The following is a 114,217-nucleotide window of genomic DNA, read 5'->3' on the forward strand; positions in this document are numbered from 1 at the left end:
GTTGTATTTTGCTCAAACAACTTGTTTGTACAAATTATTGACTAAACACTATGTATAAACAAAACACAATCAATCACATAAAATATTTGATTCATCACATTAGAGACAAAACATTCGATTCATAAAAAAAATTATTTTAAAAAAGAAAATGTTTTAATAGATTATCGTTCTTGATATAATTTAAAAAAACGAGAATAATAGATAAAAATTTCTTCTGTTATTATTTTATTTTGTTTATGCATAATGCTTAGTGTGTATAGTTTTTAATAATTCGTGCAAATGTAATTTGTTTGAGCAAAGAGTAGCACGATTTGCAGCACCAAGTGAAATAGAAAATTTTCCCCATAAATAATACTTAGGAAAATTTGTGCTTTTGGTCTAGAATTTTTGTTTCTTTACAATTTTGGTTATTTATGTTATCATATTTCAGTTTTATTCGTATATCTTTCGATTTTTAATAATTTTAATCATTTTTCACCGGGAGTACACTACGACATAAAAAAATGAATAATTTTTTTTTAAAAAAAAAATTGAAATTCGATAACTGGCTGATGAAAACAGTAAAGAAACAAACAAATATACATGATAGAAAATATGAATTTTCCTAATATTTAATTAAAAAATAATAGAACTCAATGAGTTATACTGAACATTAAATTGCACTAAAACTTGTAACATGTCTATTACAACTGAAAAATGCACGTGATTTGAGTTGGCTCCATGGGGTAATATATAAGTCGAATTCAATTTTACCTCCTTTTCCAACTTCATGCTTACATCCCCATAAATAAATAGCGGATGATTCTATGTTATATCTGGAATATTTATCTAGTATGCTATCATTATTTTCCAATGCAACGCCAACACTCCGATGAAAAATTATTAAAATAGGAAAAATGAAAAATAGTATATATAAGACCGTAAATTGACCGAAAATAAAAAAAATGAAATAAATGATCTGTGTCACTTATAAACTCGTGAAACCGCCTCACAAAAGATATACTTATTGATTTTTAAATTTAATATATAAAATTAAATAATAAGAACTATAAATAGAAGATTTTACTAGTTAAAGTAATTATCTTATCAGTAAATGGGAAGATGTCACGTGTGAATAAAATGTAGTGGATCACTAGATGATAAGGACCAACAAAAATATTGTGCCTCATGAAGTGGATCGCTCCACTTCCTATCTAATCTAATCAAATTAATTAGATAATGTCAAATTTAATATGAAGTCTCGAGTTCGAACCTCAATTATAACATAAGTATTCTTGACAAGTGTAAGAATATATCAAATAAAAACGATTATTATTTCTTGTCGAAAATAATCGTAATAGTTTTAATGATTTCTCTCCGAAGACGACGATGGATTATATTCGTTTCATAATTTTCTAGATCGAACACATTTTTTTCGAAGTAAAATTCACATCGAAAAAAGTTTCTTTTTTGTCACGCGGCAGCAATTTATCCTTAAATTGTTTGTTATATATTGAAATGATATAACTTAAATCTTACCCTTGCCGATGGTCATGATTATCAAGGTCCCTTTCAACTAATTTTTTCTTAGGAAAGAAATAAGGGGAAGCATATGGTTGTTGGATTTTAATTAGTCAAAGAATCTCATCAAAACAAAAGGAACAACCAACTAATAATTTATGTTGAATCAGTAGGTTTTTGTGAAATGGTCTCATGAATCTTTACTCTTAAACAGGTCAACCATACCAATATTTACAATAAAAGTAATATTTTTGACATAAAAAATAATATTTTTCGTGGATAGCTTTAATAGAATACATGTCTCACAAAATTGACTCAAGAGACTGCAATATAATAATTTTTGTAATGTTTAGTTGACCTCTAACATTTGTCCAAATCAATGTTTATAATATATGAAGTTAAAAAATCATGTCTAATTGTGCGAAAAACGCAAATTGGTCATGAAGATTGGCCTATACTGACTTTTAGTCTTCTAGCTAGTTGGTCAAAATTTAGTCTTATTCCCGTGGTTTGAAGTGTTTTTAGTCTTTTTGTGAGATCACGAGACTAAAATAGCTTTGATGGCATTTTGGTAAATAAGTTGAAAAATATTCAATTTATTTTGATGGCATTTTCGTAGATAAGTTGAAAAATAATGAATTAATATTAAGGGCAAAATGATAAATAGTGACATATATTTTTCATATGAAGCCCAAATGATTTGAGATTTGGATATAACGTAGAAAACTCAAAGTTATAGAAGTTTCATGTTTTGAGCTTTGGAAAATTGGATCGTTTGACTGATCCAAAAGGATATACCGAAGTTAAAATGTTAAATAGTATATATTATATTATATTATATTATTATTAATATAATAATATAATTATTAATATAATAATATAATATAATATAATATTAAAAAAATAAAAAAAAAAAGAAAATCTTAAACATTTAAACGGTGGAATCGAAAACACAATTCCACCGTATCATTCTTCCTTCGGCAACAGAGAGGTGAGGTGAGAGAAAACAGGGTTTTTCGATTTTTTTTTCGATCGTGCGACTTATCGATTTATTCAATCGACGAACTGACTTCAGTTCTGGGATCGTTGAGACGAAGTCTTCGATTTGAGGTATAAATTTTATATTTTTGGTGATGTTTGAATTCGTTGATTTTTGGAATAAATCCGATAAATTGTTAAATCATACTTGAATTGAAGATTGTTGAATAGTGTATGATTTTAACGAAGAAGAGATGATTGTAGTGATGTTATTTTGAATTATTCTCAATTTATTATAATTAGAGAATTTTAATCATTTTATTGAGATTGAAGAATTATGTGTCGGTTATATATGCGGTAGAATAACTGACAAGAAACTAAGTTTTGAAGTCGGAATTGAATTATGATATGATTTGGATTTGATATGAATATTTGAAGTTTCAAATGATATTTGAAACTCATATTAATGGTTTTGAAGCGTGTTATTGATTGGAATGAATATGTTATTGATGTAGATCAAGTATTATATCAGTATCTTCAGGCTACATCAATTGGAACGAAGAATTGAGGTATGTTGCGACCGGGTAACATACGACAGGTATCTGTATTATATGATATATGATTGGATTGATTTGATTGGATTGGATTGGAATACGTGTCTATGTGCCTATTTGATGATTTGATGTGGCATACATGACATTGAGATTTGAGTATCGATGTATAAAATAAATGTTTTGTTAACACACATCATTTTATGCATACATCGATACATGACATGCACGTTGAGCTATGATCCTTGGATACCCTGATATGATTTGATTGGATTCCGGGGTTTGTGAACACAATCGCTATGCCGGTATTATATGACCCGTAAAGCATAGACAATTGTGGCCCCATATGATTGGATATGAGATGTGGGATTGACGACGCTTCGTCGACGTTGTCATATGTGTATTCCCATATCGGCCGGTGTGCCAGCTCGAGCATTGATTTGATTTGATAGCGATTCGGTTGATTCTGACATGTGCTCAGTAGATGGACATTTGACCCTATACCTCCACGACATACATGCACTGCATACCGTATATCATTGTTTAGATACTTGTGGTATATATTGTGGTTGTTCCATACGGAGCTTTGCTCACCCCCAAGGGGGGCTGTTGTTGTCTTTGTGTGTGGACAATGACAGGTACTCCAGGATATCAGGAGACCGGAGAGGGTACTTCTGGAGGGAGCCACTGTTGAGTTGAGGTTTTTATATGTTGTTCCCAGTATATATGTATATGTATCTATATACCGGGGCATGTCCCGAGAATATGAGTTGTTTGTATATGATTGGTTTTGATTATGTGTGGGCGTGTTTTATGATTTGAATTTAGATACTATTTTTAGTATTTAAATATCAGAAGAGATATTTTGGGCTCATTGTAAAGAAATTTTAAACCCGTTTTCCGCTGTGATTAATTAAACCCTAATCAGATTGCATTGTAATAACGATTAGGAGTTAAGGACCCCACACTTTTCTCAGTCATAGTATTGACATGACGTTAAATATGTCGTCAATATTCAATGTCATATGAGTGATGATCGGCACAATGTCCGCAATGCGGCAAGAAAATGTCAAAAACGCAAAAGAAGTCGAGTTATTGCACTAAGATCGGATTCCGAACGATCAGATCGAGATCAAAAGCCAACATGTGCTAATTTATGTGGTTCTGTGGTACCACAAAAATAAGGAAATAAAGTTACGTTTCGGATAACACCTATAACTTTTGATATAGTGACAAGCGTTTGATTCTAACATGAACGATTCATGGTTAAGGTCTCTAGCTTCTTCTATAATATGTGCTTACTTACTTTCATGAATGAATATTTCTAGTGACTCACTCGTTGATCATAGAGGAATTGGCTACAAAAGTAGACGGAGCATAAATTGCCAATTTTTGGTTCGAAATTTCTTGGTTTTTTTAGTCAATTTGGACCTGGTGTCATGTTTAGGGTCTAGTGGTATGTATAAATCCAATGGATTCACCTAATATTCCAGAAAAATCCTTTGGATTTTCTTGTCATTTGACCATGACTCGTCATTTCAAGCCAAGTATGTTCTCATCAATGTTACTAATTTACATATAAAGAAATATATTTGTAATATTTTCCATTGATTGGTGCAAATATAAAGAGATACAATTAAACAAACAAACCAATCCCGGCCTTAATGTGATTTGGTCTATTCTTTGCCATGTTTTTGTAGGATGACTTCTTGTTAGCAGGATAGTTTTATCTTTATAGTTGATGTCGAGATGTTAGAAAAGACCGATTCGTCTCATCCCATTATCAAACGGGGTTGGACATATCGACCTCTAATGTGGTGGGTCGGGAAAATCTCAACCTTAATATGATATCAGAGCTCAGGTTTTACCATTATGTGTTGGACTGTCTATAGTTTGGCCACCCGTTCTGCCCATAATTGGATCATTTGTAAAGTCCATGCTCTAGATATATATTCATTCCTGGACGTAAGAGGGTGTGTTAAATTGTCTCACATCGGTTGGATAAATAGCCTGTGAATTGTATATATGGACTTGTGTAATCCTCCCTCCTTGAGCTAGCTTTTGGGGTTGAGTTATGTCCAAGTTACAATCTTAACGTTGTCTAACTCATCTTGAGCTGCTTGTTACACGGTTTAACCCACCAATTTTTTTTTTTGTAAAAAAGATGCAGTCACAAAATTTTTTAATGAACTATTTTTAAAATGTAATCTTACTATTCTTAATTAAAATTCTTAAATATTTGATTACATTGACTATTCATATGAACAAAAAAATCAAGTCTATTCTTGAGTTACCAAATGAAACATTAGAAAAATATTATTTTAAAACACATAACACACTTATCTATTTTTATTAAATATGAGTTAGGATAATTGATAAATTTTATTTAATTTTAAAAAAATAATATATTCTTTTTTATTTCCCCACACCGATAATGGTTACAATATTTATTATATTATTAGCTTCTCACAAAATCTCATATTTTTTTTTATTTTTTTATTACACACCTACATTTTTTTGGTTGAATGGCGATTTTCTTTATTGGTTGGTCGAGTTTTTAATGAACGATTTATCTTAATACAATATTACAATTACAGGCTTACCTTTCAAAAAAAATAATAATACCATAAACGAATCCCTACTTAGCTTAATCACATCTATAAATTCCATTATCTATACTATCTATACTATATTATAATACACGAGGACATAAAGTAAATAATTTTGAAGTTATAGTGTAATTTTTTATAAACCAAAAATATCCCTATAAAATTACAAAAATATTTCATCTTCATTTAATCAAAAAATATTATTAAAAAAAAACCTATTTTATTCAATTTTTACTTTATTTATAACTATCACATCTAGTAAAAAAAATTATCTTTATCTATATTTTTAAATGATTATATCATATTTTAAAAAAATAGTTATATCTCGTTATTCTAACATGGAAGCAAAAAAAATAGTTAAATTCAAATTTACAAAAAAACTTTTAATTCCAAATAGTATATATTACATGACTGACAACGCATGTGCCTCAGACGCTAGTATGTGTGTATATATAATACACTCCTAAATTTCACACAACCACATAATAATTAATTTCTATAAAGAAAAATAATTTGTTTAATAAACAGAGATTTTTTATGGTGGGTCGACCCACCATAACTTATAACTCAAACGAGCTAACTCATTTTGATATGTTTTCAAACCAGCTCCTAAAATCAAAACGCGACGATTTCTGGTTAAAAATTCATTTAATAAAATTTTAATTTCTTCTTGAATTATCCTTGCACATTTTGTTCATTTGTTTCATCATATAAATTTAGATAGAATAATTATCCTTAAATTAAAATTTTGAAATTTATTATCAATTTAAATGTATAATACGAATTTTTTTCCCTTCAAAAGATAAAATTTATGAGACCATCATATAAATATATATAGAAGTAGATATTTGTTTCTGAATCGTAGTTTTCAATTCAAAGATATTTAATTTGGGATTATTATTATTAATTTATAAACACTTCATTGTAAAATTGAACATAACTAAGAAAATTAACAAATAATTTTATTAAATTTTCAACCCCAATTTTACGATGCAATCAAGTTTATTAGTTACATAAAATATACAACTTCCAACAATTTTATTATAATAAGTACTTAATTTTTATTTTTTTTTACCAAAATAAGATATTTCTAGTAATCATACTTATAATTTTTCTACAACACTAATCAAGTATAATTTAGGAAGAAAATATTTGATTTTGAACCTAATGTGCACAGTTCCCCTGTATAATGGAAAAAAGTAGGTCTTTTGTGATACGATCTCACGAATCTTTATCTGTGAGACGGATCAAATCTATCGATATTCACAATAAAAAGTGATTCTCTTAGTATAAAAAGTAATACTTTTTCATGGATGATCCAAATAAGAGATCTGTCTGACAGAATACCAAGTTCCAATCTTAACATGGTATCAGAGCCCGGGTTTCACCGTTATGTGTTGGACTGCCTATAATTAGGCCACCCGTTCTACCCATAATTGGGTCATTTGTAAACTCCACGCTCCAGATGTTCATTCTTGGGCGTGAGAAGGGTGTGTTAATTGTCCCACATCGGTTGGATAAATAACTTTTGAGTGATATATATGGGATTGGACAATCCTCCTCCTTGAACTAGCTTTTGGGGTTGAGTAATACGACCCGTGAGACCGTCTCACATAAGTTTTTGCCAATGGAAAGATATATCAAAATTGATTTAGTCCCATCCTTTTGTTGGTGTTGGGGAACCTATATTTTCTATTCGCCGGACGCGCACCAGGTAAACCTATCTCCTGTATTTAACGCAATATCTTGCCAACCACGTTAGTTGAAGAATTTTGTGTCATATTTTGGATAATGTGAAAGTGGCTGGACATTTTAATGAAATTAAAATTCTTGCACGTATTAGTGGAGTCATAATTCCTTAAATTAAACATATATTCATTGTTTAGTTGTCTTATTTAATAATGAATTACAGAAAGGTTGAAGACACGATATGAAGGTGGCATGTTCCCAATAAGTGGTCTTTATGCAACATTAAGACCCACAAATTGTGGAATTAGATACCATCTTATTAGAGCTAAATCAATCACTTTAAAGCCATTTCTAAAAGCAATTATTTCCCATCAAATTAGAGGGTAATCAAATCAGTCAAATTTGATGTACAAATTCCCAATCTTTTCAATGCAGTTGCAAGATCATTTCCAACCTTAACCACATACTCAATCTAACACATTCTCTTATCTTCTTGGTATCAATTATTATTAACATTATTGTTTATTTCTTTCTTTCACTAATTAGTTCATGGACTTGTATAGCCTGCATCTAGGAGATCCAGGTAGGGCTAGAGACTGGAAACTATCTTATAGGTAGGTCGGAAGGTGCCGAGTGAGTGGCTCGGTTCGATGTTTATGTACCCTTCTTCCAGCCAGATGCATCCGTGTTTACCTGAATGTGTCTAGGTTTTGTTGGCAGGAGCCAGAAGGGTTACTCTTCTGTCAGCATCGAATGATTTGTTCCAAATGATATAAATTCATGGAAATACAATTATCCATCCCCTTTGTCTCAAATATTTTTAATGCTACTCTAGACATGGCTTTGTTTTATTAATGAAGATATAAAAAAAATTTAAAATGGTGTATTTAGCGGGAAAAATGCTTAAAGTGTCACCGAAAAATATTTACTTTGTCGGCGTCACATCAGCACTCCGGCACATGATAGTATCAAAAGGAAAAAAAATAACTAACTTATTTTAATATCGAAACTCAATATCAACTACTTGTATAGAGTACCATAATCCAAAATAGGTAAAATTAAAGGAATATTTTGACATTTTTACTATAAAAATAGGAATATGTAAATAGAAAATTGTTATATTTGATAAATTAATTGCCTCATTGGGTACCCAAATTAAATATATAAGTCCACAGTGCCACCCACAATTTGTTTTTCTATAAGTTATGTTTTCAAGAAAATGGGAGAATATATGGAAACTTTATAAAAGAAAATACACATATACAAGATTTGCTAGGGCTAGGTCAAGGTATTCTTCCCTCAATATCAGTTCTGAAAACAACAACAGTTCTTGAATCATTTCTCCAAAGCAAGAACCTCCCGTCGACAGATCCTTCCATTTTTGGCAACTTTCCGGCAAAAGTGTATTCGAGATTCATTAGGGTTACTGCAGAAGTCGCGAGATTTCAAGAATGAAGAAGAGGCAAGTAGTTATCAGAAAGCAAGCATCTCAAAGGACCTCCAGCTCTCAGATTGTAAGAACGGCGGTTCGGTACGCCGAATGCCAGAAAAACCACGCGGCCAACATAGGAGGATACGCGGTGGATGGGTGCCGGGAGTTCATGGCCGGAGGCCAAGAAGGGACTGTTGCTGCGCTCGGATGTGCCGCCTGCGGTTGCCACCGGAGCTTCCACCGGAGGGAGGGTGACACCGAGGTGGTTGGTGACAATTCCTAACCTTCTTGATCAATCTATCTCGATCGCTAGCTGTTTCACGAAATTGGAATTGAGTCTTCCAAAAAAAAAAAGATCACTAATTAATCTTGTCAGAGGATGGAAAAGTCACTCTGATTTTCATTTTATTTTTGCATCTTTTCCTCAATTTCTATCGTGTTAATATGTTATAATCAATTAAAAATCAGAAGATTTTCGTGTGGGAAGATCGAAATGACGATCGGGGTTTTGTTGTACAGATGGATCGACTAAATTATGAATATTTAAGGTCAAGTGTTTGATTTAATTAGGTCAGGTTTGAAAATTGTATATTGGAATATGATATAAGGTAAACTCCACGCTTCGTCCCCATTGTGTGGATCCACCCATCTTCAAATTGTATCTCTTGAAAACTTGTATTGATTTATACATTTTGTTATATCATGTCCTTGGTCAATATTATCTTATTTTTTGAGTCGTTTTGATTATATTTCACTGAAATATATAGCTAATAATAACAGTAGAACTCAAATATTTTAAATTATATAGTAGTAATTAACCAAGTGTTGTATGTTTCGATTGCTCTTCTAAAAAAGATAATGTCGCTGAATTTCATTCGACTCTGAATTCTTGTCTTATATGTGTTAGTCAGAAATATCGACCGAGTTAATTTTTTTAAAAGGGTGTCTAGATAATTTTTTAATAAAACTAAATGATCAGTGAATTCCCAACGACATAATTGTATTTGTGTTTAATTTCTATCAGACAAAAAAAAATTTGTCGTCTCTGATTCACACAAAAAAAAATGCACTCCCTGGTATCCCAATTGTTTTCTCGAATGAAATTTGGTACAAAAAATTGAAAATCTAGTACTAATATTAATATATGATATTTTAGTACAAAATATTTCATATTTGACACTAGTATATGATTTTTTTTAGTACTCAAACATGTATAACAAGTATTGATATTAATGACACTTCTTTTCTTGGATGAAAATCGGTACAAAACAAACAAAATGTAGTACTAATATATGATGTTCGAGTACAGACTTTTTAGATCTAGTATTAATATATGATTTTTGAATACTCGAATATGTATAACAAGTATTGATATTAATAACGATTGTCTTTTTTGGGAGAAAAATCGGTACAAACATTAAAAATGTCATACTAATATATGATATTTTAGTATCAAATTTTTCAGATCTGATATTAATTTATGATATTTGAGTACACAAAAAATTGTAGCAATTGTTGATATAATATATTTGTTCCAATTTTATAATCAAAGTTTTATCTTTTATATCATATATAAAAAAAGTTAATACTCAAATATTATATATCAGTTTCAAATTTTCAATGTTTTGTTCCGAATTTCATCCAGAAAAAAACATGGGCCTAGATAGTACAAAATTATTTTTTATTTGAATCAGGGACCGCTAAAAAACTTTTGTCTGATAGGAACTGAATACAAATAAAACTATGCTGGTGGGATTTAAAAGCAATTCTCCCTTAAAAAAATGGCAAATCAAGAGATGGAGGATTATGACTTTTGTTTTGATGATCTCTTAATTTGGATTAAAGCGATACACAATGTTAGTGCAGAAGAAATTTTGAACAAAGAAGATACACCTGTTCCCTGTCAATCTTTTGGCACTTTGAATTATTTATGCTTTTATTTTTTGTTTTATTTTTGGTTAATGGAATTGGGTACTACTTTTAACTTTCTAATCATTGTCGTTTAATTTTATTTTAAAATTCATTATCATCTTTAACTAAAAGTTTAATACAGTCGTGAATTTGAATATTTCAACAATCTTTCTGTTTCCCATTTTGTTTGATATGCTCGTTCAAAGTTGACAACACTCGGTATGTTTTAGACTGGCTGTAAACGAACTGACTGAATATCACCAAACTATAAAGGATTGGATCTGAGCTCAAGTTCGATTCAAAGCTCGGAAATTTTAATATTTGTGACATAATTGCTACACTTGACATAAACTAAATAAATTTGAATACCATATCCCTTCAATGATTTAGCTTTTAAAATGTATTATATATGTCGTTTAACTTATCTAAGTAAATCAGCTATGGCAGAAAACCAAGTCAATAGATAATTTATTTCAAGTTCATCTTTGTCAATGCCATGGACTTTAAGATGCTCACTCCATTTTATTTCAGATAAATGAATAAGCGAACAAACATTTTCCCAGTCAAACATTTGATCGAAATTATACCATGTCTTAATATATGTTTGGCTAAAATCTGTTAGAGTAGGTGTCCAGAAAGTCAACTTGTGGATTGTGATTTATTAACTCTTATGTAAAATAATATTTTATGGTTTTATGCAATTATGATATATATATTATTTGTATACTCATGCAAGCTGCATAAATAAAGTCATTGAATACAATAGGTACTATGATATCTGTCTTTCAACGTAAGATCATAAGACTCATTAAGAAATATATTGTATATTCTAAACTAGTTCCTAGTCGATCGGTACTTTAAATAAGGATAAAGATCGATCGAACTTGATACTACTATCTATGATGTAAATTTCATGTTTCATTGTTAAGAGCATGGCGATATTCAATGCACTGAACAACCTTCCCTCATGTTTTCAAAGTGATTATCACTTATCGAGTGAAATAATATGTGGTTATAGTTGTATATTATTAGTCATTTGACATGAGACAACGTGAGGCTCTACGTACTAGCATGCACTCTAATCCATTTACCAACTCTATTGAGGATCATCAGGTTACGAGGTCGAGCAAAGTTTCGAAATATGTAAAAGTCAATCATTGTAGTCAGGGATTCACCGTTCACCTATAGATGAAGATATCCTATGTGATATGATGAATTATAGTGAAAAGAATATCTGATCAGAGTAAAATAATTGCATTTCGGAAATGTTTTTTCTCAGTTTCACATGTCATATATGTATTATTACTCAAATATACATCACATCATTATCAAATTCAATTTCAACTCTCGAATACCAATGGTTGCAAAGTTGATCAATGATATATGAGTTGAAGAGACCGTATCTTATATGCTAAACAAAAATTTTAAAAACTTTTTGTTGTGTCTTTAGTACGAGAAAACAATACACCAACAAAATCTTGATATATGATATTCATAATTTTCGAATATTATTGTTGCATCGACGACTATATGTTTATTTGAATTATTAGGATTTTCGAAATTGTTCTACGTTGAGAAATATGCAATTGTTACAGAAGATAAAAGTTCACTTTGAAAAATGACCTGATACTTGAAAATTATAATATTTTAGACAAGATCTTACAAAATGTAACCCTATTTTCGGTACTATTCAGAAATCAGGCCGACAAATAATCTCATTAAAATGAAGGCAAAAACTTGTGTGAGACGGTCTCATGGGTCATATTTGTGAGACGGGTCTCTTATTTGGGTCACCCATTAAAAAGTATTACTTTTTATGCTGAGAGTATTACTTTCTATTGTGAATATGGGTAGGGTTGACCCGTCTCACAGATTATGATCTGTGAGACGGTCTCACATGAGACCCACTCTAAAATGAAAGGGGTATTTTTTTTTTATTATCTTGAGGAAATGAATATGTTTTAATATTTTTTTAAAAAAAAATTTGTGCCGATTTCTCCTAAATTCATGGATTTAAGTTTCATTTGATTAATGGACCGATTTACCAAGAGTTCAGCAATTTAAAAAAAAAAAAAATTATCTCGGAAGATTTCTTCTAGGGAGTATATTATTAAATATATGAACATAAAGAATTAAATGCTCCAAATACTTTTATAATGTTTACTTGCAAATAAAAATAACAACCATAATATTATTAAATATGGAAAAATTAAATTTTTAATTGTAGTCCATTATAATGTCAGATTTCAATTTTAGTCCATTAACTTTTTTTCTATAACTCTAGTTATTTTCTATGTGGTGCTGATGTAACGCTTATAAGTATAGAACCAGATCAGCACTCTTGGTATAAAATAAAAAAAATTAAAATTATCAAAAATAGAAAGATATACGAGTAAAAGTAAATTTTGATATCATAGATGACTAAAACCACGCATATATATGACTGAAAATGCAATTATCTCTAATAATAATAATAATTTCCTCAGTCAATAGACGTGATATGCCATTACTTTTATGTGGAGTGATTTTTTTATAGATAATTATGTTATAATAAACAAAATATTAATAATTTTTTTGTTTTGGATATTCTTATGATCAAATACTTATCACCAAGTTAAAGCATACAACTTTATTTTCTTATTCTCTTGACAACGCTGAGTAGCAGCTACTTGGGTGCTAATACGTCTTGTTGTTAGGCCCATGATTCCGTGAGGTACGTGTTCATTTGCTGGTGTAGTTCATTCTTTTATGGCTCATCAAACCAAGCAAATCAAGCGACACAATGCCAACAACTTGACGTACGAGAACTTTTCATGAAGTCACTCATCTCATTACTACTCGCACTCGTGTAGGCTTAACCCAACAAATATTGTTTGGTAGGGTTTGATTCACTAGCAAGCATGAAACCTTATTTAGATTTACAAAAACTTAAAAGCATAAACTCAAATACGCATATTTTTCTCAATCAATTTTTTTTTAAAAAAATTATTTAAGATTGACTAATGTTAATTATATTGTTCGTCCTTGTGGACTTGCCAAAAACGAAGCCCAAATCAATTGGATTTCAGTCCACTATACCACATAAACGGGCCCCAGCGAGGCCCTAATCCCTGTTATAATACAAATTCAAATTAATGTTTTTTTTTCATATTGTTTATTATCAGTGATTGAATATTGCCTAAAAATTTTAAAAATGAATAAATATGTGATTGAAATTTAAAATATTGATAAATATAGAATTGAAGATTTTAAAAATAATACTATTTTAAGAATTTGTTTTAAAAAAAAATATTCGTCAATAAAGTTATATAATGAGGATGTAACACCAAATAAATTAGAATCTAGCATTTTGTGAGAATATATTGAAATATAAAAAAATATTCTTTATTATAATTTTTAATCAAATATAATTAATTTAATTGGAATTCAATAAAAAATGTAAATATATGAATAATTATAACTATGTTAAACATTAAATAATTTGTATTATTTGGTTGATTGACCGAAAAATCAGAAAGAGAAGTTGCTTGAAGGAAGAAAATTAAGGACAATAAAAATGGTAGGTGTTACAATATTTTTATTACGAGTAGGTCTCTTGTGAGATGGTCTCACGAATCTTTATCTGTGAGACGGATCAACCTTACTGATATTCACAATAAAAAGTAATACTCTTAGCATAAAAAAGTAATATTTTTTCATGGATGACCCAAATAAGATATCCGTCTCACAAAATACGACCCGTGAAACTGTCTCACACAAACTTTTGCCTTCTATTACTCTATGTTTTAAAAATATAAAAAGAACAATATCAAGTTGTTTCAAGATTCAACCGCTCTTTGATTGTAATTTCATATCTTCAAACTGCTAGATCAATTCAATCCGTTCTGACAAAACATTTGGAGCCGTTCATGTAATGAATTCAAGCCGCAATATTTCTGAAATGCTATAGGAGATCATACGTCGATTTGACTATATCAAAGTTCTATATATAACATACATGTTTAAATCGTTAAAATATAACCGCACTGTAACAGTTCAGATGTGAGTAATTTTAAAAAGATACTGCAAATTCAAGTCGTTTAAGAACTGTCATATTTAGAAAGATTACACAATATGCCACCAACTCTCGAATCACATATAGCTGCCTATTCCATCTATGGTCGGTAAGCTTTTTCAAGAGTAAGGAGCTTAAAGTTGAAAAGCACAAGAAACATTAAATGAGCGTTTAATTATATGTACGACGATTGAAAGCGACATATTCATTTTGTTGGGTAAAAGTACAGATGATCATTGAAAAATAAATCCGATCGTTTGAGATTTTCAATATAACTATGTAGATTTCAAAGAGAAGAAACCACCAAAAAACTATCTAACTGTTTTATTCAAACCTGCATATATATATTTCCAAGAGTTTCGAGCACACTTAAAGATTTCATATTTCAAGCTGATCCAAGGACACGCCTATCAGATTATATCAGATCTTCAAGGATCAATCTGTGTCACATTGCCAACTCAAACCGTCAAACTGACCGTTGGGTTGTTTTGTATTGTTTTATGGTAAATCAAGGCTTCTTAAACATCAAGATCTTGTAAAATGATCACTAAAAGTTTAAGTTTAGTAAAATTTAATAATCAAAATTTGCAAACTTGTCTTGAAACAATTCATCCGATTTCGATTTCAAATACGATTACAATTCTATTCCATCTTTCTATTAGTTCCTCCAAAATTTAATTCGAACTGTATGAGGAAATATCAACATATTAACTAGAAACATGGACAGAACATGAAAAGCTAGACAAAATAAGACGAAAAACTAAACAGATACCAATTGTAGACTCGAACATTCTACGCTTCACTCAAATTTATAATATGCGATCATATCTATAATCTATGTTGTTCCCTGCTCTTACTCATTCCCGGACGCAATGCCACTGATTTAAACAAATGAAACAATAGAAACAGAACCACCTCTACTTGAAACTGATCAAGAATTCGTGATAAATTCAATCGTCATCCCCGACGTTTTGCATCCATCATATATAACCTTCGAGAGATATTTTGGCTACATTCCAAGCATATCATACATCAGCATCTGTTGTGAATAGGGTCTGATCCTCGTCGAACTCTTCTCTTTTCCGATTGATCGGGATCAAATCCCATCGCCGGTGAAGGCGCGACGTCAAGTGGCACGTTCAAGTCTTGAAAAACCTTCCGAGCTAGAATACGTGGATGTCTCAGGCTCAATCTCAGAGCAAGATCAGAGTTTCTGAACCCTGAGACGCTCCTCGGTTGAATCGACAAGAACCCCAGGAAACATACTACAAGAATGATGATTCTGTAAGTGAAGAAGCTCATGATATTTTGCAAGAAAAAAATTAACAGGGACAGAATGATATTGAAAGTTCTTGCAAGAATATTGTATGTTTACTTCTGGGAATGAGTTGTCTGATCTGTTCAAAATGTCTCATTTGTATTTTATCCCTTCTGGGATTTCAAAAGCATAAAAGTGCACAAAACATTTATATATATATATATATATATATATATATATTGAAGCCTGTCGAAGAAGGAATTTAAGGCTGTCGTAGAAGAATCTGACAGGTTTGAACAAAAGTAATTCAAGGGAAGCTAAGAATCTTTGCATTGGTTCCCTAAAAATATCACCATTCTTTGCCTTTTGGACCAACATTCTTAGAATGAGTGGATATGCTGTTTTAGAATATTGCTATCCATTTTGATTAAAATTTCACTATGTCTTTAGAAAAGTTTCAGGAATTTGCTAATTATAAGCTGATTTATATATGTAGTTTGTCACAAAATAACTACTTTTCAGTAACACTTTGAAGTAATTCGATTTCATGTGCATTAGACATGATTTTCAACACGGAAGTCGTATATTAGTATCCTATGATTTTGGCCTCTATGTTATCAAATTTCATTTCAGTCTTAATATGTCATATTCTTTATTTTTGTTTCAATTTTAGTCATTTTTTTTATACGAAGATGATATCGCATCGACGCAATACTGACATGACGCTGACGTGCAATGACATACCAGCACTCTAAATATAGAAGCTAGCTAAATTTTCACATATTAAAAGATAAATAACTAAAATTGAAACTTAAAAACATATCTAACCAAAAACGCGAGATATGAAACATATATGATCAAAAATTTCTTATCAATATTTAAATTATATTCTATGAACCATTAGATAATTCTTTCAAGCTAGACATGTTATTTAAAAATACCAAGAATTTGCTTTAACCGGAAACTTACTTTAGGATTCCAAGCTCTTTTTTCTATGCACTAAAACGAGAGTCTTGGTTTCTTTATGCTTTTCCTTTAGATTGAGCATCACTCCATTCAAACTTCTATAACCCCTTCATTCAATCTCCCACTCTCCTTTTTTTATTTAAAAATATTATATATTTCTCGCACATCTTTGCAAGATATCCATTTCATTCTCCTTTTATATATAAAAATAAAAGAATTGAAACCAATTGTGTATTTATTTTTATTTTTTGAAATTATTTTTAGATTCAAGAAATTTTCTATGTTTGGTGGTGATACCTCATGGATGAGCCCACTTCCCCTTGTCTATCCCTAGCCCAAATGGAAGACAGACCCATGACGAACTCATGTACTTCCCTATAATTATCAGGTTTGAGTGTTTAATTCATTTCATTCGATATATTATTTTCAGCAGCACCCTTAGCTACTCCCCCTTATATCCCGGTCTCTGATTTGAGCGTCGGAGGGGTTATGTCGCCTTCTAATGGTGTTATTCGTGATTTTAGGCTCAGAGCAATTTCGAAACCTGCGTCTGAACTAGTGACACTTGCTGGAATTGGATCCTAAATTTTCCGTGAATATAAGGTGAGTTATTAAAATATATTCCAAAATATTTTGTGCGAATTCGAGGATTTTATATATATATATATATATATATATATATATATATATATATATATATATATATATATATATATATATATATATATATATCCAACAATAATCTCAATGGGCTTCGAAAAATATAGAATTGGGCTGGGCTTTCTAGCCCATATACAACTTTGGACTCGAGTGCTGAATGGGTTAAGTCTACTCTACAGCCGGGTCGAGCTAAAAAATAGATTGCCAATTTAGGGTTTAGAGTGAAGGTTTATCCCGACACTCTGCACTTCTGCAGCTCACTTATGGCCGACGAATCAGCTCCAGCGACTCCTCTGAACAGTGAAATCGAGCCTCAAGCCGAAATCGCAGCTGAATCTGAGCCGGGAAATGGCGGCTCAAAGCGTACCAGAGAGGAGGATGAGAGCACTGAGCCAAACGGAGAGAAGAGAATCAAAGCCGAATCTGAGAAGTGTTCTGGAGAAGAAGGTGTAGGAGATGGAGAGGACAAAATTGAAGAGCAGAAGGAGGAGGAGGAGGAGGAGGCTGCTGGGGCCAGCGTGGGTATGAAATCGTTTGGGTCTTCTGTGGAGATGTTTGATTATTTCTATAAGCTTCTCCACACCTGGCCTGCTAATATTGATTTAAACAAGGTAAACTGAAGTTTGGATTTTCCTGGTAAATTGTGTCCGTATAAATAGCTTGATTTTCTGTTGGTCTTAAATGATTATCCTATCTGAGGTTTTATATTTTAGAGCAGAGGTTGTGGGGATTTCCTTTGTAGAAGTTGAAAGATTTGTTTTTATTTGGATTTGAATATCTTTAATCTATTTCTATCTTGCAACAATTAGCTTGTCTTCTTTTGATGTTGTTTGAAGTCTTAATATGATTTGATACTTCCACTTATTTGTTACAGTTTAATAGTGATATTCATTCTGCAGAACTTTGGCATGTTTCATGGTCTAGAATAGAAACGCTCTTTAGGTTTGCAAAAAATAGAACTGAATAGCATAATTGTTGATTCTTTTTCGCAGAAAGGGTGATGTGGTTCCTTTTGTTGATCTTTTGGTTGCATGAAATGGAATGGAATAATATTATCGTGATTGTATGTTGCAGAAAGTGTGATGGATGTGCTTGTATATTGCAAATTTGTAATGTCATAGAAAATCTTTGGGAACCACTTTAATTTGGTTTTCTCCCCAAAGATGCTTGGTGTGTTGAGAAATCTTGTCCATTTATGGGGTCAATATGTGTGTGAGAATTGTCATGTGTATTATAGTTAGTTCTCTTTGAAATTCCTATAAGCTGCCATTGGATTTTATCTGTAACTCTATTACAAGAGTTCAGCTGTCATCTCTTTCTTTTCTTGTTTCGTGTTTCCCCCCTACTTTGGCCTGAAAAATAGGCCTCTAATGACCATATCTTCTTAGATGGTAGCAAACAGTTTCTTATAGGCACAGAGTTTTCATTGTCATAATATAGCTGGAGACCTTCAAAGGTTGATCTTTTCAAATTTTAGGAACAAAATTTAGTATATCTGGAAAGTCCGAATTTCATTTGCTGCAGTGTTATGAGATTCATCAGTAGTCTATTGTTGTTTATTTTAAGTTTGAAATACAAAGCTCTGATCATCGTTGACCAATTTAATTTTCACTATGAAACACAGTTCGGTTGATGATATTCGAAATTCAACCTTTTGATATATGTTCATGACCCTTCTTTTTAACTTGAGTGGAAGTTTCCATGATGTATGGTCTTCATGAATTTGGCTTGGTTCTGTTTCAGTATGAGCACATCATGATGTTGGAATTGCTTAAAAAAGGTCATATGGAGGCAGAGAGAAAGATAGGCTGTGGTGTTAAAGGTTTTCAAGTCCGATTTCATCCACAGTTTAAAAGTCGCTGCTTCTTCATCATCAGGGACGATGAATCTGTCGACGATTTCAGCTTCAGAAAGTGTGTACACAACATACTTCCCTTACCAGAGAACATGCAAATAAAACACGATGTGAACAAGGCGCTGCGTGGAAAAGGTGGTGGCTTTGGTCGTGGCCGTGGCCGTGGCAACCGAGGCAGAGGTAGAAAGTAAAAATGAGATGGACAAGTACCTCTATTCTATCTATTTGCATCAAATTTATTTACTTGACTTCTCTAAATATCTATGTTCTAGGAGAACATGTAAATTAATGTTTTTATTTCTTCTAGACCAGATAGAGTTTTGTAATGATCTCTCGCTGTTGCCAAAGAGTCCTTTCTGTTAGAACCAATTTCTACCTTTTTTGGGGGACAAATATGCATATTTGTGTGTGTAAAATCTGTCTAAACATAAGTTTAAAAAACTTAAATAAACAAACTAGGATGACAATGTGGTATGTTTTGTGAGTTGATGGTCCATATCTCGACACATGAGTAATATTAATATTGATAGTGTTGACGTGAAAAAATATAACTCTTTAGATCAACGGTTAGGATAATATTTTTAGAGTAATTTGAATTCAACTAGTTCAATTAGAGAGAACTAATACTGATTTTGCGAAGTAGAAGAGATACTATGGTATACATGTAAGCATCTTGACACACTATAAATCGGAGAATTTTGCATGTGAAAATAATATTTTTTTTATAAATGCAATTCTAATGTATCCACTAGGTACATGTGTACATCATTAATTATTCATACAAATATCGAGACAAATAAATTAATGTATTTATGGGTAAAAACCCATTTTTTTCCACAAATAACACCAATAGTACATTTCTCTCTATCTCAAACCAGAGACGAATCATCTTTGAGTAGGTTTCTTGTGAAACGGTCTCACGAATCTTTATCTGTGAATATTCTTAGCATAAAAAGTAATATTTTTTCATGGATGACTCAAATAAGAGATCTGTCTCACAAAATATGATACGTGAGACCGTATCACATAAGTTTTTATCATCATTTTTAGGGCTTGTTGTGTGTTGTGAATGTATTAAAATATGAGACTTTTCATGATTGAGATATTGAAAATCGCAATTATTGAATCATGAAAATTTAATTTGTTAATTTTGATCAAGTAGTATCAAACTAAATCATTATAATGATTGGGAAAAAAAATGAAAAATGCAAGTCGAATTACTTTCAAATTACTCTAAATTCTCAAATGAGTTTTAAAATATATTGTATAGAAAATCATTTAGATTGTGATGGGTATAAGATCAATTATTGTTGGGTTAATAAAATTAATTGAGTCAATTGAGTTTAGCACTATTGAAGTCCAAAATATTGATTATGCTTGCAGAAGCCCAAGCTCATTAGATTATTTTAAAAATCTATAAATAGAGGAGTTCCCAAATAATTCAATGTATGCTATCATTTTTATAAAAATTTTATTGTTCTCTGAGTTTTCTTTGAACTGCTTACTGACTTGAGCGTCAGAGTGTTTACGTCGGGAACCCTCCCGATGCCCACTTGACGAGTGTTCGTGACGCAGGCGACGCCCCACAAATTAATTGTGTATTGTCTACGTGGATCCGTTTACCAGTCAGGTGAGCTCATTTACAGGCAAAGTGGACCAATTTACTAATTAGCCGAATCTCGCGTGCTTAGTCTACGTGACTCATTTATTTTAGCTGCATCAGATTGTTTGCATGATTATTGCTTGAAGATTCGTCGACGAACAATTAATTCTTGAATCTTGATTATTTGTTGTTGAACAGTTAATGGACTATTATTTGTCGACATCTTGACACTCAACGTGGAACGAATTTAGTCAATTATATAGACAGACATAGATTTTATTATTGATGAATTTTAAGTTTTGAAATTTTGGTAGGACACAATTTAGTTAAACAAGATATGACTCTTTTTGTTATATAATTATATGTAAAAAATTAGTAAAACATAATTTAGAAAAGGAAAAAATAACAAACTTTTTCATAAAAAGGGCCGGGGTGACAAACATCCTCCTCTAATTTAATTTTTCATTTATTTATTTTGGTATTTTGATGAGTTCTTTTAATTATTTTTATAATTAACCAAGAAAACCCAATAATTTTATTTCTTAAAAGAGTAGGTTCTCTTATGATATGGTCTCACGAGTCTTTATTTATAAGATAGGCCAACCCTACCGATATTCACAATAAAAAGTAATACTCTTAACATAAAAAATGATACTTTTCATGTATGATCCAAATAAAAGATCTGTCTAACAAAATAAGACCCGTGTAATCGTATCACACAATTTTTTGAGATATATCTTTCATCTACCTCAATTCATAAAAAAATATATTATTTTTCAGATCAAGAATATTATTTCTGAATCTAAACATCAATAACTTAACAAACCAAAACATTTCTATACAAAACAAAATATCTTTCGAAAAGTCAGCACAAAAAGCAAAACCAGACAAGCCACCTACTCAGCGTGTGATTTTTACTTTTCACAACCATAAGACATCCTGGCCGTTGAAACAACACGTGGACACATGAACGTAAGGCCAGGATCTCTCCCCTAGAAGAATATGGGATCACCGCCAAGGAGATTCTATGCGTGTGCCTTCCCCATCTGAAAGACTGTAACGTTCATTCATTTGTAGATTCCCTCGAAGCCCAACGACGGAGAAACTTAGATAACCAAATCCCTACAAATACACTCGCCCCTCTTGTTTCTGTGAGCAAAAGTTTCGATCTTGAAGCAATTTTAGCCACCCCATTTCGGTTCATCACCTACCCCAAAGGTGAAATATTTTTTTTCCTTCATATTTTGCTGATTTTATGAGGTTTTAACCCGTTTGAATCGTAGATCTAGCTCTTTTTGTTGAAATATGAATTCGAACTGCATCTTATCTCATGGGGAATGTGATTTTTATGTGATAGATCGGTTGGTTTTGATTGCTTGCGATTGAGAAAGATTTTCTTTGTTCATTTTTAGTTTTTATGTGTGAGCCACGGCGGAATAGGTAGATTTAGTTTCTTGCCTTGTTTCGATTGCATATATGGAGGTATTTTAGCATTTGATCTTGGAGTACATGTTCGATAGAATAACTTTATTTGGATGGATCAGTATTTGGGGAGGGGCGTTAAATCTATTTGAAGGTGAAACTTACGGGTTTAGAAAAATTACTTGTGATGGATCTTGCTTGAGTTTGCCTCCTCTTGGTGGATAGATAGGTTGTAGGTTGTTACTGTAATGTAAATCTTATAGTATGCTATTAACTTCATGTTTTCGATTTGGTGGAATTTAAGAGGATTCGATCGCCGAATGCTTGAATTGATATGGGATCAGATCTGTCTTTGTTTTATTTTCTGTCAGGGAAAGAACACAATTTGAGCTTCTATTGTTTCGTTTAGTAGATACTTTAAGCTAGCTGTTTAAAGATCTAGCCCATATCTTTCCTTATCGATATAATTTTCTGTTCTTTCTTGAGGGTTTTGATATCTTTTCCGTTTTTGTATTGAGGAAATCCATGAATAGTATGCGTTGCTTTTGATTTATTTGAAGCATTGGTCATGGTTACTTGGTATAAACTTGTCTGATTTTATTTGGTCTATGTTGGAAATTTGTAAGATGGCAGCAACATTGTCACCCACTTCTGTTAGATCAACCACATTCGCTGGACCCCGAGCTGGCTTGCTCTCACAATCAAAGGCTTCTAGCATCAATATTAATTCAAAAAGCTGCTTTTGGAATTTTAATGGTCTCAAGGCAACAAATGGCACACACTCTGCATTTGAATCTTCATTCGTAGGCATTGAAAATGATGCATTTCTCAAGCCCTTATACATTGCAAAAGCCGAAAGTCATAACCAAAGATCTTACACATATGCTCCGCCTCAAGCATCCTATAAAGTAGCGGTTCTTGGAGCTGCTGGTGGAATTGGCCAACCTCTATCCCTTTTGGTCAAAATGTCGCCTCTCGTTTCTGCTTTAAATCTTTATGATGTGGCCAATGTCAAGGGAGTTTGTGCTGATCTCAGTCACTGCAACACACCCTCTCTGGTCTTGGATTTTACTGGACCATCCGAGTTAGCCAACTGTTTGAAGGGTGCAGATGTTGTCGTCATACCTGCTGGGGTACCAAGAAAGCCAGGTATGACCCGTGATGACTTGTTTAACATCAATGCCAGCATAGTGAAGTCTTTAGTCGAGGCTGTTGCTGAGAATTGCCCTGATGCATTCATCCACATTATAAGCAATCCAGTCAACTCTACTGTGCCGATTGCGGCCGAGGTCTTGAAGCAGAAAGGGGTTTACAATCCAAAGAAACTCTTCGGTGTCACTACTCTTGATGTTGTTAGAGCCAACACATTTGTTGCCAGGAAGAAAAACCTGAAGCTCATTGACGTTGATGTCCCAGTTGTTGGTGGGCATGCAGGAATTACCATTTTGCCCCTTTTGTCAAAGACTAAGCCCTCTGTAACTTTCACCGATCAAGAAGTGCAAGAGCTAACTGTGAGGATTCAAAATGCTGGGACGGAAGTCGTTGAGGCAAAGGCAGGAGCAGGATCAGCCACCCTTTCAATGGCTTATGCTGCAGCACGATTCGTGGAGTCCTCACTCCGAGCCCTTGATGGGGACAGTGATGTGTATGAGTGCTCTTTTATCCAATCTGATTTAACTGAGCTCCCGTTCTTTGCCTCCAGGGTTAAGCTAGGAAGAGAAGGGGTGGAGGCTGTGATTTCATCAGACCTTCAAGGGCTAACCGAGTATGAACAGAAGGCATTGGAAGAACTCAAGTCAGAGCTGAAGGCTAGCATTGAGAAGGGTTTAGCTTTTGTTAAACAACCCGTGACTGCATAAATATGTGATAGATCTGAACCGATATAGCAAATAAAGTAATACAGCAATGCAGATTGATTTATGCATGGTGTTCCATTTTTGTAGGCAAGTTGAAGATGAAGCTCTGTTTTGAGTTCCGAGTGTTATTTGGTGAAGCAAATAAAGTAATACTGCAATGCAGATTGATTAATGCATGGTGTTGCATTTTTGTAGGCCAGTTGAAAGATGAAGCTCTGTTTTGAGTTCTGAGTTTTAAACGTGTACTACTCCTGTTACAAGCCAAACGAATGTCTTGTGTTGAGTTTGTTTCTATCCTGAATCAGGGTTTTTCTGCAAATTTGGTGTGTAATAATAAGCTACATTATAATGAAAATTTGAATTATTACCTTGTAGTGAGCATAAATTCTTGATAAAAAAAATCCCATAAACAGAAGAACTCAACCCCATTAGCTTCTCCAATCTCTTTCGAGTTTGCGATAAAAGCATGATGATATAAGAAAACACGATTATTGAGTTTTGTCTGCTGTTAAAATAGTCAAATACATGTTGTGGCCAAGTGCAATGTATTTTTTCACCATTTTGACTTGTAAATACATATAATGCATACATAGAAATTGGATGGATCCAGCACCTCATCATTTCCTCTTCTTACACTATCATCTGCACATAACTGTTAACAATCATGGCAGAAGTAACCTTGATATCTTCATTTCTTGTTGCAATGTCCACCACTATGGCTAACAATGGCGGAGCCGCCATTTCGAGGATTGAGCTTTCTCCATGGGATCTACAGTTCATCCTATTGGAACCTATCCAGAGAGGGATCCTACACAAAAACCCAGATCACGAATCCCGTGAATTCAAGAAAACCTTGATCACCTAAAAACCTCAATTTCATGCTGTTGTAGACGAGGAAGATATCCCGTGGGTTTGATGTAATATCAAAACCACCAGTTCTTGAGCGCTGCCTTCCTTCCAATCTCGACACTGACCAATATCTCCCCGGTTCAACTTTTATGGAAATGACTATGGGTGGGAGTAAACCAGTTGCTGTAAGGAGTGGAAAGGTGCATCCATTTGGCGGGAAGATCTCGAGTTACTAAGGGGCGGAACCCGGCAGCATAGATGCGGAGGCATGCTTGGTGCCGAGTGATGCAGCTAAAATAAATGAGTCGTGTAGATTGCGCACGCGAGACCTTACTGGTTAGAAAACTGGTCCACTTGGCCTGTAAATGAGCTCACCTGGCTGGTCAACGGATCTACGTAGACAATACACAGTTAATTTGTTGGGCGTCACTTGCGTCACGAACACTCGTCAAGTGGGCGTCGCGAGGGTTCTCGACGTAAACACTCCGACCCTCAAGTCAGTAAGCAGTTCAAAGAAAACTCAGAGAACAAAAGAACATTTATAAAAATGAGAGCATACCTTGAATTGTCAGGAAACTTTTCTATTTATAGATTTTTAAGAGAGTCTAATGGGCTTGAGCTTCTGCAAGCATAATTAATATTGTGGAACTCAATAGTGCTAAACCCAATTGATTTTATTAACCCAACAAATAATTGGTCTTATACCCATCACCGGGGACAATGCATACTTTGGAAGAAGATGCAGAGTTCATACAAGCCGTCATCATTTGAGTATGTATTTAATAATTGGGAGAGTTATATTTGTTGCTTTGAATGTTTGTGTTTTTTGATATTGTTCCGTGTCTAGTTAATCTATTTTTTTTTGGAAATGAAAGTTTTTTTTTCAACGTTACGTTGATGTAACGCTAACATATGTAGCATCACTAATATCAAAACTCTCAAGAAAAAAACGACTAAAATTTCAAATGATTTGTTCAATCGAATGCGCATAATTATAGTCAAACTTCTCCATCATCAAAGGCTGGAATGGAAGACATGAAATTAATCAATTCTTTCGCAATATGTTTCATACCAATTATGCTTCTTCTTCTTCTTTTTTTTCCCTTGTGTGTAACTTATTTAGTAAAGCCTTACTTCTGTTCAAGACAACCTACTTTAACAACCTAATTATTATGTATTAAATATTCTTCCACTGATTTGTCCCATTCGAAAATGTCAACGATAAAACTCCCACATAAAATTGGGAGCTTGTCGTATTATCCAAAGCATCAAATTCCCACACAGCTAAGCAACAAACGAATGGCAATGATTTTCTTATTCTAATCACTTTAATCAAAACTTTTCACTCTCAATACTAATCTCTTACAACAATTAGATCAAATAGCCTGTCACCTTTCAGATCTACAAGTTTCTCGTATCAAATTTCTTGCGTTTCGATTTCACAATACCTTACGAAGTATGTCGAAAATCGAAATACTATGTTCATCCATGGTTAAGATGGCATCAACCACCGTAAACAATGGCAATGCAGCAGCCAATTCAAAGCTGGAGTTAACTCCATGGGATCTGATGCCGCTCTTAATCTGCCCGATTCAAGAAGGGTTACTCTTTCACGAATATCCCAACCTCCATGATCAATTCAAGAAAACCTTCGTTGATCACCTCAAAGCTTCGCTTTCAAGAACATTAGACTTCTTCCCTCCCCTTGCGGGCCGATTAAAAACCACTAAGAACGACGATGGGACGAGCTCTTTCTTCGTAGACTGCAACAATGCTGGGGCTGAATTTACTCATGCAAGCGCTCCGGGTGTGTCGGTCTCCGACATCTTGGATCCAATCTACGTACCTGAGACTGTCTATTCGTTTTTCACACTTGTTAACATTTCCAATTTGGAAGGGGTTTCTAAGCCATTGCTCGGGGTGCAAGTAACAGAACTAGAAGACGGGTTTTTCATCGGTTGCTCCATGAATCATGCTCTGGTTGACGGGAATTCTTTCTGGCATTTCTTCAATTCTTGGTCTGAAATATCACGTGGTTTCGAAACTATATCGAAAATCCCCGTTTTCGAACGCTGGTTTCCGGAAAAAATCAATCTCCCAATCCATATTCCTCCATTGGAAAGGCGAAATATGTTCAGTGACGTTGATTCAGATCAATTGCTACAAAGGGTTTTTCGTTTTAGCAAAGAGAACATTGCTAAGCTCAAATCAAGGGCCAATGACGAAGCGGGCACGGCAAAAATATCCTCTTTACAAACTCTGTTAGCTCACATATGGCGATCCGTGCTGCGTGGGCGGCGTAACAGCAGCAGTATTAATCAAAACTCCGAGAACCAAGAAATTCACTTCTTCGTACCCGTTGGCACCAGAGAAAGAATACCTTTGCACAATTGTTACTTTGGAAACGCGAGTTATGGGGCAATAATCTCATCGAATGAGGACCATATCTTTCATCATGGCCTTGGATATACGGCGATGAAGTTCCACGAACTGGTAAGTCAACAAACTAAGGAACAAGCGATCAAAAACTTGGAAGATTGGGCGGAAAATCCTACGATACCGAGTAAGCGTCTGAGTAATAATATTTGTGTCGTAAGTAATTCGCCTAGGTACGATGTGTATGGGAATGATTTCGGATGGGGAAAACCAATCGCTGTGAGGAGTGGGATCAGCCTGAAAATTGATGGGAGGATCACAGTTTTCCCGGCAGCAGATCCCGGCGGCATCGATGCGGAAGCTTACTTGGCGGAGGAAACATTGGAGGCCATGGCGAATGATGCAGAGTTCATGGAAGCTGTTAGCATCTGACCGGAATATGCCATGCACGAATAATATTCATTTGTTTATAAATATCATGTCAACAAATAATATCAATAAAATTAAATAGATATATCTATTTTTTTTTTCACTATGCACATTGTGTTGATTAGTTTATGTCTATTTACAAAAATATTGGGAAGACTTCAACATACTTCTTGTTAGATGTCTGGTTTATATTTGATACTCACGGGAAATTTAGGGTCTGCTCCCAGCAAGTGTCACTAGTCCAGACGCAGGTGTTGAAATTACCCTGAGCCTGAAATCACGAAAAAGATCGTTAGGAGGGGGCCAGGAGGGTGTCCTGGCGTAGCCCCTCCGACGCTCAAGTCAGTGACTGAGGATATATGGGGGGAGCAGCTAAGGGTGCTGCTGAGAACAATATAGTGAATTCGTCTAACTGAACACCCAAACCTGGTATTTATAGGAGAATACCTGTGCCCTTGGTGGGCCTGTCTTCCCTTTGGGCTTGGGATGGGCCAGTGGTAGTGGGCTCATCCCTAGGGGGTATCACCAGTCTCCCCCTCCCGAGTCGAACTGAATCGCAGGTTCGAAGTTCGATTAGTTGTGCTGTCCTCGGGTTACCGGGTGTGAGGTGTGCATTATCTTCCAGTCGTTCGTCAGTCCCCAAAAATTTGGAAACAAATCAAATCGCAACCTACTCCTGAATGATAAGATTTGGTTTGAGCTCCCCTAAAAATAGAGGTCACATTCTCATTTCTCCTACAAGAAATTCCAGCTCTTCTCTGCCCAGGCTTCACCTGCGAGTTAGCCCTAGCGCCGCCTCACAACCACTCCACCATCACTTTAGCCCGCCGCCCCGCTCGAGCCTCGCCTAGCCACCGTCGTGTGCCGTCCCGCTTCCGCTCGAGCTAGCGCGCGCCCCGCCCGAACCAGCGCGCACCTCGCCCAAACCCAGCAGCGCTTCGCCCCTGCTCGAGCCAGCGCCGCGCGCCCCACGCCCCACAGTCTCGCCCCTCGCCCTGCTACCATCGCGCCTCGCCCCGCTGCCCATCTCGCCTCTCGCCCCACAGCCTCGCCCCAAGCTCGCCCCTCGCCAGCAGCGCCCCGGCAGCAGCTCCTCGCCCAGCAGCTCGCCCCACAGCGCCTCGCCCAGCGCCTCGACAACTCGCCCCAACAGCTCTCCTCGCCCTACCCTATCACCTCGCCCCAACAGCTCGCCCAGCACCACAGCCTCGCCCAGCCACCCCTAGCACCTCGCCCAACAGCCCCAGCAGCTCGCCCAACACCTCGGCCTCGCCCAGCCACCCCTAGCACCTCGCCTAACAGCCCCAGCAGCTCGCCCCAACAGCTCTCCTCGCCCTACCCTATCACCTCGCCCCAACAGCTCGCCCAACACCACAGCCTCGCCCAGCCACCCCTAGCACCTCGCCCAACAGCCCCAGCAGCTCGCCCAACACCTCGGCCTCGCCCAGCCACCCCTAGCACCTCGCCCAACAGCCCCAGCAGCTCGCCCAACACCTCGGCAGCTCGCCCCAACAGCTCGCCCAACACCACAGCCTCGCCCAGCCACCCCTAGCACCTCGGCAGGTCGATCCCCGTTCGCAGCGGCAAACATTGTTCGTTAACGACAAACGAAATAAATTTTTCTCCTCCTAGACTCTGCTCCTTTACTAGGCGATGCCTTAGCAGGAAAATAAAAATTCTCCACCCTCACCCTCTAACTCCTCTGCTAGGCGACGCTTTAGCAGGAAAATAAAAATTCAACCTCCTCACCCTCTAACTCCTCTGCTAGGTGATACCTTAGCAGGAAAATGAAAATTTCACCTCGTCACTCTCTAGCTCCTCTACTAGGCGATGCCTTAGCAGGAACATGAAAGTTCAACACCCCACCATCTAACTCCTCTGCTAGGTGATGCCTTAGCAGGAAAATAAAACTCAACACCCCACCCTCTAACTCCTCTGCTAGGTGATGCCTTAGCAGGAAAATAAAAACTCAACACCCCACCCTCTAACTCCTCTGCTAGGTGATACCTTAGCAGGAAAATAAAGATTCAACACCTCCACCCTCTAACTCCTCTGCTAAGCCGGGCCTTAGCAGGAAAATAAAAATCAACACCTCGACCCCTCTAACTCCTCTGCTAAGCCGGGCCTTAGCAGGAAAATAAAAATTCAACGCCCCCACCCTCTAACTCCTCTGCTAGGTGATACCTTAGCAGGAAAATAAAATTTAACACCCCCGCCATCTAACTCCTCTACTAGGCGATGCCTTAACAGAAACTAAAAATCAACTCCAACACCCTCTAACTTCTCTGCTAGGCAACACCTTAGCAGGAAAATAAAATTAGCATCTCCATCACCCTCTAACTCCTCTACCAGTCGATACCTTAGTAGGAAAATAAAATTTCTCTCCTGCCCTCTGCTCCTCTACCAGGCGATGCCTTAACAGAAACTAAAAATCAACTCCAACACCCTCTAACTCCTCTGCTAGGCAACACCTTAGCAGGAAAATAAAATTAGCATCTCCATCACCCTCTAACTCCTCTGCTAGGCGACGCCTTAGCAGGAAAATAAAAATTCAACACATCAACCCTCTAACTCCTCTGCTAGGTAATACCACAGCAGGAAAATAAAAATCAACACCTCAACCCTCTAACTCCTCTGCTAAGTCGGGTCTTAGCAGGAAAGTAAAAATTCAACTTCTCCATCTAACTCCTCTGCTAGGTGATTATTTAGCAGGAAAATAAAATCAACACATCCACCCTCTAACTCCTCTGCTAAGCCGGGCCTTAGCAGGAAAAATAAAAATTCAACCGCCCCCACCCTCTAACTCCTCTGCTAGGTGACACCTTAGCAGGAAAATAAAGAGTCCACCTCGTCATCCTCTAACTCCTCTGCCAGGCGACGCCTTAGCAGGAAAATATATATTCTCCACCCTCACCCTCAAACTCCTCTGCTAGGCGACACCTTAGCAGGAAAATAAAATTTTTCTCCTTCACTCTTCTCCTCTACCAGGCGATGCCTTAGTAGGAAAATAAAATTTCTCTCCTGCCCTCTGCTCCTCTACCAGGCGATGCCTTAGTAGGAAAATAAAATTTTTCTACTTCCCTCTCGTAATACAACAACATTCATGAACTGAAAAGAGGAACCTGATTTTATTGAATATCAACTGATAACGTAAGACAAATTCAGGAACGAAATACATCAAAAATGAAGTAAAGATATTCTCTAAGGTGGTAAGCGTTCTCAGGCCTCTTTTAGAGCTTTACCCAGAGTTTCCATCAGTAGCACCCCCCGAGATCATATGAATCATTCCTCTCGTAGGGTGGTTATCCTCATTCATTCCCCCCCTCGGTTCGACGGGTCCCTGAAGAACATCTTGACCTCGACCTTCCCCTCTCTGCTCCCCGACCCTCTGATTTATCCATGGAGGGCCTTGACCACGTCTAGGAGACGAGCGAGACCTCTGTCGACTCCTGGATGAGGATCCTTCTCGTCTATCCCACGAAGGCAATCTAGCACTGCTCTTAGCCCTTCGCGACTTCTCCCAGCTCTCCTCGGGCTCCCTCACCTCCGTCACCTCGTCACGACTCCTATCCAGAGGAACATGTGATGAGAATTGTCTTCTGTCCCTAGCTTTAATCTCCTCTCTTTCCCCTGCGCCCCTCTTCCTTCCTCCTCTCTCCGCTCCCTCAACTCCACTCCTCTCAGGTCGCTGCTCCATTCTCTTATGCCGCTGGGCATCTTCAAGATTTATATATTTCTCAGCTCGAGCCAACAGATCATCATAGCTCGACGGAGGCTTCTTGACCAGCGACTTGAAAAACTCCCCTCCTCTAAGTCCCTGGGTAAAGGCGCTTATCATGATGTCAGAAGTGACCGCTGGTATTTCCAACGCTACGCTGTTGAAGCGCTGGACAAACTCCCGTAAAGTTTCACCCTCTTGATGTTTCATTACAAACAAACTCAAGTAGTTTTTTTGGTGCCTTTTGCTACTAGCGAATCGGTGCAAGAAAGCAGCTGAGAAATCCTCAAAAGAGCGTATGGAGTTGGGCGGCAAGGAATTAAACCATTGCTGGGCTGACCTCATTAAAGTGCCCAGAAACACTCTGCACTTGACTCCATCTGAATACTGATGCAACAGAGCTGTGTTCTCAAACCTCCCCAAGTGTTCTTCGGGGTCCGTATGTCCATCATATTCTCCAACGTTTGACTGTCGGAAATTTGGAGGAAGCCCCTCTTCCAAAATGGCGAGGGAAAAAGGACTTCCTTTCTTGGGGGCTGCATATCTGTTTCCCAATTGCTGCCTCAGCGTCCGTATTTCCCTCCACATCTCTTCCATCTCCGGATTCTCCTCACTTGGGCGGGGTCGCGTCTCCTCCACCCTACTCTGACTTCCCTCCACATTCTCCTCTCGCTCCTGGCGAGCGGTCTGATCTTCTGCAAACATAGACTCTTGATTCCTCTTCATGGCCTCATCCACTATCCGGGTGATAAATTGACCCAGCTGTTCTAGGGTCAAGTTCCCCACATTCTCATTGGGACGGGGTTGCTCGACCCTGATCTCTTGACGAGGTTGTTCAGTTCTCGTCTCCGGACGGGGTTGTTCCTGCCTCGCCTCAACATGAGACGGTTCGGGTCCCCTCTGAGGACGCGATGACGCTGAGTTAACTCTCCTGCTTCCTCTCCTGCCTACCATCTCTACGTCTCAACTCAAACTTCCCACAGACGGCGCCAAGTGATACTCACGGGAAATTTAGGGTCCGCTCCCAGCAAGTGTCACTAGTCCAGACGCAGGTGTTGAAATTACCCTGAGCCTGAAATCACGAAAAAGATCGTTAGGAGGGGGCTAGGAGGGTGTCCTGGCGTAGCCCCTCCGACGCTCAAGTCAGTGACTGAGGATATATGGGGGGAGCAGCTAAGGGTGCTGCTGAGAACAATATAGTGGATTCGTCTAACTGAACACCCAAACCTGGTATTTATAGGAGAATACCTGTGCCCTTGGTGGGCCTGTCTTCCCTTTGGGCTTGGGATGGGCCAGTGGTAGTGGGCTCATCCCTAGGGGGTATCAATATTTGATTAAGTTTTTGGGATTTGTATATCATGGACAATCATCTCTATTTAAACTAGCATTTGGGGTGAAGTTAGTTATAAGTTTATTATCTTCACATGATATCAGAGTTCAGACTCATCATTATGCATGAGACTGTCTTATATATCACATGCTAATGTCTTGTAAATTCATGCTCTAGTTATTCATTCCTGAACATGAGGAGGTATGTTAGATGTCACATCGACTAGATTAAGTTCTTGAGAGTTGTATATATATAATTGGACAATCTCCTAATAAGCTAGCTTTTGAGATGAAGTTAGACCTAGTCCATAATCTTAATACTCCTGATTTCTTATTGTTTTAACTGTTGTTCGATATTTTTGACATATTTTTGCTCGTGTATACCGCTCTCTAAAATTTCCTGAAAATCTCGAGAAATAAATAGAGTCTTGAGGTAAAAGAAAGGGAAATTTAAAATACAATTTTAGTTATGTAAGTTGACATGTTTTAGATTTATGTCTTGTAACTTGTCAAAGTTTGGTTCTCATTAAGTGAATTTAGATTTTTTTTAATCATTTTTTACCGGAAGCCACTAGATTTGTCGAATATTACTTATTTGAAACTGGTTTTTTCGTACGTAACTCATATGACGCGAATAAAGCCTATGTTACACAAATTAAAATCAATCTAAACAAAAATAAATGAAAAAAATATATAGAAAAATTACACAATATTTCAAAATTGGAGAAGTTTTCTTTTATTTTTGTTTAGGTAGATTTTAACATGTGTAATATATGTTTTATTCTGAATTACGTAGGACAGACGATGCCAAATTAGCAAATTCATTGAATTTTGTGACTTTGGACGAAAAAAGACCAAAATCAAAAGAAATAGTAAATTAGAAGAATAATTTAGTATAGGCATTTTAATTATTTGAATAAATTATATTATATTTTGGAACAAATATAAAGTCATATAGTAAAGTCATATTGTTAGTTTGATAAAATAGATGATGTTTTAGAGAAATCCAAAATTAAACCGTAATAATTATAGGTTGCCCTCAACTTTACGGCTTGATTTATGATATTTTAATAAACTTTTTAATTTTGTGTGAAATTTTTTAATCTTGTTGAACGATTTTCCCTTATCACAAATGAGAACCATAAGAACTTTGGGTCGCAAAACAAAGCCCTTTAGACTTGGATTTTTGCGAATATATTAAATCTCTTACTCTTAATTAGTCATCAAAGGACCAGTACTTTTTCAAAATGCGAATATGTAGACAAAAACTTGTTTGTGAGACATATATCTTATTTTGTGTCATCCATGAAAAAATATTATTTTTATACTAAAAATATTATATATTTTTTATTGTGAATATCGGTAGGATTGACTCATCTCATCGATAAAGATTCGTGAGACTGTCTCACAAAAGACATACTCGAATCGAATATGTATGGTTTGGCTTATGCGGTTGTTACATAAGACAAAGGTAGTTGAAGTTGGTTGAAATCTAGTTCCGTTTGGCCATCAAACTCTTCTTACCTTTTTTGTTTTGTTTTATGCATGCAACCTTGTTAAATCCGATCCGGCGATCCGAACCCTCGAAATTCAAGAACCTCGATTTAGTTCTCTCCATATAACATATAACATCGTCCCTCGTATCTAAATCCATGAGACCTGTCGAGAAAATGTTCGGGATGAGATTCGAAAAGTCAGCGGTGATATTTTGCGTGATCAGTCTCGGGTATTTCATCGACGGACATGAGTGTGAGGTAGTGCAGTTTATATTCGGGGATTCCTTATCGGACGTTGGGAACAACAATAACCTCGCCAAGAGTCTAGCTCGAGCTAGCTTGCCTTGGTATGGTATTGATTTCGGCAGTGGTTTGCCCAATGGCAGGTTCTCTAATGGCCGAACAGTTGCTGATATAATAGGTAACACTGGTCGAGTCAATCTATCCTCCGCCGGGAGTAATTTGGCGTTGGAAATTTAGTATAAAATTTGCATATTCGTAGGTTTCACAACATATTATATAAGGTGATTTGATGATGAATTTCAGGTGATCAGATGGGGCTTGCGAGGCCTCCAGCATTTCTTGATCCATCTCTAAATGAAGATGTTATACTACAAAATGGAGTGAATTTCGCCTCCGGTAGGCGGCGGCATTTTGAATGAAACTGGCTCACTTTTTGTAAGTTGATCAAATCTTTCTGCCTATCCTTATTTTTATTTTGCGAATCACCGACGTTTTTTTAAAGAATTTATATAGATTTCATGGATGATTATTTAGTAAATTTATTGAGTAGATCCAGAGATTCGGGCTATACAAGCAAATAGAACTGTTTCGAGGGACACAAGAACTGGTTAGAGCTAAAATTGGAGACGCTGAAGCAGATAAGTTCTTCCAAGAAGCTCGATACGTCGTCGCGTTAGGAAGCAACGATTTCATAAATAACTACTTAATGCCGGTCTACAGCGATTCCTGGACTTATTCGGATGATAGCTTCAATCAGTATTTGCTGCAAACGCTACAAGACCAACTCACGGTAATTCATTAAGCGATCATGTATTATATACACAAGAATAGAAAAATTTAACACGTTCTCACATGTTTCCATTTTGTCTGTTTGGATTTCATGATATTCATGCAACCTTCAGGTGTTACACGGCTTGGGTGCGCGAAAACTAATGGTTTTCGGGTTAGGTCCAATGGGTTGCATCCCACTTCAAAGGGTATTGAGTTCATCAGGTGGATGTCAAGAAAGAACCAACAATTTGGCTCTAAGGTTCAATGAAGGAGCTGGCAAAGTTGTGGCTAACTTGTCAAACCACCTCCCTAATGCCACCTTCAAGTTCGGAGATGCATATGATGTTGTCAATGATTTAATCAGCAATCCAAACAAATATGGTGAGAAAACATGCAAGAGAGTTGTAGTATATATATCTTATATCAAAATTACATGTAATAATATTTTCCATATATGCATTGACTCTAGGGTTTAGCAACTCGGATTCTCCATGCTGCTCCTTCGGCAAGATTCGACCAGCTCTAACGTGCATCCCGGCATCATCACTGTGCAAAGATCGAAGCAAGTATGTGTTCTGGGACGAGTATCATCCATCGGACAGGGCTAATCAGCTTATCGCAAACGAGTTAATCAAGAAACTTGGATTCGAACCCATAAATCAGACGAATCCTTCGTCTCCCTCACCATTTGGGAATTGATTAAGCAATCGTTTTGTTTGTTATATGAGCTCCTTAGCTTTTTGATAAATAGAGCTATAATTTTCTTTCTTTTTTCCCGTAGATTGGCTATGAGCAAAATGTTAGAGTAGATGTCCAGCGAGCCAACTTGTTGCTTGCACTTAATTGATTTTTATGTAAAAAAAGTCTTTATTTTAATAATATTTTATGATTTTATCCAATGATATTTATTTTATCTGTATACTCATGCGAGCTACATAAATAAAATCCATGAATATACAATAAATACCATGATGTTTGTCTCTCAACATAAGATCATGAAACTTATTAGAAAATGTACTATATATTCTAAACTGGTTCTTAGTCGATTCAGCCACCTAAAATAAGGACAAATGTCTTTTGATCTTGAGATTGACATATGTGATGTAAACGTCATGTTTCATTGATAAGGATATAGAGATACCTATTCATAAAGATGTGTGATCATTTGATATTATACTGAATAACTCTCCCTCGAACTTTCTAAGTGGTTATCACTTATCGATTGGAATAGTTGTTGTGACATGAAATTAACCACACAAGCCAAGCCTTTAAACTCCATTCAAGCCATGAATTCAAAGCTGAATTTGAAGAGCCATGACAGTCTTTTAATGGTGGCTGAATTGGAATAGCCATAACAGTCTTTTAATGGTGTTTAAAGCCCTTAAGGAGGCCATAAACATAGATGTAATGGCCTTGAATGAGAGTCTTTTCATCTCCCCTCCATGAGCCTATAAATACCATGCATGATGACAAAAAAGAAGGCACAAAACATTCTAAAAATTTTAGCAGAAAAATAGCCATACTTTCGAGCTCCCTAGCAGCTATTTTCGAAGCAGCAGCCGAATTCTTGTCCGGTTCGACGCAGTCCAGCAGCTTTCGTGTTCGAATTTTAGCTATCTTTCCCTCAAATCTTGGAAGATTATCATCAGTTAAGTGTGTTTTTGCTATACACTTGCGTACACTTGATTTTCATAGGTGTACTGTTTGATATATATATATATATATATATATATATATATATATATATATATATATATATATATATATATATATATATATATATATATATATATATATACTTGTTCTTCATAAGTATGTCAACATTTGCCTAAAAATACATTATGTATGTATCTTGAAATTCGATCAGGCATGCTATATTTGTTCTTATTTGTTATGAAAATCCTTGAACAATTTGTTGTTGGATATTAGTTATAATATTTGAAAGCATGTTTGAAATATTTGAAATGCACTGTAATGATTTGAATTAGAAATGACAAGGAAATTCCGATATTTGATATGTTTTGTTTAAATATCTAATGCGGTGGAATATAATAACCGTTCTTTTGGCCTCGCCTCTTAGAAGAGTAATATATAGGAAACTGATAAGTAAACCATGAAAATGAGATGATTTTTCAGTGCTATGTTTGTACTTTGTTTATATTCGATTAAACATGCTTACTATTGAAATTATGATAATGTATTCCATCGAAATTATGATAATATATTCGTATAATTATCGCCTTAATATTCGTTATGCCCGATCAGCCCCTATTTATTGAGTATTTCCCAAGTACTCACTCTTTACATTCCCACCCCAGATAAGAACGAGGAACAAATCGAAGATAAAGAACGAGAATAATTTTGGGGATGGTGATCCGATTCAAGATCAGTCTTGTTAATTTATCTTTTAGTTAGATTATCGTATTTTACGTCTCCGCATTTCGTTTCAATCGCATTGTAAAGACGATTATTGATTTATATAATAGACTCCCTTTTGGTTATTTGATGTACTACGTGGCTTGTTTTTATACATTTTAAATTGTTAAACAATGCCGATGTCACGACTCGGTTTCTGGGCGTGACAATAGTCTGCGGTTTAATTGTATACCATTAGTCTTTTGACTCGGGACAACGTGAAGACTCTACATACTAACATGCACTTTGATCTGTTTACCGTCTCTATCGAGAGTCATCAGGTGGCGAGTTTGAGTATATATTTGGAAATACGTATGAATCAATCATTGTAGTCGGAGATTCACTGCTCACTTACGAGTGAAGATATCCTATGTGATCTGGTGAGTTATAGTATAAGGAATCTCTGGCCAAAATAAGACAAGTACAATTTGGAAAGGTGTTTCCTCAGTTGTGCATATCATATTACTATTATTACTCAAAGATACATCACATAATTATCAAATTCATTTTCAACTCTCGAGATACCAATGATTGAATATTCGATCGAGATATAAGAATTGAAGGAACCAGTATTATATTCTATCCATAACTTAAGGTTCATGTAGGCAATATCGGTGATACCTAGGGGATCATGAGGCGGTGCAACTAACGCTCTTACCATGATCCGATGTATATAATCATACTTGAGTTCTAAAGTTCTTGATCAAGGGGTTGATAAAAAAGAATGAGGCTAATTAGGGTAAACCCGGATATAAACAAATGTTGTTCTTAATCACATAAAATTGTGAACTCACGGCTAGTTGTATCCCTAAACTATTAAGGATCAAATAAGTATTGGATTCTATGTTACCATTGAGACAGTCGAATTCAACAAATTGAATTTGGCCACTGTAATTTGATGGATATCAAACAGATTGCTTATAAAGGAGTTTATACGTTGATTTAATATATTGGAAGTTAGTTTAACTTTTAAATAAGTGAAGATAATAGAACTTTTTATTTTATTGAAGAAGTTCACAAAACTAGCAGCTGCAAAAATTTGTCAGTAGAAAATTTAGGCCTTTGAAAGTTTAATTTTTTATTATGTTAACAAGATTTTTATCATCGATACATCAGTGCAGTCTGATCGTCGATCGAAAATATAATGAGTTCACAATTATTTATTAGTAAATTAAAATATACTAATCAAATAATAAAATAGTAGTAGTTGGATGTGAGAGGTTAACCAGTTAATTGAAATTTACCGAGGCTCACCTGAAATTGTTTCAACTATTACCACTCAAACACTGATTTTCATTTGGATTCTCTAAAATTTTGATACATGGATATTAGTTATAGCATAATTTAACCCAAATAAAATGTCTTAAAATTTTGGTAAATAGAAATACTTATAATTCATATTTATAGTTTCAAGTTGACTATGAGACCAACAACAATACCCAAAATATAATTTTTCCTAAAAAAAAAATCAATTCTCTAATAGAGAAAGGGTTATTACTAATGCAACTCGAATAACCTTTAAAAATATATTTTAATGCAACCATGTAGAAAAATATATTTTAAACATGTAAATATGCACAACATAATTAATTAATGCAATTAAAACATTTAATTAAAATACAAAGGAATTTAATAATTTGTATGGATGTGGTTCGCGTAGACCTTCAAATTTTCGGAGCATTACAAATCTAGCTTTTCATTCCAAGACTAAACACATTGGAGTCCAGTTTTGCTTTGTTCCAGAAGTAGTAGAGGAAAGAAGTGTGAATATGCAGAAGGTCCATACATAAGATAATATAGCTGATGTTCTGAATAACCCAGTAAACAAAGATAAGTTTGAGTGATATAGATCATTATGTGGCCTAGCAGAAACGTAAGCAGCGGAAAATCACAAGATTTAAAGGATGCGTGGAGATATATTTGATTCTCGGTCAAATCTCCAAGTGAGAGAAATATCGGCAAAGTATATGTGAACATATGAACACATGGTCCAAGCCATTAATGCATTCACATGCAATTTCAGAATATGTGAGGCAAATGCAAATTCAATTGAGAATTTTGCTTCTCATGTTCACACGTCAGGATGATATTTATAAATAGAGCTCTTCATCATAAGATAAAGTCATCTCGTTCTCAAGTTGAGAATCTCAATTTTCAAGTTTTTCTCTTATCTTAATTATTTCTGTAATATTTGTTAGTTTTTTGTTAACTTATATTAAGAAAGTGTGTTCTATTTAGAAACACAGTGAATTTGCAGGTGGTTTTTACCATAATAATTTTAGGAGTTTTTCATTTAAATCTCGGTATTAAATTTCATTCTTTATTTTCATTTTTATGTATCAAGATTTCGAACCGAGACCAACAAAATTCAATAAAATATCACATTTTATAAAGGAAAAAAATTGTTTTAAATGCTTTATAAATTTATTTATTTAATATATTGTCTATTAAATGCTTTATAAATTTTATATGATCATATCTATATGATTTTGTATTGAGTATTTAATCAACAAACACTACAAGAAACCAAACTTCTGTTGGGGATCGACAGAGAGTTTAGAGGGGGTGAATAAAATCGTTCTTTTTTTTTTGACGTTTTTGCAAATGTGATAGAATATTGTTAGAGATTATAGTTTATCTTGTTCGAATATATTTCCAGCAGATCACAATAACTTGTACGAAAACGATCTGATGGCATAAGATGAAAACAATAAAACAATAGGCAGTAGACAGTAGTTGTTTCTGGAAGTTCGAAGATGAAATCTTCTACGTCTCCCCTTCTTCTAGTTTCCAGAATGTATCACTAAAAGACTTTGGTTTTTACAATACAACTCTTGTACCCACCCACTTCAGTAGGACTTACCCTTCGCCTACTGAAACTCTTAGTTTCGCAACACAAAATAATGAACACAACAATGTTCTGGAAAAGACTCTTTTCTATATTACAAACTCTTCTCAATAAGATGTAGTAACGTGAATAGCTTGTGAAGAGATAGCAAAGCAGCACAAGATGATCTCAGAAGATCAGCTATCTGCTATAAAAAGTGTGCTGCTTTTCTGTATATTTGAGCTTGAAGATAAAGAGTAGTTCTTGATTGCTTAAAATAGCGTTGGATAGGGAATATGTTCCTTGATAATGATAATCGTTGTTTTCTATATTGGATTGATCCTTTAATATAGAGAAACATTGAATCCAACGTCTACAAACAAAACAGATTCTTTGACTTCTGAGTAAATCATTTATATCACTGAAAAAGGGACCATGCAAAAAGCTTCAGAAAGTCTTAGTTTTATACCAAACTAGTAAGGCGCTTTAAATGACTTCGTGCATCATTAATTGGTGTAATTAATACTAGTATTAGGTAAAGTAACGGTACCATTTAAGACTTGTAACTATCAAACGAAAGACGTTAAGTTCTTCTTTCTACTTAAGCTATGTTCTGCTTTTGTTTTCCAAGCCGTTCAATACTCGATAAGTACTACTTCTGTTTTAGCAATACGAGTGCTTCTTCTATTTATGTTGTCTTTTGTTTTTATTATCACGACCTACTAGTTTTGATTCTCATCACCACAATTAAATTAAGTCTAACAACTTCTTTTTAAGATTTTAAGATAATTTTTCTTCTCCAAGGATAACATTTATTCATGTAATGTCAAACTCGAATAAAAAAAAATTTTGTGAAACAATTTTACGTATTAATGTTACGAGGCATATCTCATATCAAACTCACTCTATGAAAAAATATTATTTTTTATGTAAAATATTATTACTTTTCACAATCTATATATAAATTAAGTCAACACGTCTTACGAGTATAAATCCATTATACAATTTCTCAAGAAACTTATCTTTCGAATTATAGAACAATCAGTATTCATAAACCAAATTCAGAAACTTTTTATATTGCAAGTCTATTAATAATTGTTTTAAATATTTTCAATATGATGATTAAAAAAGAAAAAAATTTGTGTGAGGTGATATCACAGATCGTATTTGTGAGACATGCCTCTTATTTGATCATCCATGAAAAAATATTATTTTTTATTATGAATATCGATATAATTGACCCGTTTTACATATAAAGATCACTGAGAACATAGAGACCTGCTTAAAACAATTAGGGCCATATGTGAGACGTGCCACTGAGTAATATAGCCGAGGCTATGATGGAATCAACCGGGCATATGATTAACAAAGAGCAGAAGCTCATGCATTCCCTACACGTGTAAACTATTTCGTCACCTTCTCTGTGTCACACTGCGATAGAGTGACAACGTTTGGTTCGATTCTCCCGCGAGTTTTACCTGCCGAAATCATAGTACCACCTCTTGTCTCCTCCTCTTTTATCCCATCCCCTTATTTAAACCAATCTATTTTCTTTACCATCCCTTGTAAGTTGTAACGATTGCCTTTTCGTTTCTCTCATTTTTTTAATTTTTTTTGTATTATTTTCCCCTTTTTTATCTGTACAAGATGGTTTCCTCTTATGGGTATCCCATTTTTAGGGCAATTACCTCTCGTATTTCTTTATGTGTTGTGTAATTATAGAGTTTAGAGCCACCATGCAAATGGGTTTTAGTTTTTCGTGGTAATACTCCAGTAGGGTAGCCTAAAAAATTTTCTTGTTGGCATTTTTACATTCTTTTTCCCAGGTTGTTTCTTCATATTTTGATCCCTAGTTTGTGGGACAACAGAGGAATCCTGTGGAGGGTGTTTTCCGATTTGATCTTTTTTCAAGGTTGTTTTTGTCTTCTTTCTTTTTTCATGTTTAATCTCCATGATTTGATGAAGAAAAATGGAAGAAAAGATTGGATCTTTGCCTATAAATTTGTATTTCTCTTAAACTTGATGTCTTTGAAGGAATTGGGATGGCCTATATATGTTCAAGTTTTATTGTTTTGTAGGATGGGAAGAGTTAAGTTGAAGATACAGAGATTGGAGAACTTGAGCAGCCGGCAAGTTACCTATGGCAAACGGAGAGCTGGAATACTGAAAAAGGCTCAGGAAATTTCAGTGTTGTGTGACATTGATATTATCCTTCTTATGTTTTCTCCTACAGGAAAGCCATCGATTTTTCGAGGACCTCGCAGGTCTACTTTGAGCATTTAGATTAGTTTGTTTTGTACCATGTGATTGTGTCATGGATTTTTGTTTTATTTGGAAATGCTATCATGTTAAGCTAATAGTACATGTATCTGTCTCGTCATATCCCCTGGTTTTCCTAGAACTTTAGTTTATTCAAAGATAGAACTATGATTTTTAGTGGAACTGTACATAAAATCGAAAACTTTATTCATTTGAGATGAACTTTTCTGCTCGCTGGCGCTGCACAATGCTCGTGTGGCGAAAGAGAATAAATACCATACCTTAATTGCGGAAATTTATTGAATGTGTCTTATTAGATTCTGTAAGCTAGAAAATATCTGAAGACTATGGTTTCATAAGAAAACAATAAGGTCATGAAATGGAAGTTAAAATGCAAGCCTTGGTTATTCATGTTTAAGTAAAACTTTTCAATGTATGATTTGGTGCTAAATACTCACCATACTTATTGTTTTCGGTTTCAGCAACATTGATGAGATGATTGCAAAATATGCTCAACTTACACCGAAAGAAAGGGCTAAAAGGTAAACAGTGATACTTAAGCTCGATTTTGTTTCTGTCAAGTTGAAGGATCGTCGATGCAACTTATTCTTTTTTCCATCTCTATGGCCTTTGAACAGGAGGTTGGAGAGTCTTGAAGTAAGTTCAATGTTTAAGTATGAATCGTGTTCCTTAAATTATTCTTCTTTGGAATAGAGTAATTGAATTTCGCTCCTTTGGATTCATTAAATGATAGACACTGAAAAGAAATTTCAAGAAGCTCGACCAGGATGTTGATATAGAAGAGTTTCTTGATGCAAGGTGGATATTATATCTGTCAACTAATTGTATTTGCTCTTCTTTCTAATTTCTTATCAATTATACTTTCATCTGTTCTGTTTTAATTTTCTTTCTCAATTTTGCAGTACATCATCAATCGAGGTACGTCTCATTTTTCCTTGGATCATCTGTAATTATTAAAATTTGAGCCTACTAGATCGTGGGTCATCCTTTAAATCTTCTCTGGTGATCTGCTACTGCTAGGAAATGCAAAACCGAGTGAGGATGCTGCGTGATCAGCTTACTCAAGTACATAATAGATTAAGGTAAAAGCTAAAATCTTTAGTACATCAAATATAATTTTTAATAGACTTATCTATTAATAGAAGCACATAGGTTCAAAGTTTTAGCCAAGTTTCTATTTCAACTACATGATGATTAACAGTTAAAATCTTAGAGAAACTTATTTTCTTCCCTTGTTGATACTCTGGCTTCTGAAAAATAAAATGCAGTGCTATCTTTATTTCACAACTGCTATCAGAAAATCTTGGGTTGTTGTGATGTAATGCTTGAGTTTATTTCTTCGTAGTTTTATACTCATCCCGGTAACTATCTTGAACTCGTCGCTGAATTTCTTTTAGGGTGCATTTAGGACAATGAATTTGAAATCTATGAATTTCGATTATAGTTTTAGTATTAAAAATGAAACAATAAACGAAATATCAAATTCACACATTAATTATTTACACATTAGTTATATTAATTTGAATGAATTTCAAATTATTCATTGTTGAGTGAACTTGAAATCTATCTTATTTAACATTAAACATTACTAAAATATTTTTAGTGGTAAATTTGAAGTTTATGGTCGCACTACTCTAAACTACAAATACATTTGAAAATATTTGAAATCCATAGATTTGAATCAATTAATCCAAATACAACTTTAGATTTTTGAACTTTGAAGTACTTTTTTTGTCCTCAGCTGGTGGACTAATCCAGACAAAATTGAAGACGTTGAACATCTTAATCAGATGGAGAATTCGCTAATGGAATCTCTCAATAGGATTCACATGCAAAAGGTACTGCATTGATCTCTCTGGTTCAGAAAAATTGAAGAATTTTGAGAAAAAAATTTTGGCATGCTGTAAAATAAGTATAATGTTAATGATTAGTATATGATTTGTTTGGATATTCTGCATGAACTATACCCAATGAAAGAGACTAAAGTAACCTATAGACCTTCTATTTTAGCAGGAAAATTTTGGGAAGTTCCCACTTGTTCCATTTGATTGCACGAGCCAGGTATAAAATCAATCTACTAGTGCAGAGTGCTATTGTTGCTGTTTATTTCTTTCTTTTTTTTGTATGTTACGTGTCATTATAAAAATTTGCGGACACTTGAAAATTTTTAGTTCCTAAATGGGATGCACTTTTCAACGACAACGACTAGTGATCAGCATTGCCAAACGCCGACATGGTTTCCAGAGGGTGAGAGACAACATATGATGCTAAAGAATGAAGCCCATTTCTTGTCTAGTAGGTGAGTGGATCTCTCTGATACGATATCATAAACTATATAGTTGCGACAAATCAAACGACATAAGGATTGATTTGTTCGTAGGAAATTTGATATATTCGTTGAGTTGAAACTTGGATGATTTGATTATTGATTGTTTCTCTAGTATAATATATAGTTTCTGACGTTTCTCTTTAGAGATTTGGAGTGCTCCCAAGATGCGTCCTTCCCATCTTGTTCTAGTTTCTTCGGTGAGGTGAAAGACGATAATCTTGACAGTTCAAGACAACAGAAAAATGATGCACAGAATAGTATTACTATCGACGATTATACGAGCTCCGCTCTGTTGAGACTGCCGCTCAGTGAACAATTTCCATATCATCCATTTGGAAATTTAAGTTTTCCTGATGTCTTGGAGGCCGGGAGGGAGGCAAGTTTTCTTCCTAGTGCTATGGATTATCAGATAAATGGAAATCTTGAACTCCCGAGATCTGTCTACAACAGTTTGCAACATAGTTTAGTTCCTACTTCTGGCTCATGCACCCGTTTCTATGCTTAACGAGACTCCTTATCTTCAGGTCAGTCCTTGTCAATCATTAACACAATTCGTTCTTGTCCGAAAAAATTCTTTTAAGGTTGGTTTGGATGCGTTTATGACTCGAGTTACATTAGCTGCGAGTTCTTTTAAGTCCTGTCCTAATGTTTTCTAGCTAACCTCGACATGTTACTCATGTAAATCACTGATATCTCGCAGCCCCCAAATTAGAAGGAAGATTTAGTTAAAGACTTGGCTCTCAAAACTCATTACTACTCGAGAACGATAAAGATCAACCATTAATGATCATATGCGACTTCAGCTCGTTAAGGCATAGAGGACCTAGGATATTTGCGGTCTCCCAAATCAATAACACATTGGTGTCCGATTCCTGGCATCATTATTTCGACATTTTGCGTTGATACAGTTCTATCTCTACTTATTGTCCGAGATCTTAGTGGATAGAAAAACTTCAAAAGAAATTCTTGTAATGACTTGTTCTAATTGTTCCACGTAAAGATTATATGTTCCCACAAGTGTATTTCTTTAAAGATTGTGATTGATTTATAAGCATAGATAGTCCGTGATTTATGAAACATTACATCAATATTAATTGCCATTAGAATTCCCTGTACATTGAAAGCTCCCTTTGTTTGCAAGTACAGCACAATCTCTACCAAATCCAATGAACATGAAAAAAAAAAAAACATCATACTTCTTTGTGTAATGAAATCAATTAGAGAATGTCTGGATAATGGTGTTGTGCCATGGGTCTGAAAGGTGCTGCAACAGGTTGTCGAATGGCCCTTTTCCAGTTACATTGTGCTGCACAATGAATCCCAAGAATGCCAACATTGCTAGTCTTCCTGCAAATTCATACACAAGTACATTAAATTCCTGATTCCGTCACTGATTCGAAAGGTTAGAAACACGAACATAGGAGACAGTTGATATTTTTTGAACAATCGTAACAGCGTATTACCGTTGGCTATCTCTTTCTCCTTGGCTTCCAAAGAGGGGGAGAAGTTCAAAGGGTTGAAAATGCCTCCGGGATAACCAACTTCATTGGGAGGTAAGCAGTTGTTCTTAAATATGGGATCTTGGTTAACACTTCCTGGGTTCTTGATGTCTTGCCACCTCCTGATCTCGACGTAGTGGAACAGAATAAACTCGATGACGAAGAGGGTCTTTGAGGAGGCGAAGTAATCAGCTTTTCCTGCGTCGTACCATTTCGGAACGTTGATGATTCCGATCGACGTCAAAACTTCAGGCAACAGCATGCCTGCAACGCCGAGCATTGCCCATCGTCCATTCACAAGCTCAGCCTGGACAAACCATCTCAAGTTCTCCGGGTCTTCTGCTAGTCCTAATGGATCAAACCCATTGTCACCTGGAAGACTGAGATAAGAAAACACATAAGAAACAGCTCAGTCGGCCTTAAAAATTTCGACACTAACTCAAGCTCGACTCGTTTGCACACCTGCCGTTAAGGTAGGAGGGAGAAGCCAGCCCCGGCAGCCACTGGCCTTTCTTGGCTTCAACTTTGACTGATCTGTAGGATGAAACCGCCTGTTTCACGGAGACTTCCCGGTTCAATTTTCCTGATGATCCGGTGAGGAACCGGGTTTTTGAAGCACAAGGCCGGAAACCAGCGACAGGAGGCTTGTGTGGTGACAGCGGCCATTTCTCCAAGATGAATTCTTGAACTGGAGAAATTGCGTTGAATGGTTTCGTGGGCTGCATTTGTACGGTTGTTTTTGCTGTCTGATTCGCTTGTGGCACCTGTTCAAGATTGGATTTGAGCCGTTGGGTTGCTAGATTTTTGGGATCCAACGGGTGTGATTCGATGGGATAGCCAAAGGAAATCCATGATCTTATCTTTATCCCATTTGGCAAATCCTCAAATCTCTTTCTTCGCAGCTGTTGGTGTTTTGAGATCACGATGGGCCCTTTCTATGGCGATGGGGATTAAAGATTTGACTGCATTCGCAGTCGTGAACTTTATCCATAAATATTTTTGGTCTTCGTTTTCTGTCGTATCATTGTCACATAAAAAAATATCATTCATTTACTCACAATCCAAAAATCTACAAACTACTTTGTAAATTTCATGAAGATCACCTAAAGGAAATCTGCTAAAAACAATATTTCTTTTTTATATTTCCACAGAATTTGCGATGAAAATTAAGTTGGTCTTCTGTCATTCCACTAGTATCCTTCACGAAGATTTCATGATCTTTAACTAACATCTTGTTTGAATCTCAATTCTATGCGTTTGTAATTCTTCCATTTTTTGCACATACTGTCGAATCCCACATCATCAATGTCTCTAGCTTTGGATTTGCCTTTCCTCTTTGTTGTCTTCTGCCCGACTGGACGAGTACAGACTTCACAATCGTCCACGTCCGTAGGAGCATCCGGATTTGATGTGGAAGAGTGCCCATCTGACTCGGATGTCCTTGCATTCTTGCTAACTGATGACTGATTGATTTTGCAGCATATTTCTCATACTCTCTGAGAACCCTCCACACATGCATGTACTTGAACTCCTTGTTATTGTCATTGGCTTTCCACATACTAAGTGCGTTATATAACACATTCTCGTCACTCCATCTGCTTTAACGATGAGTATATAAATTATTGTAGGTTGTAGAAATAAGAAAACTCATTCACCATCGGCGAGAAGTTATAATAATTGATTTTAGCTGCTTCTGGTGTCTCATCACAGTTCCGACAGGCCGATGTTTGTTCTAGGAATATCCGATACTTTTCCAAAAATCTTGATAATTCTCATTACCAACAGTGTCGTCAATGTGGCCATGACTTCACGACAAGTTTCCTAGGAACCAAATTGTTCGCTTCGCGTCATCTATCGCCGGTTCAATTGGTTCAGATAGCCGTTGTTTTTCAGTAAATGATATGGGTTTTTTCGTTGCCATATTCAAATACGTAATGATAGATTTAATAAAAACAATCATATCCCAGACCGTGAAAACCAAATTGAATTCATTTAAAGCGATAATCTCCGCAAAAAAAAGCTAATATATATGTGGAGCTCTCCCATGGAGAAAGTGGCGCACGCCTCAGTCCATCCTTCTTCATACCCGTATGAGACTGTGCAAGAGTGCGAAATCATCAGCAAACACGCCTCAGGTTAAAACCGTCGCTATGCCCACCGTTTTTTTGTAGTGAACGTCATAATATATAAAATTTGTATGATAATAATTTATGTTTGGGATCCACATAGAACATTTAATTCGATGAAATTATGTAAAAACGAGTGATTACGATTTTAGTTTGGTTGTGGACTAATTTGTTGTCTCATGATTTCCTGGTTTGTAGTTTGCCGTTATGTCGAGAAATGATGATGTAATACTAAAAAATATTTATGTGACTTCGAAAGTCGCTGACGTGTGCGATTTCATATCAATGTTTCGATTAATAAAGAATAAACTTGAAAAAAAAATATTGTGAAGCAAGGTCGTAAGATTGAGAATATAGTGGTACATGATAAAAATCGAAAATGTGCAAATTATATGGTCAAAAATATAATTTTCCTCCATTCCCATGGACGATGAAGATAGTGATTAGATTATCTTGAGATGAAAATTTTATATTTAAAACGTAATTAATTTTTTAAAAATTAATTGTGAAATAAGGAGCAGTTGCATCCACCTGGGTGAAAACTATAAATTATCATCATCATCATTATTATTATATGAGTGTGAAAACTATAAATTATAAGATTTGGAATATATCAAAAATAATATTTTTTTCTTAAAAGATATAATTCATCCATATAAAATATTTAAGTTAGTTTGTTTTTTTTAAAAAAAATTCATTCTAAAAGTAAAGTTTATAATAAGCTTCCTATTTGATATTTGCAAATGAGCTTTTTTAGTTGATCAACTTGTTCAATTTTGGATTTTGATTTATTAAAATTTTGAAAATTTTGGTTTTTGTATATTAATTTTAAATTTTCGGTTATTTTGATTCTACTGTCCAAAAAATACAGAAAATTATTGACATGACACCAGAAATTACTAACATCGAAAAATGCTGGTCTGACATCAAAAATTTTTTGATTGTCACATGTCATGTCACCAATTGGATAAAAAAACCAAAAATAAATATACCATAATGAAACTTCGAAAATCTAATGGCGGGAGCAAAACTCAAAAGTGGACAAGTTAATTAACCAAAAAACACTTTTTCTTATTTAATTCATTCATAAAATAGTTGTACATTATTCAAGACTTAATTAATATATGTATATTAGTATAACAAAAATATATTAAAAGTAAAAACAGGATTATATATTTGAGACCAGCAAAATAAGAAATGGCAACGTCAACAAGTAGACCATGGACCGCAGCTGTTCACATATCAAGGCATATTAATTGTTTTTATTTTCAACTTTTTTGTATTTTTTAAAGTTGCTTTAATTTTATATTATTATTTTTTAACTCTTCACGTAAAATTCTTTAACAATATATTTTAAAAATACTACCAATAATAAGTAAATTCGATAAATAAATAGAAACGAATTTATTTATGAGTGTTTGGAGATTAACAATTCGTATGTTACCACTTCTTCTCTTTGAAAGCATCCACTAGAATGCTTGATTGTATATACAACTCTTTGTACAAACTCATTTCAATCTTAAGACTAACCGTTTTCCTAATTAAAACTCCTAAAACATTCTTAATTGTAGGCTGCAACATCACAATCCGCATATATATTTAAAGTATCTTATGCGAAGACTACAACATAATCTTTAATATCTTTGTATAAAGACTCACTCATCTAAATTTTTTGTAGCTAAACTCTCATTTATATGTGTGAGTAATTGTGTGAGATGATTTTTACAGTATGTTTTCATACCAAATGTATAATCACACTTGGGTTTGCTCTCATTATAGCTAATTTTTTTATATAGGATACTCGTGCTTTGAATCCCTGTCCAAAGCTTGTATTTGATCTTCAAGATATTCTATTTATAGGCTTAAGAATGATATATGTGTTTGTTTGGAAAGTTTCTTTACTATTTCGTATATTGAAATGGTCATTTCCATCTTGCTGGCCGCTTTTTTAGAGCCCAACTGATTTTCAGGGTCAGCTGCCAGTGGGCATCATTAGCTACACTGATTATTCAATTGGGCTCTTCAGCTAGACCATACATCTGCTAAGGCTGATTTCGACCTGTGCAGAACTAGTAGTTCATCGTCATTTGTCAGTATCTTAAATTCCTATTCAGACTTTGACTTGTTAAGATGATTTGTAGATCATCGTCTTAGCTTCGTAACTCATGCTAAATCGTTTCATTTGGATAATCGAGTTGACAATGCTGACCAAAATACCGCAACTACTGATGCCCAACTGATGAGATTTTTGTCATCGGTTTACCTAGATAACATTCGATTTAACCCAACTTACGTGTTAAAACTTGTCGCAAATTGAGATTTCTGTAAAGTGGTTTTGGCGTCCGGTCATTTACATCACCGAACTGTGAGATATCATCGAAATACTACTGCTCACCGATTTTCAGTTTCAGGTTTTATCTTGAGTTAGTAACTTCACAATTGATTAAATATATTAAAAACACAACAACAAACTTTGATACCATTAAAATTAAATTTGTTAGTTTCTAAACCCAACGGTATTGATCAAAATAACATGATTCAACCATTTTATATCGTGTAAAAACTTGTGTGAGATAGTCACATGGGTCGTATTTATGAGACGAATCTCTTATTTGGGTCATCCATGAAAAAATATTATTTTTTATGATAAGAGTATTACTTTTTATTGTGAATATCGGTAGGATTGACCCGTCTCACAGATAAAGATTCGTGAAACCGTCTCACAAGATTTCATAGAATTTAATTATACAATTTGATCAAACCCCCATAATGAACTTTATTTTTTTCAATTCTTAAAAACTTATTTAATAACGATAATTTGTTTTTTTATTATTTCAGAAATATTTTTTTCTTTTATCATGATAAAGTATAATATTTACAAAAATGTTATTGATTCAGTATATTTAAAAATAGGTGATGCATACTTTTTTATGTAAAATAATAATATTTTTACCTTTTAATCCAATTCTTAAATAAAATTTTAATATGCCAAACACCAAAATGAGATTTTAAAATCCAATTTTAATTACAATTCCAATTACAAATCTAAATTTTTATTCCATAGTGTAATGAACATTGAAGTGAAAATGTCATATATCCCTATCCGACCAAGTTGGTATGGTCGGTTTGTCCCTATTTAATTTTTCCCTTTTTCTTTTCTTTTTATTTACCATTTGTTTTTTATAACCACAAATTTCTGTTTAACCTTTTCCTCTCTTTCCTTTTCATTTTTTCATTTTTTTAACCATGTAATTTTCCTTTTTTTTCCTTCCATTTGAACCTTTTCTTTTTTGAGTAAGTCTCTTGTGATACGGTTTCATGAATCATTATCTGTGATACGGGTCAACCCTACCGATATTCACAATAAAAAAATAATACTCTTAGCATAAAAAGTAATATTTTTCATGGATGATCCAAATAAGATATTAGTCTCACAAAATACGATCCGTAAAACCTTCTCACACAAGTTTTTACCTTCTTTTTTTGTGTTGTTATTTCATTTTATCATTTTTTTAATAATGTATTTTTAAAAATTGTTTATGTCTTCGTTATAAAAACTGATTGTATAAACATGTAACGCGTAAATTGAAACATTATTGTATGTTTAAACATTAGTGGCAATAATGTAGTGGTCCCTTTATTTGTGTACTATTACTATTATGAAATCCTCATCAGCTCCACGGCATTTGAGTCATTTAGTACTCTTTTTTGGGGTTAGTAGGACCTTACATAATTGTTTTTATTATTTGAACCTAAATTTCACGTCTCAAAATTGAATTTTGATGTCAGATGAACTACATTAAAGATACATTCCAACTCAGATTTCAATTCTTCTTTGTTAAGATAAAAAAAATATCCTTCTTTCGTTCTGAATTGTAACATAATTTTTTTTCTTTGTTTTGATCATCTAAACAAAGAGTAGGTCTCTTGTAAAACTGTCTCACAAATTTTTTATATTCACAATAAAAAATAATACTCTTAGCATAAAAAGTAATATTTTTTTATGGATGATCCAAATAAGAGATCTGTCTCACAAATACGACCTGTAAGACCGTCTCACAATTTGTTATCCTAAACAAAATAGTTAAAATCGGATCTTGATATTTCAAATTGGTTAATTTTTTAGCTTTTGGGTGTATTTCAACATAACGTCGATGGATCATCAAATGACGTTACGTCAACACTACAATGAAATAAGATTTAAACTGAAAAAACTTAAGGTATAAGATCAATACCCAACTTTGATTATTTAATAAAGCAAAACCAAAAACATAGAGGACAGATTTGACTATTTTTTCAATTTTTTCATGTGAAAAGTAAATATTTTGTACAAGAATTAAATGATTTAAATTTCCAGAAATATGTCACGCGTGATTAAAATCCCTTAATTTGCGTGTACGTCTCACCAATTAGGCTCATTTTCTAGGTTACTTAGTCAACAATAATACAATATAATTGGACATATATGCCTAACCCATGCATAAGTAGAGTACCCCATCTGTTTTGGGTCATGATCTACCCAAAACTAGGGTATATATCCCAATGCGTTTCGAAATAGATCTCGTGATGTAACATAGTAGTCGTTTATCGTATACTATATGTATCTATCATAACACGAATTGTCATTTAGATCTAAGATTAATCACAAACAAAAACTTGTTTGAAACAGTCTCACAGGTCGTATTTTGTGATCATCCATGAAAAAATGAAAAAATGTTACTTTTTATGCTGAGAGTATTATTTTTTATTGTGAGTATCGATATGATTGACCCGTCTCACAAACAAAGATTCGTGAGACCGTCTCACAAAAGACCTACTCCACAACTAACGAGTGTAAAGATTTTCTGGCTCTTACATGTAGTAACTTTTCTCTGTCATTCTAATCTAATTACACATCGATTTTAGACAGATTAATTTGATGGTTGGCAACATTGAAAGGTAAAATATCAAATTAACAACTACTTAGACCATGGTTTTTTTCCTATAAGTATTGATTTATTGACTACATTGTGGTTCCTACTTCATCTTAGAACGGGGAAAGTATCCGAAAAACTTATCGAACGACGCTATTGACATACTTATATGAGTCGAAAGGTCGATTCGATCCTAACAGTAAGGTTTTGCATTAACTGCATATCAATATCTATGTTTGATAAAGTTTTGCTTTTGTGTATACGAGGTATATTATGATCAGTGTTCTAAATGATGGTCGAGGCGGTCGCCTAGGCACCGCCTAGGCGGTAGGCGGCCCTCAACCGCACCGCCTACGCTTGAGGCGGGTGTTTTAGGCGGCCAAAGCTATACGGCGTAGGAGAGGCTGGTCGAGGCGGTGAGCAGGCGGGCGAGGCGGCCAAGGCGAGCAGGCAGGCCCTAGCACACCCAACTTATTTTTTTTTACTTTTGGTTTTCACTCTCAAGTCTCAACCACTAAGCCCACCACACACTGCGCCGTCCGCCTCCCGCATATGTAGATATAGCAGATGGTGCATATGTAGATGATTTGGAAGATTATGCGAGTCACATATTATTTGTTTTGTTCTTGGTCACACGAAAATTCATGCGTGACCTAACTAGTTTCACATGATCTCTTTGTGCACTTCTTCTTTTTTATTATTATTATTATATTACTATTATTATATTAATAATTTTATATAATTATATTAAATAATACTACCTTGAAAACTGAAATCAAGAAATCACGTCACCATAAATTTTGCTTATTATATATAGAATAAAACAAAAACTCACTTTATACGATCTTATTATTTAATTTAATGAGAAGGATTTTGAAACGATTCAACTTATGAAACGATATTATTTTTTTATCATAGTTATAGATGAGATCGACTTGTCTTGTAATTATAATGCCGATCGACTCACAAAAAACTTACACATGTGTGTCAAAATTTTGGATGTTTATTAATCCAGATGATTAAGAGATTATGCCGTTTAAAGTACCCCTGATCCAAATTTTGGTGCTTCACCTAAAATTCATCGATGGATAGCGTTTTATCCATGTTCTTCGTATTCGCCCGGAGTCGAAACAGGATGAGATCTCGGGTTTGAGAAACCATTCCCGACCAAAAAGAAAAACCGCGACTCGGTATTGGAACTCCAATAAGTTCACAAATAGCCATTAATGGTCTTAATAAATCCATTACACAGAAATCAACGACACCGAAATCGACGACTCGCAGGAATTATATCTCAAGAACCAGACCCTTGCTTAAGATTTAAAAAGAAAAAAAACAGATGGCCAATTTACATACTGGAAAAGATAGGATAAGATTAAAAAGATATCCCAAAATAGAGGGGAAAACTCAGAAATCCTGAGCCTGAGGAATAATCTCCAGCTCTAAGCAATGAACATAGAGTTCCCTTGTCTGATTCTCATTTCCATGCCAATACAAACGGTGCACCGGTTTCATCAAGCACCAAACTTTCAAGGTTATCGTTCTCAGTTGGATTTGGTAACAAACTCTTTGATATCAAACCATTCGAGGCCAACGCCAAGAGCTCCGATTCGTTTAAACCTTGAGCCGGCCCGAGACTGCAACGATCAGTCCCGTGTTTAGCTAGCGCATCTTTGAATTTCTTGATCTGCATTCAAATATTAGATTTTGGATATCAAATCTCTGTACACAACAAAAAAAACAGCATTTACTGGTTATTTAAAATATCAAAAGTGGATAAGGAATCCAAATGTGCAAGAGCAACAGACAAATCCACATTATCTTGGTTATTATCAGATCCCCAACTCAAGAGAATAATTCACAAATCCAAATGATTCTTGGATATGAAATCTCAACACACAAGAACAAAACACAAGTCAAAATCCAGATTTATCCAAGAACTAGATCTTGGATGACAAAAAAACAATCCACAACAGCGAAAAACAAATTCAAATCCCAATCTTGATTTATCCCAAAACTACAGCTTGGATATCAGATCCCAATATACAGGACCCATAATCCAAATTCTTCACTCCAATTCAGGAATTGAATCTTAGATCCGAAATCCCAATACACAAGAAATAACTACAAATTCAGATTCTTGATTAATCCAAAAGCAATATTCTCAAACAGAATGATTCAGATCACTTACAGTTGCATTGGTACAGCTGAAGCTACACATTCTCCCATCTGCACCTCTATAGAATCTAAAGAAGGGCAAGACATGAACATGAAGGGTACGGCACATGATCTTATGTTGTTCAAAATTAACCTGGAGAAATATCGAATCTGTGTTCATTTCAGCCAGTTGACAGATCTGCAAAAATCGAGTAATTATTAATCTAATGCTAAAAAAATTCAAAATATACAGATAACAAATGACCCAAGAATTTGGTCCAAGGATAGGTAAATTTACCTTAGGATGCAAAGCTTTGCAGCCTCCACAACCAGGGGAATAAAAATCAAGTATCACCAATCTTTCGCCTGCAATTAACAAACAATCAACAAGTTCTTGTGCAGAGTTGATCTCCAGCATGTTTGGCTGAAGGGATTTTTCCCACCATCTCTGAGCTTTGCCAATACAAACAGATGGTTGAGCCTAAAATACCCCAAAAATAGAAGGGAGAAAAATCAGAATAATTATGGCAAAAACTGGATAACATTTTTGTGCTTAAACATAAAAATTCTTACCTTGATGGGTTCATAATTTGCAGGAGCATTAATGGTCAAATTGCTCGTACTTTTCCGGTCGGACACATCAAGGGCCTTCCTCCAAAAATGATTTAAATTAGATTCCTTGAATTGCAGAGTTCCAATCGAAGAACAAACCCGAAAAGACCATTGTGCTCTGTTCTTGAATATGGCTTCACCAGCACCAGAAACAGAAAACCCACCCTTCAAGCAAGACATCTTCAAGATTTAGCAACCTTGTAACGTTGCAAGCCAGCCGAATCGAACAAAAACAACAAACAAAAATATATCCTCTCTTTCTGAATCAAAACCGTATCTTTTCGTGCCTCACCTATAAAAACAAGCACAAAAATCCCAGAAAACAGAAATCAAAGCAAGACCCACAAATACTACAGGTAAAAGAATGCCAAGAAACAGGAAGAAAAAATCGTTTCTTTTCCCTCGGAAGAAAAGTGGTTGGGAAACTTTGGAAAAAGGGGTTTGTGGTTTTGTCTTCTTGAAATTTTAAAAAACACAAGGCCAAATAAAAAGGTAGAGAAAATGGAATCTTGGCTACTGTATCTGACAGAGAGAGAGTGATTCAAAGAGAAAAGCGGGCTCCAAATATTTGCAATTATTCATCTCTTCATTGCATTAATCCATATGTCTCCTGTTCTTAAGGTATGGCAAAATGGGCTGTAATTTCCTCGCTTGTTTCTAGGATTTTTTCCGGTTGAGTTTGTGGATAAGATTTTACCGCATGATACTTGCTGCTGTTTTTTTGTTCTCCTGTGCAACTTCGTTTCACCGCATAGCTTATTGGATAAGGAGTTTATGGATAAAATTTGTTGGGCAGAATAATTTATAAATTTTTAAAATACCTTATTTTTAATAAGAAAAAACTTATGTGAGACGGTCTCACGGGTATTATTTGTGAGACAGATCTCTTATTTGGATCACTCATACAAAAGTATTACTTTTTATGCTAAGAGTATTACTTTTTTATTGTGAATATGAGTATTGTTGGCCCGTCTCACAGATTATGATCTGTGAGACGGTCTCACATGAGACTCACTCTTTTTAATAATAATCCTCAGAAAAAACATTTCTTTTAAGGTAAGAATTTGTTCGATCACATATCAACACGAGAAATCATTCCAAACTCGATATATTGATGTCAGATAAATTATAATCTATAAGTCATCGATATTAGAAAAACAATTTCAAGTAAAGGGAAAATCAAATATATTTGAAATTAATAAGTTCATTATAAAATCAATATAATTTTCAAAATTGGATTGTTAAAGGCAAAATTTATGTGTGACAGACGGTCTAACAGGTCGTATTTTGTGAGACGAATCTCTTATTTGGGTTATCCATGAAAAAATATTATTTTTTATGCTACTAGTATTACTTTTTATTGTGACTATTGGTAGAGTTGGCATGTCTCACAGATAAAGATTCGTGAGACCGTCTCACAAAAACCATATTCTTGTTTAAAATATGTAATGTAATGTTGAAATCAAATCCAGTTATTTCTTTTCATCCAAATGCAACTTAAAAATTACTTCAGAATTTTTTTAAAAATGAGATTAGGAAGAGAGTATCAAATAATGGTTGGGATTTTTTTATGGAAATTTAGTAAAGTTGGAGGGATTTTCATTTGAAATTTATTAAGACTATCTTGTGGATAAAATTTATTTTAATGGGTATTTTAGATATGAATTATTATAGATTAGATTTTATTTTAATTTTTTTAATATATCTAATCCATGTGAAAGATTAAAAATGAGGTTTTCATGTATCATTTATTCCATTGAGCAATATTTGTCTAATAATTATTAAAATAAAAAAAAAAGTTATTTTTTTTTAAAAGATCACATCCTTAAAAAAAAACATTATTCAAATATTTATTAAATCACATTTATACGCGTTTGATTGATGTGACATGAATGTTCAATGACAATAACTGTATAACCAATAAGTTTTAAAGGCTAAGTTTCTTATAACATGATTTAAGATTTAAGATATCAATTTTACGTGACATATATTTATTTGAGATATTTATGAAAAACTATTATATTTTTATAAAAAAATATTACTGAATTCAAAGATTACAAAGATGCCGCAACTTTTTTTCCATGCAATTCAATGTGTGAGCTCATATGAGATGCTAACATAAAAGTAATACTCGCACATTACATTCAAGTGTCCGAAAAACCTCTCCACGATGGTAAAGTCTCATCTTGTATGTCGGACGAAGTTGCAGTGGTCACATTGAGTTTGATTTGGCTAGTGGGTTCATATATTTTATGGACTACTCCATGTCTCCAAAATTAATTTTGGATCTTTGGATTTTACATTATGATATAAGTCTTATGTCAGTGTGAACTCAACTGGCTATACGTCTGATTAAAATGTTTCCAACAATTACGTCAAAATTCAAATGTATTAATGATTAATTTTGAATAGAGTAAACTCATATTACGCCTCAAGGTGAGGTGGGGATGTATGGATATAAGGGTGTAAACGAACTGAATTGAGCCGATTATGGAAAAAATATATTTAATGCTCGAATTTGGCTCTAATTAGTTTAAAGCTCGACTTTGAGTTTGGCTTATAATATTCGAACATGTTCGCGAAGACTTTGAATTATTGCTCGAAAATAAATACTTGAAATGCTCTAAATTAATTTATTTAATACATAATGAAATTATATTAATAAAATACTAAAGCTCGCGAGCAGTTCGCGAGCGATCGAACAATATAATTTGGGCTCGAATTTGGCTCGAAAAAAAAATTTGATCATATTCGAGTTCAGCTCGAATACGAATCAAATTATTTTCGAGCCATATCAATAAGCTCATGAACAGGCTCGGTTCGTTTATATCCTTATTTGGATGGACCAGGCAGAGGGATGTAAATGTATCAAGCCGCTCGCGAGCTACTCGGAGTTCGGCTCTGTAAAAAACTAGTTCGAGATCGTTCGTCAAGCTTATCGAGTCGAGCTCAAGCTCGACAATTTTATCGACCCGAAATCGAGTAGGTCTGCGAGCCCGAGCTTGAGTTTGTCTATTTTTTGGGCCATGAGTTTTGTCCCACGTTGCTATTTTAGTGAATTCAAGAAATTGAAATGCTATAAAATGATGAGCATACATCTTAAATTCACATATCTTAGTTGGATTTTTTGCTATAAATGATCAACAATCTCTAAAACGAGCTTGTTTAACAAGCTCAAAAACAAGATCGCTTAACGAGTAAAGTTCGAGCCATGCTCGTTAATCATGGTAAACGAACAAGTAACGAACCGAGCTCGAGATATTCACGAGCTTAATTGGTATTTTTCAAACGAGCCGAACTCGAATTTAATAATAATATATCCTAAAACGAGCTGAGCTCGAGCCTGATATTGTTCGACTCGACTCGTTTACATCCCAAGTTCATGCATGTGGCATTTCATGTTTTTATAAAGGAATTCGTGTAGTGTAATTAATTATTGTATGATATTTGGATAATTTATTAAACGTGCACGAATATGACGTGAAACAAACCTTTTCTTCTTGAAAATTAAATAAACCTTTCGTTCAACCAACATCATATATTAACTCAAATGATTACGAGTTCGATTCTTTAGTTCTATGTTCATGTTTTGTGAACAACAAAGACAGATTCAAAGAGTTTCATTAGGTCCGATCGGTGTCGACTACGAATAAAACTGACTTTTTATTTTTATTTAAAAATATATTACTTTCATTATCATCCAACTATGAAATTCTTGCTTCCTAATCAAAGTGTTGATTTTGTGAATCGCTTTGCATTGAATAAAACTCCAAATTTGCGTGGATTTTTTTTATAATATCAATTCCAATTTCTTTATTTTTCTTTTTTTTACAAAATATTCAAAAAAACAATTCTTTAAATACTTCACGTTATTCTATTATTTCATGTACTTATACTCAAAATCTGACAAAGGGAGAACCAATATTTATTACTATCTCGTGCTAAAATTTATATCTCTATCTTTTAAAATAAAGAAAAATACCTGTAAATATTAATGCTCTAAATAAATGATAACAAAGTTTCTCTAAAATTTATTCCCATTTATTAAAATTATAATGTCAAACAACTACTCAGAAATTTATTTTTAAATACCTTTTGCATAAATTAAACATGCTAAAATTTTCACTTGTTATGTAAAGCTCTTTTATAGCGTTTGATTTGAAATATAAAAAAATTGCAATTGATTTTTATGCCTTGAATAATATCATTTTTTTTTTTTGGAACGATATTTAAATTTCATATTTTGTTAAATGCACTTCACTTAATTAATTATTATTTTTTTGACAAGAATTACCCTCATCCATTACTTTCTTTTTTTTTTCCTTGATCAATACATCAATTATTTTATTAGGGGTATAAAAAAAATTGGTTACTTTTTAAAATTCGAAATATTTAATAATTTTGGGGTATCAAATTTTCAATTGAAAAAACTGAGAAAAAAATTTGAAATTAAAATTAAGGTCTTATATTAATTTATATTATTTCTACAAAAATATACCTTCTATTGATTAAATTAATATTTTTTAAAAATTAAAGTTATTATTTTGATTCTATTTAATTTATGTTGATATAAAATAGATTTTAAAAAATTGATTAATGTAAGATCTTTTTAAATGAATAATTTTACAAATATATTTAAATTATAAATTTGATGAATAAAATTTTATTTTAATATACTAAGGTCGTTAAGCTCCATATTTCTTTTTATTGGAAATTATGATTAATTGAAAGAAATTAAGTTTTCTATCTTATGAAAAAGTAATAAAATATGTTATTTTCAATACTTTTTATTTTCTCCCAAATCACAACTCTGAATTCTAAGCCAATAGCATTGATTCTCTTTTATTGGTTTAGGGTTTTGATACAGTCTTTGAAGTTCTATTCTCATTATGTTTTTTACACTTGATGATGTTTATAATCTATTTTATTCTATCAACATCTGGTCTACACTTCACACATCAAATCTCTCTCCTCCAAGCCCTGGAGATAGAATAATATATCTTACTACGAAATTTTTTTGGGCTCTTGTGAGTGAAATTAGAGGAAGTTCTTGTAAAAAATGGATAATGCCATAAAGTTTCTGACGATTTTTGTTTATGATATAAACTGAGCTTAGGTAGTGGCCATAAAGTTTCTGACGATTTTTTTTTATGATATAAACTGAGCTTAGGTAGTGGTTCATCATCCGAACAGCCGTTAAAGAGCTGTATTTCGGTGAAAATATATTGTATAGGGCGTATGAAGCTTACGATGCAAATAACCTCCTGCAACAAACAAAATAAAATTTGAGTCAATTGACAACATATTGCACAGATAAATCAAGAATCGAGGATTGCAAGAAAACGTGAAAATACGTGAAACTTGTCGATGACTTTGAGGCTCGACATGTAGCATCAAATGTTGACGTCAACCAATTTTTCAAGAAGCTCAGAGACAATCAAGAAAGCTGGAATGTGCGCAACGTAGCAAGGGCCGGCGACAAGTTCTAATGGAGGCGAGGAATAAGAGGCTTCCACCCGACTAGCTACATGATAGTTTGGACATTGATGGCATTACGTACACTACCATGTTACGTGATCAAAAGAAAGAGCTACACTTCACCATTGGCTGAGGTCATCATTGGCAGATGTGTGACAAATGGTAACATGGTCTCAATGAAGAGAGCTGCTCGGAAGATCGGATATGCGGTCTTGCTTCTCTAACACTTTTCTTCTTCGATGGAGCAAATATATGGGTTCTCATTGTGGAGCATAAGAGGCATTGGGTTACAAAAGGCTAGTTTATTATTATACTATTGGTCAAAAGTGTCACAAACTATAGTATCAATAGTTTATACTGTCTTACTTTTCACACATCATTCAGGTCAGTTCAGTTAAAATTTGTAACTTGTAACGTCTATTTTACCATTCAACTCAACTAACTGGCATAAAATAAATTGTTGATTTAAGTTATTATAATTTAACCAAACGAATCTCCATTTAGAAAATTGTAGGAAATGAAGTTTTCTTAGTTCACTACTTCAAACGAATATATGTTGACCAATTGATAGAGGTGAACAAAGTATTCTTTTAGTTTATAGGCTTTTATTTAAATAATGTTTTATTATTTCTTTATTTCAGCCATTGACTAACAAAATGTAAGTTTCCAAAATATATGGAGTCCATGTGGGTGAAAGATTAAAATGTTTTTTCCACTGATTATTGGATCACAGGTAATACCTATTATTATAGTTAAGAAAATAATGAAGATATTAGAGAATAATAAATATTTTCCTTTGTAATTATCTTCCCAATAATCTTTATGTCGATTGCATCCTGTTGAAATTTGGACAAAATGAAGTCGTCGCGGAGAAGGTTTACTTTTGTGGAAAATGATATTAAGTTCAAGATTGTGCTACTTTTTTGAGATTATATATGTATCTATGGTGTGTACATGCAAATAATACTTTTTGCCCATGAAATGAATTTTACGATGGATTCAAAGTAGACCCAACGATGGTTCCGCGCTTGAAATCGACAAAAGATTGTCAAGTGGGAATGAATCGAACCTCTTATGGTTAGTCCAACATGACCCAAAAATACGCATCTGCTGGAACTGTGAATATGTTTTGAGCTAAGAATTTTTTTGACTTGATACAAACTTACCAACAAGAACCCTATTTATACTTGTGGCTACTCTTTAACCAATAGTTTGGATTTTACCGTCAAATTTTGATCTAACGGCGACTAATATTTATCCGGAGTTCTCTTCCATATTCTACCTCAAGTGTTAATATTTAAATAAATTTTCTTCAATGTTCTAACACAAAATGTAAATATTGATCTATAATTTTCTTCAATGTTCTACCACAAAAAATTTAATATATCTATCTAGAATTTTCTTTGCTATTCTACCACAGTGTTAATATCTAGGCAAAAATAATATCTCATGGTAATTCATATTTTGTACGAAGGACACATAATTCATTATTGAGTGAATTTAAAATTTATCATCATTAACATGAAATACTATATAAACATACAAACGATAGATCTGAAGTGTATGGTCTGGTCTTACTTCTATGAAACTATAAAAATACTATTAAAATTCATTAATCCAAATGCAACCTCAATGTTTTTTAATCCTTTCTCACCTACGCATAACTAAGAAACATATAATCCAAACACTGCCAAGTCTCTTTTCTATAAATTTAGTTAATTTTCCTATGCAAAATAATTTGAACAAAGAAATATGCTATTTTGATTTTAAACGAGCCGATGAACAAGATTAGTGAATTTTCCATGAGCCCGACTAGATTTATTAGAACTTAAGGTTTAGACAAGAATTTGGACAAAATAAATAGGATGCTTTGATCGTGAATTGGCAAACGAACAAGACTCGTGAATTCGCCATGAGTCCGACGACAGTTTAGGTTTTAAGATTTAGACAAGTGAAATTAGCGGATTTCAGGTGATATCAACTTTTGGACAAATAATAAATATACCATTTTTATCGTAAACGGGTCAATAGACAAAAGAAAGTCATTATTGTAACGATTAAGCAACACAAATATAACAAAGTTTTATTAATTTAAATTATTAAATCCAGCCATATCATCTTGAAGGGGACCTATGAGGCACTCCTTTCCTGCTCCGCCTCCGGTAACTTCCATTTTTGGGTTCCCTCGCCGCCGCTCTCCCGGAAGATGTTCCCTCTCTAGACCCACGACGTGAAATCGTAACATTCTCTCCACCGGTATATGCTTCGAGCTGGATCATAATGAATCATTCTTCAAATATAATTCCCAATGATTGAGTCAAGATTTTAAAAAATTGGTTTTGTAAAAATATTTAAATAATTTTTTTACTAAATCAGTCAAAGTTTAATGAATTTGACCAGTTGTATATTATATATATTATTAATTAACGTTAAAATCTCTGTATAAACTAATTTGACAAAAACTCATGTGAGACGATCTCCCGGGTCGTATTTTGTGAGACAGTTCTCTTATTTGGGTCATCCAAGAAAAAGAATTACTTTTTATGCTAAGAATATTACTTTTTATTGTGAATATCGGTAGGGTTGACATGTTTCACAGATAAATATTCGTGAGATCGTCTCACAAAAAACCTACCAACTAATTTTTAGCAGGCTAATGATTTTTTTATAATTCTAAGATTATCATTTAATACAACTCATATGTATCGTGTATGTCACGACTCGCGACCCTTTAATTATTATTGCAAATATTTACCTTGCAAGCTATAGAGCAGAAACGAAAGCGTCCGGGCTCGGTCAACTTTCTGCGGCAAACAATGCAAGCTCCATCCCCTTCAATGAGTGCACCAGACCCGTTGTGTGGGAGTGGAGTCAAAGACACCACCCATTTTTTGTTACATTTATATGGCTACAAATTACAAGACAATTAAAAATTAATTATATACTAATCACAAAAAATATAGTTTTAAGGAAAAATAAATATTTATTACATTATAAAAACATCCTTAATTATAAGCAAATTAACCAAAATCATCCTATAAGTTGCCCTATTTGGCATAGTATTTTTAAGCTGTCATAATTTACTCGTGGTATCGAGCACATCAACAACATCAAAGTCATGTCAACAATATCAGACATTATATCTGCATTCTAACTTTTATGGTTAAAATACAGGAAAAAACCCAACTTATTGTATCAAGTCAAAACAGACTAACTTACCGGACGAATCTGGCTATCGTATAGTACATCTTATTTTAATACCTGGATCCTCTTGCAGTTGATATGGTTGTTCATTTGATCGAGAGGGACGACGTCTTGGTAGACGTGGCGGTAGATCGTGAGCAAGTCGTGCTCGTCGTGCTTGTCGGAAATTATGCAGAACTTGCAAATGATTGCGTCGCAAGTGATGCAGTACCTGTTCAAGTCGTTCTTTTGAGCTTCATGGGATCGACATTTATCGAAGAACGTCTTCGATAGAAAGCCGTAGAGCCATTGTGGAACGTCGTCGTTACGTTCAACGGCATTCTCAACCTATAAAAAGAAATAAACAACGTTCGTTTAATAAATTCTAAAAATTTATTAACAAATCAACATTTATCATAATATCAAATCTCATAATTAATTTTTCTTTTGTAGATTTATATATTCAAAAAAATATAACAATAATAATTCTATAATCAGTCATTTATTTTATGTTATTATGAACCAATGATTAATCATACACGCGTAAAGTAATTATCTTACTCCACTTTTCTTAAAATATATTTTGGATTATCGACTCAATATGTATGTTCGAAATCATGTAGTACATCAATTTAACGAAGAATATAAGACTATAATTAATTAGAAAACGATAAAATCGTGGTTTTACATCAGACGACGACAAAAAAAACATTTTAACGTACGATTCAAAGTTCAAACCCAAAAAACAAAGGCAAGGAAAAAAATTATGTACCTGTTTGGCAGCTTCAACAATGGAGATATTCATAATTACTAATAATAAAATGAACACTTAATCCAGTATTTTTGTACTAAGTGAATTGGAAATTCAGACGAGTTTCTTCATATATATATATATACACTGATAAATTTGATTTCTTATTCAAGTAATCAGATTGTGACAATTTATTTCGATTCTATAAAATTTAATTCTTTTCCACTGTTTTTGAAATGAGTACTAGAGGATCATTAATTATAAAATCTCCCACTTTTTGTGTATGCATGGGATAAGTAATAATGCAATTAATATGTTTTCTTTGTTTTTTGGGTTTTTTCAAATATGTAGTCCACTTTCTATATTTAGTAGTATTTTTTCTTTTTCTTTTTCTTTTTACTAATATACTTTTATTAAGGCGACATTGGATACATAAGTTGTATATCATAAAAACACTTGAAGGGCTCCAGTTTTTTAAAGTATTCAATTATGATGTTTAGATAAATGTTGAAAAAATTTTGTTTTTATTATAAAGAAAAATAGAATTAAAAGCAGAACTCAGAAGCCAGAAATTCTAGCTTCTAGAAGTATTTTTTAAAGAGTAGGTCTTTTGTGAGACGGTCATTCGAATATTTATTTGTGACACGGGTCAACCCTACCGATATTCACAATAAAAAGTAATACTCTTAGCATAAAAAGTAATATTTTTTCATGGATGACCCAAATAAAAGATCTGTCTCACAAAATACGACCCGTGAGACCGTCTCACACAAGTTTTTGCAATTTTTTAAGTTACCTATATAAAACAATTTTTGTAACAAAAAAATATGTTTTTTAAGAAAAGTATTAAAAGTGATTTTTAGCCCATTGACTTCTCCAACCAAACATACTCTATGACTTGGAGAAAGTGTAACTATTGTAATGAATAAAATAAAAAATTTATTTGTAAGCTTTAGTTCACAATGATTTTCTTAATTTGTGTGGAAAAACAAACAATATGTATTTAAGACAGAAACTTTCAAGTAATTAGCATGGTTATCTCATTGTTCTGGACATAATTTTACATGACTAGAGGATGATCGCGAAATAATTGTGAATTAAAAATTTTGTTAGTAATTTTGTTGAAATATTATTTTTGCGTTTCGCAAAATTTCAAGCTCGTCTCTATGCGAGAAATCTTTAATTAGCGAGGAATGTATTTTTCCCCTTTCTTTTATCACTCATGGTTTGGATAAGAATTTACATGAACTTCATTTCATAGATTGTGGAAATTTGCATTAAGTAAGAGCTTACACAAATTCTATTTCAATAATCTTGAAAAGGTGTGCACATACACACATATTGTAAGACTGAGTGCTACCGCTTTACCAAAAGCTATAGCTGATGGTAATAGTGTAACTCAAATCTTTTAAACCGCACAGTAGCTCAAGCATCATGATTCGATATCTCTACCAAGCAAGGACGATTATTGTACTCAACACACACACACATATATATATAACATATATATATATTTATAATGTATGTATATATATATGGTGAAAATAAATCAGAAACATTTATTTCACCACTTTAAGACAACCTTTTGAGGGATTCATTATTAATTGATTTCACTTAATGTGATTGGTGATAAAAAAAATCCATAGTAAGAAAAATTAATCCATAAATTAAATATTATAGTGTTGCATTTGATTTGCCTCAAACTCAAAAACTTTTGAAAGTCAAAAGTATATTGCTTTTATATTCTTGGAAAGTATAATTTATTAGAGAATTACAAAATGTAATTTGAAAGAGTGCTTACTTTTCATTTTTTATTCAACTAAAATATGTGCACGAGTTTTATGGAGTTTGTGAAGTTTATATTCTCTTTGAAAAAAAAAATCATAGACAAAAAATAATTTTTTTTCTTATAACCAAAAACAATATGTGATAAGAGATTAGATCAAGACAAATCAGACGATCATATATATTTATTTAAATGATTTTGAATGTGTAAAGTCGCAAAAGCACCAATCATACAATATTCGACGAAGAGCTTAGATACGGATAATCAGTTTAATGAATTTAAAAATAGATAAAAACATGCGTAAGAACATAGATACGAATAAGCAGTGTAACGACTTTAAAAGATAAAATATACGTTGAGAAGAGCTTAGATGCGGATAATTAGTGTGACGAGTTTAATGGATAAAAGCATACGCTAGAATATACTAAATAAAAACTACTAAGACTATGGAAACTGCGATTTTTGGCACGCGTGTATATTAAATTTAATTTTAAAACTAATATTATATGTCATTAATTAGTGAGGTAAGTATTTGATGTTATGATACTGCAAGCAGATATGCTAAGTTGGGTATGCTGCCAAATGCATTCTTATACAAGTTAGGTATAGTTTGGTACATTGAATAAAAGAGGGATTGATAAATAATCCTCCTTATCTCACGTTTGGTACCTTTTTAGATGGTAAAAACTTGTGTGAGACGGTCTCACGGGTCCGTATTCGTGAGACGGATCTCTTATTTGGGTCTTCCATGAAAAAGTATTGCTTTTATACTAAAGTATTACTTTTTATTGTGAATATGGGTAGGGTTGACCCGTCTCACAGATTAAGATCTGTGAGACGGTCTCACATGAGACACACTCTTTTTAGAAAGCCCATGATAATATCATGAGCCCATGATAAATAATTTTATACAAGGATAAATATCCCTTTTATGAGATGTGTTAATTTTAATTTAATGATAAAAAATACCACAAATGACTTAATTTCCCTCAATATATAAAAATCATAAACCTTATCAAATATTTTTATATATATTTATATAAGATCAAAATAATGATGTTTTAAACTCGAGATGATTATATAAATGAATTTTATAAATATTTAAAGTTTCCTCTTGTAAAAGCCCCTGTCTTTCGACCTTAATATAAAATTAAAATCAAATAAATATTTTTTTATTTATTTTTACATATTATATAATATGATAATTATTAAATGAACTCGAGATAATTATATAATGATTTTATAAATCTCAATAAAATTATTAGTATCACTCAATAACCTTAAAATTTGATATTTGATTTGACTCACAAAATCAGAGTTCAATTATCAATTTATATATGTATAAAATTAGGTAAAAATGAATAAATCATACAAGCAATGTCGGCGCATATGAACAGATAAGAAATATGAACTGAGGCAACAACTTGACAATTATAAATTATGAGTGGATCTCATGTGAGACCGTCTCACGGATCATAATATGTGAGACAGGGTCAACCCTACCCATATTTCACAATAAAAATAACTCTTAGCATAAAAAGTAATACTTTTTCATGGGTGACCCAAATGAGAGATCCGTCTCACAAATACGATCCCGTGAGACGTCTCTCACACAAGGTTTTTTGCCTAAAATTTATTATGAAAGGTTAATTTTGTCATTATAATCTAATATATAAATTTAATCAGTCTTATTAAAATCATACCAAACGTTAAATTATACATCTTATTTATCCTTGAGTTATCTTTATATTTTATATATCGTGTTTATGCCTATCATGTGTACTAAACTATGCTTACTGAATAAGAGTTACTAGGGGATGGGTGATTTTGCATCCGCTCTGAAGTGTACCGATGAATTATCAAATTCTGGCCGGCCTGGATCCCACAAACGAATCTGTTACTCGATCTTTCATGTTAGGTGGACAAGAATTTTACTGAGAAATAGGATGAAATATTAAAAACCAGAATGGTGATACTTCTGATAAGATATGCAGTATATCGATATTCATTTCATATGGTGACGGAGTAACCGAAAGATTCCAAGAATGGTGCTTTTAGTTGCCATTGCTTTTGGAGAGCGAAAAATGTGAAAAGAACGTGAAGGAAGCAACTGAAAAACTGAGCAAATAAGAGAAATGATGCCAGCAAATTCAACATCTGTATCGCGACGACTGCCTTCAATATAACCCATGTAATGGGATGAAGTTTACAAGGTTTGAATTGACCAAAGCAATGTTCTTCGCTCAAGCGTTGCTTGGATCCATCTTTCCATTGCATTTAGGCAAATCGTCCATTGAACATCAGAAAAGGATTCCAAAGCAGATCACCAAGCCTACAAGCCATTACACATTAAGCTTTGAATTCCTTTGATGCATCCTGTTACTTTGAAGGGGACAAAGATTTTATGTAGCAAGTGAACAGGCATTAGATATGCTTGTTTCTTGCTTTGCTTTGTTATTGGGACTCCATTTCCGTGCATACTTTGGTTGAGCTCTGTTTCAGTAATATCAAGCCCTTGTTCAATTCATTTCAGTAGTATGAAATTTGTAATGTGAAATTGGTGCTTCCATAGAGAAGCTCGCAGCATCGCCATCTACTTCATTGGTTAAATACAGAGCTGTAACTGAGATATCGAGCTTCTTGAACACTAAGCTAATGGAGCCCATCATGCTTTGCACAAAACGATAAATCAAATTCTTCGGTATTTTGCTTCAGTATCAAACCACATACAAGTTATTAGCTAATCTTTTTTTAATTCTTGTCAGTTTGTGTTGGGACACCCATGCCATGTAGAAACATAAAAAAAAAAAAAAAAATTAGGGTCTGGTAGGGACAACTTATCCGGTGATGTCACATACAGATAAATTTATAGAGTTTGGAATAGTTTGTGTAATTCTTCAACCCAATAATATGGTTAAACTAAGTCTCATTTCACCTCTCTATGATTACGATAAATGCAAGTGTCTCTCCAGGTATATCCGAAGATGGGAGCAAGTATTCACACGAAAAAACCTGCGTCATCCATGTGATTCAAGTTTACATGTCACAGAGTCAGAATGAAAATACAGATACATGATATCTACCATTGATCCTAATGTAGCAACAGCGAACACGAAGATTCGACATAAGCACACATTCATTTCTTGGCAACATACACTTTCAGCATTAACAGGTACCTGATACCATTGAGGTTAAGAAATTTTCTTCTGTTTCTCGTCCTTCCACTCTTTAATGTCAGCATCAATCTCCGCCTTGACTCTAGCATGAAATCCCGGGTATGGCTCGTATTCAAAGAAAGACTGCAGAGCCTGCAAGCAACAAAATAGTATGGAACAGTAAATCACTGGATACAAAAACAAATTCTGTGAATTTTGCACAAGATCAAATACAACCAATAAGTTCACCTCTAGTAATACAAAGAAAGGTGCCATGAGGAATGCCTGTGCGAGATTGTCCAGCAAAGCAGGTGCTCGTTTCTACAATTGATATAAAAACTTAAAAAAACAAACAAACAAAAACTTCTCTAAAATTAATTGATGGCATTGCAAAGAAACTGTTTCATGGATAAACCAGAAGAGAAATACACCTAGCTCACACACGGTTTTAAAATGTTTACTGTGGCGTATAAATCAACTATAAAATGCTTACATCTACCACCTCTGCGTGAATACCAAATATATCGAAGAAGCAAACCAGATTAAAATCCTCAATTCTTGTATTAATGTTTAGTTTCCAATCTGCCTTCATAATTATGATTTCATCTCATAAATTCTTAATTTGGACATCCTATCTAGAACGATTCATATAATTTTCAAGAAGACAAGGAGTAATGATATGCACAATCAACATTCCTCAACACCCGTGGCCTATGACTTACAGTCAGCACGTATTAGATCAGGACACTGGTCATGATGGTCTCACCAGATTGACTTTAATTGAAAATGCAGAGGCTAACTATTCTTTCTAGACAGTGACTAGGAACCAAAAACCATAAGAATAAACAGCCCATCATAATTTTCCTTCGCAGAGATGAACAAATATAAAATTTACCGTTCTCTGCTACAATCCACATCTATTTTTGAGGTTAAACTCTCAAACTTACACATTAGCAGGGGACAAAGGAAGTTCTCCCCATTTCGTTCATGTCATTCCACATGAGAACTAAGATAGAAATTTTTGCAGAATTGCACTACTTGACGGAGGTGCTTAAAGCTGTGACAGTCAAGTCTAGCTGGGGTGCTCTCGAAATAGCTTAACCACTTCTAGTACAGAGATGCGAGAAACATTCCAAATATAAGTCTTTCGAGTGCGGTCATAACTCATAAGAAAGAGCTGATAAATGCAAGCCAAAGATAATACTCATCATTTAATGAAGATTCATTTGCTTCGTTAAGTAAGACTCGGGTAGAGGAAACGTAGGAAAACCCAACCAAGAATGTCCTATGGGAAATTTTATGAATAAACTAGAAAAAGTTAGGCACCGTTTCCAACTGAAACCAATCCCTTAAAAGTATGGATTCATGTATCAAGCATGAACTGAATAAAAAGATCAATATTTCGACAATGTAAAAATGTAAAGTCTCATTCCCAAAACACAATAAATACCCCCCGCATCTAAATTCCTTTATCCGCATCACAACAATACTAGGATTCAACGTGTCCATGAAATTGTAAACTCAGATATGTGATAATTTTTCCATGTTCAATTAGGCTGCATTAGGAGGTTTTGTCAAACAAGCAGCCCCCTTAATAAAGAGAGTACAACATTAATCGATCCGAAAGCACAAGTTAAATGATTGAAAAGTCATATACAAGAACAAAAAAATGAATTACCCTCCAAGCCAAAGAGAACCCCAGGCTATGAGCAAGAGCGCTGCTACCAATCCAACAGAGAACAACCAAGAACGCAGCCAAAGAACCCGCCTTTTTATCTAAACCAACATAATAAAAGGCATAGATTACAGTGAACAAGAACCCGTAATTGAAAATCAAGAAACCATCGTCAAGTGATCGAATCGCAGAGAGCTTGAACAAAGGTGGCGTGAAATATAGAAGAACCGAAGCTGTGAACAGAATCGGCCAAACAAATATCATATGGATCAGTATATTGATGGGATTGCTGTGATAAGCTCCGTAGAAAGCAAAATGCTTCTCCAAATCAAACAACCCCATCTCCTCCTCTAGTTTGTCGTGAAATTTTCTGAAGTGGGATGTTGAAAGATTGAATTTTTATGCATTTATAATCGGTTGTGGGAGCCGGTGTGTCGACGAAAACACATCAGGCGACAGGGGTCAATGGGTATGTAGATTTGGATAATTTGTTAATTTTTGTTAGATGTGTGACTAATGAATTCTATCTATATCTATAATAAAAATTAAAAATTTTAACAAAAAAATGAATGACTCAAATAAGATATATATCTTATAAAATATGATTATTAGACTGTTTCAAACAAATTTTTGTTTTTTCGATATTATTTATTTAGAAACCCCCAAAGTTTACCCCTCCACAATTTCTTTCGACGGACGAGTTCTTCAAAAAAATCTTCTTCCCAAGAACTTTCTCCCCTCAATTTCCAAACCCTAGATCCGATTTCTGAAGAAATTTCGATGGAAATCTCTGTAATATCAGACTCTATATCGACCGTTGTTTACTCCACGCAAGGATTGGCCTTCTCGAATTTCCTCCTCAATCGCCCATGCAACGTCCTGTCTCCATCGGACGCGTCTGCCGATCAACCCCCATCGCCTGCCGTCATCCTCCGCCGCACCTTTCCGCATCTCAGCTGTAGGGCCTCCACCCACCAAGACGTTGACCAAACCACGCCTCCGTAGAACCCGCCGCGTCAAGCTGAAACCCCTGATCATTGATTATGACGGATCTGTAGGAGATGAATTATTCGTTTTCAGCGACGGAGGAGGTTGTAACAACGGTGATGGATATTCTGGGGGCAACGGCAGCGGCGGCGGCCGTCGGGGGTGGAACTTTGGTGGATACGGAGGAGGTGCTAATTGGGACGAGTCGTCCGGTAACTCGATCTCCGACCCTGCTTTTGATTTTGTGTACGAGATTCTATGCTGGATCGCGATGTCGAATTGCTTGCACTTCGCTTTCAAGAAGGTGGTGAGGAACGTGGCCGACGGAATCGGCGATCCGGCGAGGGAAAAGGTTGTTCCGATGCCATTGACACCCGTTTGCTGAATGGTAATAATTTGTTCATGAACTTGGTAGTAAACTTACATACAAGTCCATTCAGTTTCAACTATGGAGTAATTCATCATTCATGTATCACTGTTTCATGTATATATGGAATTCTTGTTAATTTCATCGCCTGATTTCGAATGATTCAATCCAAATCCATCCTCGGTGTTCATGATTTTGTATTCGAAAAAGCATTTGTCCCGACTAACGACGAAAAACGTGATAAACGAGCTATTGATTTAGATGAAAAATAGTTCACACTTGGATGGACTAATTTTGTTCCCAATTCATTGCTATTCTTCCTTCACATCTGGATTTCAAGCAGCTGTAGCTAGGTTGGCAATGAACTAGGGGTTCAAACCGTAAACGAACCACCGGTTCTATCTGCATATGACGAAAATTCGAGGGCAAATCCGTTCTGTCTGGCTCGAGTTCAATAGATACTAGACTATTTCAATATTTCTGCTCGAATTTGGTTCGAATCAAGGTTCTAGTTTCAGCTCTGTTCGATCTATTCAAACATGTTTGCTAACTATTTGAACTGCTTATTCAAAAGTTTCGTAGAGTCTGACAAAGGGATCACGATATCTTTTCCGACATGGTTGGTTGTCATCGCTAACCATATCATAGGTCGCAACGAGAAAAATTCTTTTGCAATATTTCATGTTACGTCTAACGATCAATTCTTAGTTTAACGAAGAACGTCGTAAAAAATGTTGCCGGAGATTTTTTCGCGTTGTTGCGATGTCAAGGGTTGACGACACCATCAACAAGTCATGGCTAGCTATCATTCTCATCTCAAACTATCTATTTTTAGCAGACTCAGCTTCTCTAATGGCACACCAATTACACCAAACAAATTTCTAAAAATGAATAGTAATCTTAAATGGAAGAAAATAAAAATAATTTTTTATTGTAAAAAAATTAGAACAATAGTGATAATAATTACTTTTTTTTAGTAAGGGTAAAATGGTCAAATAAAAAATTTAAATAATAATCATAGTACTATCAACTCAACCAAACATTTCAATATTTATCATGTCTTATTGTAGGTCTCTTGTGAGACGGATATGTGAGATGAGTCAACTTTACCGATATTCATAATAAAAACTAATATTCTTAGGCATTAATTTGGTAAATGTGATAAGAGAGGATTGATAAATAATCATCCTTATCTCATGTTGGGTACTTTTTTAAAAAGTCCATGATATTGATACATAATTTTTTATAAGGATAAAATGTCTCGTTATGTACGATAATTTTAATACAATGATAAAATACCCTACAAATAACTTAATTACCTTCAATTTATAAATGGTTTTTATAAATTTATGCTATTAGGTAGAAATTAAAATCAAATAAATACTTTTTATTTGTTTTTATATATTATATAATATGATAATTATATGAAATGAATTCGAGATAATTATATAAATAATTTTTATAAATCTCAATAAAATTGATAGGATCGGTTGTCGTAACAAGAGCGTTTAGAAGGGGGGATGAATAAACACTTACACTTAAAATTGTTCTTTAACACTATTTGAGTTCAGTTTAGTGACAAACTGAATCTCGGAATCTTGTTGGTCAATAACAATCAGTTAAACTAGAGTAGTTGCGGAAAGTAACTGACTGAAAGATAGAATACGAAACTGAAATAAATAAGCAAGAGTTGTTTCTGGATGTTCGGAAAATTTTATTACTCCTACGTCACCCTTTCTATCACAAGGATAGAATATTCACTAAAAGACTTTGATCAAGTACAACACTTGTACAGACCCACTTCAATTTGGACTTACAACTGCCAAAACTGAAACTCTTAGTTCTACACAATATTCTCAGTACGTAACTGATATTAGCACAATTGAATCTAACAGCTTTTAGAGAGTGCTAATAAGCTCAGATTGTAGCCTTGATTGCTGCGAGTAATTCAAATGAAAGTGAGCTAAGATTTTGACAGAGTAACACCAAGCTTAAGATTGAGTAATCGTCTCTGCTTTTCAGATGTTCTTCAGTCATATTTATATACTTCTCTTTCAACGGTAACTTTGAGATGTATTTGAATTCTTGTATCCGTTGATTGCCACTTCATCATTTGTTGGGCAATGTTCTCTTCATTGATTGTCATACGGCGTCTTAATTGCAATAGCCGAAGTACGTTGTTCTATGCTGTAATGATTGAGGTGCGGCTTTCCATATTCATTTGTTGTTTACTATGTCTTTTTGTCGGTTGAATGTTCTTTCCCGAGAAGCATTCAGTTGAGATATGTTTTAACTGAAACTTATGCGGCTGAGTATATTAACTGATCGGTTTCCAACTGATCGGTTTCCAACTGATCAGTTTTCTTCATTTGTTCAGCTGGTTTCAGTTGTTAAATATTCAGTTGTCTCATAATTCAGTTAGTTTCTTTAGTTTGTCAAACTCCGAAATTTGATTTCCAACAAAAATTATTAATATCATCCGATTAATCTTAAAAATTGATATTTGACTTGACTCAAAAAATCAATGGCTAAATCATCATATTATATAATATATAAAATCAGGTAAAAATAATTAAATCATGCAAGCATTATCGGCACATGAACAGATAAAAAATATGAAATCAAGCAACAACTTTGAAATTATAAAATTTATTATGATAAGGTTAATTTTGTCATTACAATCTAATATATAAATTTAATCACTCTTATTAAAACCATACCAAACATTAAATATAACTAGTACACCGACGCACGCGTTGCGTGCATATATAATATTTTTTTATAATTCATTTTATTTATATTTAAATGAAGTATCAAAATATAATTATAAGAAATAGTGAGAGACTACAATATAATTTTGATATATAAATTAAAAAATAAATTGAAAAATGAAATAATAAAAAAATGATCTTACGAAAAATTGAACCTATAACCTAAACTTCGTAAAACAATGACTCTATCCGCTGAACTTCGTATAACTTATATTAAAATTTTTAACATTTTATTAATATATATAATAATTAAAATAGACCATGACACCAAAATTAATTAATCTAATTCCTCAAACTTAATAAAATAATATAGATATCCTACATCTTATTTATCCTTAACTTATCCTTATATTATATATCACATTTTTATCCTATCATGTGTACCAAACTATGTCTTAGCATAAAAAATAACTTTTTCATGGACTGTCTCACAAAATAAGTCTCATGAAACTGTCTCACACAAATTTTTACTTTTTTAATTTGTCTCATAAAATCATATTACTATAACTCAATTGCCTTAACAATAAAATCAAACGATACCTTAAAACTTTCAAGATACTCATTATAAGATTTTTAATATTAACAAATATTTAAATAAAATAATTAATGAGAAAAACTGTTTATGAAGAATTCATTATTATTTTATATTTGCTATTAAAAAATAATAGGAATACTTGCGATATTTACTCGACAAGCTTTTGGAAACAACCATGGTTTTTATGGCCGAACCGAACCCGAACCCCACATGTTGTAGGTTGTGGTGGGCGTTCGGATATCGGTGACCCAAACTCGATTCTTTTTCGGGTTAGTATCAGTTATCCTGTTTTCAAAATCAGACCGGTTCGACCGGATATCGATCACTGAGCCGATCCGAATCACATTTATAAATCGTTTTTACAGTCAAAATCGGTCAAGAAACGGTCAAGAACTGAGTTCATTATGTTTTTTAGAATTTTTTTTTGAGAAGATTTTTTTAGAATTTAATTGTTTTTTATATTTAAACATTTTTATTTTTGGTTATATATATTATTATTTGATTTTAAATTTGTTAAAACTATCATTTTAGTAATAAAGTAATTTAATGCAAACAGTTTTTAATGCAAACATGTTCATTTTTGGAGCAATAAAGTAATTTAATGCAAACAGTTTTTTCCTTTAGATTTCAGATTTTTTAATATAATTAATCATTACATAAATATTACTAAAAAAAGAAATACAAAAGAAATCTATTAATCTAGGGCTGAAATCTCTCGTTCTCTTCAAATCTCTTCTTCCAAATACTTTGTACTCGGCTAGGGTTCTCTTGTTCGAGATTCTCTTGCTGTTTTGTCTCTAATTCTTTTTTAAATCTATGAAAGAAAGGAATTAGGTAAGATTTATTGTCGGGCTACCCATTTGTTGGATACCCGACCCAATAAACCCGAACCCGCAAACAATTCGTAAGGACACGACAACCATGTTTCAACTTTAAAGTAATGATTTTCTTCCTTTTTATTTATCCATGGAAGATGCTAGTAAAAGTTGGATGGTGGACCTCCACAACAAAACACATAATGAAATATGTTCATGGAATAATTGTTATTCTATCATGACATTTAAGCGAGTTGGCAAGACTTAAAGTGACGTAGGTTGATATTATGTGATCGATTTTTTTGAGAAGCATATTCTTCACTGCAATATTGTGAGGTAGGCTATGGGGTTCGGTGCTTGATGTCCTCTCCCTCCAGTTCTTGTATATTATGCACATATCTCGATTTACCTTCCTGAATGGACAAGAGATCTCCCCGTGTCTGGGTCGAAAGATATATGAATCATATAGAGGAGTTTAACACCATTAGTAAACCTTTCGGAAAAAAGGGAAAAAGACTTCAAATTTAGATCCAAATAATGTTAAAGACTTCAAATTTGAACTATCTATTGATAATGTCTTATGTGAGACGATATCAAGTTTCTTTATTCATGAGATTAATCATCTTTACCCATATTTACAATAAAAAATAATATTTTGACATAAAAATGATTTTTTGTATAAATGACTCAAATAGAATTTCAATCTTACAAAATTAACTCATTGTTATGTAAAAAATTATCAAATGTAAAGTCAAATACCGAGAAGTCATCCATGAAGACTTCCATGATTTCCTCCATCATGTCTGCAAATATGGCCATCATGCACATCTGGAAAGTAGCAGACGCAATGCATAGCCCAAAAGACACCATCCTAAAAGCAATGTTCTTCTTCTTTAACCTATGAGGGTATGGAAGGGTCGGTTTTAATATAGGAGTCCGTTCAACTTCAAGTTCAATCTTGGACTCCTCAATTTTCTTCTCCTTTATATCCTCACACTCATCCTCTAATATGGAAATGTTAGTTCATAGCGAAATCTAAACAAAAACAAAGCATGTTTGAAGATTTAAACATCTCAATACATGAACAACAAAAGCGAATAATGAGATAACAATCAATTTATGGCCAATAAATTGAAATTGAATAAACTAGTAAACACAATTAAACCAAAAAAAAAAATGCAATCATATAAACAAATGAGTCAAAATTATCGTGTCAACAAAGCTACATCATCAACTGGAATGGAAATGTCCACTTGTATGTATTATATATCCTACAACAACTACCAAATGAAACTTATACATTTACCATCTAATCTAACTTTGAGAAAAATAAGTTCATTGGTGTTGAAATGATTCAATCACTCCTTGAAAAGAAAACCAAATGTGTATAAAGGAGTTGAAAAAGAATCCAAAGAAGAAAAACAATGAAAACAATGAATCAAAGTGATGAAGAAAGGAAAAAAATTGATAAATGGAGGATGTGACTGATGAGAAAATAATAAGTGGATGTCGAATGATATGAGAGTGAAAATGATGAAATTCAAATATTTCTCCCAAATTTTGATTTTTATATCCTTTATTGTAGTCATAAGCCGAAGTCCGACCTTAAACTTACAAGACTTATTAACCTTGTCACATTTATCCATTATACTAGTGGAGAAAAGTTGTTCAAGTCAAACTTATGGATACCTGAAAAACATGGTTAGTAAATATGTACTTTAATCATTGTCATATAAGCATCTCATTGTTTGACATCAAATTTTTTGTGTACTTGTGTTGAATATCTTATGAGCCAAATAATCACCATTAAAGTCCTTTGTGATCTGTGTAAATGAATTTGTATCTTAATGAAGCATGGGTTGAACTGAGCTGAAGATTTTTTGAGTTTATAAGGCGAGTGGGTGTTGTGAATCTATTTGAGCATTCGATTGGTTAAATGAACATTAACATATTACACACGCACGTGACTCTTGAGTGATTATAAATCACATGAAAATGGATAAGTCGGAGGCCAAGGTCAATGTTTGCATATCCATTATTTATAGTTGTTAGCTTTAATTCTTGATTGAGTTCTTATTTTTATTTTGCTCATGACTAGTAAAAGTTCAAGTTTGAGGGGTTTGATAAGTACAAAAATTTCACTTAATTTATATGAGAATCCATTTGAATTATGTTAGTTTCAGACAAAATTATGCTTGGTATTTGTTGTTTTTGTGTCGTGCAGGAGATGAATAATTATTGGATGGTTGATGGCTATTAGTGGTGTTTTTTTATCGCGAAAGGTTGGTGGACAAACATCGCAGCATCACGGTAGAAGCGCTGCAGCGCTAAGGCTTCAAGGAGGAAAAAACAAATGCTACAACCTAGCGCCGCATCGTCACAATGTTCGAACCACAAGCGCCGCAGCGCCACAAAATAGCGCCCAGCACAGCTGAACCGCAAGCGCCTAGGCGCTACATTACTAGCACCGCAGCGCCATAATGTTCGAACCGAACCACAAGCACTGCCGCGCCAGCACTGCCGAACCGCAAGCACCTAGGCGCTACATCACTAGCACCGCGGTGCTACTTCTGGATTCTACGGGCGCCGAGGCGCTGAACAACAAGCGCGGCGGCGCTGTCACCTGCGAATGAAGATAAATGGGCTTCAATTTACGGGCCCAAACGATGCATAAAAATAAGAATAGGGTTTCAGATATTGCGGCCGTTTTTGGGGAGAGACGAGAGCACACGATGGAGAAGAAGAATTGGAACGCCGGGATTGATCACAACGACGAAGAACGATGAATCTGGGGACAGATACGTCACTTCTGATTTACTATCTAATCTTTCGCTCCATTTTAATTTTTGTATTGAGATGTCTAAATCTTCAAACATGCTTTGTTTTTTTTTTAGATTTCGCTATGAACTAACGTTTCCATTCTAGATGATGATGTAGCTTTGTTGACACGATAATTTTGACTCAGTTGTTTATATGATTGAATTATTTTTGGTTTAATTGTATTTACTAGTTTTATTCGATTTCAATTTACTGGCCATAAATTGATTGTTATCTGATTAATTCTATAACTCGGGAGAGGGACTAAAATTATGAATCTTTAGGGACACGTCGTTAAATTTTATATTATAACTTTAGCGAGTTTTAGATAAGATCATCGTTTGCATATATCTTTTGAATTTAGTTTCTTATTAGGAATGTTTGAATCGAAGTCTGAATGATACACTTTATTCGTCACTTGGGAGAGAAAAAATAAAATAGTTAAGTGTTCGTAGCCATTAAATGACTGAAATTCATGAATATAAAGGCAACCAAGAATATGTATCATGTAAATTAAGTGAAATCATTCATCTATATATTTTCACTTTTTGATATTTTCCCAATTCGATGATTCGATTAATATTTATTTACAATTAATTTATTTTCAATAAGTCAAACATGTTTAATGATTCTTCTAGTTAAAACCGTCTTCATAAGTTTTGTTCTATTAAAATAATCAACATATTTACTCGGATTGGTGAGTACAATTTATATATAATAAAATATAGTATGATATATGAAATTATTTTTATAATAATTTTTACTATAGTTACCGGGCCCACTAACAGTGATAGGACGACGGCCACATGGCCAAACGGGTACCTCACCCATTGGGAAAAACACCATTAAAGCACTGAGATTTTTTCTTCCATATATCTCTTCCGAGCTTCTGAATCACTCTGCTGCTGTAGATTTTGTGGGTTTGTACAGGTGGATACAGCCGCTGGATCGTCAGCGTGGCGGTGTCGAGAGTCGTCGGGTTGGAAATTTCTGCTCTTTCCCACTTTTTCCATGTTGTGATAGATTTCTCGATTACCTTCTATGGATTGGGATGTGATTAACTGCCAGTAATGGTTGGAAGAGGTCAACTTTTCACCTTTCTCAATTGGATATTGCCTTTTGTGCTGAGTTGATCTGTACGATGGAAATTAGAAGCGAGAGGAGATTTGATTTGTTGTAGGTCTGGAATTTAGTTATGGAGTATCTATAGTGTTAATTCTATTGCGGGTTTGATTAGGAACCTGTTTTCAGGGTGAGTCTCTTGGTTTTGGGGGTGATGGAGAATGAAATGGGGAAGAGTGGGGATGTGTTCATTGATCGGAGTAAAGTGAGGATTTTGCTCTGTGATAATGATGACAAAAGTTCCGAGGAGGTATACACGCTTTTGTGTAAATGTTCTTATCAAGGTATTCTCATTTTTCTTCTTTAGCAATTAATATTTGATTGTTTGTGTTATTTTGTTATGATTTTGAGCAATTGTTCATAATTCAGAAATTTATTTGTCATGCGTTTGCCTGTTTTTTCATGTGTTGACTTGGATAAGATGAAAGTTCACGCCTTTCTCATGATTAAGATATGGAAAAGATTGGTAGTTTGTGAAGTATTTGATTTCTGCCATTTAGACGAACAAATTCTATTAACGATTGCATCCCTTCTAAGATTTGATATTCTGGTAAGACTGCTATTCTTCCAATTCCATTTGATAAAATGATTTAATTCGAAAGCTTTGTTTTTTACGGGCCCATCATAGGATTATTTGGCTAGATTGATATATAAGGAGCCAGAAGAACAGCAAATGCAGTTTACTTGTCCAAGTATAAAATAAATTGCTTCTGAAAAATTTTTAATTGCAGGAAACTTTTAGTAGAAAGTTTCATGTTGATTTTGATTCTGAATATAGTTGGACCTTGCTTTCCAGTTATCTCTGTAAGATCACCAAGACAGGTGATTGATGCACTGAATGCTGTGGGGCCTGATATTGATATTATTCTCTCGGAAGTCGACCTTCCGATGTCTAAGGGTTTGAAAATGTTAAAATATATCATGAGGGACAAAGAATTGCGGCGGATTCCAGTGATCAGTAAGTGTACATTTATTTACGTTGTGTATTTCATTGAGTTAAAGACAGGCTGGTTTAATTGTCATCCTTTGGTTGTATTGTTTTGCTTGCTAGTGATGTCAGTTCAAGACGAAGTTTCTATTGTTGTTAAGTGCCTAAAATTTGGAGCAGCTGATTATCTTGTGAAGCCATTACGTACTAATGAGTTGTTGAACTTGTGGACACACATGTGGAGAAGAAGGAGAATGGCAAGTACTCTTTTCTCCTTAAGAAGTTGTTTCATTTCACTGGTTTTCATTGGTTTTCTTAGAGAGCAGTGTGACGACTTTCTTTATTTTTAAAATTCAGATATCGACTAGTCTCACGTGTCACACATGCTTGGAACTTTTTAACTTGTTTGAGGTTTATACCTGGACACAAAAGTTTGAGGGCGTGTGGCTGTATGATCTTTTGAATCTTTAAGATAATAGCTATTCTGGTTGTGTAGCTATCGAGAAACAAAGCTTCTTTTACTAGGGCTATTCATCCAATTTCTACAGGGAGTGGCACATGTATGTGATAGTGTTTTTTTCCTTGGGCATGGTGTATACCAGCCATTTTTGGTGTTTTATTTTGGTATTTGTGTTATGACGGTTTATCTCTTGATTTTACATTGACAGCTGGGACTTGCTGAGAAGAGCATTGTAAATTGTGATCTAGATCTGGTAGCTTCGGATCCTAGTGATCCTAACACCAACAGCACTACTTTATTCTCGGATGACACAGATGACAGGTCTCTGAAGGGTAATAACCCAGAATTTTCAACACATCAGGAAGAGGAGGTGAGTTTGAATTTGGGAACCCATATATGAATGACACTAGCCATGATAATTATTTTCCTTCCATATAAACAATATCATCAATTTCTGAACATTGAAGATAAACAGTTTATTGCTGGTCTTAAAAGAGCATGTATAGATTTATCTCAACAAAGGCTTCGGGACCAGTGATTGTTTTTAATGGCAAGGAGTAGCGTAGGGGATTTTCCATTTTGGCCAAGTTGTTTGTCTTTAACTAACCTGACTCCATTCGCATTGTGTTTAGATTCCTGCTATCAGAACTGCTACTCGGATAGAGACTGTGATTTGTGATCTTTCAGTGTGTCAGCCTGTCGTGACACAAATAAGTGACAAACAGACAGGTGACTGAATCACGACTTTTTAAATAATTTCATACAGCCTATAAATTAAAAATAAGAATCATATTTCCCTGTAGCATGTGGAGAGAATATATCATGCATCACCATTTGACAAGTTACAATTACTGCCAAGTGCAGGAAGCATATATTTGGAATGAAGTGTCTGCTATATTTAATAAATAGTTTTGTAAAAATGAGGAGCATTTTGATCTCCGTCCATCTTAGAACCATCTTCTTGTAGGAGTTTGTTATTACATATACTGGTGCACGATCAACTAGTCCAGATAAATTGAAAGGATTTGGAGTCAAGTTCTAATTAAAGCAGTGGTCTTTACTTTTGCATAATTTAAACTCGTTCAATTCTTGTTTATGGTCAAATAGCATCCAGAAATATCATTAAAGTTTCTATGATTGTTCTATTTGAGATGACCAGGATTTTTTACAATGTGAAATGGGAAGAATAAATTATGTGAACTGATGCTTTTCTGTTGAAGAAAGTATTTAACTAGACTAATTAATAAGGCATTTAAACATTGAATACTAAATAAAGTTATAAACATCCATTAAATTTGTCAATGCAAGGAAGGTTCTTCACATAAAGATTGTTCCTTTTCTCCATCAGTGTTCTCAGTTAGTCATGACTAGTTTCATTACTCCTCTCTCCACAATTTTCCATGTTCACTGATGGCACGTGCTATGAGACATTTTTTAACTGATTTCTCTAAGTCTGCCTTATTCTTAAATTTTAGATCAGTATATTTAATTCTCTGCATAAAATATGTTTCGTTTATGCGGAGTTGGTTTTCCACTGTTTTATTTGGATATTTGTTTTGAGTGTGACGTCAAAATATAGCCTATTCTGGAGGCACCTTTGATTCTTTTCTACAATGACTACGAAACTCCTGATAATAAGGAAATAATAATGATCTGCTAAATGAAAACATTAATCTCTGTTTTATTGTCTCCCGTGTGCATGTAACTAAATGTGGACTTGAATGCTTTCCAGGACAAATTTCGTCTTTTCTGAAAAAGGAACTAAAAATAGGCGAGTCTTCTGCCTTTTTCACTTATATCAAGTCAACCATACCCAACAGCACCACTCGAGGGCCACCTTCTGTTCATGAAGATGAACCTCAGCATTTGAAGATACCAGAGCATATCTCCATGGTAAGTGGTCAAGCTGTTATTGACATCCAACAGCAGGATATCACGAAGACCATGGAAAATCGTTCTGATGGTGATGAATATCACTGCAGTAACAGCTTTCACGATTCTTTCTTTGCGGAGAGGTCATGTACTCCTGTATCTCATGATATGTCACAACAGAGGAACTCGGACGAAGATTTCTGTCACTCACGTGTGCGTTCAGGAAACGTTGGTGATGCGACCGGTCATTACACTCATGCTGCTTATCCTTACTACGTGCCCGGAGTAATAAATCAAATAACGATGCCACCAGCCTCAATATATCAAAAGCACGCTCTGGATATACACAACCATTCTAATCTTGCTATGTTGCCTCCATACAATCACATTCCTCAATTCCCACCTCACGTTCAAGGGATGGCGCCTTATCCATACTACCCCCTTGGTATATGCTTACAACCTGGTCAAATGCCTGCTCCCGCTCCTCATTCATGGCCATCTTTGAAATGTCCGTCGATGAATGAAGGGAAGTCGGGTAAAGTTGATCGAAGGGAGGCAGCCTTGATGAAGTTTAGACAAAAGCGGAAAGAGAGGTGTTTTGACAAGAAGATCAGGTATGTAAACCGGAAAAAACTCGCAGAACGTAGGCCTCGCCTGAGGGGCCAGTTTGTGAGAAAGGTTAATGGCATTGCTGTGGATCTTAATGGGCAACCAGCTTCTGCTGAAGAAGAAGAGGAAGATGACGAAGAGTATGATGAGGAAGAGAATGATTCTTAGCATGGATGGGATTTGATTTTCTCTTGACTTACATTGGAACTGGTAGAGCTGTTTGAAGAGATTCTCAGTAGATTTTTCCGTGTCTGTCACTTCTCCCTTTGTGACACGTAGAGTAACTAAACTTTCTGACATTTATCATTAGCATCACCCGCAAGTTATTCCAATTATGTATTAATGGAAATGCATATGAACAAAATGAAGAAGTAAAGACAGATAAAGCAACCACTATGGCTCTAATTAAGGATAGACTTTGTTCCTACCACATTTGGAAGTTGGAACTGTTATTCAACAAGACGATATATCACAATGAAATATAGAAACAAAAAGAACCCACAAACCTTGGTGCTTGGATTTATACCATCAACTTTACCTTCACATAAAGGACATCTAGGCCTATATTTAATCCTAAATCATGATGACCGCCAAAGTAAAATAATGAGTAATTATACCTAAGATTATATCCCGTTTCTTGGTAAAACACTATTATCATTATTATGCCATCATTTCATTTTTCAACCGCAAGCAACAATACAAACCCCTTAACTTGTGTTGTAAGTTCTCACCACCATTATGATGTTATTTGTCTTCTGGGAAATTCCTAATCTATCAACAAGATCTGTTGGTTTCATACCCCACACTAGCTGTTAGCTGAAGTTTGTTTTTTCCCTATTTGTAAATGTATTCTGATGCCAATATAAACTACTTTTGTATAAAATATGTATATATATATATTGCTGATTAGACATGATCATTTAAAAGGGACAATTTTTAGTACCTTTGTAACTAATGTCAAGATTTGGAGATCCCAAAGTAATTAGTTAATAACTTAAGCCACAAAGCTATTCCAAACAAAGCCAGTCTGGTGAAACCAAAGCTCTAAAACTACTCCAACTAAGCTTTTGCTGTTAGTTTTTAGTTGTTGGCCAATCCATTCCACCAAAAAACTACATTTTCCCAACACCTCCAAACTACCAAAACAGAATTCTATGTTTATATCGATCCCATGTATATTATAATTCCACATAATTTGTATTTTATTTTTTGCATAATTGGCACATTAAATGTATCTCACAATTGGAAAGCATAAACCCCAACTAAACACATAATATACATCCCATCTTACAACTTCTATTTACACCCCCATTTCAAGAATCAACACCACTCTCATCTTTCCTTGATCCACAATGGAGAAAACAGCTGCAATCATTAGAAGATCCATCTTCACTTTCTTGAAGAACTACCAGTACTTCACCTCAACTCCATCTCTTCTCGCCCTCCCATTCGCAGTCTTGTGCCTCGTGTCCCAGCTGATCCTCCCCACGTCGCCACTTTTCCGGATAATCCACCTCCGCTTAAGGTCACTCTTTCTTGCTGCGGGCTTCCCTCAATCAGCAGAGCTCTTTGCCATTCTCAATCTTAAACTCTCTCAGACCATTGTAAACTATCTTTTCTCCTTACCCTTTACCATTTCCTTTCTTCTTCTCGCCAAAGCATCCGTAATCCAAGCCGTCGAGCGTAAAAAACCAGAGCAGAAACATGCGTTGGCTTCTTGTATTCAACTGCTCAGCCCCCTCCTTATCACACAATTTTGTAACTCATTACTCATTCTTTCCGCAAACGCCACTTGCTTCTGCCTAATAGTCTTGTACTTCAACTTTTTTGACATGTTGGGAGCCCTTTCTGCACCTGGATCTTCACTTCTTTTGTCGGCATTAGGTGCCATAATCTACTCTATCATTCTTGCCAATGCCTATGTTATATGCAATCTTGCATTAGTATTATCCGGATACGAAAAGGCCGGCGGCTTTATCTCAATCCTCAAGACTTATGCGCTGATCCAAGATAGAACTGCAACTGCATTATTATTGGCTTTGCCATTCAACATGGCCTTAGCAGGCATTGAAGCCTTGTTCGAGTACCGCATTGTTCGATCCTATAATCGAGCTTTTTCCTTCAACGCAACCATGGTTTTTGAGGGATTTCTCATTGCATATTTGTATGCTATGACACTAGTTCTTGATACAATTGTGGGTTGCATTTTCTTCAGAAGTTGCAGAACAACAGAATCCGAAACCGATCGAGAGGAAACATACTTTCACGGGATCGAAATCCATGACTCTAAGTTTCTCGCAAAAGGGGTTTGAACTGGTAATTCATTGAAGAAACCTTTTTCCAGAAATCAACGAGATTCATTACATTTTTTTCCTGAAAAATGTGTTGTTCTTGTATCTCAAACCTATTTCCAAAGTGGGAATTTGCAGTCTCAAAAAACATGTAGATTTTGTAAGTAATTCACAGCTGAGTTTGGATTGGGATGGAATGTAAGTGATCTATCCATTGTTCCAATTTCTTGCTTTGATTTCATAAATGTGGATCAAAAAATTAACTCGATGAACATTATTTTTTTTATATAACAAAAATTCTGTAAATATTTTATATGAAGTTTTATTTTTTTTTGAAGGAAAAAATACTTTTTTATATGTAATTTTATCAAATATAAAGAGTTGATGTGTAGGGAAATGATTAGAACAAGGACATTAGATGTATGAGTATGATAATATACCAACTCTTGATGGCAAGTACCCAACTCTCTTAAAGTTAAGGTACCTAATCTTTTAAAATATTTAATTAATTTTATGTATATTTAAAAATATAAAATTTACTCAAGAAAAAAAAAAGATTTTTTCAAATGTAATTTTTTAAAATAAAATATTATACCAAAATGGTATAATTTATGCGTTAAATACAAAACCGATCTCTTTTAAATATATTTCAAACTTTAGTATACAAAAAATATTCTTTTTTATTTTATTTAGAATTTAAATAGTTAACTTAATTAATTACTTTGCATTAAGCATTGTAGAAATATTACCATTTCGATAATTAAAGTTAAAATGTAACTTTTGATTAAATAATACAAGATAGGTGATACCGATTGTATTATTTGATTTTCTATATTCATCTCGTAGATGATCTATTAATCCATTTCGTATAAATAATATTATATTGAAACTATGTAGAAATAAAATCATCAAATAATATTTTAATATTAATTTTTGATAGTTATAAAAAATTTCTATTTTTATTATAGATTAAATTGATGTTAAAAAAACTTGTTATTATATTTCTAACATATTTACTCATGTGTGAAGTTGCAAAAACAAGAAATAAACTGAAACCGAATTTAGCCCAACTGAATTTGTGGCGAGTTTTGTTGTTTTAATGATATTTCTCAGCTGGATGATTCAAAATGACATCCGTCAACTTGATTGATCAGAAAATTCAATTTGGAACAAGTCTTATCTCACGACAGTTGGGCAAAATCGGATGTTATCTAGGTTAAACTGATTGCACGAAAACAACAATCAATTGGTATGAGAAGTTGCAGTATTTTGGTCATATCTCTAGCTCAAATATTGGAATGAAGCAATTCCAGTATGCTTGGAAAGATAAAACAATGATTTACAAATCATCTTCAGAAGTCAAAATCTGAATCGAAGCTTAAGATGCTGATAAATGACGACGAGTTATTGGTTTTGCACAAACTGAAAAACAGCGAGGCTGATTTCAGCACACCAATTGAGCTGTTGAACCAGTTGAGCAGCTGACCAGTTGAGCTGTTGAGCCAGTTTAGCTGTTGACCAATTGAACTGAACCAATTGACCAAAGTTGATCAGTTGGCTAGTTTAAGTTCGAGAAAATGTTCAGTAAGGCGAATTTGACCGTTGCAATTTCAGAAACAGTATAGAAACTTTCCAAACCGTCATATTCTTGTATTTAATGTATATCATTATTGGGGCCTATAAATACAACATTTTGAAGATCAAACAAGAGCTTTTGAAAGGAATTCAAAACATGGACAGTTAACATGAAAAAATCTGCTAGTTGAGAGCACAAGCCTTGTGTGAGGATATATTTTGAAATGTACATTGTAAAGGATAAATTCCCCACACACAATCACTCATACATATACATGAGAATTGAATCTCAAAGTTTAGTTGAGTGAGTCTTCACACAAAGGCATTAAAGATTGTGTTTGTAGTCTTGGCATAAAAAACGTTAAATATCATGCGGATTGTGAGGTTGCGGCCTACAATCGAGAGTGTGCTAGGAGTTTCAATTAGACAAGAAACAAGTCCAAAGTTGAATGGATTCGTACAAGGTGTTGTATAAATCAAAGTTGTCTAGTGGATTCTTTCCAATGCGAAGAAGGGGTGACGTAAAATTTGTTAATCTCCGAACATCAATAAAAAATTTGTGTCTATTTATTTATTGCATTTACTTATCATTTTCATTTTTTTTAAAGATGTGTTATTGAAGTATTTTATGTATTCTTCAAATACCAAAATATTGCATACTAATTGTTTGATAAAATTCTTTAACCAAAATATTTCCACTCATTCAAACTGCTTATATTTTAAATGTTTTACAAAATATTTAATCGGTTTCTACAAAAGATTATTTTGAGTGTCTTCCGTTTGGTTTGAAAATTAAACTCGATTTAAGTCATCGATGTTCATTATTTCAAGAACTGAGCTATTATAGCTCAACGATAATCCTTATAATCGATCGTGTCAATCTACTTATAAAAAATAAAATAAAGAAAGAAAGAAAAATTATAATCATGTTTCTCAACTTGTGAAATTTACTTGGTTTTTACATAATAAATCAAAAACTAAGAAAACAAATCTGAAATGTGACTATTGGAAATTGGAATTGAAAAAATCGTACGAGGTTTCGCCATGATAAGCGTTGCCATGAGATTACGTTTTCATGAAAAGTACTAGCCTATTCATAGATTCATATCGAGATCGAGATCTCTGTGTCAAAAATTTAAAAAAAAAACACTAACAGAAAATAGTTTTACATGTCAATTTTATGAGACAGATCTTTTATTCAGACTCGAATTATGAAAAATATTACTTTTTATGACAAATATACTATTTTTCATCGAAAATACGGATCGAATCGACTCATCTCACAGATTTTGAATGAACATTTTATTTGATCGTGAACAAAATGTCATAAATTTAAATACTTTACAAATTACAGGTGGAAAACATGGCAACTTATAAAAAAAGAGTAGGTCTATTGTGAGACGGTCTCACGAATCTTTATCTGTGAGACGAATCAACCATACCGATATTCACAATAAAAAGTAATACTCTTAGCATACAAAGTAATACTTTTTCATGTATGACCCAAATAAAAGATTCGTCTCACAAAATATGACACGTGAGACTGTCTCACACAAGTTTTTGCCATAAAAAAAATCCTAAAATTGTAGGACTCGAGATATAATCGGTTTGATTCGATTTACTTTTAGTCAAAATTTTATGCCGAATTAATTTTTTCGATTTGATTAATTTTAAAATCAGTGAAAACTAAATATTATGATTTGGTTTTGATTTTAGGATTCAGTTTGATTCGATTTGTGAACACATTTAGGAAATAGGACATACTCATCATGTAATAATAGAGTCAAAAAATTTAGGCACGTGGAATAAATCCAGCCCGGAAACAGCTCCCATTCATCACTCACACTCCCACGTTAGTATTCCATTAAACAAATCCATTCCGGTCGGCGAATTCTTCCCACTTGCTTTCCTTGTCTGTGCATCCACATTACAGAGAGAGGAAGCCACGTTTTTCTGGGTTTTTTGTGTTGATTTTCTTGGCTGATGGGTTCTGAAAGCCCGTTTGCAGCTCAGAAACGGACTTCTAGCGCACTACCGACGACAACCGCCGCCTCCAACGGTGGATCTCGTGTCCGTGCCGCCGCTCTCCTCCCACGTGGCAGGCAGATCAGTAAAACCTTCAACAACGTCAAGATCACGATACTATGTGGATTCGTTACTATTCTGGTACTCCGCGGCACGATTGGTATCGGCAACCTTGTGTCCTATGAAGCGGAAGCTGAAAATCAGAATCTCCAAGAAGAAATCAATCGGATCCTCGCGGAGATTCGATCGGATAAGGACCCGGATGACCCGGAGGACCAAGCCGAGGAGTTTTTCAACCCGAACAGGACTTTTGCTTTAGGGCCCAAAATCAGTAACTGGGATGGAGACAGAAAGGCATGGCTTGAAAAGAATCCGATGTTTCCCAATAATGTTAACGGAAAACCTCGGATTTTGCTCGTCACAGGTTCCCCACCGAACCCTTGTGATAATGCGATTGGGGATCATTATTTGTTGAAAGCTGCGAAGAACAAGATTGATTATTGCAGAATACATGGGATTGAGATTGTGTATAATATGGCTCATTTAGATAAGGAATTGGCAGGGTATTGGGCTAAGTTGCCTTTGATTCGAGGGTTGATGTTGGCTCATCCTGAGGTGGAGTGGGTTTGGTGGATGGATAGTGATGCTTTGTTTACTGATATGGCATTTGAGATACCTGTATTTAAGTACAAGGATCATAATATGGTTATTCATGGTTACCCTGATCTGTTGTTTGATCAGAAGTCATGGATCGCGCTGAACACCGGTAGTTTCTTGTTCCGAAATTGTCAGTGGTCATTGGACTTGTTGGATGCTTGGGCTCCAATGGGCCCCAAGGGTCCTGTTCGTGAGGAGGCTGGCAAGATCTTGACAGCAAATTTGAAGGGTCGGCCAGCATTCGAGGCAGATGATCAATCTGCATTGATATATTTGCTGATTTCTCAAAACGATAAATGGATGAATAAGGTTTTTGTTGAGAACTCGTTTTATTTACACGGATATTGGGAGGGTCTAGTGGACCGGTATGAGGAAATGATTGAAAAATACCACCCGGGACTGGGTGATGACAGGTGGCCATTTGTGACACATTTCGTTGGCTGCAAACCTTGTGGGAGTTATGGGGATTATCCGGTTGAGAGGTGTTTGAAGAGCATGGAGAGGGCTTTCAACTTTGCGGATAATCAAGTTTTGAACTTGTATGGCTTTAGGCATAGGGGATTGGTGAGCCCCAATATTAAGAGGATTAGGAATGAGACTGTTACTCCTTTGGTGTATGTAGATCAGTTTGATTTTCGACATTCAGTTCATCAAAAGGGTGAACATAGGAGTTAGCTTCTGCACCGCCGCCTTCAGCAAAGTTGTTAGGTAATGTGACTTTTCGTTGCAAGTTTGCAATTAAGTTGTTTGTATTTTCAGTCTGTTGTTGAAATTATTGACCAATAAATTACCTTGAACTTACCTGTATTTAGCATGTTTTTACTATTTAGGAAATAGAGAAAGACCACGAATTTGGTAACTGCCTAATTTCATTATTCAACTAATTCTATGAAAGTGCAATGTAGCTTGGTTATCCTTTCAAAATCATGCTATTTTAGTATAAGCTTGTTGTGTTCAGCTGTAATATGATTTGTTTGCCTTGTAACAAATAGCATTTCGATGCAACATTAGTCGAATAATTAGTGTGAAATGTAGCTATACTAAGCTAATTGAAAACACTTATGCAGTCAGAAATGTTAAGAGCTAAAGATCTAGTTATGGATTATATAATCAGCCACTGGTCTTCACCGTTGTGTTTATTTCCAACAACCAGCTTGTGGGATTAGAGTTTAGACTCAATGTATGTTTGCTAGCTAATTTTTTTTTAATGGAAGACTTCAGTATCGCATCTCTAGATTAACATCTGATATCTACTTAATGAAGTATCCTCACCATGTCATTCTCTTAAACTCTGAATGACAGCGACGATGCTTGGCTAGGCCGTTAAATGATAGATATGAGTCGATATGTTTACCTCGTTGCACGTTCGAATTCTGATAGGGGTATATTTTCTTTCACAATAGATATATTATGTATTCAAAAGTTTTGAAATAAAGTGAGTTATATCAGTGTTCTAAAACTCGGGTTAGGCGGCCGCCTACGCCTCCCGACCATACCGAAAAGGTTCTAGGTGGCAAGGGCACCTAGGCAGTCCTAGGCGTTTAGAGTTGTTTTGAGATTTTATTTTTTTGGAAGCCCGGTTAAAATTAGAACATGACATAAGAAATAATTATAGGTATTGAAAGCCCAATTAAAAACACAATTTGTTGGCTTGCGCTTACCACTCTCATCTTTTCCGTCTGTATACTTCTGCGCACACAAGAAAATCGAACCAGGTCTTAAAGGTAATTTTTTTCTTTATTTTGATTTTTCTTGCTTTGCCTGTTATCTTGACCGGCCTTAAGCAGAAACATGAGGAATGAACCAGGTGTCAATTGGATTTTAACAAAGTTTGGGTTGAAATTTATTCTAAGAAGCATTACAAGTCTCTTGATACCGTGGAATCCGCCTAGCGGTGCGTAGCCCTCGCCTAGGCTGCCTAGGCGCTGGTCTAGCGCCCGACTAGCGTCTAGCAAATTTTAGATCCTTGAATTATATGCATTATAAACCTTATTTTAATCCGGAAAATGTTACCTTTTTTATAGTTACCTTAAGGGTTGAAAGTTCGCTCACAGAATTATGTATTGTTGTCAGAACTTCACTGGTTTGCAACGGACAAATGTTGATTCTGTAACTTATTGACAAAAATAATTGAAAGAATGTTGATAGCTGTGATGTAAGAGCTAATAATTTTGATAATTGTGAGGTGGATCCGCTGGTTGTAGTCGTTTATATTGGCTCAAATTTTGAGTTGTTTTGTCGGTAATTCCTTTTTCTCTTATGTTTATAAAATGATTTTTTTCTGAAGCATGCATGAATGCGGGAACATTAGTATTTTAACTCTGGGGTTACTATCTAATGAAAATATTATCCACATTTATGGAATTATACCTGATGCCTCCTTATGTAAATGATAATTCCTAAAACCGGAAGCAGGGATAGATGCTAGAACAAAATTTCATAAGAAAATATCTTGAGAAATTGATAAAGATAGAATTAGGTCTCAACAAGAAAACCAGTGTTTTAAAATCAATTACAAGTTTCATGTTGGACACAGTATAACACTGAAAGTATATCATTCTTGAAATGGCTTAACCATTCTTGAAGAAATGAACAGAAAGAAATGGCCACCTGTGTCAACTTGTAGTTGAGAATCTAGGATGCCAGCCATCTTTTTTTGCAGAAAATTTGGTTCGTACGGAAAAAGAGATTCCTCAGAGTGCAAAGACAATTATATGAGAGCTCTAGAGACCTGCAATGGGGACTGTCTGGACTTGGAGTCAACTTCCTTTAGTCCCAAACATTGTTCTATTAAACTATGGAACATAGGGCCTGGAGCATGAGAGAGGATAAAAAAATCTGACTATTTCCTTTGGTTGATTGGTATGATAATAGTCATGTTACTGCTGCCTTGCATGTTGAACATTCTTTTTTGATCAAGTTTGTTTTTTTATGCAGCTTCACCGTATGCGCATTTGTGAATCCGCTTATGGTTATATGCTTTCTTGGAAATTCATCTCGTTGCACTGTTTTGAAAACGCCGAGAACACGGAAAGAAAGCTGTTCTTTTAAATGTTCCACATTTATTCCGAATACCCAAGTTTTTATTTAGGAATGCTGTAAACTCTCACTATCCCAAGCTTGTCCAGAAGGATATTGTGCTTTTGGGAGAATGCAGATTTATAAGTTTTTCATACGTTTATTAATTACTCTTTATGATTTGTATTTGGAACAGATATAGCTTTTATGAGTTCATGTTACAGTTTTAATTTTCATAATATTATTGTGATATATTAAAATTCTGTGTATAATATAGTTTTTATTATAAATTTTATGTATAACTAGAAAAATGCACGTGTGTTGCACGTAAAAAACTAAACTACTGAAAATATATGTACGAAATTTTAATAATATTTAAATGAATTAAAACATGGTCATTAACATTTATCAACTGAAACAAACTAAGTCATAAAAAATAAAAAAATCATGACCATAGAAGGTATATAAATCAGAGAAAGTATCTTATCCACTTGACACACTTTGCAATATGCTTCTTGGTTGATTTTGACAACTCAACAGCTCTTTGTCGTAGATTGTTATAATATACATATAATTATTTTGATATGCTCAACAAGTATCTGATCGTCTTTAACATCTATTATGTTATTTACAATTCTTATCCGGGATCTGACATGCTCGTAGTTTGCTTCTTTATCACGACATTTTTTCGATTTTCTATATTGTTTTTATTTGATAATCTTATTTTTCCGACTATTTTTTTGTTGTTAAATGATTTTTCAGCTTTTGACAATAATCAACTATAACTCCTAAGAAAAAATGCTTTTACTCGTGATAAGTTTTCATTTGTGACTAAAAGTATTTATAACCTATATATTTTTCAACAACATAACTAATGAATGGTGTTGCACCTTCTTCAAATATTGTGATATTTGTGATATCATTTTTATATATTTAGTATCAATATTATCAACATACAGCTGTAAGGTTAATAAATTTTTAACAACTATTTCTCAATCAGTGTGAGAAAAATACTTGAATTTTTTCAAATGGCTATATCTTAGAATTGTGTACTCATTTAATTTGACACAATTCAAGAAAGTCATCTTGATCGTCATTTTTTGGAAGCTTTGAAATAATGATTGCGAGCATCATGTCATGATGATGATATAGTTTCAATCTCATTTGTTGCGTTTAGAACATAATATTATATTATTCATTGAAACAAAACAAATTTTCTTCCGAGTTTATATTTTGTTTTATAATATTTTATATCTTGTGGAACGATATACAAAATTAATTATTATATTTTAAAAAGCTTGAGAAGAGATATGAATAATGTAATTAAGATATGCATATGAGATATCATTCAAATATATGTCAAAGTATTTGTCTTATTCAATATCTCATCTAATAATATAACCATTTAGATTTGATGAGCATTTTATGATAGTCAAAATTAATTTGATGAAATATTGTAGAATTTTATTTGAATTTCAATATTTTGCTAAGTGAATTTATTTGACGATGATTTTTCTATGCTACCATCATATATGTTATGAATTAGCTAGTTAGACACTTTGACTAAAAAAAGAGACAAAAACAATCTCGTATCACCTTGAAATATATCGAGATAATATTGGAGAAAATAAAGTGAAACTGACTCAATGTCTCAGTAAAATACACAGAATTGATCTATTATATTGTGTCAACAATGTTTTAGAATTGTTCTCATACCATTATAAATAGAATGAGAATTATGCACAATTTGCTTTTCATGTATTTCTTTTTCTAAATGAATAATTTTTTCTTTTTGAAAAAAACTATTTTATTGAGAAATATTGAAATTTTATATGACATTCATACGTCGCACAACCATGAAGTAGCAACATAATCATTATATAACACTTAACGTACACATACAATTCTTCAATTCCTTCTTCATTATGTTTCGTTGAAATTTAAATCTGAATCATTCTTGATCTTAAGATTTTGCTTTAAATATGATTTAATATATATGTATATGTTTCATGTTACTTAATTATACCTAATTTCAAATATCTATAAAAAAATGTGCTTGAATTATATCATACAGAAATTAGGACATAATATGTAGGACCGAACGCTTGCCGCTTTACCAAAAGCTATAGCTAGTAGTAATGGTGCAACTCAAATCTTTTAAATCGCGCAACAACTCAAGCACCACAGTTCGGCCGCTCAAGCAAGCATGGACAATTATTGCATCCAACAATCTTCCTCCCAATAATTGCACTCCTTGCAATCAATGGGAATCGAACCCGTGACCTTCGCTCTGATACCAATTGTAAGACCGATCGCTTGTCGTTTTACCAAAAGCTATAGCTAGTAGTAATTGTGCAACTCAAATCTTTTTAAACCGCACAACAGCTCAAGCACCACGGTTCGACCGCTCTGCCAAGCAGAGACAATTATCGCACCCAACATAGTAATACACAACATTATTTTTTTTTTTATTTAACATGTCTTTTTTTTCATCAACTATGTTTGTCAAAACTTTTTTGTTCAAAATTCGACGCATTTCGTAGACTATATGTATGAAAAACCAAGAAATTATATAATTCACAGAAACCATTTACTATTCTCTTCGTAGAACAGAAGACCCAAAATACGTGGCTTTGATTGATGTACTCTCATACTTATTTTTATATAAACAACAAGACACATGATATAATATCAGAAAAATCAATTACCGCCAACAATACTAACCAAAACGAATAAAAAAATCATAACACAAACAACCTCGATAAGAAAAAAATTATAACTCAAAGTTTAAAAATAATTTATTTAGTACAATAACAAAAAATTAAAATATATACGAGCAATAAAAAGCATAAATCACTCTCAAATTAAATATTAACTCATATTATTCACAATTTGTATAAATTTTTCAATTTTTTTTTCAAATAAAGAGAAGAAGCCTTATTAATGTCATCGTTTTATATATATTCATTTCACTTCTTTAAAAAACACATGAAAAATGATGCCTTGAAATCATAATAAAACCATTTAGAAAAGCAGCCGTAAAAATATAATACAAAGTCACACAATTTTTCTTAAACCATAGAAACATATTAGACTATTGACTAAATATATCTAGCAACAACAAAGCATGCGTTAACTTGTGATATAATTAAAATTTAGAATCATGCATAATCATTGAATTAGAGCAAAATCGCATGCCAAAAATCTACTGGATATTATATATTTTAATAATTTATCCATTTTTGTAATTACCGCCAACAATACTAACCAAAACGAATAAAAAAATCATAACACAAACAACCTCGATAAGAAAAAAAATTATAACTCAAAGTTTAAAAATAATTTATTTAGTACAATAACAAAAAAATTGAAGTATATACGAGCAATAAAAAACATAAATCACTCTCAAATTAAATATTAACTCATATTATTCATAATTTGTATAAATTTTTCAATTTTTTTTTTCAAATAAAGAGAAGAAGCCTTATTAATGTCATCGTTTTATAGATATTCATTTCACTTCTTTAAAAAACACATGAAAAATGGTGCCTTGAAATCATAATAAAACCATTTAGAAAAGCAGCCGTAAAAATATAATACAAAGTCACACAATTTTTCTTAAACCATAGAAACATATTAGACTATTGACTAAATATATCTAGCAACAACAAAGCATGCGTTAACTTGTGATATAATTAAAATTTAGAATCATGCATAATCATTGAATTAGAGCAAAATCGCATGCCAAAAATCTACTGGATATTATATATTTTAATAATTTATCCATATTTGTAATTACCGCCAACAATACTAACCAAAACGAATAAAAAAATCATAACACAAACAACCTCGATAAGAAAAAAAAATTATAACTCAAAGTTTAAAAATAATTTATTTAGTACAATAACAAAAAAATTGAAGTATATACGAGCAATAAAAAGCATAAATCACTCTCAAATTAAATATTAACTCATATTATTCACAATTTGTATAACTTTTCTAATTTTTTTTTCAAATAAAGAGAAGAAGCCTTATTAATGTCATCGTTTTATAGATATTCATTTCACTTCTTTAAAAAACACATGAAAAATGGTGCCTTGAAATCATAATAAAACCATTTAGAAAAGCAGCCGTAAAAATATAATACAAAGTCACACAATTTTTCTTAAACCATAGAAACATATTAGACTATTGACTAAATATATCTAGCAACAACAAAGCATGTGTTAACTTGTGATATAATTAAAATTTAGAATCATGCATAATCATTGAATTAGAGCAAAATCGCATGACAAAAATCTACTGGATATTATATATTTTAATAATTTATCCATTTTTGTAATTACCGCCAACAATACTAACCAAAACGAATAAAAAAATCATAACACAAACAACCTCGATAAGAAAAAAAATTATAACTCAAAGTTTAAAAATAATTTATTTAGTACAATAACAAAAAAATTGAAGTATATACGAGCAATAAAAAACATAAATCACTCTCAAATTAAATATTAACTCATATTATTCATAATTTGTATAAATTTTTCAATTTTTTTTTCAAATAAAGAGAAGAAGCCTTATTAATGTCATCGTTTTATAGATATTCATTTCACTTCTTTAAAAAACAAATGAAAAATGGTGCCTTGAAATCATAATAAAACCATTTAGAAAAGCAGCCGTAAAAATATAATACAAAGTCAAACAATTTTTCTTAAACCATAGAAACATATTAGACTATTGACTAAATATATCTAGCAACAACAAAGCATGCGTTAACTTGTGATATAATTAAAATTTAGAATCATGCATAATCATTGAATTAGAGCAAAATCACATGCCAAAAATCTACTGGATATTATATATTTTAATAATTTATCCATATTTGTAATTACCGCCAACAATACTAACCAAAACGAATAAAAAAATCATAACACAAACAACCTCGATAAGAAAAAAAATTATAACTCAAAGTTTAAAAATAATTTATTTAGTACAATAACAAAAAAATTGAAGTATATACGAGCAATAAAAAGCATAAATCACTCTCAAATTAAATATTAACTCATATTATTCACAATTTGTATAAATTTTCTAATTTTTTTTTCAAATAAAGAGAAGAAGCCTTATTAATGTCATCGTTTTATAGATATTCATTTCACTTCTTTAAAAAACACATGAAAAATGGTGCCTTGAAATCATAATAAAACCATTTAGAAAAGCAGCCGTAAAAATATAATACAAAGTCACACAATTTTTCTTAAACCATAGAAACATATTAGACTATTGACTAAATATATCTAGCAACAACAAAGCATGTGTTAACTTGTGATATAATTAAAATTTAGAATCATGCATAATCATTGAATTAGAGCAAAATCGCATGCCAAAAATCTACTGGATATTATATATTTTAATAATTTATCCATATTTGTCGTTCACCAGATGACTCTTAGACCTACCAAATTTTGTAGTTCACCTATTATTTTCATGATAAATAATATTACAAAAATAATATAAGCAAGAACACAAAAACTCAAATTAAAATGTCTTCTATCAATTTAAATAAAAAAATTGATTAGAGAATATAATAATGTCGTAAAAAATTTAAATATTGATTTATAGACAGAAGTTTGAAAATACATTTGCCCTAATAAATAAAAAATGTTATCTCTTGATATTATGAGACATAAGGTAAAAACGAATACATATTTCAATCTCTTTAATATTTTCTAAGTCACTTCAAACTAAGTAATCTAAGCAAACAGAAAACATGCATTATGTGTTTAAAAATTAACAAAATATCTCAACAATAAAAAATTGAAAAATAACCGTTTTTATTGGATATTTGATTTTGTTTTCTCTTTTCTTTGTGCAAACAAACAAATCACATAAACAATGCAAACACAATTACATGATCAATACAAAAGACATATAACAATCAAACATGTTAACGCTAAGGTAAAAAAAAAAACTCCTCTAATTGCAAGAACACAAAATGATCAAATGGAGCATATTATTTAGTAATATTTATTTAGCAGCATTTATAAAAAAATTGATTAAATGACTTAAAAACAATGTTTGAAATCACTTAAAGACAAATATTTCTCTCAATCACATATCTTTATTGACACTTAAATAGTCTGAAAATATTTTTATTTTAAATGGGCGAAAGAAATTTTGTATGACATTAATATTTATAAATAATTTATTTTTATTCAATCCGACTCATTTCCCTTTGTCTTCCTGTTATTATTTGATGGCAATGTATAAATTTAAGTAACTAAAATTAAATTTAAAGTAAATTAAAATAATAATTAGTTTGATTGAGTTAAATACACTATTAATGATCTTATTAAACTAAGAAAAAAAGGAATTAAATAACACCATTAACATGACAAATTGTAAAACAAAAACAATAATATAATAGTAAGCTCACAAATGAAAGTCATATACTTAATAGATTAATAATAGATAATATATTATTTAGTAATATGTATTTAGCATCATATATTGAAAACTGATTTAAAAAACATATGTATTAATGATTATCATTAAATGAACGTCACATTCATATATTTAGATTAGTATAGATAGATATAGATTATTTGTAAGGTTTTTTCACAAAACAAATTTTATGTATTAATGATTATTATTAAATGAACGTCACATTCATATATTTATATTAGTATAGATTAGTATAGACAGATATAGATAGATATAGATTATTTGTAAGGTTTTTTCACAAAAAATATTTTAATCTCGGTTATTGAATTTAAAAGTTTAGTAATTAGTTAATAAATAATAAGGATAAGGATTAAAAGTTTAATAATTAGTAAATAAATAATAAGGATAAGGACAAAAGAGTAAGGCTGTGTTTGGTACGAATGATAGGATTAAAGAATGATTTTTATATAAATGATAAAATAAATGATTACGTAAAGATTAGTAAGGTGTGCTGAAATGTATGTTGTGTTTGGTGAGATTTTTAAAGGTGTGACTAACTAATGGCTTATCTCAGAATTTCCAAAAATGCCCTTTCGAATTTATTTCAATTAAAATATTTACACCCTTGTTGATACCTAACGGGCCATTGCTTTCGATTCATTTGTTCCGCACATTCTCCCTTGTGAAACCCTAGCCGCGACGAACGAAAATAACCCCGCATAGATGTACTGTTATGTCGCCTAACACCTTTGATTCGTGATTTGTCTTAGGTCAATCAGGAAGGCCAGGAGGGGAAATTGGATTGGGCGTTTTCGTGTTCGATCGAAATCGCAAAAAAAAGTGACAGAGAAAAAGTTTGTGCGGAAAGAAAATCGCCGTCCAACCTTCTAACTTGCCGTGTTTGTGAGTATTTTCGACGAAATTTTAGATAATTTTTAATTCCAACTTCGGTTTTACTTTCCTTTCTCTTTTTTATGAGTGTAGACGCTGCTACTCTGGGTTCCAAGTTGTATGTGTGAATATTTTACATGTTAATACACTGTCATCTTTCTATTCTTCGTTATTTCAGTACTTAAATCGTCAAATTTTGGGTGGAAGTTGAAAACTAATTTTCTGTTTCTGTCTTCACCAAATTGTTTGTACTTTCGAGTACATTATTTGTGTAAAATTGTATTATAACTATATATTTTTATATCACCATCTCATGTTAAAATTCAGTAACTTAATATTTTCCATAGATTTGATGGATGTCAAAGCACCTCCACAATGTGAGTGCGGGAATGGGTACATGGTATTACGTGAAGCTGGTCAATATTCTACCAGACCGGGGAAATACTACTATATCTGTCCCGCCGGTTTGAAACATCGGAACCGATTCTATTGGTACGATGAATATAATGTTGAAAACTTTTCTACGAACAATGAACCAGCATCGAAAATTGAAATGAGTTCAAATTTGTCACCAAATGCCAATTCTTCTGGTACAATTCGTCGGCACACACAAACACGCAATGCAACTGTTAGTTCACAATCTTCGACTGTGCAGAATGACGATACAACTGACCCGAAACAACACGTTCAAAATAATTCGGTTATGTCATCGACCACAGCCGGGAGACCCAACAGTGAAGCGGAGCACACAGCTATATCGGTCGAACAAGTTTGTTGTTGTTTTGGTTCCTTTTGCACATTACTATGTGTAATGATGTTTTTCATGCTTGTTTTGCTTATGTCAAAGTAAGTAACATGTTGTGCCTAGGACTATTGTTTTGTTATCTGTTGGTGCGAACTAGATTATGAAAGTGTTTGGTGATGTAATTGTTGTCTTGTTTCTGTGAAATAGTTGTAATCTGCTTCTTTATTGTATTTATATTACCATGTACAATATAATTTCCAATGTACTTGCATCATTACATTTGTATTCTTGCCTTGCATCAAACAATGTAGCTTCAGTATTAACCACATGTGAAGGATGCAATTAAACAATGGTAAGATGACAATAAGAAACCCATATATGTGAAGAATGCAATCAAGTCAACTGAAGGATGCAATCAAGGCAACTGAACCACATGTGAAGGATGCAATCAGGTCAATTGAACCTTGTTAATTGCTGGAGCCGAAGGTTGGTTCTTTATATGCATAATTAAATTTGTATTCTTGCCTTGCATCAAACAATGTAGCTTCAGTATTAAGCACATGTCAAGGCTGCAATCAAGTCAACTGAACCTTCTTAATTGCTGGAGCCGAGGGTTGGTGCTTTAGACATTGGAATTGTCATTTACTGGAACAAAATTTAATGTATATGTATAGGGTTTGACCTACCTTCTCTGCAACATCAAATCAAATAAATTTTATATCTTAGAGGATTTGCCATTAAATTTGGTAGTTTTGTGTGTAATAAATGCATTATGTTGTGTATTTAAGGGAGTGGTGTATGTTAAAATTGATGTGTGCAACTCAAGCATCCGGAATTAACACAAATCTTCTTCTTGTAGGCTATAAAATGTCTGTCACTGTACCTAACTGCTCTCAAGATTCAGTTACCAGCAAGTATGTAATACCGGTGATCTCGCTGTTATCTGATGAAGAACTCGACGGTGATGATACAACTCGACAAAACGCAAAGACCGCCTCAAAGGTGGGTGTGACCGGAAAAGTGCCTGTGAAGAAAGGAGCAGCCGGAGCAACGACTTCTGACATTGGCGGTCACACATATTACAAGGAAGTAATGAAGCATTTAAACAGGTACAAGCGTGGTTGTATTCGAGAGAGTAGCTCGATCAGGAAGCGTGTTGCAATAGGGAAAAACGTTCCGATTGTTATCATCGAAACATCGGACGACACAACTGGGTAAACATGTTAATTTACACCGTAGGTGATATGGTCTTGCAACCACCATTTTGTGTATTTTGGCTTAAACTTTTGTTGTAAATATGTACTTCATGTTTTGGTGGACAAGAGAACTTTGGTTTCTTCATGTGGCACAATCGGTTGTGTAAGAAGTATTGTGACTACGTTTTGATGGTTACGCTTCACCGATTCGTAATGAACATTTGCTAGTTATCTGTGTATGTAATATCATGTTTTGTGGTAGAACAATTTCCAGACGATTTTAATTTTTTGTCCAAAGAGACCATGTACGCAGAGAAAAAACGAAACACAAGTACACGAGAATCATATAATTTTGTATGCGAAACCAATTTCCAGTTGATTCTAATTGTTTGAAGAAACAGACCCTGTACACACTAAATTAAGAAACAAATTCGGTACATGCAAATGAGGGAAACAACTTCTACGAACAGAAAGTACCTTTATTTGATGTGAATACATAGTACAAATTTGTAATGAAGCAAAAAATATTGTCCTTCAAAAACATAATGTATAAAATACAAATAAGTACAACATTAGTATTCGAAAGATCACAGAACATAAGTTACTGTATATCATACTCAATTAACTACAAAATTAATGTTTGAGAAAGCATTGACAATAATAAGGTCATTTCCTTGCACTGCATAAGAAGTGTGTGAACGCGTAGCGAAATTACAAATATACCTGCAGCGTTGCCGCTCAACCAAAACAAGGAACGAGTGAACAAAAGACACGAAAGTTTTATAATGAACACACGTACAATACTTCTAACAAAGATTGGCAAGGAAACTTCGTAGTACCCAAAAAGAGCCGCATGCGAAGCCATGCCCTCAACGTCATCTTAGCAACCTTCTCGCTAACGTCAATCTTCCGGCATCACCCAAACGCAAAAAAAGGGATAACTTGGCAGGATTGTCCACCAACAACTCAATAACAATAACTTTCTCTTCCTCGCTCAACTCTGTAATTGTTTCCATTACCTTTAAAACACTGTCTTGTGCACTGCTCATCTTCTCATCATCCGCTTGTTTTGTTGTCGTCAATTGTTTGATAAGGTCCGTCATTGTATCTTTCGTGATGATCGCAAAATTATTTATGGCTTCCACTATCGCACCATCGTCGTCATCCAGCTGTTTCCGTTTCTTACCTTTTGACTTTGCCGTTGTTGTTGTTCGCGAGGATGGTGTTACAGACTGTGACATTGACTCAGCAGCTCCCTCGTCAGCGGAGAACAAATCCTCGAGGCTCGTACCTATAATGTTTGGTAATTCAGGTGTCATTGTCAGGACCTCTTGAACTGCTGCGGTAAAATGTTCAGCTTTCTCTCCGGTAGCCCGATCATTACCAAAGATTTCGCACCAATCATGGTAATAAATCCACCTTCTGTGTCTCATTGAGCGTACACTGTTGTCTGCCTATGAATTTGATGGAAAATACACTGAGATGCACAATTTATTATGAAGACGAATGTTGCAAATTTGTAAAACACAAAACATACCTTAATTAATGATTCCCATATGTCATTTGAAGCTTCAATGGTCTTCTCTGCGTCGTTCTATCCGACCCCACTTTTACTTAATATCGTCACCAAAGATCCGTACATTTTCTTCCACACATGTACTTTCGAGTTGATATGTGGGTTTCCACGTAAGTTTGTGTTCGGGAATGCAATTTTCATACGATTTTCAAGAATAGATAAATAGCCTGGCCGAAATCCATTCCCGCTCTTCCAACCTTCGACGGCAGCCTCTTTCAGTGATTGTATCAGCAATTCTTCCTCATGTTCACTCCAACTACATCTTGTCTTCTCAGCTTTCTTCAACTTGCCAACACAACTGTCCGAAGTTGCACCACTTTCCATAATTATGATGTGGTTTCTGCCGTTGTGCTATGCATGTACGCAGTATAACACAGAACTAGTTAAACATGTTCATGAAATTTCAATGACCATCACAATATCATTTCTGAAGCACTTAAAAACAGAAGAATACGTTTGTGTGAAATAAAACAGAATGACATAAAATTCAACCATGTTCTGAACATTTGAAAGTAACGGAAATCAAATGCAACAACTTCAAATCCTCGAAATGAGATACGAAATAACTACAGCAGTCATGTTGTTTTAGTCGAAATTATTCCACATCGACATTGCGAGGTTTTCCCTCCACGTATCCCACTCATCCGACGACTCGAAGGTGTTGATGAAATCCTCTTGTGTGTCGTTGGGTGGACTGACTACGGCATCATTCAATTCCTCAACTGGATCATCGGGCATTTCGATCTGATGAAGTTATGCAACAACATACATGCCATTATGATTCTGTTTTGTGTCTTCAACGGGTAGAACGAAGGACTTCGAAGTATGGCCCATCTTTTTTTCAACAAACCGAAGGCTCTTTCGATTACGTTTCGGGCTTGCGCGTGTCTCCAATTAAATAACTCTTTATAGTTCTGTGGGGCATTTGCACGGTTTCCCCAAGCATCCCTATGATAACGTACACTCCTGTACGGAGTCAAGAATCCCTCGACATTGGCATACCCATTGTCACATAGATAATAACAACCCGATATAATAAATTACTTATTATGTCAACAGCATTATATAATAATTGTATTTAGGCAGAGACAGATAACAATGTTGCCTACAAATAAACAAAAAAAAAAAAGCCACGTTCCATAACTAAATCAAGTAAGAAAACCTCTTGGAATTTTCATGGTCTCGTCGCGAGTCGATGCATCTTTAAGAACTCTAGCATCTGCTGCTGATCCCTCCCATCCCGTAAGTGCATATATAAACTTCATGTCCCGGTCGCAAACACCAAGAACGTTCACTGAAATAGTACCTTTTCTTGTTCTATATCGGGCTTTATCCATGGTTGGTACATGTACACTTATATACGTTCCGTCCAAAGCACCCAGACATCCCTGTACAAGTTATCAAAAAAATATTATCAACAATTGTAATGCACAGCAATGATAAAACAGGCGTATGTGAGATGTTAATTTTTCATAAGAAGTTAACCATTGCTTCAGCTTACCTTGAACCATTTCCAAGATTCGTTGGTGCAAGTATCGTCGACAGGGGATGGTTTCACAAGTAGTATAGGATGTAACATGAGAATTGAGCGGAGAACTTGATGGAAATGGGTGCTAATTGTGTGGCCACTACGTACATAGTCATGACCAACAAGTCGGGTTTTCTTGTGGTGTGCCAATATCGACAGAAACATGCTGACCTTTTCTTCAAGACGAACGTATGTAGAGTCGACTAGTCCTCCGACATTATTTAGCAAGTAACACAATCTTGCAAATGCATTCCTATTCATTCTTAAGTTGACCACACATTGAACATCTCCTAGTTCAATAACACGGTGCAAATGGTGCATTTGCACATTTATTCTTTGTGTCATGCTGTAGGGGGCTGCGGTGGTACGGGTCTTGGAAAGTCGTTTCGCACGTAATTTCAATCGATGTCGTCTCAACAGTAACGTAATCAACAAGGATCGACACATGATTTGGTGAAGCATCACAAAAAGTATACATTGTCTATGAGTAATGGTCATCTATCGAACATAGTTCAAAAAAATTAACAATGTCAACTGTGCTTAAAATGGAATCTGCAAATACCCAAAGAAAACTTTCAAAATTTGAAAGCAAAGAAAGTAGGCTGAACAACAGTTTTCTGTTATTTCAGGGCACGTTTTAAATAGAGCGAACATATATTTAAGAAGATATTTGATTTGAGTACGAAACTTACTTGTTGTTTATGATTTACCAAAATATCTGTAATTAACAATTAGGTTGTCAAACCCACATATATCCGACGGGCTGGAGTAATAAATTGACAGATTCTTAATAAGCTTTGGTGTTCGAGTGTAATGAAATAACATACAAGATGTCGGAAAAAAAACACTCAGCAGCTGAGTAATTTTAGCAAAGACAGATGCAACGCTTTCAACGAACAAGGAGAAAAAACAAAACACAAAAGAAGACCAGAGTGACGCAAACTATGTCAAAGAAAATTACCGAGAAGACGAATTTTAGGCAGAAAACATAAAGAAATAAAGGTCATTCGACAACACAGTGACACACTCCTCAGATCCGCAAACTTCCGAAAATATAACCTTTCAAAACAAAATTTCGAAGCAAACTAGTAGGAATTGTAGTGTCAAACAGAGAATTTGAACAATAAGTACCTGATCAGCAGATACCTAACACACTCCGTTTTCTTCCTTCGAACGCTGCTCTTGATTAGGCGGAAGAGTCTTCTCTCAGGCCGTGGGGCTTATTTTGTAGTGAAGGGTAAAATAGGAAAATACATGTTGGATAAATTGAAGGACTAATAATATTGGCAGGTGGCGTGAGTTTACTTTACCCAGCCTTATCCAACGCAGTCCAGCAATGAGGAGATAGACTGGGTTTACTTAACTTTGTACCAAGCAGTGGATTAGCATGGACAAAAAGAAGCTAACCTACTTAATCCATGCTACCAAGCAGTGGATTAGCATGGACAAAAAGAAGCTAACCTACTTAATCCATGCTACCAAACACAGCATAAATGCATAATTGTAATTAATAATTAATAATAAGGATTGAATTTAAAAGTTTAGTAATAGTAAATAAATAATAACGATAAGGACAAAAGAGTAAATGCATAATTGTAATTAATAGATAATAATAATAAGGATAAAGACAATAGAGTAAATTCACAATTCAATCTGTATATTTATATAGACTAGAAAAGTGCACGTGCGCTGCACGTATAACTAAATTGTTGGAAATATATGTACGAAATTTCAATAATATTTAAATGAATTAAAATATGGCTAATAATATTTATTAATTGAAACAAACCAAACCACAAAATAAAAAATCATGACTATAGACGGTATATGAATCGGAGAAGTTATCTTATCCACATGAAACATTGTTCAATATATTTCTTGGTTGATTTTGATAACTTAACAACTCTTTGTCATAGTTTGTTATAATATACATATAACCATTTTGGTATACTCAGCAAGTATATATGATCGTTTTAACATCTATTATGTTATTTAAAATTCTCATCTGGAATCTGACATGCTCGTAGTTTACTTCCCTATCAGGACGTTTTTTCGGTTTTCTACATTGTTTTTATCTAGTAATCTTATTTTCCAAATATTTATTTTATTGTTGAAAGATTTTTCTGTTTTTGACAATCATCAACTATAACTCATAAGAATAAATATTGTTTTTAGACGTGATTTGTTTTTACTTGTGACTAAAAGTGTGTATGACATATATATTCTTCAACAACATAATCAATGAATGATACTGTAATTTCTTCAAACATTGTGATATTTGTAATATCATTTTTATATATTAGTATCAATATTATCAACATATAACTGTAGGTTTAATAAATTTTTAACAAGTATTTCTCAATTAGTGTGAGAAAGACTTGAAAATATTTCTCAAATGACTACATCTCATAACTGCGTCATCGTTTAATTTGACGCAATTCAAGAAAGTCATTTCGTTCGTCATTTTTTAGAAGATTTGGAACTAATGATTGTGTGCATCATATTATGGGGATTATATAGCTTCAATCTCATAAAAAAAACAAATTTTATTCTATCGAGTTTACATTTTGTTTTATAATATTTTATATATTGTGGAACGACATACAAAATTAATTATTGTTTAGATTTCATGAGCATCTTATAATAGACAAAATTAATTTGATGAAAAATTGTATAATTCAATTTGAATTTCACTATTTGGCTAAGTGAATTTATTTGGCGAGTATTTCTCTATATTACCATCATGTATCTCATGAATTAGTTTGTTAGCCACTTTAAATATAAAAAAAAAATAGACAAAAACAACCTCTTAGCCACCTCGATATCTATCGAAATAATATTGGAAGAAATAAAGTGCAACCGGCTCAATGTCCCAATTTACAAAAAATGCACAAAATTGATATATTGTGTCTACAAAGCTTTAGAATTGTTCTCACACCATTAAAATATAATGAGAATTATACACATTTTTTTCATGTATTTCTTTTTCTGAATGAATAATTTTTCTTTTTGTTTATTTTTTGAGAAATATTGATATTTTATATGGCATCAATATGTTACACACCATGAAGTAGCAACATAATCACTATATAACTCTTAAAGGTTTACACATACAATTTTTCAATTTCTTCTTCATTGTGCTGCGTTGAAATTTAAATATGAATCATTCTTGATCTTAATATTTTTCTTTAAATACGCTTTCAAATATATATGTATATGTTTCATGTCACTTAGTTAGACCTAATTTCAAATATCTAAAGAATGTGTTTGAATTATATCATAGAGAAATAGGGACATATTAATACGCAACATTATTTTTTTTAACATGTTTTTTTCATCCATTACGTTTAATTGTCATAATTTTTTTGTTCAAAATTTGATTCATTTTTTAACTACATGTATGAAGAACCAATAAATTATATAATTCACAGAAATCATATATTACCCTCTTCGTAGAACATAAGACCCAAAATATGTGGCTTTGATTGGTGTACTCTCATACATATTTCATATAAACAACAAGACAAACTAATGTAGAAAATAACTTAAAGAACATCATGATCATTATATAAATTATTAAACAAAAAAAGGATAAAATAGTAAGTTTACAAAGTACACTATTAATAATTATCATATTAAACTAATATGAAAAATGACAATAAACAAAACGGTAAAATAATAAATTTACAAATAAAAGTCACATATCTATAATAATAAAATAAAATAAAATAGATGTTAGTAATATTAGCAAGTTTTTTAATGTATAAAACTATAATAAATTTATAAGTAAAATCAAAATAATAATTAATCTATTAATAATTATCATATTAAACTAATATGAAAAATGACAATAAACAAAACGGTAAAATAATAAATTTACAAATAAAAGTCACATATCTATAATAATAAAATAAAATAAAATAGATGTTAGTAATATTAGCAAATTTTTTAAATGTATAAAACTATAAGTAAAATCAAAATAATAATTAATTTGATTGAGTTAAGTACACTATTAATTATCATATTAATCTAATATGAAAAATGACAATAAACAAAACGGTAAAATAATAAGTTTACAAAAAAAGTCACATATTTATAATAATAAAATAAATAGATGTTAGTAATATTAGCAAATTTTTTAAATGTATAAAATCATGTAAATTTATAAGTAAAATCAAAATAATAATTAATTTGATTGAGTTAACTTAAGTACACTATTAATATTAATTATATTAAAATAACATGAACCACATTAACATGATAAAATATAAAACAAATGAAAGGGTAAAAAAGAATACTCACAAATGAAAATTAAGTACACTATTATTAACATATTAAATTAACATAGAAAATTACTTAAAGAACCAAATAAACATGATAAAATATAAAATAAATAAAAGGGTAAAAGGTAAGCTCACAATTCAAACTCATATATTTATAATAGTAGTAGATGTATAAAACTATAAGTAAAATCAAAATAATAATTAATTTGATTGAGTTAAGTACACTATTAATTATCATATTAATCTAATATGAAAATGACAATAAACAAAACGGTAAAATAATAAGTTTACAAAAAAAGTCACATATTTATAATAATAAAATAAAATAGATGTTAGTAATATTAGCAAATTTTTAAATGTATAAAATCATGTAAATTTATAAGTAAAATCAAAATAATAAATAATTTGATTGAGTTAAGTACACTATTAATATTAATTATATTAAAATAACATGAACCCCATGAACATGATAAAATATAAAACAAATGAAAGGGTAAAAAAGAATACTCACAAATGAAAATTAAGTACACTATTAATTAACATATTAAATTAACATAGAAAATTAATAATAAAATAAAATAGATGTTAGTAATATTAGCAAATTTTTTAAATGTATAAAATCATGTAAATTTATAAGTAAAATCAAAATAATAAATAATTTGATTGAGTTAAGTACACTATTAATATTAATTATATTAAAATAACATGAACCCCATGAACATGATAAAATATAAAACAAATGAAAGGGTAAAAAAGAATACTCATAAATGAAAATTAAGTACACTATTAATTAACATATTAATTAACATAGAAAATTACTTAAAGAACCAAATAAACATGATAAAATATAAAATAAATAAAAGGGTAAAAAAGTAAGCTCACAATTCAAACTCATATATTTATAATAGTAGTAGATGTATAAAACTATAAGTAAAATCAAAATAATAATTAATTTGATTGAGTTAAGTACACTATTAATTATCATATTAATCTAATATGAAAAATGACAATAAACAAAACGGTAAAATAATAAGTTTACAAAAAAAGTCACATATTTATAATAATAAAATAAAATAGATGTTAGTAATATTAGCAAATTTTTTAAATGTATAAAATCATGTAAATTTAATTATTATTTAGTACACTATTAATATTAATTATATTAAAATAACATGAACCCCATGAACATGATAAAATATAAAACAAATGAAAGGGTAAAAAAGAATACTCACAAATGAAAATTAAGTACACTATTAATTAACATATTAAATTAACATAGAAAATTACTTAAAGAACCAAATAAACATGATAAAATATAAAATAAATAAAAGGATAAAAAGGTAAGCTCACAATTCAAACTCATATATTTATAATAGTAGTAGATTTTTAAATGTATAAAATCATGTAAATTTATAAGTAAAATCAAAATAATAAATAATTTGATTGAGTTAAGTACACTATTAATATTAATTATATTAAAATAACATGAACCCCATGAACATGATAAAATATAAAACAAATGAAAGGGTAAAAAAGAATACTCACAAACGAAAATTAAGTACACTATTAATTAACATATTAAATTAACATAGAAAATTACTTAAAGAACCAAATAAACATGATAAAATATAAAATAAATAAAAGGGTAAAAAAGTAAGCTCACAATTCAAACTCATATATTTATAATAGTAGTAGATGTATAAAACTATAAGTAAAATCAAAATAATAATTAATTTGATTGAGTTAAGTACACTATTAATTATCATACTAATCTAATATGAAAAATGACAATAAACAAAAATGTAAAATAATAAGTTTACAAAAAAAGTCACATATTTATAATAATAAAATAAAATAGATGTTAGTAATATTAGCAAATTTTTTAAATGTATAAAATCATGTAAATTTATAAGTAAAATCAAAATAATAATTAATTTGATTGATTTAAGTACACTATTAATATT

At 33.3% G+C, this 114,217-nt stretch overlaps 14 protein-coding genes across 23 annotated transcripts; 10 read left to right on the forward strand and 4 right to left on the reverse strand.

The window, feature by feature from the left end:
- Window positions 1–8,556: 8,556 nt before the first annotated feature.
- On the forward strand, window positions 8,557–9,457 carry LOC140819800 (mini zinc finger protein 2-like). Its single transcript, XM_073180028.1, has one exon. It carries the CDS (start codon window positions 8,779–8,781, stop codon window positions 9,040–9,042), a length of 264 nt encoding a protein of 87 aa, XP_073036129.1. The 5' UTR covers window positions 8,557–8,778; the 3' UTR covers window positions 9,043–9,457.
- Window positions 9,458–17,808: 8,351 nt separating this feature from the next.
- Window positions 17,809–19,910, forward strand: LOC140820295 (uncharacterized). Its single transcript, XM_073180638.1, has 2 exons — window positions 17,809–18,219; window positions 19,352–19,910. Exons 1-2 carry the CDS (start codon window positions 17,872–17,874, stop codon window positions 19,652–19,654), a joined length of 651 nt encoding a protein of 216 aa, XP_073036739.1. The 5' UTR covers window positions 17,809–17,871; the 3' UTR covers window positions 19,655–19,910.
- A 2,150-nt stretch (window positions 19,911–22,060) lies between these two features.
- LOC140820294 (malate dehydrogenase, chloroplastic-like) lies at window positions 22,061–24,716 on the forward strand. Of its 2 annotated transcripts, none has more exons than XM_073180637.1 (2): window positions 22,061–22,284; window positions 23,115–24,716. In XM_073180637.1, the coding sequence occupies exon 2, from the start codon at window positions 23,115–23,117 to the stop codon at window positions 24,345–24,347; it is 1,233 nt and encodes a 410-aa protein (XP_073036738.1). In that variant the 5' UTR covers window positions 22,061–22,284; the 3' UTR covers window positions 24,348–24,716. The 2 variants fall into 2 exon arrangements, 1 of the variants encoding a protein (XP_073036738.1); XR_012115410.1 differs by having other exon boundaries at window positions 22,092–24,459; window positions 24,570–24,716.
- Window positions 24,717–26,618: 1,902 nt separating this feature from the next.
- LOC140819975 (protein ENHANCED PSEUDOMONAS SUSCEPTIBILITY 1-like) lies at window positions 26,619–28,029 on the forward strand. The gene has a single exon (XM_073180260.1). The coding sequence runs from the start codon at window positions 26,652–26,654 to the stop codon at window positions 27,999–28,001; it is 1,350 nt and encodes a 449-aa protein (XP_073036361.1). The 5' UTR covers window positions 26,619–26,651; the 3' UTR covers window positions 28,002–28,029.
- A 6,609-nt stretch (window positions 28,030–34,638) lies between these two features.
- LOC140819694 (GDSL esterase/lipase At1g74460-like) lies at window positions 34,639–36,410 on the forward strand. The gene is given in 6 exon segments (XM_073179871.1): window positions 34,639–34,962; window positions 35,088–35,182; window positions 35,184–35,219; window positions 35,335–35,574; window positions 35,687–35,936; window positions 36,025–36,410. Coding segments are annotated over 6 exon segments (1,116 nt in total). The 5' UTR covers window positions 34,639–34,697; the 3' UTR covers window positions 36,255–36,410.
- A 5,747-nt stretch (window positions 36,411–42,157) lies between these two features.
- LOC140819520 (agamous-like MADS-box protein AGL65) lies at window positions 42,158–46,423 on the forward strand. Of its 3 annotated transcripts, XM_073179645.1 has the most exons (13): window positions 42,165–42,289; window positions 42,624–42,709; window positions 42,876–43,061; window positions 43,539–43,598; window positions 43,695–43,713; window positions 43,811–43,875; window positions 43,980–43,995; window positions 44,098–44,159; window positions 44,819–44,915; window positions 45,088–45,138; window positions 45,249–45,376; window positions 45,551–45,930; window positions 46,107–46,423. In XM_073179645.1, exons 3-12 carry the CDS (start codon window positions 42,877–42,879, stop codon window positions 45,909–45,911), a joined length of 1,044 nt encoding a protein of 347 aa, XP_073035746.1. In that variant the 5' UTR covers window positions 42,165–42,289; window positions 42,624–42,709; window position 42,876; the 3' UTR covers window positions 45,912–45,930; window positions 46,107–46,423. The 3 variants fall into 3 exon arrangements, with proteins under 3 accessions (XP_073035748.1, XP_073035746.1, XP_073035749.1); XM_073179647.1 differs by lacking the exon at window positions 42,624–42,709 and having other exon boundaries at window positions 42,158–42,289; XM_073179648.1 differs by lacking the exon at window positions 42,165–42,289 and having other exon boundaries at window positions 42,315–42,709; window positions 45,091–45,138.
- A 48-nt stretch (window positions 46,424–46,471) lies between these two features.
- On the reverse strand, window positions 46,472–47,586 carry LOC140819521 (chlorophyll a-b binding protein 4, chloroplastic-like). The gene is given in 4 exon segments (XM_073179649.1): window positions 46,472–46,753; window positions 46,870–47,285; window positions 47,368–47,543; window positions 47,545–47,586. Coding segments are annotated over 4 exon segments (753 nt in total). The 5' UTR covers window positions 47,572–47,586; the 3' UTR covers window positions 46,472–46,619.
- A 7,551-nt stretch (window positions 47,587–55,137) lies between these two features.
- Window positions 55,138–57,393, reverse strand: LOC140819818 (thioredoxin-like 1-1, chloroplastic). The gene is made up of 4 exons (XM_073180051.1): window positions 56,675–57,393; window positions 56,400–56,582; window positions 56,136–56,300; window positions 55,138–55,631 (listed from the first exon to the last, which is right to left on the reverse strand). The coding sequence occupies exons 1-4, from the start codon at window positions 56,891–56,893 to the stop codon at window positions 55,422–55,424; spliced, it is 777 nt and encodes a 258-aa protein (XP_073036152.1). The 5' UTR covers window positions 56,894–57,393; the 3' UTR covers window positions 55,138–55,421.
- A 1,751-nt stretch (window positions 57,394–59,144) lies between these two features.
- Window positions 59,145–66,179, reverse strand: LOC140819257 (protein RGF1 INDUCIBLE TRANSCRIPTION FACTOR 1-like). The gene is made up of 5 exons (XM_073179266.1): window positions 66,147–66,179; window positions 65,453–65,722; window positions 64,947–65,099; window positions 64,316–64,461; window positions 59,145–59,193 (listed from the first exon to the last, which is right to left on the reverse strand). Exons 1-5 carry the CDS (start codon window positions 66,177–66,179, stop codon window positions 59,145–59,147), a joined length of 651 nt encoding a protein of 216 aa, XP_073035367.1.
- Window positions 66,180–69,638: 3,459 nt separating this feature from the next.
- On the reverse strand, window positions 69,639–73,241 carry LOC140820068 (2-hydroxy-palmitic acid dioxygenase MPO1-like). 5 transcript variants are annotated; one of them, XM_073180376.1, is made up of 4 exons: window positions 72,745–73,241; window positions 71,316–71,387; window positions 71,088–71,219; window positions 69,639–70,243 (listed from the first exon to the last, which is right to left on the reverse strand). In XM_073180376.1, exons 1-3 carry the CDS (start codon window positions 73,081–73,083, stop codon window positions 71,103–71,105), a joined length of 528 nt encoding a protein of 175 aa, XP_073036477.1. In that variant the 5' UTR covers window positions 73,084–73,241; the 3' UTR covers window positions 69,639–70,243; window positions 71,088–71,102. The 5 variants fall into 5 exon arrangements, with proteins under 5 accessions (XP_073036477.1, XP_073036478.1, XP_073036476.1 ...); XM_073180377.1 differs by lacking the exon at window positions 69,639–70,243 and adding an exon at window positions 70,253–70,404; XM_073180375.1 differs by lacking the exon at window positions 69,639–70,243 and adding an exon at window positions 70,439–70,581.
- A 167-nt stretch (window positions 73,242–73,408) lies between these two features.
- On the forward strand, window positions 73,409–74,285 carry LOC140819460 (uncharacterized). The gene is given in 2 exon segments (XM_073179562.1): window positions 73,409–73,647; window positions 73,649–74,285. Coding segments are annotated over 2 exon segments (591 nt in total). The 5' UTR covers window positions 73,409–73,521; the 3' UTR covers window positions 74,114–74,285.
- Window positions 74,286–81,836: 7,551 nt separating this feature from the next.
- On the forward strand, window positions 81,837–86,208 carry LOC140819400 (two-component response regulator-like APRR1). Its single transcript, XM_073179482.1, has 6 exons — window positions 81,837–82,439; window positions 82,952–83,113; window positions 83,207–83,340; window positions 83,752–83,913; window positions 84,176–84,272; window positions 85,276–86,208. Exons 1-6 carry the CDS (start codon window positions 82,310–82,312, stop codon window positions 86,190–86,192), a joined length of 1,602 nt encoding a protein of 533 aa, XP_073035583.1. The 5' UTR covers window positions 81,837–82,309; the 3' UTR covers window positions 86,193–86,208.
- A 1,026-nt stretch (window positions 86,209–87,234) lies between these two features.
- LOC140819402 (uncharacterized) lies at window positions 87,235–88,577 on the forward strand. Its single transcript, XM_073179484.1, has one exon. It carries the CDS (start codon window positions 87,377–87,379, stop codon window positions 88,334–88,336), a length of 960 nt encoding a protein of 319 aa, XP_073035585.1. The 5' UTR covers window positions 87,235–87,376; the 3' UTR covers window positions 88,337–88,577.
- A 3,092-nt stretch (window positions 88,578–91,669) lies between these two features.
- Window positions 91,670–95,829, forward strand: LOC140819401 (probable xyloglucan 6-xylosyltransferase 5). 3 transcript variants are annotated; one of them, XR_012115220.1, is made up of 3 exons: window positions 91,670–93,280; window positions 94,188–94,296; window positions 95,510–95,829. XR_012115220.1 is itself a non-coding variant. In XM_073179483.1 (2 exons), the coding sequence occupies exon 1, from the start codon at window positions 91,874–91,876 to the stop codon at window positions 93,245–93,247; it is 1,374 nt and encodes a 457-aa protein (XP_073035584.1). In that variant the 5' UTR covers window positions 91,671–91,873; the 3' UTR covers window positions 93,248–93,280; window positions 95,510–95,829. The 3 variants fall into 3 exon arrangements, 1 of the variants encoding a protein (XP_073035584.1); XR_012115221.1 differs by lacking the exon at window positions 94,188–94,296 and adding an exon at window positions 95,270–95,434; XM_073179483.1 differs by lacking the exon at window positions 94,188–94,296 and having other exon boundaries at window positions 91,671–93,280.
- The last annotated feature ends 18,388 nt before the right edge of the window (window positions 95,830–114,217 follow it).

Source organism: Primulina eburnea, chromosome 18 (genome assembly GCF_022965805.1).
Source record: "Primulina eburnea isolate SZY01 chromosome 18, ASM2296580v1, whole genome shotgun sequence".
Lineage (NCBI taxonomy): Eukaryota > Viridiplantae > Streptophyta > Magnoliopsida > Lamiales > Gesneriaceae > Primulina > Primulina eburnea.

What these genes read in the sequence shown, in the direction of transcription:
- LOC140819800 (XM_073180028.1), top strand. Translation starts at nt 8,779, where the DNA reads ATGAAGAAGAGGCAAGTAGTTATCAGAAAGCAAGCATCTCAAAGGACC.
- LOC140820295 (XM_073180638.1), top strand. Translation starts at nt 17,872, where the DNA reads ATGGCCGACGAATCAGCTCCAGCGACTCCTCTGAACAGTGAAATCGAG. An exon ending in CTAATATTGATTTAAACAAG is followed by an intron (nt 18,220 to 19,351) that starts GTAAACTGAAGT and finishes GTTCTGTTTCAG; the next exon opens with TATGAGCACATCATGATGTT.
- LOC140820294 (XM_073180637.1), top strand. Translation starts at nt 23,115, where the DNA reads ATGGCAGCAACATTGTCACCCACTTCTGTTAGATCAACCACATTCGCT.
- LOC140819975 (XM_073180260.1), top strand. Translation starts at nt 26,652, where the DNA reads ATGTCGAAAATCGAAATACTATGTTCATCCATGGTTAAGATGGCATCA.
- LOC140819520 (XM_073179647.1), top strand. Translation starts at nt 42,877, where the DNA reads ATGGGAAGAGTTAAGTTGAAGATACAGAGATTGGAGAACTTGAGCAGC. An exon ending in ATTTTTCGAGGACCTCGCAG is followed by an intron (nt 43,062 to 43,538) that starts GTCTACTTTGAG and finishes TTTCGGTTTCAG; the next exon opens with CAACATTGATGAGATGATTG. An exon ending in CAAGTACATAATAGATTAAG is followed by an intron (nt 44,160 to 44,818) that starts GTAAAAGCTAAA and finishes TTTTGTCCTCAG; the next exon opens with CTGGTGGACTAATCCAGACA.
- LOC140819818 (XM_073180051.1), bottom strand. Translation starts at nt 56,893, where the DNA reads ATGTCTTGCTTGAAGGGTGGGTTTTCTGTTTCTGGTGCTGGTGAAGCC. An exon ending in CAAATTATGAACCCATCAAG is followed by an intron (nt 56,583 to 56,674) that starts GTAAGAATTTTT and finishes GGGGTATTTTAG; the next exon opens with GCTCAACCATCTGTTTGTAT. An exon ending in GCAAAGCTTTGCATCCTAAG is followed by an intron (nt 56,301 to 56,399) that starts GTAAATTTACCT and finishes CGATTTTTGCAG; the next exon opens with ATCTGTCAACTGGCTGAAAT.
- LOC140819257 (XM_073179266.1), bottom strand. Translation starts at nt 66,179, where the DNA reads ATGAATATCTCCATTGTTGAAGCTGCCAAACAG. An exon ending in TTGTTGAAGCTGCCAAACAG is followed by an intron (nt 65,723 to 66,146) that starts GTACATAATTTT and finishes TTCTTTTTATAG; the next exon opens with GTTGAGAATGCCGTTGAACG. An exon ending in GGAGTGCCTCATAGGTCCCC is followed by an intron (nt 59,194 to 64,315) that starts TTCAAGATGATA and finishes ATAATCGGCTCA; the next exon opens with ATTCAGTTCGTTTACACCCT.
- LOC140820068 (XM_073180376.1), bottom strand. Translation starts at nt 73,083, where the DNA reads ATGGGGTTGTTTGATTTGGAGAAGCATTTTGCTTTCTACGGAGCTTAT. An exon ending in GGTTCTCTTTGGCTTGGAGG is followed by an intron (nt 71,388 to 72,744) that starts GTAATTCATTTT and finishes TATCAATTGTAG; the next exon opens with AAACGAGCACCTGCTTTGCT. An exon ending in CTTTCTTTGTATTACTAGAG is followed by an intron (nt 71,220 to 71,315) that starts GTGAACTTATTG and finishes TGTTGCTTGCAG; the next exon opens with GCTCTGCAGTCTTTCTTTGA.
- LOC140819400 (XM_073179482.1), top strand. Translation starts at nt 82,310, where the DNA reads ATGGAGAATGAAATGGGGAAGAGTGGGGATGTGTTCATTGATCGGAGT. An exon ending in GTGTAAATGTTCTTATCAAG is followed by an intron (nt 82,440 to 82,951) that starts GTATTCTCATTT and finishes CTTGCTTTCCAG; the next exon opens with TTATCTCTGTAAGATCACCA. An exon ending in GCGGCGGATTCCAGTGATCA is followed by an intron (nt 83,114 to 83,206) that starts GTAAGTGTACAT and finishes TTTGCTTGCTAG; the next exon opens with TGATGTCAGTTCAAGACGAA.
- LOC140819402 (XM_073179484.1), top strand. Translation starts at nt 87,377, where the DNA reads ATGGAGAAAACAGCTGCAATCATTAGAAGATCCATCTTCACTTTCTTG.
- LOC140819401 (XM_073179483.1), top strand. Translation starts at nt 91,874, where the DNA reads ATGGGTTCTGAAAGCCCGTTTGCAGCTCAGAAACGGACTTCTAGCGCA.